Source organism: Nycticebus coucang, chromosome 6 (genome assembly GCF_027406575.1).
Source record: "Nycticebus coucang isolate mNycCou1 chromosome 6, mNycCou1.pri, whole genome shotgun sequence".
Classification (NCBI taxonomy): domain Eukaryota; kingdom Metazoa; phylum Chordata; class Mammalia; order Primates; family Lorisidae; genus Nycticebus; species Nycticebus coucang.
Window position 1 is genome coordinate 5,459,352 of NC_069785.1, and position 144,166 is coordinate 5,603,517.

General features: G+C 44.9%; 1 protein-coding gene across 2 annotated transcripts; it reads right to left on the minus strand.

The window, feature by feature from the left end:
- Positions 1–9,618: 9,618 nt before the first annotated feature.
- GNG2 (G protein subunit gamma 2) lies at positions 9,619–116,500 on the minus strand. Of its 2 annotated transcripts, XM_053594483.1 has the most exons (4): positions 116,096–116,498; positions 100,567–100,607; positions 27,919–28,034; positions 9,619–10,084 (listed from the first exon to the last, which is right to left on the minus strand). In XM_053594483.1, exons 3-4 carry the CDS (start codon positions 28,003–28,005, stop codon positions 9,956–9,958), a joined length of 216 nt encoding a protein of 71 aa, XP_053450458.1. In that variant the 5' UTR covers positions 28,006–28,034; positions 100,567–100,607; positions 116,096–116,498; the 3' UTR covers positions 9,619–9,955. The 2 variants fall into 2 exon arrangements, with proteins under 2 accessions (XP_053450458.1, XP_053450459.1); XM_053594484.1 differs by lacking the exon at positions 100,567–100,607 and having other exon boundaries at positions 116,096–116,500.
- Between the last annotated feature and the right edge of the window lie 27,666 nt (positions 116,501–144,166).

A 144,166-nucleotide genomic window follows, 5' to 3' on the forward strand; every position in this document is an offset into this window, starting at 1 on the left:
TTTCTGTCACTTCCCAAACCTGCCCTTATACCTTCAAAACTGTCATAGAAAATGCGAAGTGGCTGTACCCTAATGGAAATCTGTGACCACTGGTATTTGAATTTCATATAATTTTCACAGGTCACAAAATAGCATTTTAAAAAACTTTTTAATTACTAAAAAGGTAAAAACCATTATTAGCTCTTAGGTTATATAAAAACCAACCAGATTTGGGCTGTGGGATGTGGTTTGCCAGCTCTTGCTCTAAGCCAACCTTCAGCCCATCCTTTAAACTTCCATCTATAATGTCTGCATCTCCTTGGGAGAATATCTTTATAAATTCTTCTTCCTGGGACCATCTAGAAATAGTCATCCTGCAAGATGGATGAAGGAACCAAAACATCTCTTTGAGGTTCTAGGAAGTCCACTGTAGAGCAGAGAACTGTTAAATATTCCAGACTGAGTCCAGGAGTTAAGACAAACATATTCTTAAGGGTCAACACAACTAAATGCTCTTTCTGGTGTGAATAATAACTGCAAAATGCATTTCTTGCCAAGGAGGTCACCCTGCATTGGCATCAAGTTAGGGGAGAGAGTAAAGATAGCACTGGATACACAGGGATTTGGACCCAAACAGAATCTTACCAGTTGAGATTTTGAACATGTGACTTAGCTTCTGTTGCCTTTTCTGTAATTTGAGGGCCCATTATTACCTGATGGAGCTTTAGGGAGGATGTCAAGAACCTGAAACACACCAGGCAATAGATTGATGGTAGCTGTTAGTATGTAATAGGTGAAGATGAACCCTAAGGAAAGTCTATGTCCATCTATAAAAGAACCAGGGTACACTCTGTTATTAGTGCGTTATGTAATAGGAATGGTTTGCCAGATCCTTGATCTGCTTCTGCTAGAGGGCTGGATAACATACAAACAAACACAAAACCCCCACATAAATATGGTTCCCCTTGAGGGCTGAAAACAGATCTTTGAGAGTGTAACAGAGGGAACAGCCTGAAAAGGGGTAAAAATGTTTGCTGTCTTTTTACAACTCCCTCACTCTTTTGGGGAATTAAAATCGGCATCCCTGCCTTAGGCCAGAGTATTCTTTGTCTTTTGCACTTCAGGACATGCTCAATGGAACTGCCTAGGCAGAAGTCATGAGATTATCTTTAGGAAGTGGGATCGATCAGAGCCATCAACTGTAGTTAAACAACAGTACCCCAAAGCTGAAAATCCTCCCTTCAAAAACTCCACATTTCTGCTTATCGACAGGAAAATTGGCATTTTGAGACAGGGGGCTGCCATTTTCCTCATTTGTCAGCAAATTAATAAACTTCTCTTTCCTTCTCCTCAAACCACTTGTCCTCATTCAGGGACAAGTGCTGAGCTTTGGGTAACAAGAGCAGAGTACACAGCAAGTTGTTCTTTTTCTGACTTATTTAACTTAGTTCATTACTTGGCACTTGGAGAATTGTAAGCAAAAACGTGTACTTCAATGGAAAACTATGCCTTATTTAAAGTATAGTCCTCTGAGTTATCTAATTCTGATTCTGTGAGAGCTTTGTGCCTTTTGTTACTTTAAGCTATTTTATAACTGTAAGTTGTAGATAACTGATAACAATGCAAACTAATTCTTGCTTTACACGTGAGACTAAATTCCGTCTACCAGAGGCCCCACCGACTTGTGAAAGAAGCTAGTTTTGCATCTTTTTGCAAATTCATTTCAATATTCCTGATCTACAAATGTCTCTCTCTCTCTTGTTTTTTATTTTTTATTTATTTTTTATTTTATTTTATTTTATTTTTTTTTGAGACAGAGTCTCATTTTGTTGCCCTCGGTAGAGTGCCGTGGTGTCATTGCTCACAGCAACCTCAAACTCTTGGGCTCAAGCAATTCTCTTACTTCAGCCTCCCGAGTAGTGGGGATTACAGGTGCCTGTCACAATACCCAGCTATTTTTTTCGTTTTTCTAGAGACGAGATCTCGGTCTGGCTCAGACTGGTTTCAAACTTGTAGGCTCAGGCAATCCACCTGCCTCAGCCTCCCAGAGTGCTAGGATTACAAGCATGAGCCACTGCACCCAGCCTACATCTCTGCTTTTTAACTTTTGTTTTGGCCAGTTGTAACATCTGCCTGGTTTCCTTATTAATAATAATTAAAGAAAATCGTTAACATTTGTCCATTTAACACCCGTATGAAAGTAATGATTTTTACCCTTTTTTGATGGAAAATTATCTTTTAATATGTTGTAAAATTGTGAAATTGAATTCAGGGATGTTTTCCTATAAAATATTTGAATGGCATTCTAGGGACAACCTGAGACAGTTCCATCTTGCCACTGTGAATCGTCTCTTTGCAGTGGTACTCATGACTGTACCACTAAAGAGCTATCTGATTTTGAAGGACAATTAAATTTTCCCATCTGCAAAATAGGGAGTTGAATTAAAAGACATTTCTCAAGCGTGCTGGAACAGCTTTCCCTGAGTGTGTGTGCAGCACCTGTGCTGGGCTTCTGTTCCACGGACATGGCATATGCCCGGAGCAGGGGCAAGACATAGGGAGGCCCATTATTCTTTTTCCTGAAGCAGCTTTTGGGGAGTCTTAGAAACTGCTTCGCAAGGGTCTTTGTCCTGAGTTTCTTTCTTGATGGTTTTTCTCAGATCTTGTCTTGGAGTGTGAAGCTGCTGAAAACCTTGCCTGCTACTCCGATGACCCTGCCTCTAACCTCTGAAGGGGCCCTGGGCTCCCAGATGACAGAGAAGCAGTTGTGAGAACAGTCAGTAGAAAAGGAAGAGATGTTTCTCTCCTGAAAGTCCTGAAGAGAAATAAACACTTATAGCCTTCCCTGTTATCATCATGTTTTTTGGTTTCTTTGCACAGATTCCTCAATTCCAGGAAATCTCTTCTGTGCAAGGTGAACTTAGAAGCTACTGCTGACCCTTTCTAGATACCAAGGGCCACAGTGGAGAGTGAGTATTGACAAGAAGAGCTCATGGGTTTCTTTGTTCCAGAGCAGTAATGCAGAGCTTTGAAGTCTGCAAACTATCGCATATTCTACCCCTAAGAACAGACTGAGAACTTTCATTCTGGCCTCCGCTGTTCCTACTTGTACCAATTTACATTATGGGACAGCCTGTGGGGCTAGATCTTGGGAATCAAGACACATCTGGGTTTGTAGCCTTGATCTGTCCCTTAGCAGCAAGGAGAATTTGGGGAAACCTCAGCCTTCCCACACCTCAAATTCCTGATTTGAGGTGAGGTAACTTAAGCTCCTTGCAAAGCAGAGCCTGAGTCAAGGACGTGGATGGGGGTAGTTCATTGGGGGGGTGGTGAAGGGGGTCCCAGGAGGTAGAAATGTAGGCAGAGAGACAATGAGGCAGATTCAGGGAAGAATAAACAAGACGGCCTATTTTGAGGCTGGTTGCTGTCGTGGGAATTGAGGCTCACTCCTGGTAGAGATCCTCAGAGAAACCGTATAAAATGTGCCAAGAATCATCCTCAGAAGTGGGGGAGCCTGAGACTTTGCTCCAGACTCTCATCCTCAGTCGCAGAGGAGTGCCCTGGGGACACTAATTTCCTTTGGGAAGAATGAGCTTGCAGAGACATCGCCACTGCAGCTGTGGCTGAAATCAGAAGTGGGTTATGTATGTGTCAGCAGGCACAAGAGCTGTCTGCTACCAGAGACCAAATAACGTCCATGTTGTGGGTTTACCATGAGAATTAAACCAAGTGCTGTCTGCTCAAGGCTCAGCTTTGTGCCTGGCACAGAGTTCAGCACTTCCTGAGCGTTCACTTTCAGGCTGCGGCTACTGTGTTGGCATCATCATGACCATCATCACTGCATGAGAGTGAGTGACTGGGAGTCACGGGGGAACAGGTGCCCGAGAGGATCCCACCTTGGCGACGATTTCCTTGTCTGCTTCCTCCAGTAAATGGAGCTCCCAGAAGGCCAGTGCCCTGCCGCCCACCCTGGCACCCTGCCTCCAACACAACAAACACAGAGCTGTTGGGGGCGACAACAAGGCATCAGGCGTTGAGAAGAAAGAGACTTTTTTTTTTTTTTTGGAGACAATCTCACTATGTTGCCCTCAGTAGAGTGCTGTGGCATCACAGCTCACAGCAACCTCCAACTCTTGGGCTTAAGCGATTCTCTTGCCTCAACCTCCCAGGTAGCTGTGATTACAGGCGCCTGCCACAATGACTGGCTATTTTTTTTTTTTTGCAGCTGTCGTTGTTTAGCTGGCCCCGTCCGGAATCCAACCAGCCAGCCTCGGTGCATGTGGCTGGCTCTGTAACCACTGTGCTACTGGCTGAGCCAGGAAAGAGACTCTTACCACCTGAAGTCATTTATAGACAACATGGGGCTTGAAAGACAAACACTGTTTAGTTACTTGAGGAATTGTGTGATGCCATTCCAGAGGCAGGAACATCATGGACTGCAGCATGGAGGCGGGCTATATGCACAGGGCCTTGGGAGGGCCAGGGTGAGGCAGAACAGAGCGTCTGGAAGCTGAGACGGGATTAGCAGGGTGCAGCCTGGCTCTCTGGGACCCGGAGAACCAAGCAGTTGAGGGTGGACCTGGAGTGCTTGAGAGCGCCCTGGTTTCTGAGCATGGGGAAAGTGGAGGTGACACTGTCCATCTGGCCATATGTGATTGGCACCAGCTATTTCTTGCCTTTAAATTTTTGTTGCTCCTTTTCTAGTAAAAGGACTTCAATGTCCCTTAGAGTTGCTGTTCTGCCTGTGAGGAAACAGCGACTACCTCTATTCACCTGGGCACAGGAACCAGATCCAGCCCATAAGGGTCTCAGGAAGTGTTCCAGGGATACGTTTAGGGACTTTCCAGGTGATTGCTGGACTGTGGAGATATAAGCAGGCAGGTGTCTTGAGAACCCAGCGCCACAGAGGAAAGCAGGTCCCCGCGACAGTGACACCCGGTGGCAGCATCGGAGCACTGCACCCCGCTGCGCTTGAAGGGGGCCCATCTCGGGACGTCTCAGCTCCAAGTGTCAGCCACTCAGAACCAGGGCAGTCCGGAGTGATGGACACAGGGGCGGGGGCGTGGCCGCGGCGGGAGGAGGTGGGAGTCAGGGTGGCCCGGGGAACTGGGACACAGGCAGGGAGGGCGTGAGCCAGCGGGCTGGAAAGCGGGGAGCCGGGAGGCGAGGGGGCTGACTGGTCTCTGTTCAAGGTTGCCTGCGAGTGGCGTCTGCGGCTCTGGATCAGCTCTTCCCCCGAGCTGCCCGGTTCCCGCAGTCTTGTCCCACTTTATAGCATGCAGTGGTGAGGGGACTTCTCCAAGGGGCCACGGGGCCCGTTGTGGCTCCTAGCTCGTGTCAAATGGGCTCTTGCCCACAGAACCGAGGTCGCGGGCACTTTGTCACCTCGGGGTGGAGACGCAGCACCCCCTCCTGGCTTTCCGCGTTATTGACGCGGAGAGATTGCGAGCGCTCTGGGGCGGAAAGCCTAGCAGCCCAGGGCCCTTCATTAAAATAAATCCTGCCCGAGCCTCCTGTTTCTAAATAGAAGAAAATGTAGATTTGGGGCAGAACCGAAGGGAAAGGGATTTCCCTTGGCAAATAATTTGCAATTTGTGGATTGGCGCTGACCCAGCTCCAATTCCCTCTGTCATTGTGAGCGCTGTCTGCAGTGTGACCAGCTTATTAAAGAGTGAGAGCTGGAGGCGCCCTCGCGCAGGGGCGGGCTGGGGGGCGCCCTCCTCCCAGCGTCGCCTGTCCCGGAGCTAGCTGGGTTCTCACGCGCGGCTTCCGCGTGTTCACACCGTGGGGCCATCCGAGTAACAGCGAACATACCTACGACCTGTGCCTTTAGCACTCACAGCAGTGGTCCCCAGACTATGGCATGCAACAGAATACATGTCTTTAGGAGTCTCTACCAGAGATTCTGAGTTAGTGGGGGAACCAGGCGCTGCCTCTTAAAGGGGCATTCCAAGTCATTCTGCAGCTTGTGGTTCACCGGCCACAGTCGGAGGGACAGTAGCATCCAAGGGAGCCGCGGTGCCAAGTGGCACCGTCATCTGTGGTTTAAAGATGCTGCTGTTGGTGGCTCAACCCTAGGAGATTTTGTGTTTCCTTAATTTTTTTTCAACTGATATTAGCATAATTTGAAGGACATTTGGAGTCTTTTTTGACTAAGAAGATCTCTGAGGAGCTGCTGAAGTCAGGTTGTAAGGATTTATTTTCTCCTGTATTCCTTTAAAACCATGGACAGCTTATGGAAAGCATAAGCTTTCTGTGTTCATTTTTTTCTTTTTCATAATGGAAAATATCCTGTGGCATACTCACAGCAAGTTATAGTGTAAATACAGCTCATCTTTCTTTCTGCATGGCCCAAGCTGCTGGGGATGTGGGTTCCCCTCCCCACCCCATCTTCCTCAGTCCCTAAGCAAGATCAAAGCTGAGATACCGAGACCCAGGGAGAAAGGCATTTAAAGAGTGTTACGTGACTTTTTTTTCTTCCTGAGGACATCTTTTTAAAGAAAATCAATGGATTCCTATTTTTCCTTCTCTTGGTATTATCAGATCCTCCTCAAAGTTACTCGTGGAATCAGTGGCTGAGATGGCCCCTCCGCCTTTTCAATGAATTTGCATATGACATGGTCTGAAAATTCCATTTATTAAAACACATCGTCCAAGGGGGATGAAAACGTGCACATCACATTCAGGTTTTCTTGCTTTAACATCTCTGCATGTCCCTCTCTTTGAAAGACACACACCACAGATCTTGTACAGGAAAAAGGCAAAGAATTCTTGGGCTGTGAAACATTAATATATAAGTAACAATTCATCAATTCCAGGAGCAGCTAGAAAAAAATAGTAGGAAAGAAAAAAGTACAAAAATCTTTTAAGGTAGCATGCTATATTTTCCTAAAATTTCTTATGTGAGTATAAGTGTATGGAGAAATAATTTTTATTGTTTAATTTTTCCTTGGGAGGCCATCTCTTTCAAATATTATTAGTGCAATCAGATTCAGATCAAAGTACTTTTGTGCATCTTCTGATTTAAATTAAATAGTGCTTGGTTTCAAATTACAAAAAAGAACAATTTTTAAATTGGAGTTAATACTGAGGATATTTTTTTTTTCTGTATAGAGTTTGCATTCTAAATATGAAATTTAACATTACTACTTATTAACTAGTTCCATGGCAGGTTTTCATTACTAACCAGCAAATTATCTATAGAGACTAGAGACTTAAACAAATAAGATGAATTTTCCTATTAGTTACCCTGTAAGATAAAATTGTGCTGGTGAGAATGACCACCATTTCTAAAGGAATTCTAAAGGAATTAAACTCTTTAGAGACATAAGTGATCAAAAGACTTTTCCCCATGAATAAGTACAAATACCAATAGGCCAAAACGTATATAAAGATTTTAGTATTATAATTCCATAGTGTGAAACATGAAATTATAAAAGGCTCCAAACATTGTCTGTGAACTTAATTTCAGATGGGCTAGGCATTTTCTGCTCTCTTTTTATAAACACGGCCACGGGCAGTTTGGAATTTCCTTAACTTTTAATCACCAGATCCATATCATGATGCTTCCTAAAAATTTTAATTTCATCTTAATTGCTCTGAAGATTTAGATTTACATGAGAATATAAAGAGTCCTTCTGGGAAAAGGAAATGCTGTGAATTATGAAAATCATCCAGGCCTTCTACTCATGCCTTCACCACCACCAAAGAGCGCTTTTTTTACAGTGGTTTTCGTGAGACCACATATTCATGTTTGGACTCATTTTAAAAGTATGATGTGGGGGCAGTGCCTGTGGCTCAGTGAGTAGGGCGCCCGCCCCCTATACCGAGGGTGGCGGGTTCAAACCCAGCCCTAGCCAAACTGCAAAACAAAAAAATAGCCAGGCACTGTGGCAGGTGCCTGTAGTCCCAGCTACTCAGGAGGCTAAGGTAAGAGAATCGCCTGAGCCCAGGAGTTGGAGGGTGCCTTGAGCTGTGATGTCACAGCACTCTACTGAGGGTGATAAAGTGAGACTCTGTCTCTACCAAAAAAAAAAAAGTGTGATATGGTTTTAGCTGATTCCACAGTATTACTAAGCTATGATAGTTGTAAAGGACTGTAGTTTAATAAGTACCCTGCTAGGTTTTCCCCGCTAAACTCTTCATTAGCATTTTACTGACTATAACAAAATCCAAAAATTTGAGAAGAACAGAAGCATCTGGTTAGGAAGTCTATTCATACATTTCACAAATGTTCCAGGATCCTCTGCTCTCCCACCCCAGCTTTAATTGGATGCATTTATACCAGCATGCCCATGAAGAAGACAAGGCCGACCTTGACCAAGTCTGTTTTGAAATCTGTCCTTGGCATACTAGGTCTTTTTATTTTCCTTTTCCCTCCCTTTTTACACTTCTGGGTTTTTTAAATAGGAGAGAACAGAGTGGGGTGAGAAGAGAATAAAATTAATTGGAAATGGTCTTTTGGGATTTGAAAGCAAACAAGATGTAAGGGAGGCCCTCTTTGACTATAGATGACACAGAAAAAGTGATAAATCCTCCAAGCCCTGATTCCCGAGGGAGGCATTGTAAATAAAGACCAGGAGACTCCAACAAACAGGATGGAGAAAAAACCAAAAGATTCTATTAGAAGTTTCAGTGAGTAAAGACCCAAGACTATCTCTGTGGGGGGAAAAGAGCCGGAACCCTTTTGGGTGGAGCGAGCTGTGGAGACCACATCTGCCCACAGCGAGTAGCCAGCTGGGGTCCTCCTCCCTAAAGGGCAGGCAACTGGGCTTCTGAGGATGGGTCACTGTCCCTGGAGCTGTGGGTTTATTTCTTCTGATACTTGAACAAAAGAGGGCCATGGTTTTCCTAGCATACAGAGTATTCTTTTAATCTAGAATTTCTGATTCAGGGAAAGAGGGAACTTGCTTATACTCTATGATAAAAGTACTTCCCAGCTTCAAGGACCCTTTACTCTCCTGATTGGTGATCACTATGCTGCCCTAGATCCTGGATTAGCCAAAAAAAAAATTGCTTTGGATTCTGGAAAATATACTTAAGAGGCATTTACACAGCTCTTAACTAGGAGGTATTTTAGGCATGGCTAAGGCTCTGGAGTCATCTCAATTTTCAAAATACTGAATTTTTTCCTTCCCAGAATCTTTCCCCTCTCATTTCTTTTTCCAACTTTTCAGTAAAACAACAAAACTTCTGAATGGATGTAACATAGGGACATTTTCATGCAGTATTAATCAAAAATTGTCACAAACATATGGAAGCACCAGTCACAACACGTGATTTACCTGTACTTGTGGAGTCAGAGCTATAATGTACAAATGTCAGGAACAGTGACAAGAGAACAAGACAACCAGCATTTTTGGTGGTGGTTGCTATTACCATGGGGACACAGCACAGGAGAAGTCACCCTAGACAATCTGGGGCTCATCCTTGGAGTTCAGTCTTATAGACAAGTCCAGCCTTATCTCCATACCACCGTGACGGGGGAGGCGAGGGAAAGGGCAGGAGAAGGAAGGTAGAAAGGCACGGAGACCAAACACCAAGGCCGCTGGACCAAACCGCGGCCACGCTGGACAGCTCAGCTTCTCACAGGGGATTCTAAAGACAATATGCATTCCAAGAAGGTCAGACGTATCTTAGCTCAGGACAGCTGTCTGTTAGAACTTTTATTTTTTAAATACGAAGCAGAAACATAAGGTTTTGGGGGAGAGATAGCAGAAAAGAAGTGATACCAATTTTTACTTTTGTATATTCCCCTCCTCCAGGCCATTCTGCAGAATCAGATCTCTTAACTCAGGATGTGGGTCTGCTGGCGCTCCCGCAGGGGGCCAGCTCTTTAAACATGCATAGCCTGGAGTTGCCAGATGGTTCTCCTTGCTCTCTTCAAATACTGTGGACTAGAAAGGCGCCCACTTTGCTAAAAACTCTACATCAATGTCCCAGGAGCCCGGAGGCTCTGCAGGCTCCCCATGGAGACTTAAAGGATGGCGCAGAAGAACTTCTTCTCCCTAAAGGGGTTTTCTGAGGCCGGGACAGGGGTCAGAAGGGGGTCTTCCTTGGCATGTGCTTCACAGTAGGCCATCAAGTCTGCAGCTGCCTTGGACACCTGCAAAGAAACAACCAGAACCATAAATGGGGCACTAAGAGGCAGCTTGGTGCTGTCTTTCAAGCCCCACGCTGTGGGGTCCAGTGGCCTGGGGGTCACATCCTTGTTCAGCCACGTATGTGAAAGTGAAGCAAGATCCTCAAACCGCCCCCCCCCCCAAGCCTCTGTTCTCTCATCTGCAAAGAACGAAGCAGGTGGTATTAACCTCACACGACTGTGGCCAGCAGGTCTGGGGCTAGGGTAGGGTGAGTGAGGCCCTTTGGGGTGCTAGACTGGGGGCGGCAGTCACCGTCAGGGTCATGCCCATGTCCACCCTGCACCTGTTTTACCCTAAGAGTGGGTGCCTCCTTCAGGGTCCCAGCCTGGTTGCGAGGGCTAAATGACATTCTTCCATGCAAACCGCTGGTGCCCAGCGCGCAGTAAGGCGCACAGGCCACTGTCACTGCTCTTCTGTAGCCGCGCCTCTCTGCCTCTCTGCTTCAAGAATTGTACCAGCGATGCTGTGTGACTTCTCTCCCCACCCAAACACATCAGCAGGTGTCTAGCCATGCACGTACTTTATATATTACATATTTTACAAACGAACTATTTAAATGACAGCAAATAAATTGTTGTATAATTGTAATATTGTATTATGGCTTCAGCCAAGCAGTCTACCCTTTCAAGATGTTTCTCTGGGAGGCTGTCAGTGATTTTGGTGATGCTTTAATTCCTCAGGATTTCTCTGCAGCTCCTAATGCGGGGTCACCCAAGTTCCTTCCTTTGACCAGCCTCAACAGCGGCACATTTGTACTACTTGAGGGGGTAGATTTAATTTTGGGAAGTAAATTTAAAAATCATCTATGACTACATCTGGAGACCAGGTAGATGATCAGAGAGGGAATGCCACTGGGGGCCAAAAATCACAAAGAGTCGGTTTCTTGCCATAACATGCTTGTTGAGAAGATCACACCCACAGATTTTCCAACATGACAGCCACATCACTGCAGCACTTTGAAAACCTCTCAGAGCAACTACTGGAAAGGTAATCCTCTGTAAGGGCTGGGTAGATTACATTATCGCAAAGATAACCTCATGGGGGTACACACCCCTACCATGACATCAGATTTGGCCAGTGAGATGGGAGCAGAATTTATATGGCTCATTTTTGAGCAGAAGCTCCCAGGGCCAATGAGCGGTTTCCTGTCCCCTTTCCCTCCGTCCCACTGAAATGATTTATTAGGAACCCTCTTAATTAATGCAGAAGTTTTAAAAATGGCTTAGTGGCAAGTGTTCCTTGCCCCAGGGCTCAGTTGATTAAACTTTTGTCACTTAAAGACACTTCAATTTTATGATCTACTGGTTGGACACACAAATACGTTTCATCTTCTATAAAATCTTATAAATCCTTGAGTTTTTTGACTTTCTGTCCCCTTTGTCACAGACCAGATCGAGGCTGCTCTGTCTGCCAGGGTCCCTGACAGAGGGGGCCCCGGTGCTGGCCTGTGGTTGACATGTGGTCAGCTGTACCTCTGGATGGCTGTGAGCAACAGCAATGAAGGGGGGGCGGTCCCTGTGTTACGACTACCAAGTCTAGCCTCCCTGACTGAGTTGTACATACTGGCAGGCATGTTAGTTTCCTCTGCTTGCCTTAAGGGGTCCTCGCAAACTGGGTGGGGACAATGTTTTCTCCCATAGTGGTAGAGGCTGAGAGTCTGAAATCTCAGTGTCAGCAGGCTTGGTCCCTCCTGCCGGGTCTGAGGGACCATCTGCTCCCTGCTTGGCTCCTAGTGTCTGGTGGTGGCTGGCGGTCCCAGCCATCCTTCGCCTGGACTTTGGCCACTCAATCTCTGCCCCTGTTGTCACGGGGGCTTCTCTCCTGCGTGCGTCTGTCTTACCCAGCATTCTCTTCTTTGTGTCTAAAATTCCCATATCACCAGTCACCAGATTAGGGCCACCCTCACCCACAGTGACCTTGTCTTAATCTGATGACATCTGCAGATACTCTGTTTCCAAATTCTAAGATTCAAGGTGTGGTGACTCTCAGGCATACTTTTCATCCCAGTGCAGCATATTTCTGTAAAAATCAGCTTCCCTCTTCAATAGCCGTTATGGTGTTTATAAAAAATACTTTTATTGCACTCCTATTTTGTCCCAGACATTGAGTTAAATGTTCTCTCTTTTGTTCTTTTCAATAATCCTGAGGCAGGAACTATTATCCTCTTTTCACAGATGAAAAAGGGAGACTCAGCAGATGACAAGAAAGGTTCAAGGTCATACAGCAAAACAACATGGCAGAAAAAGCACATGAACCCTGCTGTTTTGCCACTAAGCCAGGGCCCCCTAATGTGAACTATTCTAACGCAGGGACACTTGACACTGAAATTCTTTATGAAAGGCAGCTAGACAAAAAGAAACATCGTGTTCATATCTTGGCTCCCCTAAATAAAAACAAAGGACAGGCTTTCAGATGGAATCATGATCGCTTTTCTGGCATGTGCCGTTTACTTGTGTGAACAGCAGTCATTACGACACCAACCAGGAGCTCTATTGTCAGCCCCAGACACTGTAAATACGTGGTGCCTACAACCTGCTTGTTACGATGACATTCCTCACCATCCATCCTGCGTGTGCACAACCCTCACACGCAAACACACAGCACAAATATTCAGAATCTTTTTCATGATACAGGAAGTGCTATCGTGGGCAAAATTAATAACTTAAGGGTTGCTCGTATTTTATCTTTGAACACCTGATTCTTCATGGTTTTCTTCTCAAAACATAGAATGTGTTTTATCTTGTTTCCTCAATTCCTAGACTGCAATTTCCTCTGGGCAATGGTCCAACATGTCAGAATCCTGGTAGGAATTAGAATTAATTGCTAATATTTATCAGCCCTTGCTATGTGTCAGAACTGTGCCAACCACTTTACACATAGCATCTTATTTAATCCTTATAATAACATTATAGTCACAAATTATTATTATTCTCATCTTAAGTATGTGAAGTGAGCAACTTTCATTAAGCAAGTATCTGCCCCAGGCCCCACAGCCCAGAGTGGCCAAGTCTGACTCATCATTATGAACGTTCCTCCTGCCCAACCCACGGCTGTCACCCTTGTCTCTCACCTCATGTAGCGTCGCAGTGACGGTCTGCCTGGTGATATCTTTGCTTTCTAACCCATCCGTTCCTGCTAACATTTTGCACCTTTCTTTCTTTCTTACATTCCTAGGCCTAGTTCTTCCAAGAAGATTTCCCCAATAACTCTAGAACATCACTCCCTTTTCTGTTCTATTGATTCTTTCTCTAAAGATGTCTCAAATTTTGTCCACTTCTTGTTATCTCAGTTGCAACTACGCTGGTTTGAGCCTTCATCACTTCTTAAATAAAAAGCGATTAATTTGGATTCCACGAGAAATCCATGGATAGAATTAAGGGGGTAGTCTATGAACTTCAGTAATACAGAAACCTACAGTGTTATTTTTATTGACCTCAACTGGAAATATGACATTTCCTTTCATTATAAATATGTACAGTACACCAGAGTAGCTTTAGAAATGCATGTGACTTAGTCACTGAAAGAAACCAGATGTTTTCAATCACATTATAGTCACTGGTGACATCTCAACACTGCATTTATGTTCACCTACTCTATGTTTATAGACCTTTTCTCAGATCCTGTATAATCGGTTAACAAAAAATACATTTATAAAGCTATTCACATAATTTTTAAAAATTATACTTTAAATATTTTAAAATATTTTCATTATTTAAAGCATTTTATACAAACATTCTAATGAAGTATTTTTCAATATAATTAGTTTCTTCTGTAATTTAAAACATTATTCTGAGAAGTGGACTCCAGGCTTCAGCAGACGGTCAAACGGGCGGAGGGCATAAAAAACCAAATAATCTCAGTTCTAAGTGACTTCCCTGCTTTTATAACTGTGCCAGGAGGAGCATTCTCTATGCCAAAGCTAGAAAGATATTTTAAAAATATAAATTGGCTCATATCACTCTCCTGTTTAAAACCTTCAATAGGTTCTCATTGTTCTGTGTAGAAAACTAAAACTTTGTAAACCAGCCTGTGGCACCTGTTCTGGGCCTACCCCTCTCCAAGATCCTGCTGCAGCCTTCTTCCCTCCTCTCATGTCCCCTGTCATTTTCTTTCTTTTTTTTTTTTTTATTGTGGGGGATTCATTGAGGGTACAATAAGCCAGGTTACACTGATTGCATTTGTTAGGTAAAGTCCCTCTTGCCATCGTGTCTTGCCCCCAAAAGGTGTAGCACACACCAAGGCCCCCGCCCCTCCCTCCATCCCTTTCTCTGCTCTTCCTTTCCCCACCCCTCCCTCCTTCTTGTCCCCTGTAAAGCTCCAAGTCCTTTTCTGTCCCTGACCTTCACATATCCAATTCCCTGGAACACTCCATCTCCTCGACAGGCTGGCTTCTCCTCCCTGAGGAACCAGCAGACATATGGCCTCCTGGCAGAGCACTCCTGGATTCCTCTCTCTCAGGACACCCCACTCTCTTCATTCTTAGCATTCACAGTATCACAGTGTATAATTATGGAGACTGTTTATTGCTGTTTACTATTTGTCTTTCTCTTTAGACACTGAGAACCATGAAGGCAGGGACCTTACCTGTTTTATTCACCACTGAATCATCAGTGCCTGACACACAGCGGACACTCAATAATTGCTGAAGGATTCGCAAACATAATCTTATTCCACAAATACTCTATTCAACTAATAACTGCTAAGCAAGTACCTAACATGTCAGGCACACTTCTGGATACTTGGAATAAACAGGGAACAAGCTTATACACCTTCAAAATGTTTCCCCGGGGTATCTGGTGACTGCAGTGATACTCAGCAATGAGGCACGTAGTCCATTTTCTAGGACGAGTTCACGAACTTAATTGTCACACTTCATATGACAACACATCCGATGGCCATTCCAGAAAGAGTTCCAAAATTGCTTTGAAGGGTGGATTGGCACTGGCATTGGTGCACAGCTTCCCAAGGGGTACACTTCAAAGGTGACCGTAGTGATTCAGCAATGAGCCATGTAGTACATTTCTAGGATGAGTTCACAAACTTAATTGTCCACGGGAAGTAGTCTAGAGTTCTGTGGTAACAGGAACAAAGTCAACCCTCCTGTCTCTCATACATGAAGCAATAGTCTCTAAGGGTCAGACAATAGCAGCATGGGTATGTGATCCTGAGAGAAAAGAGGTCAGATTAGCCCTGCAGGTGCCCCCCTTACTACACGTGAGGGTGCAGGGAGGGATGGCTTGGAATTCAGTAATCTCCCTGAGTCGATAAAAAGAGTTGCACACAGACAGAAAGCGCTCCAGAGGATTGCTCTGGAGTCTTCAGCTGAATACTGACCAGCACATGGTTGGGAGAAAACACCCGGGGCTGCACAGAGAATATCAGAAAGGGTCAGGAAGCAATGCCTGGAGATCGCATGGACCAGGGCAGAAGACCTCCCACCACGCAGGAGATTGAGCAGGGGAGGGTATTGCTTCAGCACCTGTGCCATGTAGCCCTAGGTTAAAGGCTGCTGCCTACCAAGTTTATACAAGCCTTGGATAGGTCAAAATGTTTCTTTTCTTTTCTTTTTTTTTTTCTTTTTTTGTAGAGACAGAGTCTCACTTTATGGCTCTCGTTAGAGTGCCGTGGCCTCATACAGCTCACAGCAACCTTCAACTACCAGGCTTAAGCGATTCTCTTGCCTCAGCCTCCTGAGCAGCTGGGACTACAGGCGCCCGCCACAATGCCTGGCTATTTTTTGGTTGTAGTTTGGCTGGGGCTGGGTTTGAACCTGCCACCCTCGGCATATGGGGCCGGTGCCTTACCGACTGAGCCACAGGCGCCGCTGGTCAAAATGTTTCTAAGTAGCCTAATTACACCCCAGAATGAAACCCCCAAATATGTAAAGCAATATAAAAAAATTCCGATATGCAACTAAATAAAATTTGAAATGTCTAGAATTCAGTAAAGAAACTTCCAGACATGCAGATAAGCAGGGGTGAAAAAAATCTCTCCCACAATGAGGAGAAAAATTATTCCAAAATAAAAGACCTAGGAATGTCACAGATGATAAAAAATTAGTAGATAAGGATGTGGTTAAAATAGCTATTATAAATATATCTATATGATCAAGAATCTAGAGGAAATAAAAAGACGGTAAAGATAGACATGGAAAGTATTTAAAAGGTTCAAACCAGATCTCTAGAGGTGAAAAATACAATGATGAGATGAAACACACATGAGATGAGACAGCAGTAGATTAGACACTGTGGAAGAAAAGATCGGTGAACTTGAAAACAACAGTAGAAACTACTTAAAAGGAAGCACAGAGCAAAAAAGACTGGAAAAAATAAAACAAAACCGACTGAGCTGGGAGATGACTGCAAGTGGCCCAATATGCACATACTTAGAGCCTCTGCAGGAAAAGGGAGAGATGGGCGTGGAGGAGAAGGAAGAAAGAATATTTGAGGCCATAATGACTGAAAAAATTTTAATTTAATGAAAATTACAAACTCACAGGTTCAGGTAACTCAAGAAATCCCAAACGAACAGGCATGAATCAAACTACACCAAGGTACAGCATAATCAAATTGCTTAGAAAGCATTTGAGTGAGAGAACAGAGAGGACAGAAGATAAAATATTATACAGTCACAGAGAATGTTGGAAGGTAGTGAGTTTATGATTGAGAAATTAGAGTAGAATAAAAGGAACTGGATATGTGGGTGGGGGAGCGTTTGACAGAACAGGTTGCAGCAGTTGGGTTTTATTGATAAGGTAGTCGATCGTTGGGTAAAATCTTACAGAGTAAAGGCTATGGAAAGACAAATGCTGAGCCACAGAATTACATTTGAGAGGAGCACTCTGAGTGCTGTGTTGAGGATAGTACTCTGCGAAAGTCAGGGGCAGAGCAGAGACTACTCTGGAGGCTGCTGCTGTAACCCAAGTGCGGGTGACAACGGTTCAGGATGGAGTAACAGCAGCAGAGTGGTGGGAAGTACTCCAGATGGGCGGCATTTGCACATGAAATCACCAGGACTTTCTGATGGATTAGAAGTAGGGTATGAATGGAAAAAAAAATATTAAGGATGACTCTAAGCTTTTGGACTAAACAAATGGAAAATGAAGTTGCCCTCAGCTGAGCTGGGTAGGACTTCAGGGAGAGACGTTTTGGGGGAGGGGGAGATCAGACATTCAGTTTTAGACAGGTTGAAATTGAAATGCCCGTTCATTAACTATATGATGCTGGAGTTTACGAGAGAGGTGTGGACCACAGCTATACATTTGGGAACTAAGCCTTAGAGATGGTGTAGCGAGCCTGGGTATGAACAGGTCACCAGGAAAGTAGAGAAGAGTGAGGATGGAAGCTGGGGCACTCCTGCGCAAGAGGCTGGAGAACCTCAGAGAAACCAGGAAAGGGGAATGATGAGGGTGGAAGTGGGGAGGAGGGAGAGCCAATAAAGACGGGGTCTGTAGACAGACTGAGTCATCAACTGTGCCACTAGGTCACCAAGGATGAAAACCGAATCGATGACTAGATCTCTGGAGTCACTGTGCCTGTGACAAGAGCATCTGTGGAGTAGTGAGGATGGCAGCTTCCCTGGAATGGGCTTAAGAGCAAATGGGGCCTTGTCCTCCTTCTGCTTCCTGGACAACTCAATATGAAAACTACTGCTAGGTGGGATGCAGCAAGCTCAGCTTCCACACTAGGTCAGAGACCCATCGAGGATGCCAGGGCTTAAGCAGGGTGTAGAGAATATCTGTGCAAGGGGCAGCCTGGTGAGGTGTGGGTGAGGGGTGTGTGTGAGCAGATGTCCAAGACATCCTGCGGGGAGGGAGGCCCTGGAGTAGAAGCTTGCTTCCCTACAAGGGAGTGGTCAAACCAGGACAAGGAGATCTAGCTGTCTCACGGTCAGTGAGGGGAGTACGAACAAGAAGGCGGAAGCCTAGAATGAACCCTGGGGCACAGGGCAAGGCTTGGGGGTGTTGGTGTGAACGTATGGTTACATACAGACACAGATACAGAAGGAAAGGTACCCTGTTTTCACGAAAATAAGACATCCTCCGAAAATAAGACCTACTTTTGGAAAGATAAGACGTCCCCTGAAAATAAGACCTAGTGCATCTTTGGGAGCACACCTTAAAATAAGACACTGTCTTATTTTCGGGAAAACAGGGTAGATGTAAAGAGCATGTATGTCTGCCACCAGGACCTGGGGACAGCAACATCTTAGCGATGGGCACCCTGAGCATCTAAACTTTGGTTTCTAAACACCATTCCCAAAGGAAACAGTGCTCTTTGGACAAAAAGATGATTCTAGGGCTGGGACAGAGAAAACAAGAAGAGCCTAGAACGTCTGTTTGTGTCAAAAACTAAAGGCATGCTCAAAGAATGATGGAGGCAGGCGGAAAGAACAAGGTTACCACTTCAGTGTGTGCCAAGGTCAAAGTAAATAGTGACAGTAGCGGATTGTAAACCACTGATAAAAGAGGAAACCAGGAGCTTATATCAATATGATTAAATAAAGGCAGCCCAGAATGAGGAATGGTACAGTTATGTCATCTCAAGCAACCTCCCCCAAACTCCAAATACATTTTTAACTACGAAGAATAAACAAGGAGTTTTGCATGGAGAACTGTGGAAGATTCCACATTAGTCAAGTCATCGAAGTCAACCCACAAGTAAGTGACAATCTCAGATCATATTCCCCCCGGGACACAATGAACTGAACACTCCATCCGGTCTATGGTATTAATGCCAAAGTTTTGTTACGTGAATTTAATCATAGAGAATTATCTGATGAACTCAGGATGAGTGACATTCTATGCAATAGATGGCCCATGATCTTCGAAAGTGTCAAGGTCATTAACATCGAGGAAATCTAAGGAACTGTGCCAGACAGGAGCACATGGTTCTGAACTGGGTCCTTTTGCTAAAAGGAACATTACGGGGATAACTTGCAACACTTAGATGGGATTTCAGGATCAGAAGGTAGTAACGAGCCCGTGTTAATTATTTCCTGGCTCTGAGGACAGCATTATGATTATGAAGAGGCTGGGTTGTCCAACCTGCAGCCTGCAGGCTATGTGCTGATTTTGTGAGGACTTTTTTTGGTTTATCTGTGGTGTCAGATATCATGAAAAGTAGGCATGGACCTTTTTCCTTCGCTCATCAGCTCTTGTTAGTGGTCGTGTATTTACTGTGTGGCCCAAGGCAACTCTTATTCCTCCAATGTGTGGCAGAGAGGGGGGGAAAAGGTTGGACACTCCAGAATAGACGAACGTCCTTGCAGGAAATACAAGTTGAATTATTCAAAGGTGACAGGACATCTTTTGACAACTTATTCTCAAATGGTTCAGGAGAAAAGGAAATTTTTTGCACCATACTTTCAACTCTTCTGTAACTTTGAAATTATTTCCAGAATAAAATAACTTTCCAAAAGAAAGGGAAAACAGAAATTAGAGGCAGTGGATACAGATAACTTTTTCAAAGATATAGTACAGAATGGAGAAAACAAACGGGGCAGTGGCTGGAAGGAGAAATGGAGCAGGTGTCAAGAAAAAATGTAAATTTTATTTAAGATGGAGAAATAGCACTATGTGTGCTGATGGAAATAATGAAGAAGAGAAGCAAAAATGGGTGATGTAGAAAGGGGATGAGGGGAAACTGCTGGAGCTGTCTCCCAGGTTAGGGAGGCGGGACGCGAAGGGCAGGGGAAGAAATTCACTTCTGATAACACCAGGGATCTGCTGAGATTGACGGCAGCTGAAACCCAGCTCGGCAGAAACCTCGCTAAACCACAGTGGGGCCAAGAAGCAGGGGGGAGAGGGGGCACCCCAGACGGCCTCAGTGAAGTCCACCAGACGATGAAGCTGCTCCAGGAAGACACTGGACAGGTCCAAGCAGCAGCAGGTGTCCGTAAGGAGAAAAAGCAGATGCCCGAACTTAAACAGAATATGGGGATATAGCTCGGTTTTCATGACATCCTAAAATTAAGACACATCTTAAAATTGGTGTTGCAAAATGCATGCAAGCCATCCGGTGAAGACATGAGCCCAGGCACATCGTCACTGCCTGTGCATTAAGAGCATCGGTCATAAAGTCCCTCCTTCCGCTGGGGGTCTGCATTCATGAAGCCATCAAGACTGACTTCACTGTAATCCATTGCTTTGAAGGACTGCAGAGATTATACTGGATGGAAGCTTGAAATGGGGAGTGTGTACAGAAGAAATACGCAGACCGTTTCCCTGCTCTCTATTCACACTGCTTCGATATTTTCCTTCTGACACCAGATGTGTGTGGCTTCCCCACATCAAGCAATTCTCTGACACCACTTGGGTAGCCTACAATTTAACTGGATTCTGACACCATGTCTGAGTGGACAGCATCAGATCTCAGGGGGCAGGGGCTCTGTCTCACAAAACTGTCCCCTAGTTCAGATGCATCACAAGTACTGGGCCTCCAGGTGACCCTCGAGTTCTGTCTGACTTGGCCACAACTCCGATAATTTGCTAGTGTCTCACAGAACACAGGAAAACAGTCTACTTACTATTTTAATATTGCCAATATATTACAAAGAATATTTTAAAGGATATAAACAAATAGACGGATGAAGAGATATGTAGGGTAAGGTTTGAAAGGGCCCCCAGTGCAAGAACTCCTGTCCGTGCAGAGGTGAGCACACTGCTCTGAACGCATGTGTGTGTGTTTGCAAACGTAGCAGCTCGCAACCCCTGTCCTTGGGATGTTTGTGGGGGATACATCACGTAGACATGAGGGATCATTAACTCCATTTCCAGCCCTTCTGCCTTCCATGGAGGAAGAGCAGATGTGGGTGGGACTGAAGGTTCCAAGCATCTAATCATGGCTTGGTCTTTCTGGTGACCATCCCTCATCCGGGAGCCCACAGGGGTCATCTCATTAGAACAAAGGATGCTCCAGGTGTCTAGGGAATTACCTAGGTCTGAAGAGCTCTGGCTCAGAAACCAGGGTCAAAGACCGAACGTTAGAACAAAAGATTTTCCTCGCGCCTCTGTTTACAGAGGCTTTGAGAGCTCTATGTCAGGGACCAAAGGCAGAGACCAGCATTCACACTCCTGTTTACTTCACAGTAAACATGAAAGATTGTCTGTCATGGCCTGGCACCGCGAGGAAGGCAAAGGAAGCCGCCAGACCTCTGGGAACAGCTCACACAATTTGAAAGTGAGGAGAGGTTGGTCTGGTATTTGTCTAGAGCTACTCAGTGAAAGGCATAAGGCTGAGTATATACTTGGTGCTTAATAAATATCTACTGCATTTTCAAATATTTTATCAACTCTCATATAAAAATGAAGTTTTATGCTCCATTATTAATATATGCCTAAATTCATTTTTAAATTTTTTGGCTTTCTTTTCAGCAAATTAAATGAGTTAGGACTAGCCATCTTGAACATAATCCTTCCATCTATAAATCCTTTAACAGATTTTACTGATTTTTATCATCCCTAAAAAATACTCTCATATTGGGTGATAAGGAAGACTGTATTCCATTCTAGCTTGTAAAATTAAACACAAGCATTTTAGAGAAGGGATGTTAAAAGTTTCAACTCAAGTGCTGGAAAAATACCTAAAAAGTCTCAAACTTCGGATCTAGGTCCTCTCTCTAGTACAAGCCATGTTGTCTAATGGGCCCATTTCCAGTCCACAGCTCATGAGGTCAAATCTGATCTGTGATGAGCCAATAATCAGAACGATGATTTAATCATTAAAAACACTCATATTTGGTTCACTAATTTATACATGTTTTTCAGTTATAAAAATTGGTCTTTTATGTATTAAAAAGAAGGTATATTATAAATGTTAGCTATTTGTATGAAATAATTTACCTTTCTTCAAAAGAACCTGCTTTATCCTTCTCTTTTGTATAATATTTCATGTGAATTCTCTACCATTCCCAGTTTTATAGGCAGTCCCTGAGTTATAAACATCTAACACACAACTCGCGCTCAGGAATGCAGGCTGTTATAGGTAATAGGTAAATGCACCTGTTTCAACTTACATAGAAATGCAACTCTTAGGAGTTTAAAGCCACAGACTTATCTCATTCATAACCCAGGGATTGCCTGTATTTGGCTTATTATATTCACCCTGGAATCTCCACATCTATAATGTAATTGTGAGTGAAAAGCTGTGCCTACTGAAAGGCTACGTAGCATGAGTGAGACAGAAACGGACTATGTGGTCTTGGACTTTAAGGACCATGGAGTCCAGTTGGAAAATTTCTTTTGTGGAGGTGAAATTGATCGGAACATTGATTAGTAAATGTGGTAAGCACAGAAAAAGAGATTCATGAACACGTGGGAATTGGGGCTCCGAATGGAAGAATAAGGTTCAGATAGGGAAAAAACAAGGAGAGGGTATTCTCAGAGAGTGGGCCAGAATGACTGGAGAGGCAGAAATTTGCATCGCATATCCTCAGAACAGTAAGAACCAGCTGGAAATTTCTACTGGGAATAGTTGGAAGAAATGAGAAATACATGTGAAGTTTCATGTGGAGTCAATTTATGGAGAAATGATTTCACCCGTGCCTCTGGCCTTGGTTCTTTTGCTCTTGTATCTACATTATTTTATATAATACTAATAGCATCCTCCATCAAAGAGCCTCTTTCCAGCTTGTAGGGATTCCCATCCACATGGGTAGGTTGATCCCTACCAGACATGTTTGGAGACTGTGGTCCGACCCTAGTGTCAGTCTATTGAAGGTGGAGACAGCTCCTCTTATTAGAACAGAATACGGAATGGAGATTGACAGGGATTGAATCTGTCTCTCTCTGGAGCTGTGAGGTGTGATCCTTGGAACCATGGGCGGCCACCTTGTTCTGCCACATGGGCCCAGCGGCTAAGAAATCAGCCTTCCCAGGTGAAGGAAGAGGGGATACACCGGGAGGAGCAGGGTCGTGTGCTGGAGCTGGAGCTGCCAGTGGCTTTCCTGTCCCCACTTCCACTGCTCTCCCAGTTTCATTTCAGGCCCGGGATTCTGACAGGTCCCATATGTTTTATTAGCACTCCCCTCTTTCTGCTTATCTAGCTTGGGTGGGGCTCCTGCTAGTGGAAACCCAAAGAGTCCTAACAGAGATGGATGGAGATTTACTGGAGCCCTGCTGCCCTCTACTCTTGTGTGTGTCCCTCCCTTGTGCCACAAAGACAAGTGTCTTTTAGTTTGTATTTGCTCAGGATGTTACTGCTTCATGGGCCTGAGGGTCTCAATGAACGCCCCTCTCTAGCTCTTTCCCTGACCCTCCTCCCATTTTCCTTTTATTTCTCCTTACTCTACATCCTTGAATGAAACATTAACAAAGAAATGCAGAAAAAGGCTGGATGTGAAATTTACATATGCCTGAGGTTTATGAACTGGTAACGGGTTCATTAGCCTAAATCTACCAGATCCATGACGTAAAGGGATAAGAAACATGAAGGTTTAAAAACAAACACCTCATTCAGATCTGGCAGGGATACTCTACACAGCTGGAGTTATTCTGGAGGCCACGTGAGGGTTAGGGCCACCCCCTGCTCCAGGGACCCTCAGACCCAGTGACAGCTGTGTTCCCATGCCTCCATACAAAGAGTCTTGTTCTTGATATACTGCTGGTGGGACTGCAAAACTAATGCAGCCTTTTTGGAAATAAGTCAGAGAATCCTCAGAGAACTAAAAGTAGATCTTCCATTTGATACCCCCATTATTTGATACTGCCCAGAAGAAAAAAATAATCATTTTACCGGAAGGACATTTGCACTAGACTGTTTATAGCAGCTCAATTCACAATCACAAAGGTGTGGAAACAACTCAAGAGCCCATCATCCCATGAGTGGATTAATAAACTGTGGTACGTGTATACCATGGAATACTATTCAGCTGAAAAAAGGGGGAGGCTTCGTATCTTTTATATTCACCTGGAAGGATTTGGAGAACATCCTCTTAAGTAAAATATCACAAAAATGGAAAAGCAAGGATCCATGTACTCAATACGCATATGAAACTAGTAGGTGAACTACTACAGGCCCACACAAGAGAAAAGCACATTTAAATTCAAGAAAGAGGAAAGGGGGAGGGTGGAGGGGCTGAGGTTAGCTCTCACTGATCAGGTATGATGTAGGGGTACGGGGCACACCTCCTGGGCAAAGGCTGCAACAAACGCAAACGATGTAACCTAAAGGTATGGACCCTTATATTAACCTGAAATTAAAAAAAAGAAGCGTCCTACTCCTGCTGTCTCAGCCACAGTACGCTCTGCCAGGTTCTCCCCTATAGCTTGAAGAGGTCACTAGAAAAATCACAAACCTGGGACCTTCAGAGAGAGGCACAGAAAGCTGGAGGAGAAGCCTGAGTGCCGAGCAGCCTCGCAGGGACTCCCACCGGCAGATAGCCAAGCCCTGAACCAGCTAGCTGACAACTCTGTCAACACCGATGACATTTTATCCAACAGCTAAACTAAAAATAACCTGTCACTTCCCCACAGCGCGGCTGGCTGGCTCCGAGGGGCAGAACGAAGGCTGAAGTGCAGGATGTTGCTGCACTGCCAACGATTTCGGGTCTAATGGGGTCAAGGGCGGCACAGAGATCTGAACGCAAAGACCTACTGGCCTTGTCTTTCTTAGTAGTGATTTATCTGTGTCTTCAAAGGCCAGTCAAGGTGTGGGGCTGGCTTCTTCCTGATGACATTCGGTAATTATGCATCTTGGATACCTTATGGAATCTATAATAGATTCAAATAGGTTCGAAAATTTTAAAATTGGAGATGATTAAGGGCAAGAATCATGTCTTTTGTCTATTTCTAGAACGTCACGAGCCTTTAGGAAACTCTCAATAAAATATTAGGTAAATGAATGCATGAAGGCAAAACTGAACAAACAGGGAAAGTACAATCTTGTGATGTGGGTCCAGAGAAACTTCTTAAAGAACCCCAACACATGGTCTGACTCTTCAGGGAGGCAGTGCAGTTAAGCGTTAGTAAAGTAGAAAGGTGGAGCATCAAAAGAGATGGAATGGTCCAGGCTTTGCAATTTCCATCAAGGGAATTAAAAGCGGTTGAGTACGGCATGTGGGAGAGCAGATGGGGATGAAGCTGGAGAGGTGGGCCGGGGCCAGAGGAACCGCGTATGTATGCTAAAGAGTTTGAATTTTATTTTACAGGTCATGGGGAATCATGGAAAGACTTTCAGTGGCAGAGGAACAAAAAGCGATTTTCCCTTAGAACATGTTCTTTGGCAGCAACAAGGAAGGTAACTGACGGCAGAGATGCAGACGGGAGTGGGGAGAGCAGGGAGGAGCCACCTGCAGTCAGGAGTTCAGGGGGTGGGTGAGGAACCTGTGGCTGGGAAGGTCTGCCTCTGTTCTCTTCTGCTGCTGTTGGTTTTCACCCCCCATCAGCACATAACGTTTTCCCTCAGCACCGGTGCCTGGGACACCGAATAGTAACAAAAATGCAAACCACAGTGGGGCTCACAGACCTTAATCTCAGCTGGGCCACTCCAAAGGCTAAAGGTATTTTCCAGAGGGCCCTGGGACGGATGACCATTTCTGATCACTGCAGTCCTTGAGCACCTCACTTCTCTCAACAGCTGCTGTACCCATCTGTCCCGGTGTACTTTTTCACTCTCTCACCAAGGGAATAAAAAAGTAAAAAACAATGGTGTGTGTCACACTTTATGGGGGCAAGACATGATTGCAAGAGGGACTTTACCTAACAATTGCAATCAGTGTAACCTGGCTTATTGTACCCTCCATGAATCCCCAACAATAAAAAAAAAAAAAAAGTAAAAAACAAGAGGCAAGGGAAGAGGAGAGGAAGGCGGCTGGAAGCACAGCAGCTGGTGAGGGCCTTCTATTTATCTCACTCAAGAAGGTAGAAGAATTAAAGCTGCTGAGAGAAGACAGAGTGGTGAAACCCTGGGGCCTGTCCCTGGGAGTCAAATTTTACGAAGGAGTAAACGTTTAGGGTAAGTGGGAAAATGTCCACGGATATTTGCTCGACTTACTCGGGGAGGAAGATGAGCTGTCCTTTCAATCTCTAGCCTGCATCTGATGGGAGTTAGAAGGGGCAGACACCTTCCCCTAGGACAGTGGTTCTCCACCTTGGCTATACATTAGAATTAACAGAAAAAAACGTAAAAGATTCTGATGCCTAGGATCATACCCCAACCCCTGCACCACAGACTGGTACCAGTCCACAGCCTGTTAGGAGCTGGGCTGCAGAGCTCCCCCGACCCCCTAGCCCTTGGTCTATGGGAAGATTATCTTCCATGAAACTTACGAACCAGGCTGCACAGCAGAAGGTGGGTGGTGAGTGATCAAGGGAAGCAGCTTCATCTGTATTTACAGCTGCCAGCTGCCCTCCTCCCCCAGCTGCTCCAGTCACTGGCATCACTGCCTGTACACAGAAAAACTGTCCTCCATGAAACTGATCCCTGGTGCCAGAAAGGTTGGTGACTGCTGTCCCAAGAGTTTCTAATTTAATTGGTTGGCTGTGGTTTGGGAATCGGTCCTTTTATTGAACTCTCTGGGTGCTGTGAATGCACAGATGGGCTGAGAACCACTGCTTTGGGCCAAGGGTCAGCAAACTTTCTGTAAAGGGTCAGAGGGTAAATATTTCAGGCTCTGTGGGCCCTAAGTTCTCTGTTACAACTCCTCTACTGTGCTGGTGTAGAGTGAAAGTGGCCATGAACAGGTAAAAGAGCGGGTTCTAATAAAACTTTATTTTCAACAATGGGCACTGGGCTGATTTGGCCCAGTAGTTAGAGTTTGGCCCCTACACACCTCTAGAGACAGTGGGATTGCCTAGCAGCTGAGTCATGTATGGAGAAAATAGGAACAATACTTTAGTTTTTAAAAGGCAATGGGAGGAATGTTCTAGTTTTTTTTTTTTGCAGTTTTTGGCCAGGGCTGGGTTTGAACCCACCACCTCTGGCATATGGGGCTGATGCCTTACTCCTTTGAGCCACAGGTGCCACCTGGAATGTTCTAATTTTATTATAGTAAAATGAGATGTGTTTCATACAATGCTTAGGTAAAAAAAATTACTTCTGGGGCAGTAAATTTTTGATGGTTGACAAAAATTTACGTTACAACCCTGCCGTAGCTGTCTGTATGATTAGTAATTAATAATGACACTTTATGGCCACCCTTTCATTCAGAATCTACCAACAGAGGGTTTGGATTTAAAGTCTTGATTCAACATGAATTAGCCTTGACTTTCGGCACCATTGTCAGGTTGGGTCTGGGAGGATAAGAGAAAGAAGGACTGTCATCAAACCTTTGCCCTGTTTGACTTCTTAGGGATGCTGGGTGTGACTTTTGTGTTTTATAGAAAAAAAAAATCCAACAAAGTATAAAGAAGGAATGAATAACCTGCAGTGCTGATTAGGATTGGATGTGAAAAACAGACGTGTAATCTGAGTACCTCAGAGTCTAAGGACAGACAAAGTTAAAACCCAAGTGAGAAGAGGGTCTCAGGAAGGTCGGGGAGGTGAACTGGTGGGTTGGTAAGTTTTATGTATTCTCCAATTTCTTTGGTTGGAATTCAGCCATGAACCAGTTTTTTGTTGTTGCTGTCTTGTTTTAAATTCTACATGGAAAACCAGTCTTAATTTATTCTGTCATTTCATGCTGTAGGAATCTGGAGAAGGTGAAGACACATTAGGAAAATCACTTCTGCCTAATCATTACTTGGCTCTCCGTCATGGCTGGCTTCACCCTCCCCATGGAAGAGCAGTGAACTGAGCCATGGCTGCCAGTCACACTCCTCATAATCCAGCAGGTGCCGTGAGGCTCAGCACGTCCTCACCTTTATCCTGTCAATGTTGGCTTCCATCTTGAGCTGCTCCACCAGCTTCCGGGCTTGCGCTATGCTGGCGGTGTTGTTGCTGGCCATCGGCACGCTGGATGGATTTTGCAGACACACTGGAAAAGAAAATGCAGAGGAAGAATGGGTTAGAGGAAGAGGCAGGCTGCCGTGGCTGGGGAATCTCACAGCAGCGCTTGCTGCCAGGCCCGGCTCCTCTAGCCCGCTGCACCCTGGTCAGCGCCGCATCTGACTGTGGGCAGGCCAGAAGATTGGTGATTTTCTCCCTACTTCTCTGTCCTTTCTTCGGAAGGGGAGGGGAAGGAGAAATGTTTACCAAATCAGGTAAAATAATGTAGCCTGATTTTATTTTTTTTTAAATAAAAAAAATAAGATTTTATTTATTTTAAAAATAAAATCAGGCTACGTTAAGAAAGCAACATATTAAAATTAGCTTAATTTTTACAGTGAGTTGAAAATGGTAAGGGTGACATTGTGCACTATTGCTCTTGTTTACTGCTACATTGTTAGATGTCATGGCAACTCCCTCCGAGGATGAGTGAAGGGTGCAGAGGGATGAATGGTAAACCGTGAACTCCTCGAGGACTAAAGGCACTGTCCACAGTGCTCTCCTGACGAGCTCAGACCCCACCTCTGGTTAACTGTGACCACCCTGGCCTTTACACTGCAGAGACGCCGCAATAGGAGGCCAGATTTTCCGGGTCGCTTATCCGGCATTGTTGGAAACGGCCATTCCTCTCCACTCTCTTTGACATTCAGCTTGATTCACAACTATCTCCTTTACTCACAACTCTTTAGGAACCACCTAGCATGTCAAGTGGGAGGGATTGCCACGTCTCAATTGGTAATTACATCAGTTAGCTCCCAGGAGTTATTCTAAATTAATGACAACAGACTTATTATTTTTATCAATATGGCGATGGGACATAAACATTTCAAGAGTGGAGTTCTGTCCCTTTGTAGACTGTGAGATAGTTTCGTCTCATTCTGCCGGACCCATCCCCAGCTGGATTCCTTGCCCCCTTCAAGTCCTGTCCCAGGTTCACTTCCCTTCTAACCCATCCTTGATCCACTATCTCACGTCATTCTTGTTGTTCATCTTGCAGAGTATCCTCTTTTATTTTCAGGGGCCATTTCTCTCAGTTCTGAATGGATCTCGCTCCATGTCAAGGTGCCACCTGCTATTTCAGGGTCGTCTGTGGGAACAGGCCCCTTGAGGTCACTGCGTCTGGAAGGAAGGCAGTGCCTGTGAGCTCCATTCCCTGAGCGCAGGACCCAGCGAAGGGAAGCACTAACCACGGTCCCCGTCAACACTAGTGGACTCTTGTTCTGAAGACATTATACCAAAACCTGTGACTCCTGCTAATTTTGGGAAATCTTTTTATCTAGGGAAGAACTAGGATCAGGTCACTTACCTTATAAACCAAAGACACACAAATCCTTCCCTGGGGAAGGAAGGAAAACTCATAACAGATTCTGTACATAGATTTTTTACCTACCCACTGAAATCAAGAAATAATTTCTGTTTTAATTACTAAAAAGGCCAAGTCTGTAAATTATCTCCTCTGGTTCTTCTTTATAGATACCTGATTCTTCACAAAATTATGCATAACTCTCTGGAAACATGCGAGTTCCTTCCTAGAGAGTGTTACTTTGTAAAGAGTACTGCCAAATAAGCCTCCAGAGAACATTTATAGAACAAATGGGAGGATAATTACTGTTTCCTCAATTTATTTTCAAAGCATTTGGAGACAATAAAGTGGAAGGGAAGACTGGAGGAATGTTTGAAGTCACAGAGATCTGGGAACTCTACTTTCATATGCTTGAAGATCAAGAGATGGAGAATTACATGTAAAGACAAAGAAAAATGAAAGGAGGCTTTAACAATGATGATTCCATCAGCCTGGTTAGGAACCCCATCATCTGTCCAACAAGGAAAAGAAATATTGTGCCCCACAGTGACACAGGTATCTAACCGTCTGGGAAGATTTCACTGGGCTGAGACGAGCCCTGACTTATCCAGCAGGGTGGCCTGACTCTCATTCCTGCAAAGTTGGACGCAGCCACTACCGATAAGCTCCTGGACCCTGTTTTGTGAAACTAATGTTTCTGCCAAACTAAAATTCATTCATCACACGGGGAATGCAGATTATCCCAGAATTACCAAATGCTTACTGGGTCCACAGGGGCTCTGGGAGTCTGGCCAGCTTCTCTTCTGCCCTTGAATCTACACAGATCACACAGTGACCTATGGGACAGACCACAGCCTGCCTCCCAATACCTCTTCCTCTCTTCTTCATTAGTAAGGACAATTTTTTTTTTTTTTTTTAAAAGACACCACAAGAGCCTTATTGCTGTAGGATACATTCTCCAGCCTCCCTTGTAGCTTGGGATAGTTACACGACTAAGTTTTGACTGATGAGATATAAGCAGAAGTGATCTTGAAGGGGTTGAGATCTCCTGCTACCAGCCTGGAGGGCACCTGTAATGATCATGAAATCCATCTTGAGCCTCCAGAGTGACAGTGCCCTAGGATGAGCAGGAGGGAGCTGGGCCTTACTGACTTGGTGGTGAGCAGGAGGGAGCTGGGCCTTACTGACTTGGTGGTGAGCAGGAGGGAGCTGGGCATTACTGACTTGGTGGTGAGCAGGAGGGAGCTGGGCCTTACTGACTTGGTGGTGAGCAGGAGGGAGCTGGGCCTTACTGACTTGGTGGTGAGCAGGAGGGAGCTGGGCCTTACTGACTTGGTGGTGAGCAGGAGGGAGCTGGGCGTTACTGACTTGGTGGTGAGCAGGAGGGAGCTGGGCGTTACTGACTTGGTGGTGAGCAGGAGGGAGCTGGGCCTTACTGACTTGGTGGTGAGCAGGAGGGAGCTGGGCGTTACTGACTTGGTGGTGAGCAGGAGGGAGCTGGGCGTTACTGACTTGGTGGTGAGCAGGAGGGAGCTGGGCGTTACTGACTTGGTGGAGCCACCAGACCATCTATGGCCTGGCCACCTTTTATAAGAGAGAGAACTAAGTGTCCATTATTCAGGGTTCTCTGTCATCAGGCAACAGACCTGCAACTAACTGATTAAATGACCCCTTATTTTCATTCAAGTATCTTGGGAAGTCTGTGTCCTATGGCCTTTTCATGCTCCCTGGGAAAAGCTGGGGGTGTCTGGGGAGGCTGAGATAGAAAGTACATTCGTCTATTATTGCTGCAACCAACAACTGCAAATGTTGGGGCTTAAACGACAGAAACCTTTCATCTTACAGTTCTGGAGATCAGAAGTCTGAAGGGGGTTTGACTGGGCTAAGCTGGAGGTGTGAGTGGGGTTGTGTTCCTTCTCTAGGCTCCTAGATGGGAATCCGTTTTCTTCCCAGCACAGAGGTGCCAGCATTCCTTGGCCCTTGGCCCCACCCTCTATCTTCAAAGCTGGCAAGGGGGAGTTGAGTCCTTCCCACTCTGACCTCTTCTGAAGTCACATCTCCTTCTGATCTGGTGTCCCTTCTGTCCATCTTGTCCACTTTTTAAACACCCTTAAAGCCATATTGTGCCCACCCAGATAGCCCAGGAAAACCTCCCTGTCTTTAGGGTAGCTGATCGGCAACCTGAACTAATTCCACCTGCAACCTTATTTCCCTTGGCCACATAACATAATGTACTAACAGTTTCTAGGAATTGGGATGTGACCATTTTGGAAAGGTGTTATCTTGCCTGCCATGGAAGGAGACGTCTGCACAGGTAGGGAAGGGAAGGAGGGAGGGAGGTGAGATGGGGAAGGAAGATGGGTGGGGCAGACGTCTAGAAATGCCAGAGGATGGGGGGAACACACACGAAGCTTAAATGGACTTAGGAGAAAAAGCAAACACAGGCCCTGCTTTGTGCTCCCAGCTTTAGCTCCTGCTTCCCGAGGCTCTTGTTTTACCACAGGACCCTGCGGAGTCGGCACCATGGTTAGAATCAGTGTGTTTTCCCCTTTTCACATCCATCACCTTTCCCATAAAAGCAATGAAGAGGTCCCCCCTCCTGGAGGCTAGAAGAACTGTAGAGTCCTACAGTCTGTTCCAAAGAAGTACTTCTCTTCCTAAAAAGATACTCTGATATGTGGTGAGGGGTAAGATCAAGTAAACTGGACCTGGAGCCATTTTGGGTTTGGAGTCATTTGGGGGAATCGCTACAGAGGGAAGTTTCAAAAAGGAGTAAAAGGCTGACCCCAAAGGTGGGACCAGCAGACGTCTCAGGTCGGTGGGTGTGCAGCTGGACGCGTGGGGTGGCCGGCGAGGACGGTGGAGGCTGAGTCTAGTCATGTGCTCCCTTCTTGACTGTTTATACTTTGGGGTACTTTGCCCTTCCCCCCATTATTTTTTCTCTTCTGTTATCCAGTCTTTCCTTTTTCTTTCTCTTCTAAGCTGGCATAATTTACTGAGTTCCCTTCTATGTTCTTAAAGCTTTCTCTTTCTTCCTCTTTTCTCCTACATTAAACAACGTCTGAATATTAGTTGTTAAGCTGCTTTCGGTTTGTCCTCATCTGTTTTTCTCTCCATGAGCCTGGTCCACGGTAGAAAACCTCCCCCACCCCCACTGTGAATCATCAGTTCCAATTCTGAATACTACATTGTGAGATCGTTTATAAAACAGCCCATACTTCTCCAAGGCTCGTTTCCTTGTAGGCCCTGCACTTGCGTTGTGACACACGAGTTTGAGGGTCAGAAAAGGAAACCTTACGTCCCAAATGCGCAACACCTGGGGTGCTGGGAGTCAGTGGCTTTGCGTCTGTTACAGAAGGCAAACACCCCTGCTTTCTAGAGACTTCCTGAAATGCCACATGACATGCCTCTATTCCTATTTATTTGAATTTATCCAAACCCTATAAAGCCAACTATTGCAACAAACAAAAAAACAAAACAAACAAACAAAAAACCCCCCACAAAAACATGAGAAGAGAAAAGCCATTCTCCTGGTTAACTGTGTTAAACAAGAAAGCCTATCTTGTCTACGCTTGAGGTATGTGGCCCAGGGGGCATCAGCACCATCACCATCCTCTCTCTCTCTCACAAAAACTTCCACCTACTTTAAAAGGAGACCTCTATGTTACTGGTTCTTTCTTTCTCTAATTTTTTTATTGTCGTAAGATACATGTGTATAACAAAATTTACTGCCTTAACCATTTGAAGCACACAGTTGAGTGGTACTGAGTACATCTATTCTGTTGGGGCCGTCATCCCCACCGTCATCTCCACACCTGTGCTGTGGGGCCATCATCCTGCCGTCATCTCCACATCTGTGCATTGGGCCATCATCCCCACCGTCATCTCCACATCTGTGCTGTGGGGCCATCATCCCGCCGTCATCTCCACATCTGTGCCATGGGGCCATCATCCCCACCGTCATCTCCACATCTGTGCTGTGGGGCCATCATCCCCGCCGTCATCTCCACATCTGTGCATTGGGCCATCATCCCCACCGTCATCTCCACACCTGTGCCATGGGGCCATCATCCCGCCGTCATCTCCACATCTGTGCTGTGGGGCCATCATCCCACCGTCATCTCCACATCTGTGCTGTGGGGCCATCATCCCGCCGTCATCTCCACATTTGTGCCGTGGGGCCATCATCCCGCCGTCATCTCCACATCTGTGCCATGGGGCCATCATCCCCGCCGTCATCTCCACATCTGTGCCGTGGGGCCATCATCCCGCCGTCATCTCCACACCTGTGCTGTGGGGCCATCTTCCCGCTGTCATCTCCACATCTGTGCCATGGGGCCATCATCCCCGCCGTCATCTCCACATCTGTGCCGTGGGGCCATCATCCCGCCGTCATCTCCACACCTGTGCTGTGGGGCCATCTTCCCGCTGTCATCTCCACATATGTGCCATGGGGCCATCATCCCCGCTGTCATCTCCACATCTGTGCTGTGGGGCCATCATCCCCGCTGTCATCTCCACATCTGTGCCATGGGGCCATCATCCCCGCCGTCATCTCCACATCTGTGCCGTGGGGCCATCATCCTGCCATCATCTCCACACCTGTGCTGTGGGGCCATCTTCCCGCGGTCATCTCCACATCTGTGCTGTGGGGCCATCATCCCCGCTGTCATCTCCACACCTGTGCTGTGGGGCCATCATCCCGCCGTCATCTCCACATCTGTGCCATGGGGCCATCATCCCCGCTGTCATCTCCACACCTGTGCTGTGGGGCCATCATCCCGCCGTCATCTCCACACCTGTGCTGTGGGGCCATCTTCCCGCGGTCATCTCCACATCTGTGCCGTGGGGCCATCATCCCCGCTGTCATCTCCACATCTGTGCTGTGGGGCCATCATCCCGCCGTCATCTCCACATCTGTGCCATGGGGCCATCATCCCCGCTGTCATCTCCACACCTGTGCTGTGGGGCCATCATCCCGCCGTCATCTCCACATCTGTGCCATGGGGCCATCATCCCCGCCGTCATCTCCACATCTGTGCCGTGGGGCCATCATCCCGCCGTCATCTCCACACCTGTGCTGTGGGGCCATCTTCCCGCTGTCATCTCCACATCTGTGCCATGGGGCCATCATCCCCGCCGTCATCTCCACATCTGTGCCGTGGGGCCATCATCCTGCCGTCATCTCCACACCTGTGCTGTGGGGCCATCTTCCCGCCGTCATCTCCACATCTGTGCCATGGGGCCATCATCCCCGCTGTCATCTCCACATCTGTGCCATGGGGCCATCATCCCGCCGTCATCTCCACACCTGTGCTGTGGGGCCATCTTCCCGCTGTCATCTCCACATCTGTGCCGTGGGGCCATCATCCCGCCGTCATCTCCACATCTGTGCCATGGGGCCATCATCCCCGCTGTCATCTCCACATCTCTGTTGTTTTGTGCAGCTGCTGGGGACCAGGAGCTCTGACTCCTGTCCTACCTTCCCCCACCCCATCATCCCAGTATGTGGAAAAACTGTCTGCTGTGAAACTGGACCCTGGTGTCAAAAGGTTGGGAACCATCACACTAAATAAACACTTCCCATTGCTCCTCCTCCAGGCCTCTGGCAGCCCCCCGTCTGCCTTCTGTCCCTGTGAATGTGCCTACCGTATATCCAAGTGGAATCACACGGTACTTGTCCTCTTGCGACCAACATATTCCACTTAGTGTACTGTCTTCAAGGGTCACCCATACTTTAGCAGAATATTCTGCTAAAATAGAATATTCTTCCTTTATGAGGATGAAGAATATTCCTTTGTGTGTATATATACACCATATTTTCTTTAACCATTCATCTATTGATGAACACTTTGGTTGCCTCCATGTTTTAGCTATTATGAAAAATGCTGCTCTGGGTTGGGCCTGGTGGCTCACGCCTGTAATCCTACCACTCTGGGAGGCCAAAGGCAGGATTATTGCTTGAGCTCAGGCATTCAAGACGAGCCTGAGAAAGACCCATCTCTACTAAAGATAGGAGAAATTAGCTGAGCATGTTGGTATGCACCTGTAGTCCCAGCTACTTAGGAGGCTGAGGCAGGAAGATCACTTGAGCCCAGGAGTTTGAGGTTGCTGTGAGCTATGACGCCATTCCCTTCACTTTACCCAGGAAGATAGAGTGAGACTCTCCCTCAAATAAAAAAAAAAAAAATGGTTAAGGTATTTTATTCTTTTTGATGCTATTATAAATGGAATTGTTATTTAATTTCCTTTTCAGACTGTTCATTGTTAGTGAATTAAATGCTACATCACTGATTCTTAGTGGGGAGAAGGAAGCCTTTTGTCTTCCACCCCCACCTGAGTTGAAAGTAATTACACACAATGAGAAGTGTAGTGAAGGGAACATTTGGGGTTGGTAACAGGGGTGGACAGAGTCCCAGGAAACTGGTCAGGGAGTTTCAAGGCACAGATACGCTTCAAGTATTATTTTCTTGGAACCCAAATTGTGCAGACATTATTTTTTTAAGAGGGAAGGAAATGGTTTGAACCATTTACCACTGAAATAGCTATTAAAAAGTCTGCTAAGAAGATCATGCAGAAAAAGTTTCAAAATACACGTAGCTCTTAGACACAAATGACCACCCCCCAAAACCCTTTTAGTTGAAAAAAGAAGGTGGTTCATTTCTATATACTGCTCCCCCCTCACCTAATCAGCGCCCTCTTTGTCAAAGGATTGTGATCTGGAATACACTGAAATTTACTTCTGCAGAGGCCTAGCCTGGCCCTGGACACCTAAGGACCACTTTGGAGACGTGGCCAGCAGTTAACTCTACTTATTTAGGAGCCGGTGCATACAGAGAAATAGAGTCTGGTTCCCTTGGGGAAACTGGATTCCTGAGGCCACTTCTGGGGTCTCAGAACATTTCTGAGAGTTGGCTGGGGTGATGACTAACGGCTGGACAGTGCTAGCTAAAGCAACATGCTTTTGTCCAGCTATTCTGAGCCCAGCTGGCAGCTCCCGGCAGGGCCTAGATGACCCAGTAATCATGATAGGGCCTGGAAAGCATATGGGTACACGTCTTTACATTGGAATACAGAAATATAGCACCAAAGGTTTGTTCTTTCAGAATTATACAGCCGAAATCTGTTTTAAAACTCTAATAATTTACCCTGTGGAAATTGCAAGTAGGATTAGATCCTTTCTCTGTGTCCCACAGCAGGCTCACGTTGGCAGTGGTACCCAACTGGGGAAGTACTGCTTTTCAGGAGGTATTTGGGAATGTGTGAGATGCTTTGGGTTATGACAGTAACAGGGGCGCTACTGGTACTCTTGGAGCAGAGGCAGAGACCCCAGTGCCCTGCGGCATGGCAGGCAACCATGAATGGTACTGCTTATAAGGCTCGGGGTGCCCTTGATGAGATGTATGGAAGGAAACTCCCAAATATCCATAAAGCCATACATGAAATATCTGCTCCAGGAAAGTGCTCCACGGGGAAATGTTCAACTAAGTAGGCTTTTATAGTCTGAGGTCTTATACTCCCTGTTACCTTCCCAGTTATGAATAAGTGCTAAGTGTTCCTAATTCTCATTAGCATTTTTATGCTGTACGGATAGCTGGTCTCTTCTGTGCAATGTTTTTGCTGAACGTGACTAGTCTGGGTTATATTTGCCAGTCAGCAAAAAGGATACAAGTAACCACAGTCCCTAGAACAATTATAGGAATTGTGTGTAAGAAATGGGTAGAACTCCCCAAGAATGTCCTAATTATCCCACCTGAATTCCAAACTGAAAAATAATAAGGAATTTTTTTCTTAACCATTCCCACCCATGTCTTCCTGACCCCCCAGAATAGGAGAAATAGGCCTGTTACAGAATAATAAGCATTAGGTGAGACTTCTTTTTCTAAAAACGCCTTCGGTGTTTTGATTTCTTTTAGGAGGAACTTTTCTGTTAAGAAACCATGCATTTTCTTGTCATTTAGGCCTGGTAATAAACACACAACCCCTTATTTCCTTGGCACAAGGATAAATAATGTCTTGATGATGGCATCTCTGCCTTAGACAGCGTAGGTTAATTGTAGAGGGTTCCATTCTGTTCATGCTTTAACGGTGCTTATAAGGGTGATACGCAGACAGACTCTCAAGGCCTTTAATTTTAATTACAGCTGTGTACTTCTCAGGACTGTGTTTTGATATTTGCAGTCGGTGTTGAGAGGTTGGGTTTGTCTGTTTTGTGTATTTATAGGTTAGGATTATATTGGCCATAAAATAAACAATTGCTGGCTCTGCGATACAAACCGGAAGTTGTAATCTCCCAGTCACCCCATGACGTCTCTGTCATTCACATTCGTCACTCAGCCACGTTACTGGTGACGGGTTGCTAGCTGCTTTTGAATTAAAGGACTAATTTCAAAATATTCCAACTTATAATTTTGTAATTGCTCCTGTAGTAATTGGTCATCAGGATAAATATCTTTGTTAACTGCTCAAGCCACAACCCAAGTTTAGCTTGGCTGTTGTTGCCACTTAGTTTTTTCAATCCCTATTCTAATTTACTGGGCAGCAAGTACATACACCATAAAATTGATATATCTATGTGCGTGAGTGTTAGATTACATATATGCTAACTGATGTATATACACACACACACACATATATACACATCGTCAATTAATATATATACAGCAGAACCTCTGCAAGTTGAACACCATATAGGTCAGCTTAAGGAGGTGGTCAGTGTAGGGAGGTGGTGGGCTATGGAGGGTCCACTGTTCATATTAATTAGGTTGGCATAGAAACTAAGATTATGTGTGCTAAGAGTATGGTTAACATCCATTCCTCTGAAGGACTGTCACAGACAGAGCGCTGGCGCTGGTGAACCCGTGCACAATGGGTGTAATGTGAACCAAATAATACAGCAGAACTCCCCCAGCTCCCTACCCCCCTCCACTGACCACCTCCTTAAGTCGACCTGATTTTCATGGACCAGACGTGCTCCACCTGTCCGTGTCAGTACTGCAGGCCTGGTTCCTATGGTGACCAGCACCACATGTTGACCAGCATGTTACCGTCCCTTGGGTGGTCACCTTACAGACGTTCTGCAGTAATTGTAAAACCTTGGCCTGCCAGGTTTCGGAGCAGTTTTTTTTTTTTTTTGGTCAGGCATCTTTTTCTATCACCCGTTGCCCACTCTGACCTGAGAACACCAAAATAGCACATTGCAATCTCAGCCAACCAGCAAATACTAACTCCTTTTAGTTCTGCGGCCGGGGACATTTTATGTCAATAAAGGACTTACTGTGATGCCCACTACTTCTCCCTCAACTCTTTCAATCCCAGCGTGTTCGGGATGGAATCTGCCGTGCTGCTCACTCACTCTTTCCCAGTCTGTCAACAGCTGGGTGTGTCGCACAGATCTTGTGGGTGTCACGATGTGCCAGTTTCTTCACTTGCCTTTGCTCATTTTCAAGCAGCAGCAAGGGTGGTTGAGATGGAGAATTAAGAAAGACATGAGAATAGAGAGATGGGGACAGGGGTGTGCAGGGTGGGTGTTCACACCCCCGTGCAGAAGAGCTTGGGGATCATCTGGACCCGGTGGGCCACTGGTTTGTATCTGAGAAGGGGAGGAGCGGCACAGGAGCACACCGATCCCCGGGAGGCCTCAGGGAGTTTAGAGGAGGCCAGAAGGCAGAGAGCTGACAGCACGGCTAGAAGGGAAGGAATGAACTTGCAGACAAAACAAAACAGGAGCCATCCAAGCACTTCTGTTCTCTCTCCATCCCCCTTCCCAACCTTAAATTGCTTCTCCTTTCCAGGACCAAAATCTCTGTTCTTTCACCAGAGAACCGCTAACGTGAATTAGTTTATGAACCAAGAAAGAGCTTGCCGTGTGCTAGGAGCCCTGCCAACTGCTTTAAAGCATTATCCTATTTCACCCTCCGCACTCGAGGGAGGTGAGTGCTACATCCCTCCCTGAAGGAAAATGAGGTTTAGATGAAGCCAGCATATTAGTGAGAAGGGTGTTTCTGAAGCAAGCACCCAGGGAAAGATTTTCTTTCAGCCCTTTCTAATTCACATTTTCAGAGGCATCAGGCTGATGCTAATCTAGGGTCTATGGTATATGTGTAGCCACTTTCATAAACATAATAGCAATTTTACTGTCTGTGTAGCTACAGGGAAGCTGATGTGAACAAGGACCTGTGTGGAGACCCTAACCACCCAGCTGGGGGCCAACAGGGAAGAGCCGTGGCTGAAACCTACTCCGCCCTGCTTCATGTGGTCTGGCTGGGAACATGCCACCTACCCGGTGGGAGAAAGGCTTCCTGGAGGGCAAATTCCCTCCAATCAGTGTGGAGCGAGGATGCTGTGGAAGTGGGGACTAAGACACAATATGACTTCCCTGCCTCACTCCAGTGCCAGGAACTTATTTTAAATGACAGCTCTCTGCTTACCAGTAAACTGGTGTATTTGAAAATATTAACCCATATGGGATGGAGCTTTCCTCTGGAAAGAGGGTCACCGGTTAGCTGACTTTAATGACTTAAACAAAAAACACAGTCTTTGAAAAATGTTGACTTCAAAGTCACAGGTTTCATGCATCTCGTAAAATGCAACAGGAACGAATGGGCTGTGTTGCAACTTTAAAGTGACATGTAAGCTTTTGTTTTTATCTGAGCCTTGGATAAATAGGAGCTGGGATTCTTAGATGCCAGGTGGGCTTTGTTCACTTCAAGAAAAAAAGATCAGTACTCTATATGGGGTATGTGGGATTTTTTTTTTTTTTTAATTTGGAAGCCCCAACCATGAACCAGTAGGGTTTCAACCAAAGAGAAATAATGAGGCAGTTCCCATAGAAACAGCTCTGCTAAGCGGCTGATGTCTCCTCTACCCTGCACCAGTGGGCAAGGGGGGTCTGACAGGCCTTCTGCTTCCCTGCAGGAAATTATCTATCAGTTAATTAATTTCTTTATAGAAAACGACTGCTTCAGTCCTAAATCCTCAGTAGATTCTCAAACCTCAGGCAACCCTGTTAGTTCGGAGAAAACTTCTCTGGCTGAGCTTTCTGGCTGCTGCCCAGATGGTCTCTCAGGCTTACAAAATGATAACACAGGAAGTCCTCAGGTGAACAAGGAGGTGCTGAGCTCCCCAGATAAGAACTTGACCTCCTCCCTCTGGTTTGTTTCCATCACTTTGTGTCTGGGGAGCTTTCCAGTGGTGCAACTGACAGATGGTGTCAGGGAGGAAGAGCATGAGCCAGAGATGGAAGAGCTGGGTTCTCCTCGGCTCTGACAGCCCCTGCTGTTTTGTGGTGGCAAAAATCAGTTCATCTGTTTGGGCTGCTGTTGCTCAGCCATAACGTGGGGATAAGAACCCCAGGATTGTACATGCACCTAATATTGGTGACAGCACGTTGTGAACCAAGGAGGGGGATTCAAGAGCAGTAAGGGACAGGACAAAACCATCACCCCCACTTATTGAGCAACTACTGTGATGTGCTGTGACCTAAAGCATTCCGTACACACTCTCCACTCCTCATAGCCAAGGGTGCGGGCTGGGAATCTCACAGTAAGAAGGCCGGGGGAGGGGAGCTGTCTATGGACACCACCAGCTGTGATTCCATTAACAAGAACCAGAATAGTTAAGCAAGAACTTAACAATCTTAAAGGAGAAAGAGCTTGTTTGTGTGTGTGTAGGTGGGGGGGGGGGGGGCGGGAATTAGTAAATCCTTACATCCAATTTTGAAATTTCTAATTTTCACAAATTATTAGAGAGCTGGTGATGATTTGAAAATCAATTGTGACTTAAAATGAGTTGCCAGGGATTCGTTGAGCGCGTCATGTGTGTGACCCAGAAGCACACGGTGTGCTGAGTTTCTAAGGAAACTGGCCCCAAGCAGACAGGAGAGTGCTGTGGGTCACCTGGTAATCCCAGCGGGGCGCTTTCCTTTCCTTCACTGTTATCTTCTCAAGAGAAGCACTCACATCCACCTACGGTGTTTGTTGAGGTTTCCTGTGGCCACAGAGGGAGCACACATGCCTTGTACCTGCGGCTTCCATCACTGGCAACCTCCACCCCTACCCCCCACCTCTGCATGGACAGACCCTGAGACCCCGGTGCACACACAGCACTTCTGCCTAAACCTGCATTAGCAGCTTTGCCTCCCACCAGCCCTGCATCCCACCAACCCACCAAACCCGCATCACCAGCCCAGTCCTCCATTCTCCTAACACAGCCTGGGTCACAAGGCCACGGTTAAGCCGTGTTCCTTCTTCCCTTCACTCCTGCCTGTGTCTGCAAGCCCAGCTCAAGCCTCTCTTCCTCTGAGGAACCCTCATTGTCAACCTCTTGAGCTCTCTGGGTGCACACCAGCCCAGAAACCTGTACCCATATAATCCTAGCCATTTCCCTGACTTAAAAAAAAAATCGCATGCTGGCCGGCATTATTAATTACCCTTATTTTATCTAGCCATACATCCAATAAGTATTTATTAAACCAGTTGCTTAGTCTCTGAAACAGTGGCAAGTTTGTCTGTCTTCACTGGTAAAACAGGACAAGGGAGGCTGCACCCAAGGGCCTCCCACACGCCTTTCAGCTGCTGCAATGTGGCAATGCTGGCCTCATGTGGCCTGTGCCTGCTGCTTGCTCCCTCGGATGGGGTTCACCTGACCAGTCTCCTGCCCTCACACTGTCGAAAGTGCCCCTCACCAGCCCGTTATTCCCTAGCACATCACTGTTTATTTTCTTCAATACATTATAATAGTCTGAAATTACTGAATTATATTCGTTATCATTAATCTCCTTCTCCTGTTAAATGTAAACCAAGAGCAGTGACTTTGTCTGCAGTGTTCACAGCAGGGGCTCGACGAATACTTGTTAAATGGATGGAAGTCCCCATGGCCCCCAGCACCCAGGTGCCTGGTAAATGGACCACCTCTGAGACAGGCACAGGCGCATGCTCCTGGGGCCGGATTCTTACAACCAGGCCCTTTGGTAGCAGAGGGGCTAACGCAGCACGTTTGTTCCTTCCCAGACTCTGATTATGTCCCATTTAGCTAATCTTGGAGGATCCTCACATTCTTGGGCCAAAGTGTAAGCCTGAGATTGGGGCAGCATCTCCCCTTCTGCGTTTTCTGGCTACTGTCAAGAAAGGGCAGGTCGTGGAATAACCGGGTGCAATCTGGGCTGTCCGGCAACACAGAAACCTCAACTACTTTTCCCGACTGCAAAGTTACACAGAGTCTCTGCTCAGAAGCAGCAAGACCAGTCTGATGCCGAGCGCTCCTCTGTGGTGCTGGCCTAGCGTCCCCCTCAATCTCACCACAACCACGGGGGTCAGACAGCATCCAGGGTGGGGCTGCAGCCCCTGAACACACCTGCAGAAATTCCCAACTCTTTTCATAAGCTCAGTGTGAGGGAAGTCAGGCAGCACATTTGTTTCCAATTCACTGTTTAAAAAAAAAAAAAAAAAAATATATATATATATATTTTATATATATAAAAGAAAGACACAGCCACGTTTAGAAAACTGAGAAGCGTAATACAAACCTCCTACCATCTACCCTCTTTAGACAACCAGGTTACCCTTCATCGTAATTTTTCAAGCGTCTGTCCCCAACCTAGAGAGCTCACATTTTGGTGTGCAGTGTCATCCTGGGAAAATCTGATTCACTAATAGACATACTCATTTCCTGGCCCCATGCAAATGCTGAGCTTCTGGAATAATTTCTCATTATCTAGAGGGCAAGCTTCAACACCCCCCACGGCCTTTAGAGAATGAAGTTATTTTAAGTCTCCCCATCACTCCAGTGTCAGGTTCCATTTGTACACATCTTTGATATGTAAAGAGCACCGCCATTTTCCATTCTTTTAATCAATACCATTTAAAAAATTACTTCTTTAGATATCATGCCAGTGTCTCTTTTATTATAAGGAATAGAAGAAAGGTTAAGAAATTAAAAGACAGAGGGACAAGTAAACTTTCTTTTACTTTGTCCTTAAGTAAGGTCGTGGACGACTATTGCCCACATTGATTAGAAGTAGCCTGGGTTGGTGGGGAGGAGAACCATGGAAGGGACCCTACTGTGGAGACAGCTGGTCATTGGCCTTCTCCCAGGGGGAAAGGAGCTTGTTTGAAACGTTGACTTGGGGACCAGACGTTCACCTTACAGATACTATTTTTTAAAGCCAGTTTTATCAAAGTATAATTTAGGTACATTAAAATTTGTCCTTCTTTGGTGTGCCAAAGGGAGGGCTTGACAGTTGTATGATTGCGTATATACAGCACTGAGACCATCACATTTGCAGAGACTATTTTAGGGAGCTATACTCACTTCCCTTTTCTAGCCTACCTCATAGAATGAATACTTTGAGACCAATCCCCAGTACCAAGAGCAGCTTGAAAAAGCAAAGGCTGTGAACTTGACTGACCTTAGTGAATATACCACGGAGTTCATGGAGCTCTTAAATCTTAGGGTTTAGCGCTAGCCAGGAGTATCTTGCACAAATGAACACCCAAAACAAAAATCCCTTTTGGAACTACCAATATGATATACTGGAATGGCTTGTAGCACAGATTTAGAAAATTCCTCCCAAAGCCTGAAGCCTAGAGTCTGGTCTCCTGTTGATGGCTTATGATAGGAGGGCCTCTCCAGGACAAAGCTTGAGGATTTTTCTAGAAAGGAGTAAGTTAGAAAATGGCTCCTCTGCAAATTTATGCCATTCAGCCTTAAAGAGAGATTAAATATGAGACATTTAAAACCTACTGAACCACAGCCCTTATTTAACATATAAAAGAAACTTAAGGGACAGAAGGATTAAATGAATTGCCTTAGAAAACATGGCTGGAACTGAGCATGAGAATCAAGGACTTAAACCCAGGTTTAAGATACCCGGCTAGATGCAGATTTTACTATTTCCCACAAATTTCTCTCCGCCCTTCAAATTGAGAACTTTATTAAGGTTTAATTTCTCACTAAGTTGTCTTATCTTGCCCTCCAAGGTCACTACTGCAGAAACGCTACTTGGAGAACAGATGGGTGTGAGCCATGAAGTACAACTCACATCTTATTCACTCTGTTGACCTCGTGGCCCCCTAAGGTGATCGCTATGAAGCAGTGACCCATTCTGATGTATTTAGCTTATAGGAACTGGGCTAGATTTTTCCGCTTTAGTTGTTTTTTGCACACTATTTAAAAAGACTAAAAAGCCAGCAAGTTTGACCACAAAGGCTCCCTGATTAATGAATGGATAATGCAGTAGAAGCTCCATAGCTGACCCCTTCCCCACACTGACTTCCTCAAGTTGATCTAATTTTTACAGACTGGACATGCACCACACCTTTCTTATGGTGACACCTCTGTGTGCCAAGCAGTGTGTTACAGTCCTTTGGGTGGTCACCTTATAGAGGTTCTACTGGATTTGTTAAGTCAGTCTCTGCACTTTAGTAATATAGGCTTAATGCTGTTTACAGGGAAAGACAGATAACGGTGTGGCTCTCCAGGGAATTGTCTAGAGGACATCTCTTTTACAAATATGGTGTCTTGTGATGAAAATGTGAAGGGAAAAATAGAGAGGCCTGGGGGTAAGTGGAGCCAGGAGGCTACTTGCTGAGCTGACGGTCCTGGTACCTCAAGGTGCTGACCTGACATCCAGGAAGAGGTGAGGGTCAGCTCTGGGTGTGAGTGTCATCTTTGTTGAGTGACTGTGGAAGACACATTTCACCCTGCTGGGCCTCAGTTTCTCTAACTGTAAAATGAAAGTATTGAGGTAATGATTGATTGCTTTTTAGTTCTTTTTGTCAGTTGTTCAAGAGCCCTAATGCAGTTTGATTCCTGTCACCGCATCAGTGAGTCCCACAGCTCTGGGACCAGCAGGTCCCCATTTGATTATAAAGGGGATCTTAAGCTTTCCGTCCTCCAGTGTCCATTTCCTGGCTCCTAGATCATTTGCACTGTTCCCTGAATGGCTGTGTGACTCCTCTAGACTCTGATCTCTTGGTGTGCTTCCTCCCCACCATCCCTCAGAGCCCTCGCGCCCTCATGTGCCACCACACCCTGCATGGACTCTGTGGTCTACCATGGGGTCACTCCCTTTTAACTGCAATCCTGCCTCTTTCTTCCTCCAACCCATGGGCTGAGAAGATCCCAAGTCCTGGTTGAGTCCCACTGACAGCCTGTTCTGAGCAGACATGTGGCCATGGAGGCTGGTCTCGTTCAAAACTCACAATTATTAACTTCGAATGGGCCCTTCAGGGCTACCCAGCTTCCTCTCCCGTGTCCTCAGTCACCTTCCAATGGTTGTTCACACTTTCTCTTCTCTCCTTAAACTTCTAACCTCTCCTCTAACCCCCATCTCCATTCTCAGCTTATTTCACTGTGAAAATAGCAGCGGGAGGAGGAGGTCCATTCTCCCCTGACCAGCTCCACCTCCTGGCCCCAACTGCTCTTCTGGGCTGGGAAGCCCAGTGCTGCCTCCGTCTGGGGCAGCCCCTGCCCTCCGGCCCTGGGCCCATCCTCTCTGGCCCACAGAAGGACTCCAACCCTTGTTTTGTTTTTTGATTGTTCTCTCTGGCATCACCAAGTTTTCTCCCCCTCCCTATCAGAACAATGTTAGCAGCATATAAACATGCTAAAACAGGCTCCATCTTAAGAAATAAACAACAACGACTAAAATAAAACCTGTCCCTGACTCTATGGCCCCTCCACGGCCAGAGTCCCGGTTTTCCACTTTCCTTTACAGACGACGTGGAAGAGTGGAGCATCCCTGTTGTACCCGCCGCTTCTCATACAATTCTCTCTTATGCACTAACTATAAACTCTGCGAGGACTGAGAACTAACCTTGTGATTACTGCGGAACTACTGCTGGAACGGTGCCAGGCGGAATGAACAAATGAATGGCTGTTAAGTCTCAATAACCGTTTATAGTGGGAGTAAATGGATAAAGCACATACTCCGTGACACTTCCCTCAAAGGAGTCATCTCCCAGAAGGGGATTGGGTCTATTACCCATTTGTAGATGGGCCTTAAAAGATCTGGCACTTTGGAGCTTTACAAAAGAGGGTAGAGAAAGTTAGATTTACAACAGGTTTCTTATTGGGTTCTAAACATCGCTCTTTCCTACAGGTTAGGGGGTGTGGTGCTAACTTCTAAGGGATCCTTCTGGGTTATTTATTCCAGTTAATTTGCAGGCCATCAATACAGAATGGTAAGTACATGGTGAAAGGTCAGCTTCAGGGACTCGTCTCATATGTCCCTCTGTTTGGGGGAAACACCTCTGAGGCAAACCAGAAACAGATTTGCAGATGAATAAACAATGGAGAGTTCAGGTGACTTAACCAAGGTCAAGGATGGTGACCAGAAGCCAATTCCTACATCTCTGAGAACCAGTACCTACACTCAAACACCCCGCGCTCAGTCTTTCCCGTGAAAATGTTCTGGGGTCCTTCACAAAGCGGGGCCAAGGATGGAGGTCACCCCTGGAGTCACTGTCCACCAATGGGCACGGGCCAGTCAGGCTCACAGCTTCTGTGCCCCACCCCACCAAGGAATGGGACAAGATGGGCTGGACAAGGCTTCTGGTCCTGGAACAGAGCGAAGCTGACTCTGCTAAGGGGAATGAGTGTGTTCTCGCTGTAACTGATCAGTACATTAATCAATATGCGAAAGAATCAGAAAACCAATCCATGCCTGCTGAGAGTACCATCTGCTCAGCTGAGAGTCATTCCGTGTCACACAGGCTGAGGCTAAGATGACCGGGCCACTTGACAGACAGGGGGTGGTGGCTGGCGGTCTGTACAGAAACACGCTCTAGAATTTCTAGAGATAGATGCTTTCATTACTACTGAATTTAAAATTAGGGTGATACGTTTTCTTCAAGCTGACAAGAATAGATAATATCTTCCTAGCAAATAGTTTCTGGAGACATTGAATCTTCTATAAAAACTTCCACTTCTCCGTGACACAGGCGTCAGAGCGACCACGTCAGAGGCATTTTCAGCTCTTCTCACTGCCAGGCTGATCTCCCCCCTGTGTCTTCCACGGTCTCAAGTACACAGGGATCAAGGGTGTTCCTGGAGCAAATGGACTCAGTCTCATCTCATCCTAAAGAAGACCGTCTCCGGGACACTCAGCCACGCTGAGCGGCAAGGAGAGCAGATGTCACCGAGTACCGGCGCTTGTCTACCCCGGACCCCACCCATCTCCAACCGGCTTTTGGCTCTGGGTGCAGAAGGCTCCTATTTATGATCAGTGTGTGGCATTTTTTTCTTTACCTTTTCACCTTGCTTGGGGGGTGCAAATTCTGCTGGAGCCGCCACAGGGCTGTGTGAATTCCTGACACTTGTTTCAGAAATGCTGTGTGTCCTGCAAGCTGCTCAGTGACGCCGGCTCTCAGCATCCTTACATTCTTCTCATTTCAGTAAATGTCAGGTGAGTCACACAGATGGGAGACAGGGACGGATGGATGGAGGCGGTCAGTGGCCCGTTACCGCAGCCATTTAGGATAGCAGGACGAGAGATAGCAGACGGCTCTGCAGCTGAGCCAGGTTCCTCGCTGAGCCCATGACTGAGGTGACTCTTGATTAAGCAAATGAGCCCAGTTCATTTTACAGAGGTCTAATTAATCCTTTCACGTTACAGTCATCTGAAATTCCTGGGATTTGGTTCTACAAACCCTAATGTTGGCAATCCCACTTGCTTTATGACATACTATTTATTCCTGAGTTCCTCATAGACCAAAGTGACAGAACAGAATCTTTAATAACATTCCTAGAGTTACGGTTGGATGAGAATAGAGAAACAGAACAGACGAGCACCTTGTTCGTCACTGGTGAGGGGCTCATACTATTGCCCACTACTGATCAGGTCAGTATGAAAAGTTGTTTTTTATAAATGAGCCTAAAGATAAATACCTGGCACCTGTATCCAAGTATTTTCTCAAAAAGACTATTGTCTTTGGTAATTTTAATACCTAGGCTATTATAGATGTTAATGTATTTTTATTAAGACTACTTAATAACAGTTGGTAAAAGATAACAAAATTAGTCATTTCAAAAATTAGAAATCTCGGATGGGGAAGTGTTGGAACCATCCTTCTTGTGTGTGAATGGTCCCTTTGGGTCCCCTCACAGCTGGGTGAGCATCCGTCCAGCAACCTTCCTTTCTGCCCATCACATCCCACCTCTGAAAATATTAGCCCAACATTCATTGTAGAGTTAGAGTAAATCCTCTCCTTTTTCCCCCCTTACACGAGTCTACCTTTGCCTGTAATTTCTATGACTTATTTAGAAGAAAAGTGATGGAGTATTTTAAAAAGTTAAGATTTAAAATTCACTGTTTTGCTTTGCTCTTCATGACTTTTTTTCTGAATAAACTGGAGTGTGCCTTGGTGAAGCCTGGCGTTAGAAGCAAACATGGCAAACTCATGATTTCAGGAGGCTTTGGAAGACAGCAAAACAACATCAGATAGAGAACTCCCTATATGCCACGTCTTTATTTATTTATTTTTTTATACCACTTCTTTAAAAACATGGATGCTTTACCTCGTCAACGTCCTTAGAGCCCTGCCGCTCTCAAACCTTCATTCCATGTAAACAAATGAACTAAACGCACAATAGATCATTTGCTTGGAGCATTTTTCTCTTTGGCTGTGCTGTGTCCTCCCCTCTCCAAGTATATTTAAGACTTTAATGTCAAGTGAGCACCAGGTGCCCCGAAGAAGGGAGCATCCCCTGATTTTCAGAGAAGCAGATTCGGATGCTTCCTGCCTTCTGCACTTTCCATCCCCTCATCTGCATGGCTCCCCATCGCTGGGGGCAGGTGCACCAGGGAGCTGCAGAGTCTGCCCAGGTCTGATGTCACACACCTGCTTTCAGATGGATCCTCTGTCATGTACTAACGGTCATATTGCCTGGACGTGCAGTCTCAGTTATGACAACTGCAAAATAGAATCTTTAAAAATTTTTAAGTGACACGTAATAAGTGTACATGTTTATGGAGTATACGGTGATATTTCAACACATGTACATACAATAATAAACCAAATGATCAAATCAGGGCAACTAGCTTATCAATTGCCTCAAACATTCATTATTTACTTGTGCTGAGAACATTCACAATCCTCTCTGGAAAATTCTCTGTTTGAAAATGTAGAACAAATAATTGTTAATTACAGTCACCCTAAACTGCTGTGAAACACAGGAGCCTGGTCCTCATCCCTTCCAAAAAATGGGAGTGTTAAAGTCTACACTGGTCAGGCTGCTGTGCAGACAAAATAATTCATGTTCAGAGCAGAGTTCCCTGTGCAAAGCACAACTTCACAACCACTGTTTATTACCAGGGTGACCAACACCAGAGAAGAGGCTCCAGGCAGCATCATTAGATGTGGACGTGGGCTTTACTGTGGACGCTACGTGAGGCTGGCGTTTCCCTTCATTTATTCACACGCTTGGTGGACCCTACGCTGGGGCCGCCGCAGTCTGTGTCTTGGGGGCTGCCTAACAACTAAGGATAAATCTTGTCTCTGGACTTTTCTCTTCATGGAAACCGAGGTTGTCGGGGTGTTTCTCGCTCCACGTGCCTCTGCTGACTCACAGAATAGCAGTTTTCTGTCACGTTTACTCTCTTCCTTCTCTGACCTCTGACCTGGAGGGCTTCCAAACACCGAAGTGGCTCAGTGAGGTGACACGTGTTGGTGACACGATCTTCCTACATGTCTTGTATTTCAAAATTACCTCTCCCCACACCACTGTGCTCCATTAACGAATCTCAACAGTGCTGATGGCTGACATTTGGACAGTCCTTAGTAATTTAATGAAGGTCTTCCATCTGCACGGACGGTCATAGCCACTCTGGGATGTCAAGGCCTGGATTATCCTTCCTAATTTCAGGTTAGGAAACTGGGGCTCAAACGAATTAACCAGCTTGCTCTAGTCCACAAAAGTGTGAGGTGACCTATGTTAGGAGCCCAAAGCTTCTGATTTGGTCTATGACATCAACCACAAGAGAAAGCAAGTTGCTTAATGTAATTCATATTACGATATGAATGACCAATATGCATTTAAAAAGAGAGACCTGAGCCTGGTGGGGGCTATAATCACAAAGATTGAGGAGACTGAGGCAGGAGGACTGCTTGAGCCCAGGAGTTTGAGACCAGGCTGGGCAACATGGTGAGATCCCGACTTTCAAATTTTTTAAAAAATAACTAGTCAGGCATGGTGGCCCATGCCTGCAGTCCTAGCTACTCAGGAGACTGAACCAGAATTTGAGGTTGCAGTGAGCTATGATTGTGCCACTGCAGTCCAACCTGGGTGACAAAGTTGGTCATTCATATCTTAACATGAATGACCAATATGCATTTAAAATGATTGGGGCACTGCAATTCAACTTGGGTGGCAAAGCAAGAAAAAAAAAGAGACCTTAAAAAAATAATGATTTTACAATGACAGAATGAAGGTGAGGTAGGGAGTATGGATTTGGGTATCTTGGGCAGAGAATCTTTCTAATTTTTGTTTCTATTTCTGCTGACCTGCGGCCACTAGCCCTAAGCAGAGGTGTCTCAATCGTCCTTGGGGCCTGAGCGAGGAGTCCAGCCCTCCCCGTGGTGACTCTGGAGCCTTCCCTGTCACAAGCAAGGGTTGTGCTCCATTTTTGTCTTAAATTCATATACATTTTGCATTTTATTCCACGTTTATTTTAGTTTAAAAATGTTTTTAAATAAAATGAGACTTTTACCATATTAATCTTGGCACGCAATTTCCCAGTTTAAGAAGAGACTAAAGTGGTATGAAACCCAATTACCATCTGTCAAACAAATGTCTTCATTTAAATCTAAATAAAAAATATATATTTATACATATATATTTACCAAAAAAAAATTTAGAAAAATGTAAATGTGTATACAGACAGGCAAACTTGTTTATGTATGGGAAAAGTGAAACCCTGTAATTTCAGTTTCAACAAATGCGAATCTCTATACCAACTCTGTCTTTACCTCTATAGCTCATATTCAAATTCCACACCCTCTGGAAGCTGGAAGGCCCCTCCACACTCCTCACTTAAGACCCAGATCCCAGGGAGTGGGGTGCTCTGGGGTGGCCCCTCTCCCTCCAGACACCTGCAGGTCGCCGCAGGAAGTGCAGCACCTTGGCTCACAGGCAGAAAGAAACCTGAGCTTCCAGCCGGTTTCTGCTTAATGCCTATTATTTCTTCTGCTCAGTTGTTATTTTTAAATAAGGGCACTTTGTGAAAAATGAAAAGCATCCTGCACACAGAGGAAACCATTTAAAAAGTTATTTGCCGGAAAGAGGTGTTCTACTAACAAAACGTGTGCTGACGTGTTTAAGGACACGATCTCCTGGGGCCACTCTGCCTAATTCTTGAGGAGAGGTCCACACAGCAGCACCACGGCCTCCATCTCCTCCATCCTTGGCCTTGGACCTGAGCAGTTGCAGTCCGCGACAGGCCCTGGAGACTTCCCACCCCCAGCTCAGGAAGCGCATTCCAGCCGGCAGAGTGAAAGGGCCCTTTGTAAGCCCAGCATAGCCCTTATTCCTCAAACAGACGCCACAGAAAGGCTTTTTGTTTCTTACTCTTTAGGAAAAAGCAAGCGCCTTCTGCAAAGTCTTCAGAGAGGGAGGAGGAACTGAAGACTGGGAAAAGCTCGGGAGAGAGGCTGGGCAAGGCTAAGGACAAAGGAGGAGCCGGGAGCCTCTCAGAGGGGCTGAACTCAGGAGAGGCAGGTGGCTGCCAGGGCTGCTCACGGCACTGGGGGTCTTCTCCTCCTCTGAGGGCTTCAGACACTAGTGCCTGGTCTCCAGGAAAAAAGGTCAGGGGATTAGCTTTTCTCTAATTTCCTTTTCCTTTCATCTTCGATTTACAAGATTCACAAGCAATTTCCTTCCCATCACACCATTCGGGTTTGTCACAGAAAAAGCCGTTCCTCTCTCTAACAACAGAAGCCTAATATCCTAAATTATTTCAGACGTCCCCAAATCTGAGTGGTGTATACCAAAAGGCGATAATTTTAACTGTCCTGAGATTACACAAATACACAGAAAAAGAGAGATGTATTAAAGGGTCATTATGCTTTATTAAACACCGAATAACAATCTGTCATACTACGAGTAAGTCCAAGTGGTATCATGTCTGAAGAAAATGGCAGGAAGGCAGAGAATCTTCTTAGAGATTTGGGTGCATTAAACAATGAAGAGAAAATGAGGTTGGTTATTTCAAATCTGTATGAGATTCATTAAAATAGAATTTCTACAATAGGTAGAAGTGAGCTGAAGTGAATGCTCAGACATTTTTTAATGAATCTTTTTCATAATTTGAATAATCCTTGCCAAGTTTAATTTGTGAGGCTTCATTATGTTGCTTAAGAAGAACAAAAACTCACTGGCTTCAGAGAATCTGCCTTTCGGCACCTCCAGCAATGGCGTCTGCTTCTGCTGCTTTGCTGTCCTGGCCGCAGGTGCAAACGCACCCAGAAGTAGGCACGGTTGTCACATCCTCTCCACACCCCACAGCCAGGGCTTCCTCAGGAGGAAGAGAATCCTTGTAGATATGACACAGAGCGTCCCGTGGCTTGGCCCCTCTTCTGGCAATAAGAGGTGGCATCTTTAAATAAAATACGCCCAGACCCAGGGAGGGCTGGTAAAAATTGTGCATGCCTGGTTCCCACATGCGATTCTGTTTGTGTCTTGAGTATTTTTCCTGTCTTTTTCCTGTCTTGAGTATTTTTCCTGTTCCCTTCTTAAATAAGGAGACCTCCTTTTGGGGGACAGTAACAGCAGTATCCCTTCCCGTGTGCTTACCACGGGGCAGGCACGACTCTACTCGTAGTCATTCATTGAATCCTCTGAACACTGTGTGGTGGTATTAATATCACCCCCCATCTTACGGTTTCAGACATGGATACAGAGAAGTTGAGAAAATCACCCAAAATCACACAGCTGGCAGGATGTGACAGAGCTGGGGTTTGAACCCTCAAAATCTGGTTCTGGAGTCTACTTTTTTACATTGTACCGTACAATGTTTTAGGACACTGAATCTAAAGGGACCTCAGAAATTATCTCATTTCATAATTGATAAAATAATCTCAGTTTTTAGGAGAAAGAATGAGATTCAGTGAAGTTAGGCGGCTTATCCAAAGGAATACAGCTAGTTCTTGGCAAAGTCCAGAGGAGTGTGGAGATCACTTCAACCCTCATGAAATGTGTGACGGCCACACCCTTCACCCCACCAAAGGCTCAGGTCCTCCTGGGCAGCCCAGCTCCCATGTTCTCATGTCCCCAGTGATGTAATTGGCCCGGCCTATAACAAGGCATGATGTCTTGGTTGAAAAAGATCAATACCTATGCTGTCAATATGCAGGCAAAGTTCACGGGGCATCTTCCACTGCCTACACAGGACAAAGGAGAAGGAAGGACAAAGAACTGCTCACAGCACATTATCCTAAGAGTCCCGGATCTCTGCTGCTCACCTGACCTTTCCCTTTATGAATTCCACCCAAAGCAGGTGTTTCCTGCTGTACCTCGAAGCCTCATGACAGTCTGCTCCCGCCTGCCCTTAGAGTACTTCTCTACCACGATCTGTAATCACTGTAGACCGGGTGCCACACACATGGGTTCAACACAGCTTGAAAATATTTGGGAAGAAAAGAGTGGATGACGGCGTCTGCACTGAACATGTACAGACTTTTTTTCTTAGCGCTATTCCCTAAACATTACAGTTGATAACTACCCACACAACATTTCCATGTTAAGTATTCTAAGTCACCTGGCAAGGATCATTAGCAAACAGGAGGCTGCGCCTAGTTTACATGCAAATACTACACACCGTTTTACAGAGGACGCGAGCATCCACGGATTCGGGTATGTTTGGGAAGTCTCAGACCCAGTCCTCTGTGGATACCGAGGGATGACTGTATGTGCCTGTATGTCTACGCAGTTCCTGCCCCAGCTAGACTGAGACCTCATGAGTTCCAGGGCCGTGTCTGTCTTATTTGCCTAGAAATACCTAGAATCTATACATAAGTGGGGCTCATTTAAGATTTATTAAATGAACTTACACAACGTTAGAAGCTGACCTCAGCTGCTCCGTGTGGTGCCCAGCAAACATGTACTGTGTGGTGCTGGGTCTCTTTACCTGGCCCCTGGGCTGTCCGCGTTACTAGGGCAGGACACAGGCAAGCCTCACTCAGCAGTAGCTCAGCTGGTTTACAAAACCTGTCACCCAGGGTCCAGGGCCCACTAGCTGGGGCTGTCTGCGCTGGTAAACCTCAATCATCAGACTAAGTAGAAGGGAAAAGGCCAGCGTAAAACCTCCAAATTAGGGGCTGCATCAGGGATAAATGTATTCCTTCTTGGTTCTCAAGGTAACTCCAAGTATGTGAACAGAGTTTGCTACAAAAACACTTCTTTGGGAGACCCGCTAGAAAGGTTAGATAAAGAATTTTGTTGGGCATGTTCCCTATTTGTATGCAAAGAGTGATTTCTAATTACCTTAAATATGTTCACAACCAAATAATTCTTTTAACACTTTAAACATTATTCTTATAACCTTGTCCTGTTACTGCATTAACACATAGGCTATTATCTACAAAGAAAGGTTAGAGTAACCGATCTTTCCTCATTTCTATTTTCCGCTGGTCTGGAGGTAAAAACTGTCTTACGTTGGCGTGTTTATTTATTTACTCATGTATTTTCAGAAGCATAAATTAGTAGAAAGAGAACCTTCAAACACAAGGTAAACACTCTTCTGGGAGCCGTGCCAGAGATGGACAACTGCTTTTTTATCTTTTTAAAGAAAATACCTTGGATTCAACCCTTTGCCTCATCTTTTGAAGATGAAACTGCAAAATCTCGTTTGTTTTTTTTTAAAGGAAGGAAGTAAAAGTTGACTTTATGTTTTTGAAAACTGCTCTCAACGGACAACTTATGTCTATGTGTGGACGGTGGTGGCCGGAGCTCCCTGGGTGCCCCTGTCCCCTGAGAGTGCTTGGAGACCGTGTCTCGCCCGCTGTTTCACCCCGTCACTTCTGGTTTCCTACCTTGTAGCTTTTGGCTTATTCCCTTTTTGGGGAGGTGGGGCTTGTTTGTTAGTTTTTAATACAGTGGAACTGATGAAAGGAGATGATCCAAAATTCAGACGTTCCTTGGTGATTGAAATAATCACGATTCAACAGCTGGATAACATGGTTTTCAATTTTTAAAAAGCCTGACTTTTGCTTTCAGGGAGCGACAAATCTCTCTTGATTAATCCTAGATACCATTGATCAGGGCAAATTTAGTATGTGCAAGATTGATACTATTTGTTGGATATTAGGTGATTTTTAAAAAGACATGGTTCTAATAAAGTCTGCACTGGGCCCACTGCTTCCCCAGAGGATGCTGTATCTGCAGGAAGATTACAGAGGCGACTGCAGTGTTGAGGCGACCCATCATGCCACTGCTGCCTGACAAATGGGATGCAATTTTCCTGTGCTTTCCTCCTGAGGCTCAGCAAGTACAGCTAGGAAAAATTTGCTTTTTCCCCCATCCTTCTTCCCGGCAGTGGCTGGGTTTCACTGGGAAGGGTGCTAACTGTTGAGTGTTTTGACTTTAGAGAATTTAGGGACTGTTTTCACTATGATGGAAGAAATTTCAGAAATAAGATTATTTGAAGAGGTAAAGATGAGCAGAGGACAGGCTTACATGCCTAAGGGCCACCAAAGGTTTAGCGAGAGCTCCCATCTCCTCCCCTCCAGTCACTGCCTGGCGTTCCACAGGCCAGGTTCCCTAGTGCCCAAATCAGACCTTAACACATTTGGCAGTGGAGTCAGGTCTCTGTCAGTGGGTGAACTTTGAAGTAGAATTTATTTCCTTAAGCCTTACAGCCAGGGACCTGGGGAACACCTGGGCAACACCTGGGCACCCAGATAATGCCTCCTACATCCCACCCCTTTGGCTGGGCGTTTGGCCAAGCCTCAGCCTGAGTGGTGAGACCTTCCTCCCTGAATCTTAATACAAGAGGCAGCTTCAAAGCCGACAGATGAACCCCAGTGCAATCTCCTAGCCATCACACTGCACCCCTGGGACCCCGACCCCAGCCTGGGTGCCGTGCTAGGCAGCCAGTGTCCCTACCACACTGTGGGAGCCTGGCCTCCAGGGCCACCACTTCTCTCACCACCCCCCTCTCAGTGGCCTCTTTTGGGGCTGCTCCAGCTTCACGTCCACTCTCCAGGGAGACTGTGTTTAATTGGATTAATTTCCATTTGTTTTTCTCCAGAATTATTTTGTTGGAACGATGTTAGCAATTTAAGATGCTGTAACACTAGCATCCTAGAGACGGAAATATGAAGTAACTCAGCACAGAACAGTGCCGTGGGGGAGGCTGATGTGCAGATCTTTCCCCCCATATCCTGCCAATGGTGCACTATTCTCAACTACTCCATTTATCTCCAGGGGGCAAATAATGAATGTGTTCCAGCACCCACTCAATTTTTGTGTTTTCATCTAGCTAAAACAATAATGGGTGTAAAATATGGCGTTCTATCTAAAATTAGTGCTTGGTTAGACACTATGAGCTCCCACTCAACACAAGGAAATTTTATACAGAAATGAAACGGCTACAGACGTGGAATGATGCACGATCTCATCCTCTGAATCAATTGCTCTTTCCTGGTGTGGTGCTTGTTCTGTGCAGTCCGCTGCACGGTACAGGCTGCAGAAACAAACAGAAGGCTTGTGCTCTGAAGGCAGTTATCTCCGAGGTTAACTTTTGTATTCCTGCTGATATGCGTATTTCTAATGTCTCCCTCTCTGAAAATGACAGTCATTACATGTTTACTTTACAACTAATACCATTACCTGTCACCTACTCCACAGCTTCAGGAGAATCCCAAACCTGGATGTGGTTTCTGCATCGTTTCTGCCTGATACGAGGGTACCCTGTTTGCTCAGCTCTAGATGCAGGACCCTTCATTTTCATCTGCACACTAACATTCTTTCATGCCAGGTATATGCTCCTTTCAAAGCACCAAGTTAGAGCAATGCCACTTTTTTTCCAAATAGTATTTTGTTACAAAGCATTTTAGAAAAAATATCAATTTTCTGTTGAGGAGAAATATTTTAAGGGTCTAAAATTCACAGAAGGTTTTGTAAAAAGTACAAAAGTCCAGCCAGGCACGGTGGCTCATGCCTGTAATCCCACCACTCAGGGAGGCCAAGGCAAGAGGATTCCTTTAGCTCAGGAGTTCAAGACCTGCCTGAGCAAGAGTGAGACCCTGTCTCTACTAAAAACAGGAAAACTAGCTGGTGGTGGAGGGCGCCTGTAGCCCCACCCACTAAGGAGGCTGAGGCAAGAGGGTCACTTAAGCCCAGGAGTTTGAGGTTGCTGTGAGCTGCGATGAAGCCATTGTATTTTACCTGTGACAACAGAGTGAGATTCTGTCTCAAAATAAATTTAAAAAAATTAAAAATAAAAAGTCACTTTATAGAAGAGAACAGATGGCCTCTCAGGTACCATATTTACCCATAATTTTTCATTCATCTCAAGTTCCATTTGTTTTCCTGTTGCCCAGCCCTTCTGTATTCCGAGAGCAGCTTAGGTGTCATTTGTGAATTTTTTACGCTCTTTGTTAACGATTTACAAGGAACAAAACACATCTTGTGTCAGTCGTAATGATCACATGCAAACACATCCTTTTTCTTCATCATGGAGCAGAAGTGCAATCTGATGAAACAGAAACTTCTCAAGGAAAAGTTGCCACCCTTATCTGTGACCTAGGTGGCTGCCTTTACACGGCATTCACTCTTTTTCTTTAAGGATGAGGCCCCTATGCCAAGAAAGGAACAAATAAGGTGAAAGGGAGGACGGGAAAGATAACCCCAACTGTTAACACATTTTACATGTACAAGGAGATTTAAACACAGCCAACATTTCTTAATAGCCACAGGGAAAGGATAACCGCTTTTGGTTACATAGTTTTCAGAGGAAGAAAAGGTAAAGTGAACTTCTAAGTAGAAAGAACCACCCTGGAGTGAAGCTGGAGCAGGTGTCCTGGAGTGCCAGCCAGCATGACCAAAGTGCCTTTGCCCATTTTATCAAGAGAGACTCCCACCACATCATCCTCAGGTTTCCTCCAAAGCTATGAATAATAAAGACCAGTTCAAACCTGTATCACATTAAAAAACAAAACCAAAAAACCAAAAAGTGCTCTTCAGCTGCAATCTGATCAGGCTAATTAGCCCCTGGGGGATCCCTTCAGCAAGTTTCAGCCAGAGACATCTCCCTGTTAGCAGACCCACCAGTTCAGGGCCACAGAGGAGCTCCCTCAGGTTGCTTTAATTAGGTATTTCACTTACAAATGAATTAATTAGAGAGGAGCTCCGGCAGCACATTACTCATGTGGTCCATCTAAAGTTTTAAATAGATAAGAACTGCTGATACCTGGTTCCTATCAGAAAATGTTGCATGGGACTTAACACCCAAGACGATTTCTCAAACCTCTTGCCGAAACAGTTAGCATTTATTTTAATCCCTCCCCGCCCCACCGGGTACCCTTAGTATGGAGGATCCTGGAGCTACGGTTACTGCCCCGGGTATTTCATCCTCAGTGTTTTCTACAGACATAATGGCGGTGGCGACCTCCACTTGGCCTTGGTCTGACCTGTCCACTTTGTGTTGCCTGAGGCCCCACCCAGCAGCATGGCCATCTCTGGTGGCCGCCCTGCTCAAGAGTCAAAATGAAACTAGTAGGTTCTCAAAAAACAGAAGATGATTGCAACATCAGTGCCTTCTGCAAAAATACATAAAATAGCAAGCAAGCAAGCAAAACCTTGAAATTTAAACTGGATATAGCGTTTTAAGCAACCACATAAAAATTCCTACCCAGATGCAACTCAGAGGGACCTAAGCATGGCAAACTGCACAGAAATTTTGTGTTCTCTTCGTAAAACTTAACCATGAGAACTAAAAAAGAAAATTATTTGATTATTTGTGGACCTAGTAGGGTTTAAGGCAGTGGTTCTCAACCTTCCTAATGCCGCGACCCTTTAATACAGTTCCTCATGTGGTGGTGACCCCCAACCATAAAATTATTTTCGTTGCTACTTCATAACTGTAATTTTGTTACTGTTATGAATTGTAATGTAAATATCTGATATGCCGATAGTCTTAGGTGACCCCTGTGAAACGGTCGTTCAACCCCCAAAGGGGTCGCGACCCACAGGTTGAGAACTGCTGCTTGAAGGGATGAAAACACTAAGTCTAGGGTGGCGCCTGTGGCTCAGTCGGTAGGGCACCGGCCCCATATACCGAGGGTGGCGGGTTCAGACCCGGCCTCGGCCAAACTGCAACCAAAAAATACCCGGGCGCTGTGGCGGGCGCCTGTAGTCCCAGCTACTCGGGAGGCTGAGGCAAGAGAATCGCTTAAGCCCAGGAGTTGGAGGTTGCTGTGAGCTGTGTGAGGCCACGGCACTCTACCGAGGGCAATAAAGTGAAACTCTGTCTCAAAAAAAAAAGAAAACACTTAGAAACTGAATGGATTATTGGCATTGAGCTTCACTGAGGAAGCCACTGGGAAGATTCCCATCTGAAAATAACCTTGGGAAAGAGAATGAACAATTAGATCAAACGCTGGTGAATACTCACAATCCCTTCAACTAGCCTACCTGCGTCTAGTTCACTTACTAGTGCAGGATGGAACGACAACACAGTTGTGAAGAAAGTAAAGCTGGAACTACTAACCCAAGCTGTTAAAAATCAGTAAGTGTGGAAAACTCCTCAAAATTAGACAGAATGTTAAGATGGTCAAAATTCATAAAGTAAAAACTGTGAATAAAGCCATTCAAGTTTTATTCACTGAAGTATGGATGTAGTCCCTGGAAATTTCTGATTTTAATTTTTGGGTAGAAAGATTTTCCATTTAATACAGTGGTTAATAGTGCTAAATACGGAAAACAAGATACTCAGAGATATTGCATACGTAACATTTATTAATGTAACACTTTCCTGATTCTAAAATAATACATATCACTTGAAAAATATCTGAAAAATTCAGAGATATGTTAGGAAAAATATAAAAATCATTTGTAATCTCACTGCTGAGAGATATAACTATAGCAATGGTCTTCCCATTAGTTTTCATAGACATGGAAAAGATATTTGTATAAATTAAACACATATATTTGTATAAATGGAATATACAGGCACCATTTTAATACACGCAACGTGCGTACGTTACAATAGTACGGTATTTTTGTTGCCATTGGTCAGTTTTAAGGGAAAATGTGGAATACGTTGATCTTAACATAGACTTACAGATATAATTTAAAGGGAGCAACCTCCAATCCTACAGTAACTTCTAGTTCGACTGCAGAACTAATAGCGTTGATGCTTCTTGACCTGGAGCACACCTCTCCGTCCCTACAGCCTGTCTAGGGCTTTGCTGCTCCTGAATCCATGGACAATGACGCAGGAGAAATGGCCATGTATTCTGTACTGCCCTGCCTTCCCACAGATCCCACAGCACCTGTTTTTAAAAATTCTTCCTCATAAACTTTATTTTTTAATGCTTATATTTCCCCCAGCTTACTGTTTTTAAAAATGTAAACCTACAGAAAAAATCAAAACAATAAAACAATGAACACCCATGTCCCAACCACTTAGATTTAATAACGGTCACCTCTGCGTTCTCTGCCCCCCTCCCTCACCGCTGCTGGAGACGAGCGTCAGACACCAGGGGACCTCATCCCTGATCATTTCCGCAGTGGCTTCTCTTTCACAGCAGAAACACGAGATTATAGATTCAAGTAATTCCCAGCAGAGTTAATGAGCTTCAGCAGTTTTACTTAAATATTTGTTTTAGCTTTTCCTGGGCAATCTCCCACCTCCAGGAAATGAAACACACACACGCTGGGAAAAAAGAAACCAACCCCGGTGGTTGAAACACAGGTTACAGCATGACATCTGGGTAAGGTTGCTGCAGGGGCCGCACACGCAGTGTGTCCCCGTGTGGTGCCTTGGGCCTCATATTTGAATCACTGACATCTTAAAAAGAAAGAATCTAGGCTAGTGGCCAGTAGGGAATAACTCTCTGAAATGTCAGACTTGGCCAACTGCGCAGTTCTGTTTGGGACTCTCGCCCCTGGGCACCTCAGCTCTCTCTGAAGCTGAGGTAATGAAAGCTGACCAGACTCAGCCCACAGGGGGCATCTGTCTTGGACTTGGAGTTGTCGTCAGGTCCCCAGGTGACTGCTCTGGGCAGCCTTCAACCAAGGGCAGCTATGGCGGCAACAAGAGGTGACAGCCTCTCCCTCGCCCAACCAGAATCAGTGAGGGTGTGACGCTGTCAGGACACACTCAGTATTTAGGCTGAGCCACCAGGATTTTGTGGTTGACGTGTGAGGAGGTGCTGGTGTGGGGGTGAGTGGGAGCAGCTCACGGCCCTGCCCGAGGGACGAGGGACTCTTGGTGCTCTGACCCTTTCCTTCTGGCCATCCTGACCATACTCCCCGCTTCTTTCTTCCCCAATAGCTCATGTTTGTGTATGGTTGGGAGATGGTGAGCAGGGGATTTTGAGCCCCACTGGCCGAGTATGAGTTTCCATTCTGCAGTTTACTGGCTGTGTGACCTCAGGCAGCTCCCTGAATCCCTGCGCCTCGGTTTCCTCAGCATATGCTTCCCGGTGCCTGGTGGAGAGCAGATGTTAATACCCGTAAAGCCCTTAGGACGTGCCGGTCACCGTCAGCGCTGCTCTCCATTCACTGATCAATTACTCTACATGAAGCCCTTTTCCTGCCTCAACTCCTTCAATCCTAACGCAAGCCCCAGGAGCAAAGGCCATCGTTCTTCTCATTTCACAGAGGAGGAAAATGACGGTTGGATTAAGGTCACTACATTTCCAAGATTTCCCAGGTAGTAAGTGGAGGGGCAGGATTTGAACTGAGGCAGGGGGTCTCCAAGGCCACGTCCTCGGCCATTCATCTCCGTAGCCTCTGGATGGGACACAGAACATCAAGTGAGGGCTCGGGGACTGTGCCATTCTCGCCGGCCTTGAGAACCACTCCCTTCCCTGCCCCTGACAGAATCATCCACATTTCCTCACCCAGACCCACTCACACACACATACACACATGCTCAGTTCTCATAACCAGCCCTCACGCCTCGTCATGGGCACGTTTTGTTCACCACACTGTTGCAGCTGGCCTGTGTGGTGGGCGGCACCCACAGCCCCTGCCCATGGTCCCCTGTCATCCCGGCTGTACTACAGACAAACTGTGAGCTAGGTGCGGCTTCCCACCGTGCAGCTTTGTTAAATAAGGGCTCGAAACTGACTTGAGGGCAGGGATGCATTTCAAAAGTTCAAACACTAAAGACAAAAGGGAGGGAAAGTACGTTGTTCTGGACACTGCCAGCCAATTCCATGTAGACGGGCGACCCGTATTATGTCAATTAAGTGCTGTTTCAGAGGCATGCTGCTGCCAGCTGTTCACAACACTGGATATTTTAGTGTCACACAGAGATGGATTAGAGTCTGCTAAAGGCACTACGGTCTCTCCTCCGTAATTCAGTTAATGGAAGCAGGCAGGGACTTCTGTTAGGAACCGCCCAGATGGCCAAAAGACAAAGTGGGGCGTAGACTTTAAGACCATGAGGCGAGAAAGGGTGGCCCTGGCAGGGCTGTGCAGTCCTGGGAGTCTTCTCCATCATGGCGCCATGTGCCCCAGCAAGTCCCAGCACAACTGTCTTCTGCCCACGTGGCCCAGGTAGACAGTGAGGGGCAGGAGACCCTCGGTGGACAGAGCCTGTCAGGTCTTCTTACCCAGCTGAGGTCTCTCCCTTCCAGCCCAAAGCCCATGGCTTTCCCCCCTACCCTCTGTATCTGTCCTGTTGAATATTTCCACAACCTGAATTCCTTTTTACAAACTCTTCTTTTCACCGAAATGTGTAAGTCCTACACCATCTGGCTCCTAGCGCCTTGTCCGGCCTCACTGCTTGCCAGGACTCCCTCTGGCCACACACAGTGGCCATTCAAGTTCTCAAACAGCCCAATTCCTTCCTGTCCCAGGCCTTTGCACACGGCTATGTGTTGGTTTTCTCCCAGCCTCTCTCTTGCAGCTCAAGCTCATCCTTTAGATCCCTTTTTGGCTCCCTGAAATACTGCTCATCCACAGACATGATTATAGTTTATAAACAAATACTGTGATTATGTGGTTACGGTCCATCTTCCTCTCCAGATGGGAAGTCCCATGCCAGTACCTGTTTGGGCTCACTATATTCAGGGCCTGTGACAGGTCTGGCCCACGGTGGGTGCTCAGAACTTATTCATGGGTGAATGAGTCCACGAATGAACAAATGAATTCCATTCTTTCAGAATCCTGGTCAACTAATGTGAAATATTGCCTTGAATGGCTGTTATCAATGGATTACTTCTTCTGGACAATTTGTATACTATTTAACTCAGCAATATCTGGTAAATTTTCATTTTTTTTTTTTTTAAGACAGAGGCTTGCTCTATTTCCCAGGTGGGAGTGCAGTGGCCTGTTCACAGCTCAATGTAACCTCAAATTCCTCCTGCCTCAGCCGCATGGGAATCTCAGACTACAGATAGCTGCCACCATGCCTGGCTAATTTTAAAAACTTTTTGTAGAGATAGGGTCTTACTATGTGGTCTGGGCTGGTCTTGAACTCCTGGCCTACATTGATCCTTCTACCTTGGCCTCCCAAAGTGAGTTCTGGAATAATATGTATGACCTGTCACAGGCCAAGTATCCGGTAAATTTTTAAAACACATACCCTTTCAGTCAAGAATTCACCTTTTGAAGATTTACCCTGAAGAAGTCTTATATAGCACACAAAGATATATGTACAAACATCACTCTTATTGTATTAAAAAGCTGGAGAAAAAAGTCAACTGTCCAAATAGGGACTCATTGATAATTCTGGTAAAGTTATTCTATTTGCTATAATCATTCGATGCAATATTATGCAACTAGTAAAAACAATGAATTTTATATACTGGTATCAAAAGCTATCCATAATATACTGTTAAGTGAAAAACAAAATCAAGATTCAGAATAATGTATGGTTTTTTAAATAAACATTTTATAGTAATATATAACTATTTTAAAGGAGTTTGTATGAAATTTTCAATTTCTACACTATATCCTAGTATTTGTTATTTGCAGACTTTATAAGCATATTTTACTTAAATATGACATTTAAATTTATATTTTTAAAGCAAAGGTATACAAATTGTTAGCCAAGTATGATAGATCATTATTATTAACTTGACCATGAGCTTGTCCTTATACACAGCACCAAGGGCTTCTAGAAAAGTGAGGCTTTGGACCTGCAGCAGCCATCCTCCAACACAGCCTGCGTTTATCCTGCCTCCTGGTGTTTACATCCCGTGTGACCAATAGGATATGGTGGGAATGACAGTATCTTACTATTAAAAATAGGTTATAAAAGACAGTGGTTTCCATCTTAGCTCTTGGGTCACTTGCTCTGGGAAAACTGTGTCATGGAGAGGCCCTTGTGGTGAGGAAATGAGGTGCTGCCAGCAGCCCCCTGAATTAGCGAGCACAGGATGCCCAGGCCCGGTGATGCTCGGCTGTGAGGGCAGCCTGGCCAGCCCCTGCCTTGCAGCCTCGGGTGGCTCTTGAGCCAGAGCCTCCCGCTATCCCCCTCCTGGACTCCTGACTCACAGGCACTATGAGATGATCAATGTTTGTTGCCCTAACACACCAGGTCTGGGTTATTTTGTTATGTAGCCCCCGATAACTACTCTAGCTCCCAAATTTTAGCACCTGGTTCCAACCTGCACACACCATCTTCATACTCTAAACCAGTGGTTCTCAACTTTCCTAACTGCCGCATTGTTACAAATGGAAAAAAGGGGTCGTGACCCACAGGTTGAGAACCACTGCTGTAAACAGAGTTTCCCACAGATTCCCTCTCTGTACAACCTCAAACTGATGAAGACCAGCAACTACCACTAGCGTTGAGTGTTTTGTTCTGTTGTCTGGAGGGTACCACTGATGCTAACAGTGTGGAGGAATCCCGGGGAAGTCACCGGGATCATAGGAGGCAGCAACTGATGTGGTCATCAAACCTTCAAACTGAAACCCTGTGCTTTTAAAAAGACTTCTGCCTTTTCTGTTTGGCCCAATAAAACTGTTATGTTATTGAGTTGGGCAGTGGCTCAACTTAAGTGTCATAGGAAAACACCCTAACAAAGAGAAAAGAACAGAATCCTGGAAAAATCCGTCCCTTATTTCCCTGCTAGGTGGCATTTCTGATGAAAGAAAAAGTAGGTTTCTTTTAGATATTGGTTTCATCTTGCTGACCACCAAGTGTAGAGGAGGAAATAAACTCTGATCGTTACAGAAAAATTTTCTGCTGTTACTGTTAGTATATTCCACCTTGAGACCCTTATTTACAACGTTTTGAATCCAGCCATAATCATCTGTCCAAGTAGTTCTAGGATGGCTTTTATTTTCTGTTTAAAATGGTTGGTACATGTATTGTGCATTTTTGTATAACTAGAAAAAGTGTGTGAATGAATCAGCACCTCTAAAATAAATGAGAGGTCAGGGGAGCCTGGCTAGAATGACTGCAGGGAGCCAGTCTTCAGGGAACCAGCGATTTGCTGCCGAGTTGGTGTTAAGAGGCCTGGCAGTGGCCGCAGGCTGCACAGGCTCCAGGAGCTGTCACACTGGCCTCCATTATGGCTTCATAACAAACCCACGTGGACCCTGGAAAAGATTCTCTACAGGCTGAATGCAAAATATCCTCTACGCACACATGGGAACACGGTAGCATGATTGATCAAATGCAAACTCATGTAAAAACACTTTTCAATAAATAGTTTTCTCAACTGATAGATATTAAAAGCATATGACCTATCATATAATAACACATTGATGTTGTTTTAAAAAGACTTTTCCCATCCAAACTGTTGAGAATCATTGTTCTAGAAAGGCTACTGCGATGAACGATTTCCCGTTCTCCACCAGGCTGCCATCGGTTTAACCCTCCCTAGAGGTGAACACTCCGGGCACTGATCCCAACAGGCCATGCTGATGTGTTCACGTTCACCGATCGCACACTCTAAGCAAAAAGAAGAAAAGATGCCTTGTACATCATTAAGTGTGCACGACACATAAAAAGTACCACAGTGTCTTCCTTCCCGACAGGCAAAAAAAAAAAAAAAAAAAAAAATAGTCTGAGATAATAAAATATAAAAAGGAAGAAGAGGAAAGAAGGAAGAAGGCGCAGCCCTTGTGTGGCAGGAGGTAGGAAAGGGGGGGAATGGACACTCCGGCCTCAGGTGGAAAGCCCAGATCTGGCGACTGCTGTGAAATGCAGTGACAGCAATAGTCCCCTGAGTCTGCCGAGGTGGGTGCAGGAGGCTCCATCTGTTTCAGGTCTCGGTTGCACTGCCTGGCACCCTGCCAAATGCTACCCCTGTTGCTGTGGGTGACCCACTTCTATGGCATATTCAGTTCTGTTCTTTCTGAGCATGTCTACCATTCAAACAAAACAGGTAAAGGTAACTAAAATGGCCCAACTTCCCTACATTTATTTTTATTTTTTTTTTACTTATCATCTTAAGATATGCTTAGAAAAGTCCGGCCTAATTGAGATTTGATTCCAGTTTTAACTATCGTTTTTATTTCCGGGGTACCTGTCCCCTACGGTTTTCATTCATGTGGTAAACAGTCAGAAAGTACAAAATGCTCCAAAGATTGAAAACCACAGCTGTCTCCCAATAAAAACAGACAATACAGTTGTTCTGCAAACAAAACTCTTTCAAATGAAATATTACTGAATCCCCTGTATCTGAGAAGGAAGACCAGAATTTTCTAAAGATTGGGGCCACAGAAAAAGGTAAATGGTTATTTGGAACCACATCTTTCCAGGGATGAACTGACCCCAACCGGGTGGTGGTCTGACGCAGGGGCGTGGACAAGTTAGCCAGGCCAGAAGTCACAGAGAATGGGACCTCCCTGGCCTCCTACAACCCTTCGCGCTCACACCACAAGAACTGACGATGACAACCATTCAATACAATGGCAAAGGGAAACTGTGTTTTACACGCAGATGCATTAACTGTCCAGGTCTGTCAAAAACCATCGCACCCACACCGCCGTGCTCTGCGTACCTCCAGCCAGCTGGATCATCAGGCAGACACAGAAAGCCCTGGAAGGCCCAGAGTCCCTTCTCTAGATTAATGTTTTAAGAAATGAAGCTGATCAAAAACTTGCCAGGACACAAATACACTACTGAAGGCCAGATGTGAACCTCACAATAGATATGGATGTGGGTTCCTTTAGATTTCGTGTATGATTTTGGAACATGCATGATCAAAACACTTTAAGTATGGTTATTCCTTTTAAACTGGTTTTTATTACCGTATCTAGTTCCCCATCAACACTAGAGTGGCGGGGAGCATACAGAAGCAGCCACAGCCGCCTGGGAGGCCCCGGCACCCCACACATCATGCAATGGCTAGCTTAGCTGTGAGGGGGTGGACCAGGGCAGTTAATCATCCACGGTGCTCAGATTAACCACAAGTGAATTTCTCTCCATAAAGAACTCTAACATTAGGCTGTGCGAGGTGGTAAGGTACTTTTATAGTCTTTTTGCCCTCTTTCCCCTCTTCTAAGTTCTGGGGCAGAGGCTAAAACTCATCCCACAGGCTCTCCTGTAGCTAAAGGGCAGGAGAAACAGGTTCCTACCCAGACTCTGAACTGGATGCTGGTAACAAGGACCATCAGGGATGGTGAATGTGGGTGCCACGGCAGCGATTTTGGGCTTTCAAAGACAACGGTGGCAGCATTCCGAGCAGCCAGTGTCGGGTATCAGCTGTGTGTGCTGTGGTGCTGGCGTCCAGTAGAGGCAGGGGTGGCACTTTCTGCGGCCCGGCTCAGCGGTGTGATGTGAGTGTGAATTCTGACCACCCACACTCCGTGTGTGAAGGCTCTCCAGGCCTCTCAGATTCTGAGCCTTGCATATCTTTTTGATCAATCCCCTCTGTGGTAAGATTCACCAAGGTTGGTTACTTTGCTTGTGACTAGGAATGCCCAGTTCTCTGAGGTTTGAGTCTTCACTGTTCCTGGCACAGGCTATCTGATTAGGATTTGGGTCACAGCCACACTGTCACTCTCTGGGGTCCTCCCAAACCACAGAGTTGGTAATAGATGTCACTTTCTAACCTTGCAGGAGCACAGTGAGAAATACTGGATATATCTGCAGAAGTTTCTGCCACCTAAGGATTTACTGTGCAGGTCGACTATTGTAAGTAATAATATTCTTGTTGATCGTAGAGGTAAAACAGGGAATGAGAGACCCGAAAGCGCCACAAAAGACTGGAAGTCATGGAGGTGTGGGACCATGTATGCTCACACTATAAGGAGAGGTAAAGACAGACACACAGGGCTGGGAGCAGTGGCTCACTCCTATAGTTCTAGAACTCTGGGAGGCCGAGGCGGGTGGACTGCCCGAGCTCGTGAGTTTGAGACCAGCCTGAGCCAGAGCAAGACCTTGTCTCTAAAAATAGCCAGGATTGTAGTGGGTGCCTGTAGTCCTGGCTACTTGGGAGGCTGAGGCAAGAGAATCGCTTTAGCCCAAGAGTTTGAGGTTGCTGTGAGTTGTGATGTCACTGCACTCTACGGAGGGTGACAAAGTGAGACTCTGTCTCAAAAACAAAAAACACCTTGCCCAAGATGTTGAACATCCCCAGTAACATCTGACCTGATATGAGCGCACAAGACCACGTCCTTGCTCACACCACAGGTGACTGTCAATCCTCTCCGCAGTTACGTTCTGTAAAGTGACAAACACGCCGCAGCATTGCATCCAGGGGACACGGGGGTTAGGTCCCCAGGAACCTCTGCCACACTTTGGTCAACGGATCAGCATCTCACCTTGCTTTACAATTTTCCTGTTTAAAGACATGTATCTTATTGAATATCTATCATTGGTTCACTAACATTCAACTCACTGCCAACAGCACTATAATTTGTACTCGAATGAAGCTTATCTAAGACAGGGCCACCCTGTCACTCGCTGGGCTCTTCCCAAACAACAGAATTGGTAGCAGTAGTGACTTTCTGAAATTGCAGGGGCACAAGGAAAACTACCGCACACATCTCCTAAAGTTGTTGGCGTCTTCTGGGGATTTATTGGGCCTTGCCGCTCAAGTGGCAAGAGCCTCTGGTACTTAGAAAAACGAGATAGCACCTCTGCACTACGACGGGTGATGGGACCACGTGCAACAGTAAATCCACCACTCATGGCAACAACAAAAAGCACAGAAATGCAAAAATCATGGCACTAAACAGACTGTGAAAAGCACCTGTTTACGGCACGAGGGCTGAGACTAGAGGCAGTGTCCGGCCTGACCAGTGTCCTGGCCTGACTGCGGCCAGGAATGTGTGCTGGGCCTTGCGTTTTGCACCATTTTGGATATGACTGTGAGTGACGGCAAGAGCACTTGAGGAGGAATCCCGTGTTTACAAACTCATTTTAGCAAGTGGACAAATTTAAAAACATGAATCTCCAGATAGCGAGGATTGGCTGTGTCTTGTTGACACACACCTTGCTGGACCCTTTGATTCACGTTCGAATACTGTCACTCCAGACCACAGCTTCCAACTCAGGTGTCACGGGTCTGGGAGAAGCAATGCAAATCGTGGAGTGAAAATAATCCTCAGTTTGGGGAAAATAAATGTGAGGTCAAATTTTAATGTACTGATAACAATCTGTAGTGACTTTGTAAATTAGCGATCTGTAACCGACGTACATTTTAAGATTTCTTATTTATTCATCAGCAAAACAACTTAATAAAAATGACACCCAAAAGCTGTCACCAGCATCCTCTCCACTGCTCCTTCCATTATCACCCAGTAGGTAGGCCATATATTGTTCTTAACACGGCTGCACACAGTAGGTACATTAACACGTTTTCCAAACTTGTCTCTGAAATCTTTACATGTGCCATGTCAAATGAGTATATAATATTCCACTGAGCTGCTGGGTACTTAGATTAATTGCAAGTTTTTCTATTACAAATAGTTCTATTACAATTTTAAAGAGAGTATTCATTTTCTTTATCATTGGTTCTTGAGGACAAGTCTCCAAAATGGTTGAAGAAAGTGAGCACGTCTGATTGCTGATAATAAATTAAGCAGGTCTTTTCCAAACATGGCGACAAGCTTTCCTGTTCCTCCATTGCTTCTTCTGCACTGGATTTTATTTCTTTAATTTTGATAAATTAATAGGTATGATAGTATATGTCATTGTTGTTTTAGTTTGCATTTAACTTAATGATTAGTAAGGTTGACTGTATAAAGAGCTCTTCACATATTGATTCAGGTATTCATTTAATCAATTACCATTTATCAGGCCCCTACCAGGCAGGCCAGGGAGCCAGGCCCCACATCACACCCTGTCCCTGCCTTCAGGGAATGTCCCCTCTGCCCATCTTACTTTTATAGACACTGCCTATTAAAACCCAACCATACGCTTACTAGAGGCTTGTGCTGTCTTTTTACCTTAAATAAGCATTTTACATAAATTTAGACAATGAATCTTCACCCATTATATTGACAATTTCTTCCCAGTTTATTTTTGTCTTAGTTTTGACGGTTTGTGAAATTAATATTTATATAGTCAGAAATGTGTCACACCCAAAATGAACATATTAAACATAGGCAATTAAAACATTAGTATGTGTATAATGAACTAAAAATGTTTAATCAAAATACATTTAATATTCCTTTTATTTGTTGAATTAACTATATCCTAAAATACACATATGATGCATCAGATTATTCTAGAAATTTCCAATTTGTTGATTTTTATAAATTGCTGTTGTGATCTCAGTTGATGTAGCTGTCACCTAGCTAACTGATGTCCTTATTCAAACCATGTAAGAATCACATCAACAACTTCACTGTCATATTGACAGTTGTTAGATCTCTGGTATCTTTGTTGCCTCTGGACACTATGGCGTCTTCCCAGCAGGTGTATACACATGGGGAGAAGTGCTCAGAGGACCTGTGGCCCATGGCCTCTGTCCCCCTCCATGCTCTGAAACACACGGCCACTGCCACCTCCTCCACTGCTCTGCCGTCCCTGACAACCCAGGGTGGAGGGGGGCACTGCACACACCCCCACTGTCACCTCCCAGACCACTCAGTGGCTGCTGGGGGCACTGGCACCTGTGCCAGCATCCTTCCAGATCTGTCACCACCCTACGCCCACTGATAGGTGACACCATCAGATGCTTCATAATCCTGATGAAGAGATCATTTATTTTTCTTCATCAACTGGTATGAAAATATTTCAGTAAGGTAACATCCAGCATAGCTCTTTTGGTACATACCAGCCCTGGGTGCCCCATAATAAATACTTTAAACAAAATGATAATCCAGAAATAACAATTCCTGCAGATTCAACACCTGCTTGGATAGCAAGTCCTAAGAATTCTCAGGTATTTTAGACGAACAGCATGACAGGATGTGGGAACACTTGAGCTTTGTACGCAGAGATGGAACATCTAACCTAAATAAACAAAGCTGAGAGAGCTGGTGACGACACTTACACCACTGCTCTTTGCTTTTAATTCTAACCATTAGAGATCAGGGACACCATTACTTTTATAATCATGAATATTGAGCTACTCTTTCCGGCAATTAGGCAACCAACAGATCCGAAATACTGCTAAGGCTGTTATTCCAGTCGGAAACAATTTAGGAAAGGTGAAAGTTCTCTCTGCTCTGTCCCCTGGACCCATCTCTACTTTCTTCCAGAGATCACGGAAACAAACAGAACTGCTCTTTTGCAGTAACACTACTAAGCCTGTTAAGAAAAATTTCCCAAAGCTCAGAAAGAAGACAGAAAGGTTACCGTGTGCCTTTTCAATATCATACCGCAGCTCAGGCTCATCTCACAGTGCTGCAGAATAACATTTTTTAAAAATATAATAAAAAGGCCCAGACCCCCTGAAGTTAGAAATGCCCTTATAGAGGACTGATAAATTACAAATTATTTTTGTCTGTTAGAGTTGAAAGTTATTTGAATGAAAAAATAACCCCCAAGCTTATGGCTTTATTGCCACATAAGACATTAACCAGTTTTGTATGTAACTTGGCAATCATATTTCAGTATTTTTTCTTTCATTGATCTTAAATGCTCAGTCTTGTGTTCTTTACATCAGGTTTTTCGTTCTGTATTTCCTTTATGGAGTTAGTTAAACCTTCAGCATGTGTTTGTTAGCTATTTCTATGAGATTCACATCCTTAACTTTCTCAAAGCTGACTTGACGATCCCAACCCAATGGCTTATGATGCAGATTTACAAAGACCTCGTCAAAGAAGCAGAATAACTCCAGACAAGGCTGGCTGGATCGACAGCAGAAACTTTACTGAATTAATCCCATCGTGTGTCAGTAAGGAAGGGAAAATTGAAGGATCTGCAGTGGCAGTTTGGAAAGCAAATGTCCATCCATCCAAGGACGGACAAGGGGGACTGTGAGGTCCACTGACGAGTTTACACTGGCACTACATCACCAAACATACAAGTCATGTTAACTTCCTCTTTCATTTTTTTCCATTTCCATGCTCACTATGTAACCTCTGGGTTATAATTTAGCTTCCCTATCAGGGAAGTGATTCACCAGCCACGCCAACGTGAATAATCCCCCAGTTAGTGATTTCATTTTTCGTGGTGAACGGACGACTGGCATTGGCATGTGGTTTTACATCCCCATTCTTTGTGGGACCTGCCAGCGTGTGTCTGTGTTGTACTTAAACCAACTCTGGTTCTTATATCAGATCAAGTTTCTGGGCCTGTGTTTCTGGAGGAGACTGTGGCCTCCTCCAAGCCACATGCCTCCACCAAGGGAAATATCAGCTAGTCAAGGTCCCAGTGACTGTCCTTCACCCAGTAACCATTGTCCTGTGCACTTTTTTTGTTCATTTATTCTAAATTTCCAAACCCCTGTGCACCAACACCATTGTAAAACCTAATATAAATACATAACTAGAAAAATAAGATAAAAATTCTTAGAAAATGCAAACCCAATCTTTTATTAGATTCCAAAGAACCCAAATACTCTGTAAAATAGAAGTTTTTTAAAGACTCTAACTGCCCACTCTCACCGTGTGCGCCTATGAGGTGCAGGATCTACAAACACTTCATGAAGGAAGTTGTTAGAAATGCAAATTGGGGCACCATCTCAGACCTGCCAAAGCAGAAACTCTGAGGTAGGGCCCAGCAATCTGTGCTTTAATAAGACCTCTGGGTGGCTCTGATGCCTGCTCAATTTTGAGAATCATACACTAGAAGGAGCATAAATAAAGAGTCACGTCCCTGAACACAAAGGGGCCTGGGGGGTGCAGGAACACAAATGTAACAAGGTTAGGAGCACAGGAAGTGATGGATTCTCTGGGAAATTGCAACCTGGATGTCCCAGTAGAAATATTCAAATACACACGTGCACACATATACACACATGCATATACACACAAACACACATCTGCACACACATGTACACACATACACACGTGCACATATACACATACACATATACACACGTACACATATACACACGCACACATATACACATGTGCACATATACACACGCACACATATACACATACACATATACACACGCACACATATACACATACACATACACATATACACACATGCACATATACACATACACATATACACACGCACACATATACACATACACATATACGCACACATATACACACATGCACATATACACATACGCATATACACACACATATACACACGTGCACATATACACATACACATATACATATGTACACATATACACACATGCACATATACACATACACACATATACACATGTGCACATATACACATACACACATATACACACATGCACATATACCTATGCACACACATACATGTATGCACACATGCACACACATATGCACATGCATATAAAGCATGAACACACATACATACATGCACACACATTCGCATACACATACACACATGCACATACATACACACACATATGCACACATACACACACACGCACATCCTTCAAACAAAACTCTGGTCAGTGTGGAATCTGGTCTGTATTTTTTCCTCAGTGTGGACTTGTAGTAAACCAGCCTTGATAAAGCGTTGAGTCACTTTTTCCTGTAAACTACTTACGTTTAGGGTATTATATATTAAGTATCTGAAGGTTTATTCTTGAGTACTTTATCACAATAATCTGTTTAAATTTCCACTTCTCCATTGTCCTACTTTGAATTATGAGATATCATAAAGTATTTTCAATATCCAGAGATGCTAATTTTCCTTATTTCTTTTTCTTTGTTTGAAAGTTAATTCTTACCAATTAGTTTTGAATAATTTTGTTATATTCCATAAAATGTCCCATCAGTATTTTAATTGAAATTGCTAACTTGGTTAACTATTTATTAATGTGTTGATAGGTTAAGGGAAAAAAGAAAACAGGTTTTGAGGCTCTAGGCAAGCCCTGCTGCCCAGTGATAACTCTGTGACTCTGGCTAAGATATCAAGTCTCAGCTTGAGAAAGGACAACAGCAATGCCCACCCCAGGCCTGGTGTGAGACACTGACAAAACAATCCTCAAATTCCCTGATAGATTCCGGGTGCTTCCAAGGTCACTGCCCCCATTCTCAATCATTGTCTATACCTTCTGTTGTCTATCCATTCAACAGTTATCTTAATTCCAGACAAGAAAGGAGTGAAGAAGAAAACAATCTTGAAAGCAATACATTTCTCCTTTATATTGTTTAGTTATGACCAATTTACTATTTTAAATACTGTTTCTTTATTACCTTACCATTATAATAAAGAGTTGTACTATGGTCATTCAATTTGACATATAGAGGCATACTTTCTGATTTCTCAGTTCTTACTGAAAGTTTCCATGTACTCAAGAAGAGGATATATTTTTACAACTTTTTATAAGTTTGAGCAAATAACATTTTTCATAGGCGACCAAAGGAAAAAAAATTAAATTCAACTATATCAAAATTTAAAACTTATATACATTTGAGGGATATAATCAATAGAGTTAAAAAGCAACTCAGGGAACGGGAGAAAATATTGATAACTCCTGTATGTGTAAGGGATTAATATCCAGGATATATAAAGAACTCTTGCAACTCAATGATAAGAAAACAACTTAGCCCAGCACTCTGGGAGGCTAAGGTGGGAGGATCACTTGAGCTCAGGAGTTCAAGACCAGCTGTGCAAGAGTGAGAAACCATGTCTACTGAAAATAGAAAAAAATTATCCAAGTACCATGGTGAGGACCTACGGCCCCAGCTACTTAGAAGGCTGCAGCAGAGGAAAGCTTGAGGTTTCAGTGGGCTATGGTGATGCCATGGCTCTCTACCCAGGGCAACAGAGCAAGGCTCTGTCAGACTATGTCTCCAAAAAAAAATTTTTTTTTTTAGAAAATGGGAAAAGAATGTGAATCAACATTTCTTCAAAGAAGACATACGAATGAATAAGCACACGAAAAGACCCCAAGATCATCAATCATTAGGGAAATGCAAATAAAAATGGCAATGAGATACTACTTCTCATCTATCAGGATGGCTACTATCAACAAAACGCTGAGGGCGACAAGTGACGGGGGAGGACATAGAGAAACTGGAACCCTTGTGCCTCGGTGGTGAGAATGCTGCTATGGAAGACAGCGTGATGGCTCCTAAAAAACTAAAACAGAATTACTACATGACCCAGACATTCCTGTTGAGAGGACGTACTCCAAAGAATTGAAATCAGGGTCTTGAAGACATATTCATACAGCCATATTCACAGCAGTATTGTTCAAATAGCTAAGAGGCAGAAGCAACCCCCGGGTCTGCTGATGGGTACACGGTACACACTTATCACGGACTATTATTGTGCCTGCCAAAGGATGGAAATTCTCATACGTGCTACCACATGGACAAACCCTGACTATGTTATGCTAAGTGAAGTAAGTCAGCCACGAAGACAAAGGCTGTGTCATTTCACTTACAGTATGTAGCATGGTCAAATCCAGAGAGACAGAAACTGGACTGGGGGTTGCCAGGGGAGTGACTGTGTGGTCAGTAGAGTTTCCCTTCTGCAGAGGGAGGTGGTGACGGCCACACGGCAATGTGAGTGTACTCAGTACCACTGGGCTGTGCACTTCAAAACGGCTAAGATTACCATCATAAACTTTGTGTTATGGGGATCTTACCATCATTAAATAAAACAAAAGATTACTTTCCTGTCTCTACCCTTGATTTTGGAAATAAATCATAATTCTGCTTATTGTCAGAACCATTCTTACTTCAGTTCCAACTAAGGCCTGGGCTAGGGATGGCCTGACTCCAGAGAGGGGCTGGATCAGAGCGGGAGATCTGATCTCTCAGCGGGAGAATGGCTGGAACCCGCAGAGGCGAGGCCAAGGCCATCAGGAGCCGACACACAGGCTCGGGCCAGGAGAGGGGAAAGCCCAGGAGCAAACTCTGTCTGTCAGAAAGGGGCAGGCCAGAAGCAGGCTGTGGAGATGGGGTAGCATTCAAAGGGAGAGTCTCACACACTTGGACACAGGAAGGTCCTCAAAGGTCAATTCCAGAGTAGAGATGGGTTTCCCGAAGGCTCAAGTGGGCAACTGTCAGACATGGAGATTTCATCACAGATGCCTTTCCTTCTCTCCCACCCACCTCTTTGTTGCTGCTGGAGGAAAATATATCAAAAGCTTAAGGTCTTTATTACCTAGTGGTCTGGGTCACCGTGACCTGTCTCATTTGCACCAGCCCTCATGGTATTACAGCAGGAATGGTGAAGGGAGAGGCGACCGTGTGGGGTGTTGTAGATGACTGCTGAAGAAGACAGGGACGGTGACTTGGCCGGGAGCAGCTGGCTGGGAAGCTCTTCCCCGCAGGTGGCAGAGGCCTCCCTCATCTCAGAGGCTGCAGAGTTACAGAGGCCGAGGCTCTGCAGTGAACAACATATTTGTATTCAGCGCACATCCGACTGCTTCTAGTTATTTTTAATTCAGACAAAGCACTTCCCGGGTCCTTTGTGGCTGTCTTGTTTGTTCCACTGGGCTTTTTCTGGAACTGTTATTTTAACGATTTCTCTTTCTCTAATGAGTGATCTTTTTTTGCTTTATTTCATGTTTCTTACTTGTATCTTTCATTTTTGCTAAATGGCGAAGAGGAAGCTCAGTATGGAACAATCTTTCCTCCGGGCCAGATAGCGATGTTCCTTTCTATACCTACCAAATCCCAAATGCACGTTAGATCAGCAAAAATTTAAACATAGGGGCTGCTTCTACCCTTAAAATTGCTCTTATAAGTTATTTAAGAGGACCACCAAGAAAGAAAGAAATTCTCTGTCCTTTCCTGCATAATTTAAATATTTCATAATCATTTTTAAGCAATAAAATTAGACAGCTTGGGGAAGTAGCTGGAATAATGCCAGTCTAAAATGTTCAGAATTTGACATCTGTAAACTGGAATTCCTGGTCTCTGACTAACCACAGGATACAGACAATTCACTTGAGAAACTCAGGCCACAAACAGAAAATAAAATGAAAGGAAAACAATACCCAGAAAGTAAGACCCCTCTAGAGAACAGTCAGGCAAGGTTAAATGCAGGGCTGGGGGTCTCTCTGCTGAGAGCCCCTCTCGTGCTGTCCTGCCTTCCAGCCACCTGGAAGGACTAGAAGGGAAGACTTTAAAAGAACGTTAGTATTATGCAGACATTTCCTGTTGCCTTGCTTTAAACATTATTCCTTTAACAGACTGAAACACGCCTCTGTTACAATACTGTGGGACGCTGGCTCCAACAGGGCAGGGCCAGCGACCTCCTTCGTCTGCTCAGCCATGTTCCACTCCACGTAGCCTCCCCGAAAGCGTTCCCTGCCCTCGCACACCCAGGAGAGAAGGGCCCTAACCTATTTGGTACTTGAAATCAGGGGCAACATTCCAGCTGGGCTTAGGTCCCTGGGAAGCAAACTGGATCACTAGTTCATCTGCCTAATAATTTTTTCATCAAATTTCTCAATCCCTCTCTCCTTTTCTGAAGTTGCTGCTGGAGTGCTGGTCCGACTGCAATAGAAATGTGGTTCACCTCATAATTCTAACATTTTACTTTTCACATCACAGGTTCATGCCCAGGACATTCTCCCCACCCAGAGTCATACAACCTGGCAGCCCTGCCTTCTGTGTCCATACTCATCAGCTACAGGGGCCATCGCTGTCACAGCTGCCCGACATTAGGGATTAGGAAGGCTCTCTCTCCCCTAGATGATCCAGCAGAGGAGACTCAGGCACTTCCCAACTGTGAGTCAGCGGGAGGGTCCTGCAGCATCTTAGTCCAGATGATCCTGGACTGTCCAATGTGAGTCCGCGTTAGTAAAGCAGGAGGTAGACAACATACATTCCCAAATTTCAGAAAACCACACAGTTTTTCTCAGGCCCTAAGTGCTCTTGGCATATACCCCATGATAAATCAACCTTCGCTCCTGGAATATGGAGAAAAGGATGCTCCCTCCCCCAAAGAGAGTGGCATCTACCCTAATATCACTCTACTCCCCTGTAATGAGTCCTGTGTGCCTGCTCCTTTAGTTTTTGACACTTTCCCCTGTACTTATTTGTAATGGCCTTTACCATCATATAATTCGTACATTAGTCTCCTTTGTTATGTTCCATAATAGCATATTATTCTGTTTCCTTAGGATATGTGTTTAATGTGTCGTAATCCCACCTCGTATTTTAACAGTAAGTGCATCTGTTTTATTGGTATGTTTAAATTTGTTATGACTGTTATACATTTGGCCACCACCTCGCATTCTGTCCTTGTTTTTTGCTGTTCCTTATTTTACTCTGTAAATGCCACAGGTATAAATTAAGTACCATATATGTATATGCTTTCTTCTTTCTTGTGAAATATATTTGGGAAAAAAAGTCAAGTATTTAATGAGAGCCATGATAAGACTCAAACTTCTCATGCTTCTTTGCATGGGCAAATAAGAACATTGGAGCTATTGGTTTTAGCCGGTAGCTTCCTCGGATCTTATCTCCTTCTCAGCTTTGGTCTGTTTTTCTGAAACTTATACTTTACTTGGGTGTCAGAAAGATAATGTGTTCAAATTCTGACTCTACTACATAATGAAACTTTGAGACTGTTTTCCCATTTGAAACATGGGATTCTGTTACTAGGGATTTTACACACTAACTGAAATAATGTAATATAAAGAACATGATAATAACAGATGTTCCCTAAAGGTTAGTCCCTTTCCTGTCTTCCTTTTACATTTTAGATCACAATTTCATTCCGCAACAGGACTGAATGATCAGAAGCACAGACCCCTCCTAGAGCTTTTAGTATTCCATCCTGAGAGTTGGACTTGATATGGTGGCCACAGTGGGAAGAAATTCCCATTTTGGACCCACAGTGTAAGGTCAGTGAGTATTTAGGGTTGGTGGGACACATGAAGATCTTCCTTCAGCTTGCCCAGTGAATGATGTGTTGCCTGATAGTTTTTTCTATAAAGAGAGCTGCAGATGTTGTTTCATTTCCTTGGGAAGTTCACGGTCTCAATTTTGGCTGCATCTGAAATTAGTATTTGGAATGTTATCTGGCCTTTCCTTCCAGATGTTTCAAGACTTCTTCTTCGCTGAAGTTTGAAAACGTTATAGGTAAATTTCTCTGGATGTCAGTTTCCAGATTAATTTCCTCATAGATAGGCCATGTCTTTAATCAACTCTGGAAATATTTTCTACCTTTGACGTACTCCCGTTGGTTGTCTGGTGGCCATAGTGATATTCAGCAGTAAGCTGTGCAGCCCTTTCCCTAGGATGATGTACAAACCTGACTGTCAGGCCTTGTACAACAACATCTCTGATGGCTGTTCCATAATTGCTTAAAAGGTGGACTGTGCACTGGTATCCATGGGTAGCTTCCCTAGAGTACCTGGAAGGTGACCGCAGTGACTTTCAGCAATGAGGTATGTAACACTTTTTCTAGGAGAAGTTCACAAACTTAATTGTCCAATCTTATATTTCTACTTATAAATTCTAGTCTTAAGAAATAAGTACAGAAGTAATGTTTCAGATTTTTAAAAAACTGATGAAAAATTTCTCCAACAAATGAGATTCCTCTACCTACCTCTATCAATAACTTACATCTTAAGGTTTTATCTTTGAAGGGGCCTCTGTCCCAAAGACAGGATTGTGCTTCAAAGAAAACTGAAATGTAAATGCAATAATTATTTTTATTTTCCCCTATTAGGATTTTACTTTTAACAAAACCCTAGCTGATCTAGAACTAGAAGAAGGAACAGCAGAGCTCGGGGTGCTGCCTTGTCCACAATGATGCTGGTCCACTCAGGGAAGTTGCAGTTAGCCAAGGACCACCAAGTACTTCCTCAACATCTGGAAGTCCAGTTATCACACCTGCCTCTGGGTGTCTAAACTAGAGACTCCTCTGCTTTTTAGTCTGATGACAAGTTTTAGCATTAACAGAAGAAAAGCAACTTATGTTTATATCCATCATACTTTTAGCCATTTTACCAAATTTCCGACTTCCTTACATACTGAGAAATACAGTACAAATTTTAAAAGAAAGATATAATACCTACTTTGAGAGCTTGTAAAATATTATCAAAGAATACAAAAATGGTACTTGCACTGAGAAATATGTTTTCCACATGGAAAACAATTGAACATAAAGAGTTGATTCTTTCCAATAACATATGATTTTAATGCAGTTGTAATCAGAATCTCTAATGGTTATTTCTCCCTCTCTGGAATGTAATGTGTTTAGAGTTTACATGGAAAATAAATGTCAAACAATATAAGAAATATTAAAGATGAAGAAGAGTGAAAAGGAACTCAGTTGTTTTTAAATATTAAAACTTAAAACTATTATAATCAAGATGGCATCATGCTGACACAGGAATAGAAAATAAATGCAGGAAATATAATACAAAGCACCAAAACAGATCCTAGTTTCTGGAAGCAATGCTATATGAAGTTGTGATATTCAACTGCTATTGACCTAACAAAATGACAATCTCACAAGTTGCAACCTAACATACTTTTATTACATATTTATGAATATGAAGGAAAACATGAAGTGATGGGCCCTAAATGCTAACCCGGATTACCTGGGAGAGGGTTGAGGGAAGGGAAGAAAGAGGAAATGGATGTCTCTTACAGATTTTTACCTGTAATTAAGTCATTTCAATATGTGCTCAGTGTAAATTTTAGAATTCTAATACTATGGCTATGATTTTCTTCCTGATCATTTGCACCTTTGTCAAATGCTAAAGAATCACAACCAGTAAATATGTATTTATGTACACTGTGATCATCACAGTTCTAAGCAAAAAATGGGAATATACAGGAGGGAATAAAGCAATTAGTCTTTAGTTATTAAAAAAATAAGAACATATTACTTTTATAAATTAAAAAAATATAAGAAAGAAAATATATAAAGAAAGAACCCTCTGAGGCTTGATACTGCTTCCAAACGTGTGCGGGGGCAGAGTCTGTCTCGACGGCCCAATGTTAAACAAAAATCAATTGACTTCCTTGTCTCTTTCACCAAGATAGTTAAAAATAAAAACTGAACCAATCTTCTGTTATTTTAAAAAAGAATTTCAGAATATATTGACAACAAAATCAGTAAAAATTAAAACCCAGAGAACTGAATGACAGTTTGGTTCAACACTTAAGTTGTCAACACTTTACTGCTGACAATTGGAACGACAGAAACTCTTCACACCAGCAAGGGATAGTAAATGGTGCAGCCAGTAATAACCAACCCAATGAAGCTGGACATCTGGATGTTCTGTGCCCAAGCAACTGAACTCCAAGGAGAATGTCCCAGAAAAACTTCTGCATGTAGGTTAGGAGACACCCACAGAATGCACAGAATGTGCCTCTGTACATTGGAGCAAGAAGCTGACAGTAATATAAATGTCCAAGGTGGAACGAATAAATGAAACGGGCATGTTTCACCCAGTGGAAGAACAACAAGGACACGCTAATTAACGCCAGACAGCCGTGAAAATGAGGGAAACACAGCCGTGTGCAACCACCGGGATGAATCTCTAAACGTCACGTTGGGTAAAAATCTCAGCCAGAGGAAAAAGCATGATTCCATTTATGTGAAGTTCAATAAACAGGCAAACTAAACAATGTAAGGAAAAGCAGGGAAATGATAATGGTTTTTAAAAGTCCCAATTACAGCTGTGAGAGTGGGAGGGAAGAGGATGACCTCAGAGGCATAAGGAATCTTGCAAGGTGGAGACTGTATGTGTGGTTACTAAGTCTTTTAACATACACGCGTGTGCATGTTCTGTTTGGACGTATGGTATGTTACACACACACACATACACATGCATGAATTTAGGTGTGTGTTGGTTCACACCTCAGAAGCTGTGCAGGACCAGGATACATAATTCCAAAATATGAAGGACTGTGGCGCTGAATGACGGCTGTAAGAAGCAGCAGGTGCAGAAAAGCTTTGCCCTCCTCCATTAGTCTAAAAGCAGAAAGTGGATTTATGAAGACAAAAGGTATCCCCCCACCTGCCCCGCCTCTGCCAAGGAGCAAAAAGGTGACCCCTGAGGATGACTTGAGACCCTTCATGGCCACAGACAGCACCAGAGAGCTCTACCTGAGCATGCTTTCCCAACTGGACAGAGGACTCTACCTGAGCACGCTTTCCCAACTGGACAGAGGACTCTACCTGAGCACGCTTTCCCAACTGGACAGAGGACTCTACCTGAGCACGCTTTCCTAACTGGACAGAGGACTCTACCTGAGCACGCTTTCCTAACTGGACAGAGGACTCTACCTGAGCATGCTTTCCCAACTGGACAGAGGACTCGACCTGAGCACACTTTCCTAACTGGACAGAGGACTCTACCTGAGCATGCTTTCCTAACTGGACAGAGGACTCTACCACTGGACAGAGGACTCTACCTGAGCATGCTTTCCTAACTGGACAGAGGACTCTACCTGAGCACGCTTTCCCAACTAGACAGAGGACTCTACCTGAGCACGCTTTCCCAACTGGACAGAGGACTCTACCTGAGCATGCTTTCCTAACTGGACAGAGGACTCTACCTGAGCATGCTTTCCTAACTGGACAGAGGACTCTACCTGAGCATGCTTTCCTAACTGGACAGAGGACTCTACCACTGGACAGAGGACTCTACCTGAGCATGCTTTCCTAACTGGACAGAGGACTCTACCTGAGCACGCTTTCCCAACTAGACAGAGGACTCTACCTGAGCACGCTTTCCCAACTGGACAGAGGACTCTACCTGAGCATGCTTTCCTAACTGGACAGAGGACTCTACCTGAGCATGCTTTCCTAACTGGACAGAGGACTCTACCTGAGCATGCTTTCCTAACTGGACAGAGGACTCTACCACTGGACAGAGGACTCTACCTGAGCATGCTTTCCTAACTGGACAGAGGACTCTACCACTGGACAGAGGACTCTACCTGAGCATGCTTTCCTAACTGGACAAAGGACTCTACCTGAGCACGCTTTCCTAGCTGGACAGAGGACTCTACCTGAGCACGCTTTCCCAACTGGACAGAGGACTCCCCCTGAGCACGCTTTCCTAACTGGACAGGGGAATCTACCTGAGTGTGCTTCCTAACTGGACAGAGGACCCTACTTGAGCACTCTTTCCCAACTGGACAAAGGACTCTACCTGAGTGTGCTTTCCCAACTGGACAGAGGAATCTACCTGAGCACGCTTTCCTAACTGAACAGAGGACTCTACCTGAGCACGCTTTCCAAACTGGACAGAGGACTCTACCTGAGCATGCTTCCTAACTGGACTTCTCCTGCCATTCGTTTGCCTTCCCCCAAACTGCCTCCCCTGGAGACTCTAAGCCCTATTTCATTACCTTATCACTTCTCTAAAAATGTACCGTTCCTGGCTGACGTGCTCCGTAAACTGGAATTCAAAGCCATCTCTTGGAGAACTACTTGCTCCCTGGGCGTCTCCTACTTCTGAGGGCTGCTCAGCCACATGCCATGAAAAATAAAGACATGCATGTCTGGGAACTTTCCAGACAGCTCTTGAGCATATGGAATATGCATGTTAATCAACTTCCTTTTGTTTATCTCTTACTGACCTATCTTTTGTTACAAGGCTCCATTCTAACTCAGAACCTATGAATGTTGAAGAAAAATTATTTTTCTTCTCCAACAAAGCTCACCCTCTTACAGGAAAAGCTACTTAGCCATCTCCCAGGCATACTTCATGTCGTGATGCTGGATGCCTAAGTAAGCAAACGTATTTCTAGAGGAAGACTTAAAGAACATCCTGGGAGCTGTTTTCTTCCAGTCGCAAAATAAAGTGGAATGATAGGAAAGTTTCTGTAGGATTCTAGAGGCTAGAGAGAATATAACAGAAAACCCAAGCTAAACACAGCTCCTAGTATAAAAGTTCGCAAGTCACCTTGGGAAAACTTTATTTGCCACTTTGCCATGTTACAGCAAAAAAGCAAAGGTAACATTTCTAAGTAGAGCTATGTTAGTTTTACTTTTACTCTGGGTTAACGACATCTTTCATTCACCTTAACATTTAAAAAAAAAAAAGTGACACCAAAACTCAAATTTTGGCTAATAAGATTTTTGAGAGTAGGGAGAAAAAAGCCTTTTCTCAACTATTACACAAATCATGTGTGCCCGGGAAACACTGATTTCCTGGGAGTAGAGCAGGTGCAAATCTATTTCCAGATACCACATTGTTGGTCCTAATTCACAGCACTAGAGCAGTGAAAGCATCTAAACAAGGGGGAGTTGGACCAGGTGAAGGAGACAACTACAGAGGGAGGACACTGTCTCCATCCTCATCCTCCACCACTAGAGAGGGAGGGCCTCTGTCTCCATCCCTACCCTTCACCACCAGAGAGGAAGGACGTCTCTCTCCATCCCCATCCTCCACTAGAGAGGGAGGGCTTCTGTCTCCATCCCACCCTCCACTAGAGAGAGAGGACATATCTCTCCATCCCCAACCTTCACTAGAGAGGGAAGGCTTCTGTCTCCATCCCACCCTCCACTAGAGAGAGAGGACATATCACTCCATCCCCATCCTTCACCACTAAGGAGGGAGGACGTCTATCTCCATCCCCACCTTCACCACTGGAGAGGGAAGACGTCTCTCTCCATCCCCCTCCTGAGAGGGAGGGTGGCTGTCTCCACCCCCACCCTCCACCACTAGAGAGGGAGGGCGGCTGTCTCCATCCCCACCCTCCACCACTAGAGAGGGAGGACGTCTATCTCCATCCCCACCTTCCACCACTAGAGAGGGAGGACATCTCTCTCCATCCCCACCCTCCACCCCTAGACAGGGAGGACGTCTCTCTCCATCCCCCTCCTCCACCACTAGAGAGGGAGGATGTCTATCTCCATCCCCATCCTCCACCACTAGAGAGGGAGGACGTCTCTCTCCATCCCCACCCTCCACCACTAGAGAGGGAAGACGTCTCTCTCCATCCCCCTCCTCCACCACTAGAGAGGGAGGACATCTATCTCCATCCCCACCCTCCACCACTAGAGAGGGAGGACGTCTATCTCCATCCCCACCCTCCACCACTAGAGAGGGAGGACGTCTCTCTCCATCCCCCTCCTCCACCACTAGAGAGGGAGGACGTCCATCTCCATCCCCACCCTCCACCACTAGAGAGGGAGGACGTCTCTCTCCATCCCCACCCTCCACCACTAGAGAGGGAAGACGTCTCTCTCCATCCCCCTCCTCCACCACTAGAGAGGGAGGACATCTATCTCCATCCCCACCCTCCACCACTAGAGAGGGAGGACGTCTATCTCCATCCCCACCCTCCACCACTAGAGAGGGAAGACGTCTCTCTCCATCCCCCTCCTCCACCACTAGAGAGGGAGGACATCTATCTCCATCCCCACCCTCCACCACTAGAGAGGGAGGACGTCTATCTCCATCCCCACCCTCCACCACTAGAGAGGGAAGACGTCTCTCTCCATCCACACCCTCCACCACTAGAGAGGGAGGACGTCTCTCTCCATCCCCCTCCTCCACCACTAGAGAGGGAGGACGTCTATCTCCATCCCCACCCTCCACCACTAGAGAGGGAGGATGTCTATCTCCATCCCCGCCCTCCACCACTAGAGAGGGAGGACGTCTCTCTCCATCCCCATCCTCCACCACTAGAGAGGGAGGACGTCTCTCTCCATCCCCATCCTCCACCACTAGAGAGGGAGGACGTCTCTCTCCATCCCCACCCTCCACCACTAGAGAGGGAGGACATCTCTCTCCATCCCACCCTCCACTGCTAGAGAGGGAGGGCGGCTGTCTCCATCCTCATCCTCCACCACTAGAGAGGAAGGACGTCTATCTCCATCCCCACCCTCCACCACTAGAGAGGGAGGACGTCTCTCTCCATCCCCATCCTCCACCACTAGAGAGAGAGGACGTCTCTCTCCATCCCCATCCTCCACCACTAGAGAGGGAGGACATCTCTCTCCATCCCCACCCTCCACCACTAGAGAGGGAGGACATCTCTCTCCATCCCACCCTCCACCACTAGAGAGGGAGGGCAGCTGTCTCCATCCCCATCCTCCACCACTAGAGAGGGAGGACGTCTCTCTCCATCCCCACCCTCCACCACTAGAGAGGGAGGACATCTCTCTCCATCCCACCCTCCACCACTAGAGAGGGAGGGCAGCTGTTTCCATCCCCATCCTCCACCACTAGAGAGGGAGGACGTCTCTCTCCATCCCCACCCTCCACCACTAGAGAGGGAGGACATCTCTCTCCATCCCATCCTCCACCACTAGAGAGGGAGGACGTCTCTCTCCATCCCCATCCTCCACCACTAGAGAGGGAGGACGTCTCTCTCCATCCCCATCCTCCACCACTAGAGAGGGAGGACATCTCTCTCCATCCCCACCCTCCACCACTAGAGAGGGAGGACATCTCTCTCCATCCCACCCTCCACCACTAGAGAGGGAGGGCGGCTGTCTCCATCCCCACCCTCCACTGCTGCCTGAAATCAAGTTGTATCCTTGACCAAATCACCCTTCTTTTGACCTCTTGCCTTCTCTCCCTTTCCAAGGATTATTTTTAGTATTTGGGCTTGTGTATTATCCACTCTATCTGTTGCAGTTAGGAGTTTGACTGATAATCTGATTTAGTTAAGATGCTTTACTGACAGTATATCGTGTATCTTGTTAACTAAGTCAGGTCAGAGGAAAGAGTGATTAGACAATGTGAATGCATGTCATTTTCAAAAGGAAAGGAAATACTAAAATATTCAAAATAGCGATAGGCCCTTAATCATCTCAAATAAACCAAAAGAATATGATACTGAACTACCTCATAACCTAAAATAAAATGTAATTTACTTGGAGATGTCACGTTTTTGCTTCCCAATGCTGGAAAGTTCTGCTTTGTGTTCAAGACTTGGAAATACAGGGATGGCACAACCAATGAGGTAAAAAGCTTTAAATTATTCCTGTAGCAAACAGAAAAGGGGAAATGACATTAATTGCTAGTCTTGAACGTTTTCCCCCAAGCAAAAAATTTCAGATTGTTTTTACAAAATAACAACTTTATTGATGAGATTTAATGAAATATCAAAAAGTTGACACTTCAGTGATTCTTAGTATAGTCACAGCCATGCTTCCACCCCACTCTCAAATTTCAGAACAATTTTCATCACCCCCAAAAGAAAATTTTTATCCATTACCAGCCTCTCTACCACCACCATCACACCTCCCCCCCAGCCTTCGAAACTACTAATCTACTTTCTGTCCCTATGGCAGTGATTTTCAACCAGTGTACCATAAGAGGATCCTAGGTATGCCATGAAAATTTTTCAGATCATTAATTAAATTAATTTTGAAAGAAGTTCAAAGCACAGTAAGTATAATAATCTTTTCTTAAATCTTTTTATTGATCAACACAATTTAAGTGTGCCGTGTTAAGTTTAACTACAGGTTCAAGTGTGCTCTGATTTAAAAATGGCGGGAAAACACTGCTCTGTGCATTTGCCTGTTCTGGACATTTTGGTAAACGGAACCATACAACGTGTGGCCTGTCACACCTGGTCTCTTCCACTCCGTGTGTTTTCAGGTTTCACCCCTGCTGCAGCATCTATCAGCACTCCGCTCCTTGTTTACGGCTGAATAACCCATTGTATGGCTACAGCACAATTTTGTTGATCTACTCACCAGCCGGTGCACATTTGGGTGGTTTCCTCCAGGTTGCTTATTTATGGTAAGAAACAAAAGACTAGGAAACCGAGGGAACCAGAGTTCCGCTGTGAACTCTAGCTAAACCACAGATTAACAAACCCAATTGCTGTTACCTATAGTTATACCCAGTTCTTCTACACCGTCCTGCTCCTGGGGAATATTAGTGGATGTGGCAGCTGTGGTAACACAGAATTACAAGAATCTTTTCTGATACTATCAATGAGGAAAGAAGGGCTAAAGGAATTAAAACGGAACTGAGTAATGTCCACCAACAGGTAAGCAAACAGTGTGGCACACCAATACAACGCTACTCAGAACCAGAGGGATCAACGGTTGATGCATGTGACACGGATCTTCTCAGGACAATTACGCGGGGCTGGGGTGAGGGCAAGATCACCACAGGCACAAGAAAACATCTGCATGGACACCTTCATTACAATGACTGTGGTGATGGTTTCATGGTGTATGCAGTCAAAATTTATCACATCAAACACTTTAAATTCCCGTCATTTATTGTATGTCAATTACACCTCAATAAAGCTGCAAGAAGTAATATTTTAAAAAGTGAATATATCCAAACTCATCAGATCACATTCAATACATATGTGCAGTTTTTTTGTGTTGTTTTGTTTTGTTGTTGTTGCAGTTTTTGGCCGGGGCTGGTCTGAACCCACCACCTCTGGTATATGGGGCCGGTGCCCTACTCCTTGAGCCATAGGCGCTGCACTGTATCAATTATACTTTGTTACAGCTGTTTTTAAAAAGTGCATACCTCCTAAAAAAAAAAAAAGTATTTGCACAACGGATGTTTGGAAAACACTGCCTTCATTTTGCATATATGGTTCCAGTTCATTTTGTAGAAAGTCCAATCATTCTCATTTTATACATGAGGAAGCTTGAGGCTGAAATAGTTCAGGAATAGGCCAAGGTCACAGTCAGCATTATGCTGAGATCTCTTAGTCCCTGCTCTGTTCTCCAGCCATCTTGCCTGTCCTCCTGCTCCTACTACAGACCCAACCCTTCCCAGCATTTCCCAAGTCAAGGAATCTTCTTGCCCCCAGGAGAGGCTCACCTTTAGGGTGGAATTCCACATTTACTTTTCCTGTGCTTATCATGTTATGCTTCTATAAATTACTTCTCCAATTAAGGGGATTCATCTGATTCAGCTGATCTATTTGGATCTGAGTGGTTAATCTAGATGAGATCAAGGCAAGTAATTTTGATTGCTGGTCAAAGGAATGAAAATAATTCACCTGCTATTAAAAGCAAGCTGGACAGAACCAAGATTTGGCTACTCAGCCCATGAGCCAGGCATTGCCCTCCTGTGGGATAATAGTCACCCCTCCGATAATGGGGGGCCCAGGAATGTGGGCTCTCTAACGTCGCTCCATGCTCACCTCCTCTCGGCAGCAAACTTGAACGCCAAGTCACGGCTGCCAGCCCAGCATAGGGGTGGCTTCCTCACTCTGGGTACCACCTGCCGATCACCCCCCACCACATAAACCACTGAACTCTCCCCAATGCGGTATACCATTGTATTTGAAGATAGGCTACGGTCTCGAAATTAAGACCATAATAATTAAGTAAAATTAATGAATATATGAAACTTGATGAAAGAATGTTTTTTGTAAGATAGCTAGCTATATTTGGGGTGTAGGGGAAATGTTGCATTTCTTTCATGCAAGACTTTCCTGATGAGGGTGGTGGATACTGTGCAGGGGATCCACCACTTGCCCCTCCAAATCCATTCTCCACCCTGCACCACCTGGCTCTACCTATCCCCATGAGACTAACACCCCCGGCTCTGCGGCTGGCCTCCTGCTGAGTGCCCTCCAGGCAGGCTTGACCAATGCGGAGAGAGCATGAGCAAGAAATAGGAGGGCGAGGGAGGGTCAGTTGTGGGCATCTGTTTCCCGGGCTCCCCCACCGCAGGGCTGTAATAATCTGGCTCTCCCCCTTTCCCCGAGGCCATAGCTCTGCTCTGGAGGGCCCTGGAGGAGCTCTGTTCCTCAACTCTCAGGCCCAAACGTGGTGAAGGAGCCCTGGAGAGCAGCGCTCCCCTCTGCGGCCCCCCTCATCCTGTCCACACCCGCATAAGCATTCTTCCTATTGAGGGTGCCAGCTGTTTCCAACACAGCAGACATTTCCTGAGGACTAAGAGTGCATCTTAATCAGACTATGAATTTGTCCCAAGTCCCCTGTTGATATGAAATGCTGACACTCTCTGGCTTGGTGCCCAGGCCAAGATGAACAATGGCTAGGTGAGGTGTGGAATAGACACTTCAACCTCACACCACCATGCACTAGCAGTTGCACAACGTGAATGCACATTCACACGCCCTGAGGAGAACAGTGGAGGTGGCAGACACGCTCCACAGACGTTAAGATGGGGAAACGCAAACATCTCTGGGTCCGTATGTCTTGCTTCAGAGCACATCCCCCTGGTGCGTGAAACCACTTTGCATGTGGTATGCCACTTAGGTCAAAGCTTTAAGACACGTTGAGCGGTTCTAATTATCAAAAATAAAGAAAGATGTTTGTTACAATAAAAACTGCTGAAATGGCAAATCTGAGATTGCAGAGAGATACCATCTGTTTTCCCTCATTGCGAGGTATGTATCACATACAGTGAAAAATGCTATAAAAGTGATGTTTCTTGAGTCATGAATAAGTTATAATCTCAAGTAGCTTGTGATTGCTTATAGGTAATATCAAAGATGTAAGTTCACTAAGGAAAAGAAGCCTCTTGATCCTACGTAAGCCCCAAACTACTAACCTCTTAGCCCTAGAATCACCTCAATGGTGTCATTCACAAACAAAGAGTAACTACAGCAGCTACTTCGAGGTTTCTTTTCTTTAGTTATTTTTCCTTTGATGAAGCCAACATGTCATGGGCATAAGCCTGTGAAGCTAGTTTAAGGGACAGCACTGAAATGTTAGAATATTAGCATGACGCTTTATTGTTTTTGCTTGGTGTGTGCTACTGTTTGTGTGCATATTTGTTCTAGAACAGGGCAGAAGATAGAAAAGAGAAACCCACCGTATTATCCTGAGCTAGCATGGAAAAACCTACCCTTGTCTTCATCAGGGATATTAGAACAGTTGAAGGGAGATCTCGAAAGGAAATCTGGGGCTCTCTGGAAGTTTTCATTTCCTTCTGGATAATGTCAGGCTGCTCTTAGCTCTCACTTCTTATTTTCCAGACAAGCAGTAATTTCGTTCATTTAATCTTTTTCCAACTTAGTGTGACATATGAATGACACCACCTTACATTGGTGCCATTATTTCATAATGTACAAAGCGCTTTCCTAGCCCTTATCTCAACGGATGATTTCACTAGTTCAGATACAGTCGGGAAGAATACTCTCACACCTGTTTTATAGAGGAGGAAACTAAGGCCTGGAGATACAAGGGAGACTCTCTTAGTAACAACTTGAATTAAATTAGGCAGAAAATGGAAATGTGTTGGCTCACATCCACTGGATTTGTGGGCTCCAACTGTTAATGGTCTCTCCTCCGTTCTCTCCCTCCCTCTCTCTCCTCTGTCCACTGGACTTCATCCCCTCAGCAGACTGAAACGTGGGCTCACATGATTCTGACTGCCTTAAAACCAGAAAGGATGGCCCCTCTCCTTCCTCTGCATGAGCTGGAAAATTCCAGAGGAAGCACCTACTGGTTCCTGCCAGTTGCGTACCCACCCTCAGAGCCAACCCCTGGGGACTGGGGACGAATCTAGGGCTTCCTCAGCTTGGGTCGAGTTCCAAGACCCTCAGCCAAGGCTAACCCAACAGACAGACAAAACAAGAACAGAATAGCCACTGAGGAGACTGAGAAGAGAGCCATCCACCTGGTTGGAATGGACAGTCCTCAGTAACTTGCCCGAGGGGCAGGATCAGGACAACCACCGGGTCTTGACAGATACCCCAGCCAGCCCAGGTGCTTCTCAGCCTTTCGCCACAGGGGCTCGGCAGGTGCACCCTGCTTCTCTGTCCTCACAGCTGGCAGCGGGGCCTGCTAGGCTGAAACTCGGTCAACACTCGATTTAGTCATGATCCTGTCACTGGTCAGCTGTGTGACCACAGCCAAGTTACTTAACGTAACCTCTGGGACCCACAGCTTCCTCCTTTGTAAACAACTCCTGCATCACAGGATCATCAAGGGTATAAAAGAAGATAATGTCCTCCAGAGACTGTGAAAATCATCAGAGAAGTGCATCAGGCTTATCACACAAGTTCTGCCAGTAAATGTTACGAAGGCTAAAATTACACATTAACATTCTTCCTCTGTCCTTCTCGCCAGCACTGCCCTCGCTACCAGCATCGCTTTTGGCTCTGACATTTTCACTCTTTCAATTTCAAAAGGCACATTTCAAAAAGAAGCATCAAATAGTGTCTCAAAATTCAAAACTTAGCTCAGAAGAGACGCTCACCAACAGATGGCTCAAAGGCACCACTCACCTTTCCCGTACAGATTAACCCGGAGATGGAAAATTTCTGGAACATACTCAAGAAACTACCACCAGTGGTCACCTCCAGAGGGTGAAGCTAGAAGTTGATGGGACAGAAACTTTTATTTTTCATTTATACCTGTCTCTATGATTTGAATTTTAAGACTTTCACATATATTCCTTTCATAATAAAAGAAACTAATTTAAAAAATTAAAAGTATGGTTACTGCAGAAAAGGAATATAGCATATACCTAGTCTAGTAGTTGGCACATAAAAAGCTTTTAATAAATTCCTGTTTATTGATTGAACTAGACATTTCTAGTTACCACTTAATCAGAAAAGTAAAGTCGAGTTTATGGACATAGAATTCAGTTTCCTCTTGGCGAACATATTCCATGAATCGAGTGATAAGGACTGTGCATTACCACCTGCTGAGGATATGGTTTTAAACTCTTACAAATTCATCATCTAAAAATGAAACCTACCCCCTTGATTCCCAGTTATAAAACACAGTACATGTGGCTACCTGTCTCAACACTTACTGTCCTCATAAGCACACCTCCTTACTAACATCTTCTAGGAACCACACCATTTGACAGCTAAGGATTTGCATATTTTCTAAGAAATTAAAAGTTACACGGCAGCATATGCCAAAGCTAAAAGAGAGTTTTAAATAGTATTTTTAAAATGATGCAACAGCAATGAAGTTTGGGTGCTGTGCACCAGTTAAGTGCTATAGTGGTTGCCTAGATACATCTCTGTAGAAAGGTTAAAACCATTGCCTCTAAATCTAGAAGAAATTTAAAGCCCTAAAGCTTCATAATTAAAGAATTGTTTATGAACCCCTATGCAGCCATCCCTTGAAACGAGTCTCTATCAGGTAATAGCCTTTTGGGATGTCTTAAGGAGATATTTTAACAAAAAACATTTCTATACATGACATTTGTTACCTGTTCACATTTCATTACGATTAGCACCTCTGGACTCTATTTTATCATTACCAATTACAGTCTCTGGGGGGAAGGACGGTACTTGGTGCATCACAAGTGGGTTCTGTTAAAATAGCTACGAGGCTGAAACAGAACTAGGCTATTACAAAACTTTCCAGCCTCGTTGATACTGTTTGTATCCCCTGATAGGTAGAAGAAAGTCCAGTGTTTTGAATCTTTTAACTTAAAAAACAAGTTTTTATTGTGATCAGCCTTGAAGAATATAGGACAGTCTGTAATTCAGGGATAGAAACTACACATCTTAAGAATAAACAACTAATGTCTCAACTCCCAGCGATGTTCCTCTTTCACCCTTTTGAGAGTTTCCTCAATTAGTTCTGCCTTGTGGATACTTTTAATCCAAATAGCTTCTCCTAGTAATGGAACAGAACAGAACAACAGTGTGATCTAGAGATTTAATATGAACTTATTAAAATGGATACGGACTTCTTCCAGAAATTCAAGGTAGGGAGAAGCAGTCGTTTTTTTTTTTCCACTTGAATTTCAATCATCGTTTTTTTTTTTAAGTGACATAAAACTAACATATAAAATTAACCACTAACCATTTTAAAGTGTACAGTTCAATAGCACGTCCACAGTGTCACACAACTGTCACCTCTGCCTGGTTCCAAGATATTCCTCTTACCCACCAGGGAAAACTTAGAAAAGTAATCATTTTGTTCTCTGATTTAGATTTACTCTCTAATTTCTCTTTGGAAAAGAATAAAAGAATCTGAGTTTAAATTATAGGATAAGGATCTGATCTGTTGTCATTTCTCTGGAACTTGTCGATTCACAAAAATCAGTGGAGGTTTGAAGCAGAAATGAAGCCAGTCTTAGGAAAACGCAACCAAGAATTAAAAATCCTAGAGAAAAGGAACCCAAAAAGAGACTGAGGAGACAGATCAAAATCAATCACACCCCTCCTGGGGACCTCTTCTTGTCAGGAAGCCAGATCCCACCTCCATGACTGACAGTGGTGAATCGTTTTTTTTGAGGGGGAAGAAAAAAAAGACTTGGAAGAAAACTCCTTGGATTTACCAACTAGGAAAGTTTGGAAGACAGGAAATGATTAAATATATTTAAAAAACAAAACCCTGCCAGCTCTTGAAAGTCAAATGCTTATTCTGGGGAAGCTAATTTATTGCTCTTTCAAGTACAATTACAGTTCCCTTTGCTTAGTTCTAATGATTTAGAGAATAAATGTCTCCAAATAAAAGCCACAGCAACGTGAGGTAGGAGGCCCTGGGGCCTTCCGTGTTCCTACTTCCTGGGTCTGACTCTGCAGTGGATGACATGCAGCGGGGCGCTGCGGAAGCTGGGAGGAAAGGCTGAACAGGCCTCATACTCAGATGCAGCAACTTGACATTGGGTAAGAAGCTCTTGCTCCACAGCTAGCGGGTGGGGCACAGGGAGCAGAATAGGTCTCCCAGGCATTATCCACTGAGTCCCCTTTCCTCAGGCTCTCAAGGGGGTCTTCCCAATACGTATTTCTTCTTCCAGAAGAGATGCTCTCTTAGGAGGGAAAAGCTCAATTTTGTTATACAAAAGGCAAGATCAGAGCTCACAGAGCCCTGCCCTGCGCTGGCAAACTTTTTTTTTAACTTCCATACACACTGACATGCTGGAAAAGATGCAGCCAGGTCCCGTGGCCACCTCAGTATCAAAGTCATAAAAGCGTCCGTCATCAGAGGCACCGTGCGGGCACCCGCTGGTCCCAGAGGAGAACTGAAAGGGGCAGCTGTATCTCCTGACCTCCTGAATGCAGCCGTTTCTCTCATTTCTGAGTCCTATGATGGGTTTTGGTGGTGGTGGTGGGTTTTTGCGGGGTGAGGAGCAGCACTTTTTAAAGCTGGTTTGGAGAAAAATGTCTGCATGCGTATAGATGCACTTATCCCTATTTTCAACTCAAACCTTGGGATTCATCTGTATTATTTCGTCTAATCAAAATTTATGTTTTAACAAGTCATCAGCATGAGACCTACTTTCCACTGGAGCCGTTTGTTAGATATCTGGGGGGAGCACCTATCCTGATTTGCCAGGATTCTCCCACTTTTAGAACCGGAAGTCCTGAGTCCCCGGAAACCCCTTGACCTTGGGCAAGTCAGGACAGTCACAGATCTGCATTGCTGAAGTGTCTAGAAGTGAATCGAAAATGCTGGAAAATTTAAAATCTCCACCAAAGATTTCTAGCCATGTTCTACTTCAGAGAAGATTTTCAAAGGGGTTTCTTACTTTGTGAAGATGATCTAACTAATATATGGAGAAGATTACAACCATACCTCGAAATTGGCTATAACAAACACCACTACAGTGAAGTTCTGAAATATTGTTATTTCCCCTCCAATTTCCACATTTTATAGCCTAATAACACAGTAATATGACAGGCAAACATAACATAAAATAAAAAAATCTCACATTTCTTTGGTTCTATTCAAAGATCCTTGGAACCTGTGCCCTGTGGGCAAACACCCCAGAGTCAGGAATAGGCAAAAGCCACACTTTCTCTAGAGGGCACATCTACAGTACCAGAAATTCTGGCCAAGAGAGGGGGCACTGGACTTCAACCTGTCCACCTGATCCAATGCCGAGCCCTCCAAGCAAACCAAAAGCCTCAGGACCTGGACCTAGCAAATGAGAATGGCGCAGCTGAGACAAAATTGGCTGCATCCACCTCAGAACCCTCAATATGCTGGTCCTATCTCTGCTACCTGAAGCATTTCTTCATAAAGAATTCATTTCCTCTACTTTATAGTAGGCAAAATAATAGGCTTTGAATACATCCATGTCCTAACCTTTGGAACCTGCAGATATATAACAAATAAAGGGACTTGGAAGATGTGATTGAATTAAAGGCCCTGTGATGGGGAGAGTAGCCTGGTTTATCCAGATGTGTCCAATCTTATCCCACGGTCCTTAAAAATCTGAGAACCTTTTCTGGCTGAGTTCAGAGTTGGAAGGAGAAGCGACTGTGATAGGATGACCCACAGAAATGTGGCGTTTCAGGCTTTGAAGAGGGAGGAAAGGGCCTATAGAAGCTGTAAAAGGCAAGGATATAGGGCGGCGCCTGTAGCTCAGTGAGTAGGGCGCCGGCCCCATATACCGAGGGTGGCGGGTTCAAACCCAGCCCTGGCCAAACTGCAACAAAAAAATAGCCGGGCGTAGTGGCGGGCGCCTGTAGTCCCAGCTACTAGGGAGGCTGAGGCAAGAGAATCGCGTAAGCCCAAGAGTTGGAGGTTGCTGTGAGCCGTGTGACGCCACGGCGCTCTACCCAGGGCCATAAAGTGAGACTCTGTCTCCACAAAAAAAAAAAGGCAAGGATATGAATCCCTCCAAAGGCTCCCAGGAAAGAATGCAGCCGTATTGATACTTTGCTTTTAGCACAGCGAGACTACTACAGATCTGACAATAAATGTGTGTTGTTTTAAGCTGCTGAGTTTGTAATAACTTGTCATAGCAGCAATAGGAAACTAATACAACTTTCATCACTGCTGCTTCTCATTTGTAGGATGCCTCAATAGTATTTTGCTTCAAATCTCAATATTTGACCATTACCAAGTGTTTAATTTTCTTCTCTGCATATACTTAATAAATTTAGCACTGCACACAGACCAAGGGCACGTATGCTCAAAATCCCTCTGACAGTATAAACAATATTTCCTTTTACTTGTCTGCTCTGTTCAGTTTCTTTCTTTCATTTGTTATTATGGAGACTACCTACATAAAGAGGCACGAAGCTTAGCTGAAACCAGTGACTTTGTATGAAGGAAAAATGCTTTTAGGTGAGAGTGGAAAATGCCAAACACCCTCTTTAAGGCTGTGTGCTGAGACAGGGTGAATCCCAGTGCCTCCCTATGGTGTCTGAATGTTGTAGCAGCTGGAAGATGCCACTGGCCTTTTGTGAGCCAAGAACAGGGACACCCAAGAGCAAGAGGAAGAACTGTCCCAGCAATCCCCATTGAAAACTCTGTTCGGAGTGATCTGCAGAGTTCAAGTACATTTACTCGTGTGATAGAAATTGACACAAGCACTAGACAAAGAACGTCCGAGGCCTGCAAGACAGTCTTGGTCATTAGTGGTCACCTGAAAGATGTTAGGTCCTTAAATCCAGAGGAGCCTGATCATAGGGTAGGAGAAGTTCTGTAGCACATAGTCTTAAGCACACACACACAAAAAGCTTCTAATAAGCTCCAGGCCAGAGAGTCTCAGCCCTGGCTTCAAACTAGAATCACCGGGGAGCTTTTGGACCATCCTGCAGACGTCAGGCTCCTCGTCCGGGGATCCGATTCAGGGGTCTGGGTGGGGCATTTGCATCAGTGTTTCTAAACACTTCCCTGGACACGCGGCTGGGCACCCAGGACCCTGCTCTGCCCAGTGGGAGCAGCCTGCTAGACACACCCACATGGGTGTGGCCACTCTACAGATTTGAATTGGTTTTTCTTTCCCTGTGTCTATCACCCAGTTACCACCCCTGCCCCATCTAGTCTTCCAGAAGAGAGATCCCGGAGGTATTCTAGGCATCTTCCCCTCACTTACTTCTCACCTTTAGTCAGCAATGCCATCCATTGTCCCAATGCAGCCCAGCACCTCCAGACCTACTAGTGTCCCTTCTTTGTTTCTGCACTTGACCCAGATGCCGGAGGAGTCATCCCCTCCAAGCAAGCTCTGACCGTGCCTTTCTGCTTCCCTGCCCAGCCAGTGAACCCAAGTCCTAAGCACAGCCCTCAGGGTCCCTCCGAGCTTTGCCAGCCTTCCATCTCTGCAGGCTGCGGCTTCCTAGCCACACCCTGACCACTGGAAATCTCAAAGGCTCCTGGAATGCCGTGCCTCTGTGGGCCTGTGTGTCCTGTCACATGTGATTCCTTATTACTGGAATGCCTGTGCCTGCTTCTCTGACTGGTGCCACCTCACACCACAGCTCAAATGCCCCTTTGCCCATCAGCTACTCACCAACATCCCCAAGTCAACCCTCTCCTCCCACCACCACCACCCTCTGCTCCCTCTGATTGACATCAACCATGACTTCCTCACAAGCTGAGCTCCTCTGAGCAGCTCCAGGGCAGGCCTTGTGTGTCTCCACACAGATATTTCTAGCCTCTGGGTCCACTCTGTTGTTTACTGATGCAATGGTTTTACTGAATGTGCATCAAGTGTCAGACTCTGCACCAGATGTGGGGGCAAACGGTTAGCAAGCCAGATACTACTACAGTCCTCAGAGGGAGGTGAGTCTCTGGATGAGAATTTATGATAAAATGGGAAGATGCGTCAGAGGGTTGGCTGTTTTGTTCTGTGTTTTATATTCCCAGTATGTTGAAAGTGAAGAAATGTCAAAAACGGGTGTCACAATTGTGGCCAACTCTCACAGTGTACCCTTTACAGTTCAGGTTGTCTGATGCAGGTCACCTCTTCACTCTGACAGATCGCCTCATTTGGAGATATCCAAAGTCCAAATTTGAGGCCCTCACACAAGTGAGCTGAGGAAAGCTGTCCCTCTTAGCCTGAGGAAGGTCTGAGACCCGGTCAGAGCCAGCCATTTGCAGAATCAATCAGTGGACAAGTGACTAGCATCAGTAAACTAAGTAAGGCGAGGAGTAGCTTTTATTTGCTCTTTACCATCTTGCTGTAGCCACTAAACAGTCCCATAAACAATTAAAAACCCAATAATCAAATTCAAGGAGCTGCCGTGTCATCCTGTAGGGAATGAGGAGAAGCGGGTGGAGGAGAAGACGGAACTGCCCCCGGGTGATGATCATTGAGGCTGGGTGATGAGGGTGTGGGAGCTCATGCTATTATTCTCTCTACATTGGTACGTGCTTCAAGTTTTTCAGGACGAGGTTATGTTTTAAAACTGGCAGGGTCGGGGTGGTGGGGACCAAGTCACTGATGACCAAGTCACTGTGTATCCTGGTTTCAAGGTTGGTCACCGTGGGGGCAAACGCAGCCTCACCTGTCTCCGGATTGTGGTGACCTTTCAACTCTATAACCTGATTCCGATGGCTTTAGCTCGTCTGCAACCTAAGTGAGCTTCTTCAAGAAGAAACCCTGACAGCATTAGATTGACCTTTTGTTGGTACAGTTGTTGCTGCTATGAAAGTCCTTACCCATGTTTACAACCAATCTGTTAAAGACAGCATTCAGCCCTCTCTGCCCTAATCTGCGCTGAGGTTTCATCTTGCACAGGCTGTACCCTCAGCATCTGCAACCCACACGAATCTTGTCCACAGGGACACATTTTGTTAAGGCAGTGACCTCAAATCCTCTCCAACTCAGAATCTTAGAAGAAAAAATGGAAAAATTGGGGTGAAAATTCGACCTTACCTATCATTAAGGAGAACCATCTTTTTTCTTTATATCCTTTAGGGACGTCAATATTGGTAAAGGTGCAACGACTATTTCTTCTCAATAAAACATCACATGTTAAGCGTGTTCATCTGTGAGACCACTTATTTTCTTTCCTCTTGAAGTTCTGGTTAGAATCAAGAGGACTCCAGAAGAAAATATTTCAGAATTCTTACCTCTTTAGTTCCCAAAGCCTGAGGCTCACTGGCAGATCTGGCTGTTGAGAAAGCAGAGGGGAAAATGATTTCTTAAAAGGAGAAATAGCCTGACACCCAAGAGCAGGATGACCAGAATAACCTAACCGGTTCTGTAACTAGGGCCAGTGGTAAAGAGTGTTGTCACAAGGGTGAGGTGGGGGGCATCTCCAGGCTTATGATTTGGAGCCTAGAAACATTCTGTTAACGATTTGTCTTTTAAGAAATGGATTGGAGAAATAGGTGTCCCTTTTTTGTGAAATTCCTTGTACTGCAAGAAAACATGAAAACACAGAGGGCCCTTTGAGAACAGAGGGAAAGCAGAGTTCTTGGTGAGAGACGGTTGAATAAGAACAAGCTTTCCTCCTGATCTAACCTGATTTGCTCCTAGCAGAACAAAAATGACCTGCTCCAAGTGTCAGGGACAGAATTAGAGCACATATGATCTGTGTGCATCTGGCCCTTGAAGAGGCGGGAAAGAAAAGTTAGTAGGTGTGAGAGGTCTGTAACATCCAAACATCTGCAGGGTGCTTGGAAGCAGAAATTGGCAGGTACAGTGGCTCATGCCTGTAATCACAGCACTTTGGGAGGCCGAGGCAGGAGGCTCTCTTGAGGCCAGGAGTTCAAGAACAGCAATATAACAAGACTGTTTCTCTACGAAAAAGTAAAAATTTTTCCAGGCATGGTTGCACACACCTATAATCCCAGCTACTTAGGAGGATCCTGGAGCTCAGGAGCTCAAGACTGCAGTGAGCTCGGATCATGCCACTGTCTGCACTCCACCCTGAGCAACAAATTGAGACCATCCTTTAAAAAAAAAAATAAAGTAGAAAGACATCAACGCCCTGACCCACCAATGCCCTCTGTGGATGCTGAGCAGAATTGGCCTAATTATGTTTCGTGCCTGGTGTGGTCCATATCTAAGAAAGTTCTTATGTAGAGGAGATTTTCATTCCCGAAAAGCTACGGAGCACCCAACTCAAAAGGAACCGCTAACGTGTCAAGGAACATGTCACCATTCAAAGTTTAAAGTGTCCTAGAACAAAGAGATATCTCACACCTGGAGTACCATAACTAAGGGTGCAACCAACTCAAGTCCACCTCGAGTCCCAGGACAAAGCGCACATCAGCGCCTCTCTCCTCACGGGAGACTGGTGTGTGCTGCCACCTCAACCAACCAGTGATGTTCCCAGACCGCTGCAAGTGGCTGTGTGTTTTTAAATGACTAACGTTATTAGAAAACTAATTTCTCATGATTAAATGACAGCGAAAAGGAAAAAAAAAAAAGCCAAGGACAAAACCAATCTATTTTCAGAGAATGAGCCCTAGGGCTAACATGGACTAGATGGGCCTTGCACCATGAGGCTGTTCTGGGTGCTGTGAGTCCAGCACTGTCACACATCATTGGAGACAGCATACAGAAATTGGTACAACCTCTCTAGAAAGCAGTTTGGCACTACGGACCACCTCCCTCCACTGACTACCTCCTTAAACGGACCTAATTTTCATAGACCAGACATGCACCACGTGTATGTATCCGCACAGCAGGCCTAGTTCCCTCTGGTGACCACCTTTGTGGGCTGACTGGTTTATTACAGTCCGTTGGTGGGTGCCTCATGGACATTCTACTGTATTAATCAAGAGACTCAAACGTGCCCTCCCTCATTGTTTTAGTGGTGCCGTGCCTTGACTTTAATCACAAAAAACCCAAATTGTAGACAAAGAATGATTTACGAAGATGTCAGAAATGGTGTAAATACCACTAGTGCAGCCTACAAAGTAAAACAGAAACTCCCCCGATAGAACTTCAGCACAACAAATGCAAAAGCTTGAACTGATCAGAAGCCTGCACATAACATGAAAAGAGAAGAAAAAACACTAAACATGGTGGGACCTTGACTAATTTTCCAATATATATTTTCTTAGACATATTTTTTCTAATGTATATTTTCAACGTTTTAATATTTATTTTTCTAATACACCCCATCTGTGTCACATACGCTATATGGTGCATACACACAATATTGTCTAGTATACATGATACCTGATACCGTTTTTCATATTTCTTTCTAGAAAAAGACCGGAAGAAAATACATCAGATTGTAAATAGCATATTAGCTCTGTTTTACAGCATAATGGAGGTGGCAGAAATTGCTAGATATGCCTCAAATATCTGTTCTCCCCGTCTGTCATGCTTTTAGTAGAATGCTAAGCTAGGACACAGGCATCAAGAATAGGCACTTTTCCAGCCTCCTTTGCTGCTAGATATGTGGCTACATGACCAAGTTCAATGGGATAACATTTGATATGATACACACAGTGGGTCAGGCCCTCCCCTTCCAACTTTCTCCTTTCCTGTTAGTCATAGGGGAGCCCTCATGGCAAGCTACCCTAGTCAGTGAAACTCATGATAGAAACGACAGAACTACAGGACAGAAGGAACCTGGGTCCCTCCATGACCCATAGGACAGGGCCACCTCACCAGTCCTGGGCCACCCACCTCTGCATTGTCAGCCACTATGAAATCAGGTCTCTGTTACACGCACTTTAACTACGACCTTAATTAATGGACAGGGCTGTTCTTATTTTTTATTTATCATTTTCAATATTTTCCAGATTTTCAATAATTGGTATGGATTATTCAATCATCAGGAAAAAATCAGGTTAATCTTTATTTACTAATGTTAAAAAAAATTAAGCACAGAATGAAGTTGGGGCAACATATGCATTTTTTCCAGACATAAAAGGAAAAATGAATTCTGTAGCTTAAAAGTAGTTACTCCATCATAAGCCGGGCACCCATCACACACAACAAACACAGCCTCTGAGTTTGCACAACACTTTAATCACACCTCATGGCATTTTTTTCCAAGCCTGTTGAAAAATAGTTTTAATAAGGAAAAGTTGTTTTAACCCTAAATAAAATAAAATCTGTTTTAAAATCTGGTTGAGATATACTCTAAACAACAAACCTTTAGTCCATACGTTATAATTATCCATTGAGCAGACGACCCAGGCTTCCTACAGTAGATGTAGAAACAGTTTTAAAAACAGACTTATAAATACACTCCTGCCTGTAAGGATGGTGTTTGTTCTTCACATAGAATCCTAATGGATCACTCCTACATCCCACTGGCCCAAGAGCTACCAAGTGTGTGCTCTGATTTCATTTTCCCCTGGGGTAGGTAACAGATCTGCAGAGCTCACACAACCTCCCTGGCCTGCTCTGTGTTGGGGACGTCATTACAAGATGACTGTCCAGAGAAAGGAGTCAGTCCCTGAAACAGAGAAAAAGCACCTGGTCTACTTGGAAATCTGATCCAAAACAATGGCCTCATTAAAACTGGTCTCTAACCACATTAGAATAACACACCGAGGCCCGCTTAAATCCACAGTCATGTTCTGCCAGTGGCCTGGCTGTCAGAGGACCGTTACAGCCCTGTGCCCAGCCCAGGTGACAATCCACAACATTGAACGGAAGAGACTCACATGTAATCATTTAGCAGGTAGAGAAGCCAGCCACCCTCCCCTGTCTTCCCACGAGACACCAAATGGTGCCTTCGCCCCTGCGAACCACAGTGCCCACCCCTAGCTGGGCTAACTTACATTCTTACAAAGGCAAGACGCCGGAGTTTCTTCACTTCCCTCTCAAAGGACTGTGCCAGTGTATCCTCAGGGCTCCCCTTAGCTCTCTCCTGCGGCAGGCAAACCGAACCTGATAGTCAAAGCTCTGAATTCCCAGCTTCTCTCCCCTCTTCCCTTGGCTGGAACAAACGCAAGCCAATTCGACAGGCCTAATTACCATGGTAACAACATGCACCGTGATTATGAGTGTGTTTGTTTTTTAAAATGACTCACAGATTGTTCCCCTAGAAGCCCCAGACACACAGGTTTCTGGCTGGTTTATAAAAGCCATCTAAAGTTTTCTTGCGAATTCCCTGTGCCTATTAGCATAACCAGTACCTACCTGAAAGAGAGCCCTTCCTCTTAAGGGTAAAAATACCCTCTTGGTTCCTTGCACACTCCAAGATTTAATCAATTTAAATGAAATTAATTTGAGTTTGTACACTGGAGATAATTAATCTGTTCCTAATTTAAATAATTAAGGTATTTCATAATGTAGTTTTAGAGACCCAAATGGGTGAAATAAAATATGTAGTAGAAAATGTCAAATGAAATAGCCTAAATCTGTGGGTTTCCTCTCTATATGAATGTTCCATAAATGTGAGCCTCATACCAAGATATTTTTAAACCAATACCCAAAATAAAGAATTTATTTTTAAAATGCAAACATGAAAGGGTCCAGACATTTGGGGTAACTGTGGACCACTTCCGTTCACTTACTCAGTAACTATTATTTAAGACCTGTTTCCAAACTACCTGGAGTGTCCAACAGGGCGTGGGGAGGACGATTCTCTCCCTGGAGATAAACACCATCACAGCTCCTTGCAGCACCTTCTCTCAGAAAGTTCCTTTGTTTCACACGGTGCCCTTCTGGGTAAAGCTCTCAGCAAGAGGGAAGTTACCCAACAACTTTATCAGGCTTGAGATTCGGGGTCCTGACTTTGGTATCAGAGTTGACTCCTCCACCCTACCCCCAAAAAATCTTCCCAAAACATATGTTGTTAATTTGGGCATGTTGATTTCCTTTGTGTTAAATGGGAAAAAATCTTTGTTTAAAAGAAATTTCACATTAACCTGAAATAATGAAAATAAAAAAATAAAAGAAATTTCGATGGGCATTAGTGCAAACCTGAGACAGACATGTAACCATCCCAGGGAACTGGACTTCTTTGGAAGACTCTTTACTTCCAGGTCTGGGAACCTATGATTACTCTAGGGCGGTAACAATCACTTCTGCAGAATTCGGTAAGAATCCATTGGATAGAAAAAATATACCCTGCTGCAGACTTGTGGTAACAATAGCAATTATGCTGATAATAGTCATGCTTCCGGAATAATCACTATAATTCAAGCACCATGTAAATAAACATTTTACATGAATTATACTCGTAATTTTCCTTTGACAATGTTGTGACTTAGGTATCACCATCCTTTCTCATTTTACAGATGAGGAAACTGAGCCATAAAAAGTTTAAGCAACTTGCCCAAGTGATTCTTTTAACTACGATATCTCTGCTGTGTACTATGTCTTAGAATATTATTTTTCTACACGATGGTCTTTTAGGATTATTTTAAGACACATAATAAGAAACCAGTTGGACCTCTTTTTTTTTGCCTAGTAATTTTCACATTTTCTGAAATTGTTCTTATTTTGATTTAAAAAGTGGTAGAGCTATTTAATATGAACTTTTTTCCCAAAGGAAAAAAATAATTAAGCTGTTAATGAAATGGTTTAATACCCACACCCAACAGCTTTCTCTAAACACAACCGTAACTCATGAGGTTTAAGAAAACGGCAAAGGATTGTTTCTTCCAAAAAAAAAAAAATCTGTAAGATGACAAATCTTTTTCCTATTTAATTTTTTTCTTATATGGTTCCACACAGACCAGACAAATATTCTTTTTAAACAGAGCTCTGTTGGCAAAGCCTAGAAATTAACTTACTTTCCTGTTTAAAAATGCAAATCTAAGAGTAGGAGGCACGCAATCATTTATTACAGGAGAAGCATTCCTACGATCAATGCTCAGTCTGCTATGATGAAAACGCACAGAAATGCACCTACGAGACAAGCAGTCACAACACTGTGTCTGCAATCCCACTGACACTTCCCCTCCCACTAGTGCTGCCTTACATCTGCAGCCTCTGAAACACAACACCAAGGCAAAACGCAGGAACCCTGAAGAAATGCAAGCACAATGGACCTGCAGGCATTGCCTCCAGAGCTGGACAGTAGAAACCTGTCTTCTAAATACAGTAGAACCTCTGTAAGGTGACCACCCAAGGGACTTTAACTGGTCAACACACGGAGGTGGTCAACCAGACCTGCTGTACTGATATGCACACGTGGTGCACATCTGGTCCATGAAAATTAAGTCAACTTAAAGAGGTGGTCAGTATAGGGACCTGGTCAGCTAGGGAGATTCTACTGTAATTTACAATTGGAAATTCCAGGCCAGACACGATGGATCACACCTGTAATCCTAGCACTCTAAGAGGCCGAGGTGGGTGGATTACTTGAGCTCAGGAGTTCAAGACCAGCCTGAGCAAAAGCAAGACCCCATCTCTACTAAAAATAGAAAGAAAAAAAAAAAAACTGAGGCAAGAGGATATCTTGAGCCCAAGAGTTGGAGGTTACTATGAGCTATGACGCAACGGCACTCTACCCAGGGCAATAGCTTGAGACAGTTTCAAAAAAAAAAAAAAAAAAAAAAAAGAAAAGAAATTCCAGAGATTATTCATTCTTCTCTTTACAGTTGCTATAAACAACACAATACATGTCTGAGAGAAAACAAGGTTTTCATTTAAGTTCAACAGACATGCATAGAACCCTTGGCGTCTCTAGCTCATTACATAGCCCAGGGTAGATTTTTACGTAGACTGACTTGATCTAAATGACCAGTCAGGAAATCTCAATTTAATTATATATGTATATATATATATTTTTTTTAATTAAATGCTCATTCCTAGTGCCTTATAAGACCTGAAATATTTCCTTCTGGAATATTTTGTTTAGAAGGTTATCCTCTGTGTTACTTCAGCCATTCCATTTTCCTCCAGAATTCTGCCTCTGGCCTATCTAGATCATTTACCAACAAAACAATTTTTTTATTTGCATGTATGTTTGTTTTTCTCAAAGAAAACTGAATGGAAACTCTGTTCAATTCAATCACTCAATTCTGTTGTGTGATTTGGGTAAGACAATTCATCTTTTTAGCCCTAAGATCTTCACTTACATCATGGGAATCATGGTGGTGGACCCTGTTGACTGCCTACCTGCTAACCATGACCCTTTCTTCCTTGCTAATAGAACCAGACCCTTTTTTTCTGGGATCTGGTGACCATGTTCTTCCCAAAAAGGAAGGCTTCAGGAGGAAATTCTCAAGGTAGCCAATCCCAGTGGTTCTGTCTGCCAAGTCACTAATACAGAGGGTGCTAAAAAATGTATACACATTTTAAGACAGGGAAAACTGTATTAACATCGTAATACTCAAGTCATATTTGACTTCTGCAATTGTAAGAGATGTAAGATACGATATGCAAGATAACAAATGTTATTGGTACGTGGGGAGTAGATTAGACGAACGCTGTCCTCATCTCGGAAGGTTACTTTTAAAACTAGCTGAAAACAGTGACGTGTATAAAGCATCCAGGGCACACTGAATGCTCAGCAAACGCTGGTTCTCAACTTGATTCTTGAAACATGGATCTTCACTCATTCCAATGAATTAGCGCTTTAATGTATGATTTTAATGACTCCTCTGTGAGGGTCTCCCTCATTCCCCCAAACAGAATTGAGGGCAGAAGTCATTGCCTCTCTTCTCTTCATCTGAAAGATAATATCAAGTATGTCAGGTCATTTTAAACAATAAGAATAGTGTTTAACTCACACAATAAGCACGGTGGTGCTGACTGCAGTGTAGAAAAAGATAATCAAATCAAGTCACCTTCCTGAACATCGATTTACATTAAATAAAATCCACGGAGACAATGGAGCAGCCAAACGTTCTGAAGCTAGGGTTTAAGTGAAAAGCTGTTTCTATGAAGACAAGACAAGACAAGACATCACAACCTGTTTGGACATTACAGCCCATGTGTGTGAAGGCCGCCTCGTCTCTGGGCCTTCACTCCTCCTCACTTCAAAGAGCCACCTGCACCTTCTGCTCCCAGAGATCGTCACATGGCCGCTCCAACCATTACTTAGGTCTCAACTCAGATCTGTCCCCTCTTCAGAGAGGCCCTCAGGGAGCAGCCAGGGGAAGTGAACTCCCCAACTGCCACCAGGGGCACCGTCTCTGTCGTTCCCCACTTCTGTTTTCATCCTCCACGGGGCTCCACTACTTGGCAGTTCCTTCTACGGTAACTCGTTTCTGTCCGCAGGTTCCAATCCCAGCTTCTTCTGATTTAATTAGGCCGGGCGAGACGGGGACACAGATATTTCCTCAAAGTGCCCCTTAGTGGTTCCTCATGTGCAGCTAGCTCTACAAACCTCTGGCTTGTGGGTTTTCTGGGTCTCTCCCAACACTGGAATGTAAGTTCCAAGAAAACAAAGAAGTGGGTTATTCTGTCCATTCCAGTGTCCCCAGAGCAGGCGGAGCGCTGTGGACATTCAGTTACAGCTGTGGGCAGACTGACTAACCATCCTCTGTGGCTTCCCCCACAGTCTGTGAGCTGTTAGAAGACAAGTGCTCGGTCCAGCCCTCTCTGCATCAAAGAAATGAGTCACTCAAGAAAGTTCACTAAATAAATGATAAACAACTTGCATCCGTGGTAGAAGGAAGACGAAGGTGAAGCAGATGTGACTGCTGTGCTCCAAGGATTTTGTGATATGGTCAAAAGAAATAAAGCTATGCAGATTGCTGTTAAACACCCCAGAGTGAGCTGGATGCTGTGATGAAGGACCAAAGATTTCAGAGGCAGCAAGGACTGTTTCTAGGGGGGAGGAGCGGGAAGAAAGCCAGAAAGGCAGTGTGAAAGAGGCAGACTTGACCTGAACCTCACAGGACAGATGAATTCGGCTTTTTAGAAGATCAAGATAGGGGGTGAAGTGTGAAAGGGGAAGCAGGAAAGTTATTCCAAGGAGAGAGGAAAACACAACCAGCGGTGCAGCTGGAGGACAGGAGGGCCTGAACTAAGACGCCGGCTGCTGACATGGAGGGGGGCAGAGGGCAGCCCAGGCCCGGGTATTTTTCCATCCACAACGTGAAGTGCTGCTACGCAACTCACTGCAACCAGGGTTGCGTGGGAGGGAAATAGTGAAATGGAGTGTACGTAACTAAGGGGTTGAGAAAACGGGGTGTCATGAGCCGTCATGAAGTCAGGTAAGGAGGTGGTTTGCAGGCACGGGAAACGCTGGGTGAGTGTGGATTTGGACAGGTGAGTTTCAGTTTCGGATGGGATGTTCCGATGAATTTGCAGACAAGCTACGGGAGTGTGTGAGATACGGGGGCGGGGGGGTGGAGGTGGGGGGTGGGGGGGGTGAATGCTATTTGGGACTGACCCACACAATGACAATGAATGAAATCACAGGAAAGGACTTAATTAAGGGAGAGGGAGAAATTAAGTGCCCAAAGAGTGGGATTTTGAGCATACCAGTAGGTAGGGAGCAGGATACAAGTTGGAGAAGAGGTTAGTACAGGCTCCAAAAGTCAAGGACGAGCTCTGTTGGCAGCAGATCTGTCTCATTCGTTTTTACTCACGTTATGTGTGTATGGAAAAACTAAGCAAGTTCACAGGCAAAGAGGAAAAGGGCCATAAGACGAAACTAAGTATGTAGTTTCTGAGTATGTAGTGTCAGAGCACAATCCCTTAGAACAGTGGTTCTCAACCTGTGGGTCATGACTGTATTAAAGGACCATGGCATTAGGAAGGTTGAGAACCACTGCCTTAGAAAATAAAAGGGAATGGGATGGATAGTCCCAGTAGAGGGTGTACTCCTGGCTTAGAGGGAAGTCTAGGATAATTTCATTCATTTCAGAATGAATGATGCTATGGTCTGAGTGTTTGTGCTCCCTCCCCATTCATATGTTGGAACCTGGTTCCCAGTGCAAAGGTATGATGATGGGGCGTCTTCGGGCGGTGATTAGGTCGTGAGCGTAGAGCCCTCGTGAATGGTTTTAGTGCCTTTATAAAGGAGGCTTGACGGAGTGGGCTGCCCCTGCCCACCTCCTGCCCCACATAAGGACCCAAGAAGGCTCCATCCATGAGAAGAAGCCCTTATAGACATCAAAGCTGCCAGAATTTGACCTTGGGCTATCCAACCTCTAGAACTGTAAGAAATAAATTGCTGTTGTGTATGAGTACCTAGTCCATGGTAACTTGTTACAGCAGTTCAAAGAGATGAAGACAGAAAGGAATTCTGAGGTGGGAAGGAATGAGGCTGGGGAAACCTGTGACATGGGCCCTCTCAAAAAAAGAGACAGTGAGGTCACTTCTACTGAAGAAAGGGAATGGGGAGCTGGGCTGAACAGCTTCCACCCAAAAGGCACAAAGTGAAAAGTGAAATGAAAAAGATGAAAAGTATTTTTGAAGAATAGCACCACCCCCGCTGAGATGCAGTGAATTTGGAGCAGAGCCAGTCAGCTCAGTCTCCAGCCCTCCCCTCAGCTCCCACCTCTAATGCTGGGACCCAGGGAGGAGGATAGGGAGAACCTCACCCCACAACCAGGCTGATGGGGACAGGCAGCAAGGGGTCAACAGACTAGTCTGGTTTTCCATTAAGGCATGACTGCTTACACATATTTAAAAGGGCTGATCCCATCTTATCTCAAACCTTGGCACATAGTGGTACCACTTCTAAGAAACATACGATCACTGAAGTTTGAGAAGTGAGTTCCCTCTTTTTCCACATTTAATAAAGTCCTCCAGGGATTGCCTAAACACCAACTCCTGTTAGATAAACTTGTTTTCTTTGCTGTAAGAATTTTTAGGAACCATGTAGCTCTCTAATACTCTTACCTAAAAATCTGAGTCTCCGTTCCATAGGTCCATCTTTAACACTTGAATGCGTGCACCATATTTACGTGGAGTATCAGATTTAAATACTCCCCTCTTTTTAAAAAACAAAATATTTAGTCTTAAGTATTTTAAAAGTGGCAAAGTATTAAGACTTTGCTCTAATATGGAGGGAAGAAAGATGGAGTTTGAATTGGGGGTGGGCTACTCATCAGCTGTGCAACTTCCAATTCCAGGCCTTGTCACCCTCCAGCCTGGAGGGGTTGGGATGGCCTACATTGCTCCCACGTCATTTTCAGCCCTTCCATTCTATCACGTCCCAGGCCGGAGACTCTTTTTTATCATTATTATCATTAATTAACAAATAATAATTATATATTTATGGGGTACAATGTAATGTTTTGTCATGTATATATTATGGATTGACCAAAGGAGTCTAATCAGCATATCCAGCACCCTGGGGTGGAACGGGGAAGCCAAGTTCCATAGGCCTGTCCTGCCCAGATCTAGTGAAGCTGGGCCCCTGGATTCTCCCAGTAATTTTAGAATGAATAGATGTGCAAATTAAATAAAGTTGGGAGTCATTATTGACAATCTCTCTCCCAACACAGACACAGAGTAAGTTACAGAAAGTTAACATTCATCATTTTGGGGAGATCTTCAACCACTGAAGGTCAAAGTCTGCACCTGCACCCACTGCTCACATGTCGCTGCTGCTCAGGACAGACTCCCTGATCTTTCTGCCCAGCTTTCCCCAGCGCTGGCCAGGCCCTGCCTCACTGGTTTAAGGAATAGGTGTGAAACCTGTAGTGGAAAATGAAACAGAGGAATTCTTTATTTTTAAAAGTAAAACTTAGATTAGACTCCCATTCCCTTAGAAGCTGGTCTCAGAAGCCCATTGTGTTGTTTAACTACGGCAGCCTCTCTCCATCACCGAGGGCTCAGGAACACTTAGTATTTTAGTCTTTCCTCCATTTTCTGACTCTGCCGCCTTTGGAGCATCTTTCTCATCCTGAGAAGTTTCAGCTCTTACCTGGGGAACAGAGAGGCACTGCGGTAACACCTCCCCACGCTTCCTTGGGAGTCACCTGGCCCAAGGCTCAACCGGCAGGGTCATTTGTGTGGCTGCTGGTAAATGTACCATATCATACCGTAAATTCTGTATTGACTTGATATTAACATTGTAATACACTAATTAAAAGCAAATTAAAACAAATAAAGACAAACTTCGGTCACTGTAAAAGGAAAAAAAAAGGGTTTGCATTTCACTAGCAGGCTCTTGACATCACCAGTCAGCAAGAGCTACACGTATTTTCTCACTTTGACTTTACGCTACTTTTGAGAGAAGTACTTTTGGGGGCAGGGATAGTTCTGCTGGACACAGGAGATTAAATACTAACACTATAATCGCGAGCTAATGACACATTATGTTAAGAGATCCCACCACCTTAAAATATCTCAATAATAAACTGATTAAAAATTGGCAAAGAACTTGAATAGACATTTCTCCAAAGAAGATAGACAAGTGACAATAAGCACAAGAAAAGATGCTCAGTATCACCAATTGCTGGGGACGTGCATATCAAAACCACTGCGAGACACCATTTCATATCCTTTAGGACGGTATTATCAAAAACAAACAGGCAAACAGAAAGTAAGTATAGGTAAGGGAGTGAAGAAACCGGAACCCTTGCTCACCGCCGGCAGGACTGTAAACGGGGGCAGGTGCTGGTAAGCACGAGACCGGTAGATCCTCAAAAAATTGAACATGTCATCACCATGGCCCAGCGGCTCCACTTCTGGGTACCCGAAAGAAGTGAAAGCAGGAACTCTGACAGATACTTTTATGTTTGTTTTCATAGCAGCATAAGTCACAATACACCCAAAAGGCAGCTCAAATGTCCATCGAAGGACGGATGAAGTATGGCACGCCCATATACCTACAATGCAATTATTATTCCACCTTAAAAAGGAGAAAATTCTAACACGTGCTACAACATAGTGAATCTTGGAGACATTAAGCTAAGCAAAATGAGCCAGTTACAAAAGGACAAATATTGGATGATTCCACTTATGTGAGGTGCTTAGTCAAATTTATAGACAGACGGGTTAACAGTGATTGCCAAGGGCTGGGAGGAGGGACACAGGGAGTTGCTGTTTAATAGGTGGAGTTTCTGTTTCAAAGCATAAAAGTTATGCGGCTGGATGGTGGTGACAGTGACGCGATAATGTGCATATACTTCATCCCACAGAGCTGTGTACTTAAAATGGTTATAATGGGAAGTTTTATTTTCTGTATATTTCATCACAATAATTAAGTCTCCTTAAACCTTTGAGGCAGTGGCAAAGACCAACAATATGGTAACTTTTCTTTATGCTACCACCATCAACAAAAACAATGACATTTGTCATACCAGGCATTCACTCATCCACACAGAAAAGCAAAAACAAAGCCTTGATTAAGAACCACTCACCCGTCCTTTGCAGTGAAGAAACTAAGGTTCACAATTTAACAGGCCCTGCCAAGTAGTAAGATCCCAAAGGCGGATCTGCCCCACTCCAAAGCCTACGTTCCTTTCACTCCCTGGCGATCTTTTCTTCTACCCACAGAAACCTTCCTGAACAGGCTTTCTACTTGGACTACAAAGCTTTCAGACTGAAGGGTTGGGCCTGCCTTTTGAAGGAGGCTGAGAAAGTCAGCCAACCAAACCCACTCACTGCATACCCACCATATGAGGCCCAGGGCTAGCCGTGAAATAACGGAGTCATGTTTCCTTCCAGCCATTGGCCATATGGCAGAAAAAAAAAATTGATTGCACAATTAAAATTTCAGTGTTGGCTGTACCTCCCACAAGCCACTGAATACCCTGAACAAAAGCATCATGTCTTTCAATATTCCACTTGTCTAGAATCCGTGGAAATAGCCTCTTTTACAGCATGGGGGACAGACATCCTTTTTTTCCTAAACGTTCTACCATCATAGTTCCTCATCCGTTGTTACCCACTAATGTTCTGCTTAAAGCTGAAATTTCACAATTAAGAACATGTTTTGTGCTGTGCAGAAAATAGGCACCCCTTAGTAGTTTTCAGAAAGATGGCAGGGGACCCTCTTGACTGTACTATGCCTAGAGACAAGGTTTCATTTTCTACTCTTGGGTGAAACTCACACAGAGGAGCAAGGCGGATGGTCTGCACATCCCCAGACAAAGCAGGGTGTTGGCATCAGCTAGCGAGAGCAGCCTGCCGGTGAGTGAGTGACGTCTGTACAGCCCACTGTCCCAACTTTCCACTTTGTAACACACAGCTTAACCATAAACTCCTTTAGGGGCGGGTCCAGATCTAAGATCTACTCTCCATCCCCTTTCTGGGAAGATCACCTTTACATATTTTACTTTAGGACACACAGAGGCAATGGAGCTGTCGAATCGTGGTGTGACTTGTTCAGTCCCAGGTGGGATTAATTCAGTGACCCCTTCAGAGGAGCGTCACGGCTTCCACACCAGCCATGCTGCTTCTTTCAGGCATGGTGCAGGTTCACTTCCATGAGAACAGCCTCAGAGAAAGAGGCATTCTTTTCTTCAATATCTAAAGAAGCTTCCTAGCTCTGAAAATGTGCTGCTACCCCACACAGGTGGAGAAGCCAAATCAATTTCATAAAGACATCATTCAGAAAAACTCTAAAGCCCTCCACAACTGAGCACGGTGACCAGCGAGGAGGAGGCAGAGGCATACAGCCTCAGCTGGCATCCATGGCATTTAAACACTTGGATTTTAAAAATGGATGAGCGTCAAAATACGACATTTGTATTATCTTTACTCCACTGTAAGCAGCTTTTCTCTTTCTTTCGAAAAATTATCTCTTTTCATGATAAAAACTCATTCAAAAACCTTCATCAATGACTATGGATGGTTTAACTGTACTTTCTGTTGACGTTAAAAAGCCTAATTTTTAAAATTATGCTAGAGTATTAAACGTTTTCTCCTCCCTGTCCTGTCAAAGGAAGTCTCCCCATCTCAGTCTGAATCCGTTAGCCTGTTTATTGTACTTTTACACATCATTCGTAAATGTGAACACGTCATGGTCCCGGGCTTTTACTAAGAACATCCATTAGTTGAGAAAATCAAAGAATAAAAATCACGTTTTCATTTTACTACTTCAGTCTATCTGCAGGATATACAGGTTAGGAAAGAAGCTGGCTGTGCTTTTATATTTTGTCCCTTACTAAAGTTAACATCCACTTTTACCTAGAGATAAATAACATGCATATAAACATAAACCCCATATATATACTAGTATCTGATTCTGGATAAGTCACTGTCTCTAAACCGGCCACACTCCTCTGAAGAAGGATGCAACTTCAGGACGAGATCTACTGGCAAGCGGTATCTGTGTCTGAGCTTATCCTGAACACAGCTGCTCAGAGCCCAGGGAGGAAGACACTGTTTTTTGGTGGTAAATACTGCCCCTCACACACGCAGTGCACGCCTTTGTGGCAAAAGCTAAGTACAAAAGGATTTAACCCCCCTAAAGCCAAATGTCAGCCTTTAGGTTGCAAACCAGAAGCCACTCCCTCCGTGCAAAGTGTGAAAAGGAAAATGCGATTAACACTTCACACTCACACCCCAGACCTGGGACTGCACGGCTGAGATCAGCCCTAATGGATTTCCACGCAGCCCAGCTTTCTCACCAGGGAACTATGCAAACAGCTTCTTGCATTTAACGTGTTGTCCTAGCCAGGGACCAAAGCTAAGCACTGATTTTTTAAAAAGCAAATGTGTCATCAATTTGGTCATTCTCAAAAACCCTTCCACAAGAACCTACCCTAATCATTTCCCCCAACCCTGAAGCAACGTCCCTATCTTCCCTTAGAAATCGGCCCCTAAAACCACAGGCGATGGTCATCTCCCTGAGTTACAGCGAAAACGCCGCTTTACCTCGCTGCGGGGCTGGTCGCAGGAGAGGGCTGCTCCCTGTGTCCGGAGCCGAGTGCGCGGGAGCCCAGCCCAGCGGTGCAGGCGCTGCCGCGGCCGCGCTGTGTGTGTGGCAGGCTGCAGCCAGGGACTAGTCCCCACCCAGCTTTGTCTTCAATCAACGTTCTTTCGACAGGAAGCTGTGCATCTCCCACTTCCTCCTCTTCTTGGTGGCTGCCAGCCGCTGGCTTCTTTTCCACGGCAGGGCTGAGTCCAGCGGTTTCTGTCTGCTCCTGGGCTGCTGACACTGATTTCACCGGAATGCCCTGGACCCCTTTGTCCGTTCCCTCCCCGCCCCGCAGCCTGCCTAGTGGGCCCTTCCTGTCCCGCAGCCGCTTTCTCAGCCTGCACTTGGCCTGCTGTTCCTGCTGCTGCCTCTGCTGCTCTTGGGGGCCGACAGTCCCTGGCCAGGTTCTGGCCTGAGATCCGGCCCCAGCCTGGGCTGTTCCTCCTGAGGGAGCGTGGACCCCTCTGAGTCACCTGGCTGAGAGCCTGCGGCCTGCACCCGCTCCCTGCCGCTGTGGCCAGCATTCCAGGTGCTTCCTTTCTCCAAGGCCCCTCCACCACTGAGCTCTTACTTAACCCACATGCTCAGAAAAGAATGACCCTGATAAGTATTCATGTGGGGCACAGGAAACAAACCAAGTCCTGCAATGCTACCTTCTAGGCCTAATGGTGAAGACGCATTCCAGAAGGCGCTCATAGATGGAAGAAATGAGGGGAGGCTGGATGCCAACAGGCTGCTGGGGCAGAAAGCCTGGCAGGCCCCTTCCCTGCCTGGAGGAGGTGGTGCAGCGTCATGGGTGGGGGTACAGAGCGCACAGGGTGCCCACCAGAGCTGCCCATGCTGCCCTTACTGACCGTGAGAACTTGGGCACATTGCTTCGCTTCTTTGTGCCTCAGTTTCCCCCCCCCCCCCCCCGGAAAATGGAGACGATTATAGTCCTTCTCCGCACAGGAAATCTGAGGATGGCTTGAAAAGGTACCCACATGCTAACAACAGCTCCGGGAGCGTGGGAAGTACTCAACTCACGTTCGCTCTCGCGGTTTTTAGACGACCTTGCAGCTCGGAGATTCGGGTGACTCGGGCAGTTGGCAGCCAGGCCAGGACCAGAACTTGGTTTTCTGGTTCCTCATCTACAGCATATTCGTGACTAAGCCATGATGCTCTTAATGGTTTATTCAATTTGTGAGTCATTCCCCCCCTCAATGCTAACACAAATTACTTTGGAGAAGCTCCAGCTTCAATGTGGGTGGGGGCAGGGAATCCTTGCTCTAGTGTCCAGGCAACACTGTTGAGTTAGAAGTCCTCTCCTCAGCATCAGTGCCTGGAAAGCAAACCTTCCCAGGCTACAGACTGACTGCCAGTCTTGCCTCAACCCTCCAGCAAGTAAACCGGCTGGAAATATGAGAAATCTGGGGCTGAAGCAGAGTGGCTCCCCAGGTGAGCCTCCTAACACACCGTGGGGACCACAGCACATCAACCTGGAAGGTACAGGATTTAATTTCTATGAAATGTTCCGAGACACTCCCAGGATACCCTTTCATTTGATTTCATGTTCCAGGAACAGACTTTGCTTATTTTTTTCCTGGAAATCCTTCACCAAAAAGGAACCAGATGTTAACTCACTAGCACCTGAAAATTACAAAACAGCTTGTTTCAAGATTTAAAATGAGAAACTACCTTTGAACCATCAGCAAATAGAATTAGAGTAGCAGGAGCCTATTGGTTATACAGCTGACAAAACAGAATGTGAGTTACCTCCAATCAGAAACCCTGATGCCAATTATCAGGAGATTTCAAATGTAAATTTAAATATACACGATGCCAAGTAGAAGGGAAATGAGAAGCATATTATTAGCGGTTGGAAAGATTATGGAAACAAGTCTTCAGTTAATTTTAGACCAGTGGATTCTGGCGTTAACTCCAGATTCAAATATTGTAGCTCTTTAAAAAAATTTTTTTTTCCTCCCTCACCCACTCCCCTCCCTCTGCCTCCCACCCTCTCTCCTGCCTCTGTCTCAGCCATCAGAACAGCTGGTAACTTCTATTAAGCCTATATAGGAAAACCTCTTTCACACAATAAAATGACTGTAATTTGGCCGGCTGCCCTCTAATCAGCTCTTCTATCTCGGGCCCTCAGAGTAGGTTAATCTGGCCATTGCTGGGAGATGCCAACAAACTCTCCAAAGCTAAAAACTAGACTTTACTTTTGCTTCCTGTCATTAATACCTCATTGCTGCAAGGGGTCCTAATAGCCTCTTTTTCCTGAGAGAAAAGTAAAGTGTGGGGGTGAAGACTGGCCAAGAGAGAAGATTAATCCAGGGGAGAGCACTTAACACAAGCCTGACAAGCATTCATACTAAATCTGTGCAGTGCTCCTTTACTAGCAGTGACATCTCCTCGTTAATGATGGATGTGGCACTTACCAGGCCTCCCCACACGCTCTTTTGCCACGCCCCGCCTGCGTGCATGAAGGCCTTGCGTTTCTCACCTTCACCAGCAGAGGAGTTTGGTGGTGATGGAGAGGGCGGTGTCTCTCTTTTAGCCTTGTGCATCCCGGCTGGGTCTTCCTGGGAGTCCTTACATTTCATAGCCCCCAAATTCCATGTGTTACCTTCACTTGTACCTGTGGTCTCCATTTCATTTAATGAGGAATACAAACCAGTTGCCCAGAGCAGGAATATAAGAATAATTCCAGAACTTTGCATTTTGTTATCTGATCTGATTTAAAATTTCTCATCCTTTCATTCCCACCCCTACAGGAGCTCTCTTTGTCTAAACCCCTCCTCTCTATTCCCCTGCCACTGTCTCTGTTTCAGGTTTTTGCTTTTTCTATAGGACCATGGTGGTCCCTACTTGGTCCTCCCCCAAGTCCAGCCTCTCTTCTAAGCCTCCCCCACCAGAAGTACATTTCTAAACTCTTCACAAGAGTTGATCATATCACTGCCCAGTTATAATTCTTCAGTACTCCCCGCCCCCCAGTTGCTTACAGAGTCTGGGCCTTCATTTCTTTGCCTGGCACACAGAGCCTTCTGCGATGTCACCTGTGTTCTCGCCTGAGTGCCCACTAGCACCTCCCACGCACCTTGGCTGCAGGCCCCTCCTGCTCCATGCATCTTAACTGCATCTTAACTGGACTGCTGCTGTTGCCAGGAGTGCCCCACTCCCTCCTCTAGTTTGTTTGGTGGCAAACCCCTACTTTTCCTTTAAGCCTTGGCTTTTCTCAGAAGCCTCCCCAGACTAGGAGAGCAGAGTCAGTGTTTCACCTTCTGTGGCCCTGTGGAGCTCCCAGAAGCTCTGCCTCCGTCCGGGGAGCTGACTGCACTGCTCTCATGGTTTGCGAGCCGTGCAGCCCACCCATTAGCATCCCCCCCCTTCAGGTTAGGGCGGTGTTCTATTTATTTTTGCTTGTCATGTAGCAGGTAGTTAATAGATGTTTATATTTATGAAAAGTCATCATTGGCAGAAATTCCCAAACTGCTTTTGTATTCTTTTGGGTGCCTGGAGACTGGAGAAAAAGGAAGCCTCTCCCAAATGAGAAGTTGGTCATGGGGTAAGAAACAACGATCCTCCTCCTTTTTCTTTTTTTGCAAAGTATCTGCCGAGAGCTGTGGTGTGTGCACACCACATTCTCAGTATTTGCTATATGGACAACCCTGAAAAACGTCTTGGACAACTCCTGGTTCCATTTCTGCCCTGAATTACTTATAAAGAAGCATGGTTGGACAACAAAGAAATAACTTAAAAAAATAAATTTTGAAAAGTAATAGAAAAGATTGCTTTTTTTTTTACACATCAGCGATGATGGCTTTTATTTTTTATTTTGGATTAATATAATACAATTTGGTTACATTCTTTGCATTTGTTAGGTAGCCTGTGAGTTGAGTTCAGCCCTCCACCCCTACATTGTACCCACTAGGCGGGAGCTTCCTGATCACCCTCCTCCCGGCCCTCTCCCCTTTACTTGAATTTAATTGTGATTGTCTGCGGTGTGGGCCTATAATTGTTCATCTACTGGTTTCAAATTAGTGTTGAGTACCCTGGATGCTTGCTTTTCCAGTCTTGAGATACTTTACTAAGGAGACTGTTCTTCAGCTCCACCCAGGTAAATACAAAAGATGTAAAGTCTGCATCCTTCTCATGGTTGGATAGTACTGTATGGTACACAGATACCACAGTTTATTAAGCCAAAGAGATAGCATTCTCTACTTGCATCTCTGTAGGAACTCTGAACTTTTTTTTTTTTTTTTTGCAGTTTTTGGCTGGGGCTGAGTTTGAACCTGCCACCTCCGGCATATGGGGCCAGCGCCTTACTCTGTAGGAACTCTGAAGAGACAACGTCAGAAACCAGAAGCTCTCATCACATCCCCTTCCACACTCTAATCTCGGCCACCTCACCACTATCCCAGAGCGTCTCATCTGCCAAATCCCCAAACTCTCTCTCTCTCGGACCTCTCCGCAACCCTCTGCTCTTCTGCTCACGTCTTCCTTCTCCTCCCTTGCCAGGCCCAGACAGTTCTTTGTTATTTCAGTTCTTCACCTCCTCTGGCTAAGCTCTCCATATTCCTTCTACATCTCAGTTTTACTCTCTTTTCTCATCCTGTTCTGTTGGAAAGGAGCCATCGGTTGTGCCAGCAAAGCCACTCCCCGAGTGCATAAGTGAGCTGGGGGGGAAGGAATAGTGGAATGGGAACAAGAAGCTGGATTCATGTGGTTCAGGTGGTGATGAATCTTGTCTGCTCATACTATACTCATGATATGTTTAATGACTTATTTGTTAGGCTGAATAGTAACTAGGAATAAATAAGTGAATTATTGAACTATTATTTTCTCACAGAAAAAAACAGAATTCCAGGCATTTCTTGGATCTGCTAAAGGGAATAGAAGCCCCTTTAAAAAGTACTTCTAAAAGGCATAATCATGATTTGTGTGTCAGAGGGCCATTCCCTCCCCACAGATACTTGAGCCAACCCTCAGCTGTTAGGAGCCAAGAAGACTGAATCATAATTGGTTTCAAGAGAGTGAGGGTTAAGATGGGCAGGACTAATCTTTCTTGAGAGAGTGTGGCTGAGCTCCACTAAGGAAAAATGCCAAACTCCATCTCATGGCCCAGCGCAAAAGCTAGTAGAACAAGGGGCAGGAAGAGAGGCAGCCAACTCTTCATTCAGGGAGGAGAGGCTAACTCGGGGACTAAGTGGAGTAGCATGAAGCCCCCAGATTCCTCTCCAATGTTGCTCTGATGTTGTGTGCACATAAGTCTGTGTGTGTGTGTACAGACACCCCTGGGGAGGTCTCTTGTGATCAATGAGTTCAAGAGACTTGCTTTCCTAACACCCTATGAGAAAATACACCTAAGTGGGTTAGGGTTAGGGTTAGGGTTAGGGTATCACTAGCCCTAAGTGGGGACAGAAAGGGGAAGGGCACGGAGGCACAGGCAGAGGGAAGTTGAGGTGGGGGAACAGGAACAGGGAGAGCTGACCCCAAGCATGGCAATGGGCACAGAGGGATACTGCAGGGAAAAGGCAAGAGATGAGCAGGGAGACAGACCCCGAGCTGGAAGCAGGTTAAGAAGGAACCATAAAAACCCAGATGTGGGTTCAAGCAGTCTTCCCCAGAGGGGGTTCACCAGGCTTTGCAAGAACAAGGTCAAACAACTCCCCTGGCAGGTCTCAAGTTCTGGTCTTCCCATGTGCAGAAAACATTCTGGGCAGCATGTGGTGGTGAGCACTTGTAGTCCCAGCGGCTCAGAGGCTAAAGGGGGAGGATTGTTTGAGCCCAGAAGTTCAAGACCAGCCTGGGCAACAGATTGAGACCCTGTCTCAAAAATAAATATTAACAAATAAATAAAATAAGTTCCCAACTCTACCTCCATCAGGAGAAGCTGGAGCTGGGCTACTGATTAGGGTCAGATGAAAAAGTTTAAGCCAAATGCCTTATAAAAACAGAAAGAGTAATTCTGCAAAATAGAATCTATCCTTTCTAAAAAGTCCTTGAAGATCAATACAGAAATTTAGGGACAACAGGAAACAAGCAATAAAAATCAAGAGGGAGTCAGCAGCGAAGTATGACAGGGGTTAGAGAACATTGTGCACTAGCGAAGCTTTGGAAAAACAATTCTTCAAAAGGAATGTCAGAATTAAAGGGTACAAATCAGTGAGATTAATATCACACAAGTAAATCATTTTGAAGTGTCTTGAAAGAAAAGCTATACAACAATAATGCAAGGCAGAAAGGCAGGACTTAATTTTTCTGTGCCAAAAATTTAGACCAGACATCATGATCTATTTTGACAGTAAATAGGTTGGCAAAAGAGGCTGGGGAATTAAAAGAGATTTTGAAGGCATTCTGTCTTTGTGTCTTTGTTGATTTCCCTACTGTAAAAGGTTTTCATAAATTTTCTTGTGACCTTCCTTGGTTCTCTCAGCTACTCTTCATCTAAGTTTTAAGACTGCCATGTTGAATTTGTCTATGACAGAATTACAGAGAGAACCATCAGAATTGGGGTAGGCTAGTGAATTAGGTGTTGGCTAGTGAATGAGTCTCTTCTACCAGAGTCTACTAGAGACCAACACTAGACTGGTGACTCCCAAGGGCCAGGGCCAGGGTCTCATGTCTCTGCACACTCAGCACCTGGCATAGCACTTGGCTCACTGGTTGCCTGTGCTCAGTACATTTGTGAACTTTAATTGAATCTAAATAGTTAGGACCCATGAAAGAAAGTTATGAGTACAACTGATCATTTTGAAAACGTAAGACCATAAATCTTATAAAATCAGCTAAAATTCTAAGATGATGAGCAAACAATCACCAACACTGCTTCATCTATTACTAAAACTGTCCTCAGAAATTTATAAATGAGGCTGGGCATGGGGGCTCATGCCTGTAATCCTAGCACCTTGGGAGGCTGAGGTGGGAGGATCACTTGGGGTCAGGAGTTCAAAACAAGCCTGAGCAACATCTAGCAAGGACCTTGTCTCTACAAAGATACAAAAGATTTATTCATCATAGTAGCACATACTTGTAGTCTCAGCTACTTAGGACGGCGAGGCAGGACGATCACTTGAGCCCAGAAGTTCCAGGGTGTAGTGAGTTATGATCACCCTACTGTATGCCAGCCTGGGTGGCAGAGTAAGATCCTGAGGACCTGTTTGGAAGGAAATGGAAGAGAAGAGAAGGGGAGAGGAAGAGAAATGAAGGGGAGGGCAGGGAAGGGGAGGGAAAATCAAAAAATAAGAGGATGTGGCAAGGAGGAAAACAAGACGTTGATTTGAAAACGGAAAGTTGCCAACAGGACAAATCCATTCTTTATTAGATCAGAGTGAAGTCCCGTTCTATATGTAGAAAACTCTTGTGAAGGAGAATGTTGTCGATCGATTGCTCTTCTTGTAAATTTGTGGACTCTGAAGACACATGTTTGGTGTTATAAAACATTTTCTATAACATCCCATGAAATCTTGCTAACATGATTTCAGTTACTCTAGTAAGACGTTATTCCAAATTTTTTAATATGACTGGTATGATTATACAAGGAAATTTCAACAGAGAAGAATTGTGGTACATAGTAAATATGGAAGTCTCAAATTATTGACTTGGCAAAAATAATCTAGAAATAAAGCTCCTTAGCAAGTTACTATTTTTACTTGTTGGTAAAAATAGCAAATAACTACATTTACCACTGAGTTAGGGATCCCTTCCTCCACAAATTGGCTCTCGTTTATCCCGGTTATAGCTCTTACCACCTTGTACCCACTGCGTGTTTATTGTCCTCTATTTTCTATCCTCTGGGAACTCCTAGGGTGCCTGTGAGACTCAGTGCTGTCATCCCCAGGACCTTGTCAGGGCTCAGGACACAGTAGGTGTGTAATAAATATTCCTTGCATGTGAATAAAGACAAAAGCATGACAAGGAAGGTACAGAGATTCATTTCAGGAGGAAGACTGTAAGGCAAAGACCTATAGATTTGTAATGCTTAAAACATTAATGAAGTCCTATAGTATTTTGTGAATACAGCAAATTTGTTATATATTATTATTTCTTTTTTTTCCAAATGAAAAGAGTAACATGCTCAATACCTGTTATTATCATTGATTCTCTCCTAGTTCAAAACACTAAAATTCACCCGAGTCATTAGTTCACTATTAAAATATTAATATGTATTCCTTACTCCCATCCCCAATATTTGCATTTAGAAAGTAGATTTGAGTTAACTTAAAATCAGCAGCATAGAAATGACTAAATGAACCCTGCCCAAAGTCTATAAACATACCTGGCACAAAGGGATATGCATGGGAAAACTATCACCTGTGTCCTTCCTCAAGGACTACGTACATTGGTGGTTTTATAGTTGAGGGAAGTGGCAATAACAACAAATAATATAGTCAAGAGAGAACACAGTTGCTCACGCCCATAGCTAAGATCACATGAGAGAAAAATAAGATTTCAAGGAAGAAATTAAACTGTTCCGAATGAAAGAAGTTGCTTAATCTAATTATGGGTGAGATGGATTCCCGTTTTACTCTGGAATATAGTTTAAAGAAAACCTTCAAAGACCCACTGTCTACATCCATCATCAGATGGGAAAGTCAACATACTTCTCTACCCTTAAATTTCTAGGGAGATAACTGTGTGCTTCCTTTGATTATCCAGGGTCTTGATGATACCTGGTGCATTGTAAGCACTCATTAAGTCTTTGCTAAATGAGTGAACTTCACGAGAATAACAAACTCACTGTTCCTATTTATACCATAAGTGACTAGGTTTAGCATCAGTAAGAGTCAAAAGCTGCTGGCTCTGGTATCAAAGGTGAAACTAGGGTCATTTCATGCCCAAAGGGTTTGCTATGGGGATGTCCATGTTCATTGTGTGGGATGGTAAGCGTGCACACACGGCATCGAGTTACCTCTTTTGACAACCAGCTTGTCTCCCCAACTCCAAAGGAATTTGTGTTTTAGCATAAGGGACTATTTTCTCCTACTAGGTATCTGGAAGCATTGACTTACATACACTCTCTAGGGCTGAGGGAAGAGAAATGCCATTCTTCTACCCCCTCCAGATGCAAGCGCAGTTGCTTCTTCTTCTTATAATCAATCGATTGAGATAACACTGGGTCTGTGGGCTTCATACCTTCCCCCGTGCCCAGAAGAGATGTTTCTCTGCTTGTGGGCCTCTTCTCTTTCTCTAATCCTCAGTAACCACAGGTCAGCAATCTTTCTAGTCTCCCATACACCACAGAAGACAAGAAATGCTCACAGGTACCCTGGGCAGATTGCAGAATTGAACAGAAGAAGAGTGAGGAAAAAGATTAGGAAAGGTTTTTCTCATGAGAGTTTTTTTTTAAATAAGATCTCTGAAAACAGCACGCAAATGAGAGCCACATAACCAAGAGGCAATATAATTTATTTTAAGAGAATTATGAAAACTTCCTTCTAAAATTAAGGGAGGAAAACAAAAAATAAGAATAAAACCTCAAAAGAACAGTCAAATAAAAATAATAGAAGCCAGAGAGGGGAAAAAGGACCAAGAGGTAACTATGTTGTTTACAAAGCTCCCAGAAGCAAAATTCAAATTCATTGCGTAGTAATATTCTGGGGAAGTTGGGAGGGAGGAGTTTAGTTTTTAAAGGGTATAGATATTACTGAAATTGACCGTGCAAAAGCATTACTTTTTATCCAAAATTAGGCATAACGTACGCATTCAAATACACAAATACTTATTGGATGCTTACTAGGTGCCAGCAGGAAAATAATATGGCCCAAGTCTCTTATTCATGGAGTTTAATGATATCGGGAGAATTCAAAAATAAAATAGTTAATAGATAAACACGTGTCAGGTAGCATTAAGTTTTGTGAAGGTAAATAAAACAGAGTGAAGGGGAACCGAGCGGCAGGAATGCAAACAATGTATTAATTCAGACAGTCCGATTCCCACTCCTTCCCTCACCGTTTTTAATTCATTCTCCTTTGCTTGGCTCTGCACCCATGGTCTCACCTAGATGGCCCTCAATGACTCTTGGCTCCTGCTATCCATACCCTGTTTGGTCTTTCCCCCCAAGGACTCAGAACTGATGCATGTGACTAATAGAATGTGGTTAGGTGACACTGAAAAGGCTAGGTCATAAAAAACACTATAGTTCCCACCGTGGCCTCTTCAGTCCCTCCCTCTGGGGAAAGCCAGGTGCCATGTTGTAAGGGTACTCAAATGGCTCTGTAGAGCAGCCCACGGTGGGAGACCTCAGATCTACCAACCAGCAGCAGCTCGCCAGCCCTGAAAGGGAGCCACCTGGGAAGTGGATCCTCCAACCCCCTGGCAAGCCCTCAAATAACTGACATTTTCACTGTAATTCCAAGAGAGACCAGGGACTGAAAATATCAAGATAAAATAATCCCAAATTCCTGATCCACAGAAACGATAAGAGATAGTATGTATTTTTCAAGCCACTGTGTTTTGGGGGTAATTTGCTATTCAGCAATCAGTAACATACATAGCCCTCAACACCACATTACCCCTGCTCCTTTGGCTTCTAGACTCAATCTGTGTTTGGCCAATAGGTAGAAAGCAAGGGCAAGGTGTTTATTCCCAGCTCTTGGCTGTGCTCCTGATTTCCTTCCTGGATAAGCACAACTGCTTCCCAGATCACCCACAGGGCTCCCCAGCACTGCAGCTCTCCTTAAGCCTGGCTGTGCCACTGGTGCCATCAGTCCTGCTGCTGTTTTTCCTTAACCTTGCACAACCTTAAAGGGTGTAGCTATTACTGTAACTAGTCCCTACCGTCCTCTAAAAATTGTGTGTCTTTTATTTCCCACCAAGACCCAGGCTTTTACAAAAGTACTAGTGTAGGAGAGGACATTTGGACAGAGACAGGAAGGAAGTGAGACAAGGAGACTTCCTAATATCTGGGAAGAGCGATTTCAGCAAGAGCAGCATGCCTTTCCCTGAGACTGGCCCAAGCTCCATGTGTCCAGGCACAGTGAGGAGGTCGGTGTGGACAGAGCAGAACGCACAAACTGGGTACAGGGACAGCCATACCTGGTAGAGCCTGGTGGGTCATGGTTGTAATCTGGGTGTGTACAGCCACAGGATGGGGTGGGAAATGGTCTGAACAGGGGTATGGCAAGAACTGAGCGGGGTCAGCGTCATAAGACCAGGGTGTAGGTAGCCAAAATGGAAGCTTTTAGTGTTTAGATTTAAATAGATGATGTTGGCGCGGACTAGGATGACAGATAGTAAAGGCAGTGAAAAGCCACTGGATTCTGGATATATTCTGAAAGGAGGGGTGTCAGAATTTGCAGCTGAATTGGGTGTGAGTGAAGGAAAGTGGGGAGGATTCCAAAGGGAAAGCGACCTGTGGAGCTACTGATGCAGATAAGAGAGGCGCGAGGGGGGGCGGTCTGGGGACAGAACAGGAGGAAATCAAGAATTTGCTCATCTCAACTTCAAAAGAGGAAAAGACTAAACTTCTGCTGTTAAAAAAAAAAAAAAAGGAGGAACATGAGAGGTCATTTGTCATTTTACAAAAATGAAAAAAAAGAGACCTACAGTCCTGGAGCCATAGTCCCGTGTCCCGGTCTGTTAGGATATTACCACTAGTAAACTTTTTTTAATTAAGTAGGAACTTGAACTTTCCATCATCAAGCTGGAGCTGAACTCAGCGCCCGGGGCCTCTCGGAAGGTCACGCAGACAAACCCGGCGGGGCTGCTCCGGGGCGGCCCCTGGCGGGCTGCAAAGCGCCACCTGCCCAGGGTGGGGACGCGGGTGGGGACACGGGCGCAGAGGGGCGCCGTCAGCCAGCGGGTAACAGAGACCCCGGCTAGCCAGCCTCGCGCAGCTTTCCTTCTTCACGTTTGAAACAAGACTCGCTGCAGAAGCAGCTGCGGCAGGAAGCGTGGCTTAAGAGGCACTTCCGCTTTTCTGGGGACAGCACCCTGGGGCCACTTCCGGGCTCCTCTCACCCTAAAAGCAGGGCCGTGCCTGCCCCACCCAGAGCTCTCCTTACACAAGGGCTCCCTGTTCCCCCCTCGCAGTTGCCGTCTCCGCAGGGCGCCTGTCACCCGTGTCCCCTGTCGCTGCGTCCCCCCCTCCCCAGGGTGCACCGCCCATCTCGAGGCCAACAGGAGTCTGTGGCCGTCTGTGTTCTTTTCGTCCTGACGGTGTAGACATTCTGTAAGCTTCCAGGAAGGGACACAGCCCGACGGTGACAAACCTGCTCCTTTGTCCCTCCCCCTCGGTTACCATGGCGACCGGGAGACCGATTTCCTGGTTGCCGGGTGAGTGCGGTGGGATCCCCGCCCTGTGCACACAAAGGCGCGTTGGGAGCAGCCGGGGAACAAAAACATACGTGTGTAAGGGGACAAAGGGCTGTTCATTTTCTCACGCAAAAGAGGAGAGAAGAGGCCCGCTGTGACTGGAAGCGGTGCTTAAGGGCACGCGTGTCCCCCTCCAGGTGGGGACAGGCACCACAGCCCCTCGCACTCAGAGCAAAGCTAACATCGACTTAAGTTAGTTTGGACACAATAAAAAAACAGGTCTCACTGGGAGTTTAAAAATTCTCTTCCTTTGAGAGTTTCATCACTACAGAATGGAGATTCTGAATGCTCTAATTTAATATTCGGTTGATGCTGAATTTTTACTTCTTTCCAATAACCGTGGAGAAGTAACAACAAACCACAGCTATTCTCCTATTTTTTGTAAATTAATTTGTAACACACTTGAGAAGACTCCACAGCAAAAATTGATTGATCCAGATTTCTATCATTTTCACAGCCAGGTTTAGTGATCTGGGTTTAGTAATATCTGTGTTGAGCGCTTGCATGTGAAAAAAATCTGTAAAACATTCGTGGTATCACTCCAAATACAGGCAAAAACCAAACTTGATAATTCATTGCCTTGATTTTTCATCATTATATCTGAGTCAAATGGTTTAAAATTTATGTTTTTCTTTGCAAAACAAAAACAAAATCCAGACACTTTTCTGCTGTTTGAAAAATGCTTTATGGGTTTCCGGTGACTCAGGCAGAATCTCCATAGGTTTACTGAGATGCACAAAGAGGCCTGCTGGTGCTTTGTTGCTGAGTTTCAGCAGCTGAATCACTAAGGCATTTTTTAATGCCTGTCCTGTCAAAGGCTGCCACTGCCATGAGCTCAACTTACTAGAGTGGCCTGTGTCTTACAGATGGTGGAGAGGTGATGTCAGAGACACAGTTCCGTGCCCAGGGGACTAAGATATGGAGCCAAACCCTGTAACTGCCATTTTAAATTTTTCTCTCCAGCACTCAGCCTCTTCGGAAGCCAGCAAGGCCCAAACTGCATGCATGGGTGGGTGTTACACAGGGTGAAAAATTGGAACAAGAATTCAGAGCTCAAAAAATTTTGTAGAATCTTAGATTCGAGAACATTAGCCCTGTTTATTTGCTACAGGACTCCTCAGGGTTTTGGACATTTAGACGTCTATGGTGATCCTCTGAGAGGGAGTTCTGGAGGGTATGGTGTTTCCCAAAGCTACTTGACTACTGAGCACTGGTGCCACAGAACGTGTCCTTGCTCTTCAGAGAAGAGAAATACTAGGCTGGCTTGTCTGGGATCTAATTATAATTTAAAGATATACATATTTTTATTTATGATTTAAAATTATACATTTTTAAAGTGATTTGTTCCATTTAATACCCTTAGGGTATTAAAGGAGATAAGAGAAAAAAAGAATCCACAATAAATTAGGTGTCTTTTAGCATATTTAAAGGTAACCACATGAACACACATATTTAAGATTTTTTTCGTACCCTGTCTAGCAGGTGAAATTCTCTAACAATAAGCCCTATAAGACGTATAATTTATTTTAGCAAAAATTGTCAGGGGTGGGGTGCAAAGGGACAAACATCAGAGGGACACAAGGGTGGCACCTCCAGGTGGGGACCTACAAAAAACTTCTCCTAGGAAGGAAACACCGGTGTTTAGGGACCCTCTTAGGACAGAGATGTTATCTATGCATATTTTAGGTCCTTCCTGTGACTTTGGCAAACTGTACCACACAAAGAGGACAACAAGAATAGTGAGAAAACAAAAAATGTCCAAAAAGACAAAGAATTTACAGAAACAGAAAGCCAAATAGCACTTGTAGTTGGGAGCTAAGTAATGGCACAGGGACAGGGAGAGACTGCCACACTGGAGACTGGGTGCAGCGAGGGAGCGGGGAGTGCCTAGGGCTGGGGAGATGGTCACACACGGCCGACTTCACCACCCACCGTGCTCACCACCTATCTATGCAACAAACCTGCACTTGCACCCCCAAGACTATTTTTTTAAAAGACAAAGAGTTTCATCTCAAGCTTGATTTTCTCACACAAAGGGGAGGAAAGGATCCCTCCCCCCGCCAGCTGTGACAAACAGCAGAGCTGCGAGCAGCCTCAGCACCAAGAAGCCAGTAGGGAGACAGTGACTTAGGGACCCTCTCCTCCTGCTCCACCATCCCACTCGGACACCAGAAGTCGGGGACAGTGTCAGAGCCACCCACCCACTCCCAAGTGGGGCTAGTCCAGCCTGACCTGGGGGGAAGAGAGGTCTGATACCAGACAGCAAACAGGACCAGACTCTCGTGACACACACGGTGCCTGGAGAGTTGTGACGTGGAAGGAAGTGGTGTTGGGGGTGGGGTGCAGAGGATGAAGACAGCAGAGGGAACACAGCTGTGGCAGCATTTGGACAAAACTAGACCACGGGTTGAACATGTGCAGTCACACTGGCTGAAGAGATGGGACAGCCACATAAACCTCGCAGGGAGGAGCAGAGAGAAGAGCAGAGAGGGGGACGGGGGGAGGTGCAGGTCCTTCACCCTCCATGACCGTCTTTAGAACAGAGGCAGCAGCCGAGATGGTGGCTGAGGGCGAGGGAGAGGCGACGGCTGCTGGAGGCCGGAGGTGGGCAAAGCGCAGCCTGTTCTAGGGGCCACAGGGGCACAGTGGGAGCCAAGGCCAGGTGTGCGGTGGGGGACACTGGACTGAGGAGCGGGGCTGGGTCGGCTGGGGGTGCCTGCCGTGATGTTTCAATCTACACGGAAAACGAGGAGCCACAGAAGGCTGTCGTCAGAGGTTCGCCTTTCCGGAAGACCATTCTCTGACAAAGCAGGTGGACACTTAGAGGAAGTAGGGGGGAGGTGGGAGAGGAGTGGACATGCGCAGAATACTGAGCCGTCTCCATAGCACTTAATGGTCAAGTGTCTGGGAGCACCTGGAAGGAAGAGGCGAGGACTACCCCCAAGATGGGCAGGTAGGTGGCCGTGTCTCGCCCTCCACAGTTATGTATCTGCATTACACAAAAGCATCATCTCTTCCCTCTCTTTACCCTGAAGACCTTCCCTGTGATTTACGGTAAGGAGTGCATTGATTAAAAACACCCGAAATAGTTCAGCTAATTATAACTTAATTGGGTTGTTGGTCTCTTCTGTTTTATAATAACACTGGTGGGTCTTTCGCTGCCTGCTACCTCAGTGGCAAGGAGATTAGCACCTAGATTCACCAGAGGGAATTGCGTTTTTCCTCCAATTTTGGCAAATAACTATACCCCATGCAAAAGGGTCACACACGAGCCATCCGTCTGGCAATGCAGACCAACTAACCATCTTGTTACAGAACTTTTGGACCCTGAACAGGTCAGTGACTATTCTAGTAGGACCACAGGAAAAGCTACCTCAGCTGGGACAGCAGGTGCCTGGCTTCTCAGGACTTTTGTCTGTATGTGGAGAGCCCTGTGGCTGGGCAGGAGCAACTCTGCCTGCCAGAGACAGGCTTAGTTATTGTCGGGCGTGACTTGGACAGCTGTGGAGGAGGTAGAAAGAAGAAATTCCACCAACCATTCTGGTAAAGACCTAGACAAGATGTTTGCTTTCTTTCTCTGCAAAATAACATATTAAAATTGGATTTTTAGAAAATGTATTTTAGGTCTTCAACTCCATACTAAAAGATTCTAATTGTACCTTTCTTTCCTGAATCCCTATGTCTAGACTAGATATTATCAGGACAATAGTCTCGTATCTGAATAAGCTCTTAGTGTCCTGGCTCTGAATAGCAGGATTTTTCAAGGATCTCAATTTCATTATGGCTTAGGGCAGGAAGGGCAAATAAGCATGACGTCATGGAGAGATCTGGGTTGGACAAAAAGGAGACGGCAGCAGAATAGCGTACAGTGAATCAGAAACTAGATTAAGCACAATGTTGTTTTTCTTGATGGGATTTTCCGGGTAGCTGTGTATGAACAGTTCCTTCTCATGTTAAACATCTTTCTTAAATACATTGATGTATTTTTCCATATATAGACTACTGGACACAATTTCTTCTTCCTGATGGAACTGCCATTGTCTAGAGCTGTTGTGGAGACCACAATTATCATTGTACAGCCCCAAAGAAGAGCATTTCACTGAATCCGTACCTGTCTCTATGTGCTGAACGTCGTGTCTGCTTCTCACAGTAACTTCCTAATTCCTGCAGGATGATGGTCTCATTTATCACCCACCTCTTCCTGCTCTATCTCTGTGCACCTTCATGTTCTGCTACCTTGTTTTATTTACTTTGAATAGTTCTGCTGAAGTATTACTGCGGACTCTGAAGCCAGCTTACCTGGGTTCAGAGCCAGACGCCACCGCCAGCTGTATTCTTGTCTGTAACATGGGGATGATAATAGGATCAACCAGCAGGGCTGCTGCGAGGACGTATGAATGGTACAGAACAGTGCCAGGCTTTTTGTCGGGTGGGGTAAAGTGGAAACCGAGTCACCTGTCGGAATCATCTTGGGAGACACTTCCCAGCATGCATTCCTGGGCCCACGGCTGCAGGTCCTGACTCAGTCTGGCGAGGGGCTGGTCACAGCTGATTGCCTCAGTGCCGCTGGAACCGTTGCTCAGCACGTGGGGGCTCCCGTGTGGCCGTCCTCCTTCGCTCCATCTCACTTAGTCTCAGCGGCGGGTCTCAGATTTGGTAGGTTTTGCTGGCCAATTGTGCACCTTTCTAGAGCTGCCCATCCTACTTGCTAAACGGACTCATCACAATATCTTGTTGCTCTTGGGTTTCATATTACGCATTTGTGTTTGATGTATTTTTCCATATATAGACTACTGGACACACCTAATGGTGTGACCATGATCTCTACTCTTGGACAAAAATTTATCAGATGCATGAAGGCTCCAATTAATCTGAGTTTGCTGTGGGGGAGATCACGTGTTTTAGGCATTATACATGTGTGACGACCTATTTTAGGGTTCAGAATATTGCAAGGTGGGAGATTTGTTTCCCTAATGTCACTAACCAATAGGGAAGCCAGGGGATGGGCTAGAAGGCAGTCACCACAGTGGGCCGCAAGGTCTCACTGCTCTCCTGGCTGCTCGGCTTGGGGGCAGCCCCATGAACGTAGCTCCCTTCCTCATGGGGTCCAAACTACGGTCATCTCCACCCAGGAAAAGGCCAGAGGCAATGAAATGAGGTACAAGTCAGCCACAAAAGTGAGGAGCAAACCTTAAGATGCAGTGGGCTTGAGGAGGCTGAGAGACCAGTGGAAGGTGGAGGACGGAGGCGGCGGCTGTACAGAGGGGGAATGTCGCGCAAAAGATGGGAACTGCGGGGGCTGCGTCCAGGATGGGGAACTGAAGCCCAACAAAGACCCGGCTGCCAAGCAGGCCCAGGAGCCACTTCTGATGCTCTGTGGAAGGCAGGTTTTGCATGGAACATTTCACAGATGTCACAGGGGACAGGGCTAAAGGAAAGATGCAGTAGACAGCGCAGGGACAAAATTCCCTAATAAAAAAAATAAGACATTGAATTTATAAAATCCTAGAGGTAAAGCAGAAGACAGGGTGTCATGCTTCTGGAGTGAGGTGCAGGCGTTCAGGTCTCCAGCTCTTGGGACCAGCACATACGGCTACAGAGGAGGCCACGCTGGTGGAGTGGTGATTTCACCAGACATGAGAAACTCACCTTTGCCCATTTTTACAAGAATTTTTATACCTCTCTAAGTCCTTCACAGCACTCTGGGAGGCTGAGGATCACTTGAGCACAGGAGTTCAAGACCAGCCTGAGCAAGAGTGAGACTCCATCTCTACTAAAAATAGAAAAACTAGCTAGGTGTGTTGGCAGGTGCCTGTAATCCCAGCTGCTTGGGAGGCTGAGACAGGAGCGCTTGAGCCCAAGAGTTTGAGGTTGCAGTGAGCTACGACAACATCATGGCACTCTAGCCCAGGCAAGAAAGACTCAAAAAAAAAAAAAAAAAAAAAATCTCCAAAAGCACATGTAACTGGGTAAAGTTTCAGGACTGTTGGAAATCTACTCTTAGAACTATAATAATCAGCTTGAGTCCAGGTTCAGAACATATTCAAAGAGACTCCTTTTGTGTAATTGAATAACTCATAGTAAAGCTTTTCTGATAAAAAAAAAAAAAAAAAAGAAAAGAAAGAAAAACTTCCATGGTACATCTAGTTCTTTTCCCATAAAAAAATTGAGGTATAATTCTCATATTGCAAAATTTACCCTTTTTAAAGTACAGTTATGTGAGTTTGAAAAACACAACTATGTAACCACCATCATGATCAAGATACAGGAACAGCTGCATCAGCCCCCCCAAATTCTCGCACCCCTTACAGTTAGCTCCTCCCCTAACCTCCAGTTCCTGGCAACCAGGGATCTGTTTTTATCTGTATAGTTTTGCTCTTTCCAGCTTGGAATCATACAAGCTGTAGCCTCTCCAGCCTGGTTTCTCTGAGCGTCCTGTACATACTGGAGACTCAGCCTCGGGGCTGTGTCCTGCTGCTCTGAAACTAGGAGCATCGTGTGTGAGCTGGTGTGAGAGGATGTAAGGATCTCGGGTGGAACATTCACAAAGGGTCCACAGGAATCCAAACAGGGAAGTTCTGAGTGGGTGAGTGAAGACTGTCTGCAGGGTTTGCAGGTGAGAGAGAGACACCCCTGAGCACTTAAGAACAAAAGCTCATTTGATCCTCAGCCCTAGGAGGCAGGAGCTGGGATTACCAGCACTTCACAGGGAGAGAGCCAAGTACAGGGAGGCTGAGGGACCTGCTGAGGAGACAGTGAGCGATGGAAAGGAGATAGGAAGCTGGGCAGTTTAATCGTTCCCTTCTTGTCAAAAAACCCACAGCCACCTGTCCATCACCCACAGAGGTACAAGGAGCTGGGAGCCTTCCTTAGAGTCCTGAATTATAGTAGCTTGTGCAGCGGGAACAAAAATAACTGCAGAAATACAACTGTAGACTGTTAAACATTTAAATTCAGGGTATCTGCAGAAACATAGGCTGTCTTTGTAATTGTCAATTAGTGAATCTGCCTTGGTTGAGGTCAAAGGTCTAATGTGGAACCAGTACAAAAAGCCCCACGTAGAGCAGATAAAGGGAGGTGTGCAGTCAGCACCACTTGCAAATGTGAAGGAGAGAGAGCCGCTCTGCAGTCAGGCCTCTGTATTAATTGTAGTGTGATGTGTTTACATTTATGGCTATATTTAAATACACATAGTTCTTTACAGATTATTGACTAGGTTTCTAACTTAGTCTTTTTATATACTGCTAAATTTAAAGAGCCTTTCTCATGTTAATAAGTATTTATACCAAGCAGATTTGAATGGGAAATGTCATCAAGATAGTGGCACCCGAAATGAGCAGAAAGGAATGTGTCAGAAAGGCATGACTTCCTTTCAGTATTACACTCTCCTGTGACAGCAGCACCCCAGACTGGAGCACGGACTCACCCATTCACTCCAGATACTGTTAATACACTTTCACTCTCTTAAACCTAAGGTTTTATGGAACTATCAAATTCTTTTTCTTTTATAACTGATCAGATACCAAACTGAAATGCAGAGAACACCTTTCATATCACAGATTGGTTAATATTAAAAAGAGTGATAACATCAAGTGTTGGTGAGGATGTGAAGCAGCTGGAATTCCCACACATTTCTGGTGGGATTGTAACTAGTATGAGCATTCTGGGAAAAAATGTTTGACAGAATCTACTAAAACAAAACATACATATAGTGTACCATCCAACAGTTCTAGTCCTGAGTATACAATCTTCAAAAATGTTTGCTTATACCCTCAGAAAGGCTTAATAGTTTTATGCATTATAACCAGAAATTGCAAACAAACGTTCTTCAGAAAGAGAATAGACAAATAAGTTATGGTATGTATTCATACACTGAAATATTAGGAGGTCAAACAATACTGCTATATGTAACAGTATGGGTGCATGCCACAGACATTATTATGAAAGGAAGATGACAGATATAAGCAAATACAGAGAATCCTGTGTGATCCCATTTTTTATGAAAAATAGGCAAAACTAATTTATGCTGATGGATGTCAGAGAAATGGTTACCTGGAGATAGATGATGGTGGCTATTCAGTGGAAAGGGGTGTGAGAGACCCTCTGGGGTACCAGAACTGTTCTACATCTTGGTCTGGGTGATGGTGACATGTTTGGCTGAGTACACACAGATATGTACACATTCAAAAAGTCATCAGGGCAGGTGCAGTGGCTCATGCCTGTAACCCTAGCACTTTGGGAGGCTGAGATGCGAGTATCAATTGAGGCAAGGAGTTTTGAGGCTAGCCTGAGCAACATAGCAAGACTCTGTCTCCACCAAAAGTAAAAGCATTTAGCCAGGTATGGTGGGGCACAGCTGTAGTCCTAGCTACTGGGGAGGTGGGAGGATCCCTCCAGCCCGGGAGTTTGAGACTACAGTGAGCTATGATGATACCACTGCACTCTAGCCTGTGTGACAGAGCAAGACCCTATCTCGAAAAAAAAAATAAATAAAAATAAAGCACTTTACGAGTGCTGTATGAATGTTGTATCTCAATAGAAATTTTAAAACATTTTTCTTTTGTCAATGTATACGTTATAGCAAGAGGAGCAAAGGACCTTGCAGTTAAACAGATCCCGGTAATCTTTTTTCATGTTAAATTTGGACAGATTTCTTGATCTTGAATTTCAGTTTCTTCATCTATGTAAATGGGATTAATAATAATCACTTTTCAGAATTATGTAGATAGCATAAAATAATGAATGTGAAAGTCTTCATAAATTATCGCTATGTATAATAATTCAAGTTAGTAAGCCTTTCCATAGTTGAATAGGGCTTGAGTGTAAAACTGAGTAATTATGCGACTCTCAAGGTGGGTACTTTTGACTCCTATTTCCTGATTAGGATATTTTACAACTCTGTGCGTACAGACGTTAACACATAAAAAACTGTTAGCAATACAAATGATTCTTGTCAAAGAGCAACACAGAAGGAATGAAAATGATTTTGGAGGTAAAAATACCTCTCCAAGTTTATGCTGTAACTGCCTTCCATGACACGGATCAGTTTTGTAACCAAATTACAAATCTTGTTCAAACATTCTTCCTTGTTTTTCAGCCTCTATAAATACTTCAATTTTTCTAATTTTTTTTGAACCATTCTGCTGGTTTCATCATTAATGAGTTAAAGCTTTGACACGGTCTCGCTTTGTATCTGAATGAGTTATGCTTTTGACTTTTATCTCTGGCAATATTTAGAAGAATCTTTACTCATAGAATGTGTCCAATAAATCTTAGCTCCAATCTCATCCAGCCTTTCTCTTCCTTCCTATATATAGGTGTGGGAAAAAATACTGACAGAGGTATGTCTCCTTGATAACTCATTTCCAATTGATTTTCGCTTATTTCATCAATGTTAAGATAAGAGCATTTCAAAGCATAACACTGAAAATATTTTATTGTTTATAAAAGAAAGCTTTTCATGATAGGTTAGCACTGAGCTTTTTTCTTTACTGGGAAGTTGTAGGTTAGAGGCAAAAGTAGAGAATCCTATAAATTTGCTTTACAATATACCTCTTCCAGGTACTTCTGTTCATGGGTGTGTAGAGGAACATGGATGGGGAAAGAGAAGTAGCTTAGAGTTTGGTCGGGTCGTTCAAAACCAGTGGGGGGCGGCCCCTGGGTGATTGCCAGAGTCGTGGGACAAGAGAGGACCCTGATGAAATAGGTGGTACGTTAAGTGGTAGCTACAAAAACACACTTACGTGGTCTGGCTTTTTATAATAAAAGCATTTTCATATATGTAGTATATTATCTCATTTGACTCTCAAAATAACCCCATAACATATACTCTTACATTTCATACAGAAGAAAATATAGGCCCAAAGTGTTCAAGATAATTCAATGAATTGGTGACTTTAAGAACTGAGATGACCCCCAAGTCCAGTGAGGCTCCATTACACCACACTGCCACTACTTACCTATTGTTGTGCAAATGAATGTCTTTGTCCCCCCTCCCAGGCCAAATTCGATGTCGAAGCCTAAGTCCCCAGTGTGATGGTAATTGGAGGTGAAGCCTTTGGGAGGTGATTAGGTCCTTAAAAGAGACAGGAGAGAGAGATTTATCATAATTGATAAATGTCTCTCTCTGCCAAGCAAGGACACAGCCTTCTGCAAACCCGGAAGAGACCCCTCACCAGACACCAAATCTGCAGACACCTTAATCTTAGACTTCCCAGCTTTCATAACTGTGAGAAATAAGTTTCTGTTGCTTGCACCACCCAGTCTACAGTGCTGTTCCATAGCATCCTGAACTAAGTCACCTATTAAATCTACTTGTAATGTGATATTCCCTGTACAGCTGTCATCCAGAAATTTCCCAAGTTAAATGCTTATGCCTTCCTTAAAGCACCTGCTAGTAAATGATCTGACAATAAGCAAAAAGATTTAATTTTTACAAAGCAAGAAGAAAAACATAGCATGTTTGTTAGTGAAGGTTTTCTAGTTTGTTAAATGTTTGCATTTACTCCAAAGTTTAAAAGGAAGACACTTTGGCTTTGGGAGACTCCAATTTATGTCTTTGTTGGGAAGGTGGAGATCAGGGGAAGGAATGATCCTGTAAGTTTGCCTTAAATCATCTGCCTTTAGGTGCCTCTTTTTGTGTTTGTGTTTGTGGAGGAGCACAGAGCGTGGGGCCGAGGAGTGGGTTAGACTTTGAGGCACTAGGTCACTGTGTCTGAAACCAAAGGAGGTCATGTTGTGGGTTCTCATTGGAGGTGGAAGGAGAGAGGTACCTGGGTAGGATGATCTGAAAGCAGCTCTTACCTCTGCAGCTCTGGGGAGAAGAGCTGAGAATTCTGAAGCCTGAATGTAAACAGTAATTTGTCTCCTTAAGAGAGAAGAAATGAGATAGGAAGCTAGGTTTAGATATTAAAAGAATCAAAAATCTCAACCCTTTTGGAGAGAAGTCTGGAGAATCCTCACAGATCTAAATGTAGACCTTCCATGTGACCCTGCAATCCCATTACTAGGTATCCACCCAGAAGAACATAAATCATTTTTCCACAAAGACATTCATACTAGAATGTTTATTGCAGTTCAATTCATAATTGCCAAGTCGTGGAAGCAACCTAAGTGTCCATCAACCCATGAATGGATCAACAAACTGTGGTAGATGTATACCATGAAATATTAGGCAGCCATTAAAAACTGGAGACTTTACATCTTTTACATTTACCTGGATGGAGTTGAAATAGTCTTCTTAGTAAAGTATCAAAAGAATGCAAAGAGAAATATCCAATGTACTCCATACTAATATGAAATAAATATATAAACAATTTCGTGTTCCTAAGAACAATAAAACACCAATGTAGTCCAGTTTGGGAGTAGAGGGAAGCAGGAGGCAGGAGGGGGGATCTCACCGAATGTGCACATTGTCAGGGTGTATAAACGCCCCCTGGGTGAGGGGCTCTTCTGCAAATGGAGCTTTACCCTGGAGGTAAGACCACTGTAACTTAAATATTGTACTCTCCTGTTAATTAGAATAAAGTTTAAAAAAATAAAAATAAATAAAAGAATCAGCAACCTGGATGCCTAGTCTTTCTGTTCACTTCCTATGTTCGGGTGCTTGGAGCCTCACGTTTGATCCGATTAGTTCAGAGCTTCTTCTTCCCTCTTCAGGTAATCACTGACCCTCAGCTCACTCTGCTCCTCCACCAAGCCGTTAGCCAGAAGCTCTCTCTTCTTTTGCTAATTCCTCAGGGAATTAAACAAGCTGAGTGGCTGGCTGAAGCCTAATTCTACAGAGTTCACCATTTGTGAATTTACATTCCATTCTCTTGGTTGACATCTCGCTGACCTTAAAAGTCCCTGGCTGTTTTTAACACAGAATTTTGTTCTTATTCATTCATATAGTAGCTGGGTAGGCAGCCTCCATAGTTGACCACTTTCCTACATTGACCACCTCCTTAAGTTGAACTAATTTTCATCCACAGGACGTGCATGACAGGTGCTCAATGGAAGACTTGACCTCTCTACTTCAACAACCTCTGTAAGTTGTATCTTGACCACTTGGACTGTGACATACAATATTAATTCACCCTCCATAACTTGGCCAGTTGAGGCCACTCTACACCAAAGGGTAAACGGTGTGGGCTTTGCCTCTTAGCTGTATTGCTTTTTCTTTAGAATAAGTTCTTTTTTCAAGTTTAATTATTATCACTTGTTGGATTAGCCTAATGTCCTGTTGTTTATCACATCTTGTGGAAGATGTTTTTCAGCATGATTGGTCTGAATTGTAGGTACATCCTCCAATTACTGAAAAATTTCATAGTTAATTGAGACATGATGGTCCAAGGGAAAAAATTCTAAGAGCTGACATTAGGTTGATCTTCTACATTTTATGGAAAACAGTAGCCAAAGAAAGAGGATGGAACACCTCTTTCAGATGGATGGATGACATCCTGTCTTGAACCTCTTTCGGCATCGGATGGATGACAACCTGTCTTGAACCTCTTTAGTCACACCAAGACCAAACTGTACAGTGAGAACACCCCAAACCACCAACATGAGTTCTTGCAGAGCTATGGTAAGGAAAGCAGAGACCTACAGAGGAAAAGGAGGAAGCCCCTGGGGGGAGTCAGTGGAGCCACGTTAAGCTGTTTCAAACCAACAAGGGCAGTTATGCCAGAATCTCCAGGCCAGTAATCCAAGAAGTTGCTAAAAATTTTGTACAAGAACTCAGGCTGGCAGATTTCCAAGCATCAAGGGGTTGGCTCAAGAAATTTAAACTGCAACAGAAGAATCTCCCAGAAAGTCTTGTGTGGTGAGTCCAATGAAATTCTAGTAGAAAGTATAGAAGAGTTGACCAAAAAGTTCCCAGACTTCACCAGAGGCTTCCAAGGTGATAACTTAGTCTTCAATGCTGACAAGTGCGGACTCTTTTTCAAGGAGATGACTGACAGGAGCCTCGTCATGAAGGATGACAAATGTAAGAGTGGAAATCTTTCTAAAGAGCTTTTCACAGTTCTGCTCTGTGCTAGCTCAACTGGGGAGAAACGAAAACCCTTGGCGATTGGTAAATTGGCAAAACCATGTGTGTTCAAGAACCTGAAGCCTGAAGACCTCCTGTTCAGTTGGAGATCAAATGAACGAGCTGGATGACTGGTGTCCTGTTTGAGGAATCAGTAAGGGGTATTGATGAGGACGAGGGGGGCAGGGGAGGAGGGGAAGAGGAAGAGAAAGGGGAAGAGGAGGAGGGAGAGGAAGAAGAGGAAGAAGAAGAAAAAGAAGGAAGAAGAAATAAGAAAAAGACTATTCTACTCACAGTAGACAACTGTCCTGGCTACCTGCAAGTGAATCATCTCACAAACTAAAATTTCTGCCTCCAAACACGACCTCAAAAATCTAACCTCTTGACCGAGCCATCATGAAAACATGTAAAATGCACTGCCGAGCCCAGCTCCTGCCCTGGGTCATCACTAATCGCTCACCTGTGGGCACCTGCGGGAGCAACTTCATCTGCTGCATCAGTTAATGCCTGGGACGCTGTCCTCTGGGTCGATTCTGCTTGGAACAAGGTTCAGCCAGAAATGACACACAAATGTTTCTAGAAAGTTGGCTTTGTCACAACCTAAGAGCATGATGAGATGACAACCTGTCTTGAACCTGGCCCAGAGCAATTTTCCAAGCGATACTGCCTGAAGTACAGAGCGGCGTAAAAGTGTATGAAGCAGCCGAGGAAGTGGAAGGAATGAGCCAGGAGGACACGGAAATTGCCGAGACTCCAAAGGACGAGGACAGCGGCCATCGGAGGAGGCGGCTGAAGCCATTTGCTGTGGGACAATGTCCAGGGGTGCTGAGTGGTGCAGGATTTCTTATGTTTGTAATAAGACACAGACCAAGATTGGCTCTTTATTCAGAAAGAGTGATTAAACCATGACGCAGCACTACATGTACTGATTTTGTGTGATACTGTATCAATGATTCCACCATCGTAGATCTTTAGATCGTGTATGATTTTGTGTGATATTCTCTAATAAACACTGTACAAGAACGTAACATGCTCATTCATGTCAACATAGCAGGCCCAGCTCCTGACGTTGACCATTTGTTACAGACCCTCGCACGGTTAACCGACAGAGTTCCGCTGTACACGGTGAAGTACTCTAACTCAGAGTGGCACACAGCAGAAATAAATCAAATGCCCTAACGGGAATGGAAAGGCAAGTCCTATTTCCAGAATGCTTGCATTCTGTGAGTGAGACGGCAGGTCAGGTGTCCGAGAACTCTGCACACATTCTAACACTGGACGTGCTCCTGGATTCAATTAGGTGACATTTCTCCTGCTTTCCTTCTCACCTATGGAAAGAATTCTCCTAGAAAGTGAAATTGGGTTTAGCAACCTCAGCTTGTCCTGGCTCAGCCCCCGGGGCATCCGTATCCACCGAGTCCCTCTCACAGGCAGAAGCAGACTGACTCGTTACCTAAGGAGGGAGTAACATTAGCATCTTGCCAGCCTTTCATCTGCCACCTTCACCAGGCATGTGACACTTGTCTCCCTGCTGCTTGACAAGCTCTATTTCCAGGCAGTCACCAAGGAGGCTCTCTGTTCCCTGTGGCTGTGACGTCGGCAGGGGAGCCCGTGGCGGGCAGAAGTCAGGCGAGCCCAGGGTAGAGAATCTTTAGTCGTGGAGAAGAAGGCTGTGCGGAGGTGAGGCAGGGCTGCCCTTCCCTCTCCTGACAGCCGTGGAAATGCTCTTCGCTGCCCCTTTCCAAAAGCTTCAGTGTGTTATCTATTTAATGTAGTTTTTGAATGAAGTCAACATTCTGCCAAATCATTTTTTTCTGCCTTTTTTTTCCCTTTTTGATCTTTGGCAGAAATTTTCTGGGACCAAGCACCATGTTTACTAACTCAATTCGTATCAGGTGAGTAGGGGTCAAAAGGCCAGTCTGATGCTGCTGTTGAGTGGCCCTCAGGGCATGTGCTGTAAGCTGCAGCCACCAATCACCAGCAGCAGCTCTGCAAAGGAGAGGGCAAACCGCACGGGAGTGGTGGCAGTGGGAATGCAAAGGTAATTTCATGTGTCACCCCCACAGACGGCACCCCTCAAGGACACTGTGACGAGCTGTCTACACCACAGTGACAGGGAGTGATATGCCATCAACCCTCAAAAATCAAACCCTTCTATCCTGTCTGCCTGAAAATCTATAAAGAGCAGTTTTTAGACCTTTGATTAAAGCTTCTTGTCCACTGTGAAAAAATAATTTCCTGAGACCCAGCTTGGTGGCTCACGCATGTAATCCCAGCACTCTGGGAGGCCAAGGTGGGAGGATCCTATGAGTTCAGGGAAGACCAGCCTGAGCAAAAGTGAGATCCCATCTCTACTAAAAATAGAAAAACTATCCAGGTGGGATGGTGGGCACCTATAGTCCCAGCTACCCAGGAGGCTGAGGCAGGAGGATCGTGAGGTTGCTGGGAGCTGTGACACTACAGCATTCTCTACCCTGGGTGACAGAGTGAGATTCTGCCTCAGAATAAATAAGTAAACCAACTAACCAACAAACAAATAAAAATTTCCTGAGGACGGTCCACATCAAGCTTTATCAGACATCTCTACCTTAGTGTAAAGTGGCGTTTGGACGTTTCCTAAAGAGTAGATGTCACTGTATTCAGTCGGACTCTAATGAGGACTCTTTTGCCTCCTGCTACAGAGGCAACAGGCCGCAAAACTGAGAACCAGCGGGCACCT

What these genes read in the sequence shown, in the direction of transcription:
- GNG2 (XM_053594484.1), bottom strand. Translation starts at nt 28,005, where the DNA reads ATGGCCAGCAACAACACCGCCAGCATAGCGCAAGCCCGGAAGCTGGTG. An exon ending in CCAACATTGACAGGATAAAG is followed by an intron (nt 10,085 to 27,918) that starts GTGAGGACGTGC and finishes GTTTCTTTGCAG; the next exon opens with GTGTCCAAGGCAGCTGCAGA.